The 129,294-nt window shown below is 41.0% G+C and overlaps 1 protein-coding gene across 2 annotated transcripts; it reads left to right on the top strand.

The window, feature by feature from the left end:
* The first annotated feature begins 53,911 nt into the window (after positions 1-53,911).
* POLD3 (DNA polymerase delta 3, accessory subunit) lies at positions 53,912-95,426 on the top strand. 2 transcript variants are annotated; one of them, XR_009520279.1, is made up of 13 exons: positions 53,912-54,139; positions 55,507-55,562; positions 64,017-64,119; positions 68,259-68,298; positions 69,830-69,962; positions 74,737-75,001; positions 76,092-76,164; positions 79,194-79,359; positions 81,683-81,789; positions 87,375-87,487; positions 88,609-88,687; positions 93,216-93,495; positions 94,586-95,426. XR_009520279.1 is itself a non-coding variant. In XM_060017263.1 (12 exons), exons 1-12 carry the CDS (start codon positions 54,080-54,082, stop codon positions 93,416-93,418), a joined length of 1,398 nt encoding a protein of 465 aa, XP_059873246.1. In that variant the 5' UTR covers positions 53,912-54,079; the 3' UTR covers positions 93,419-93,964. The 2 variants fall into 2 exon arrangements, 1 of the variants encoding a protein (XP_059873246.1); XM_060017263.1 differs by lacking the exon at positions 94,586-95,426 and having other exon boundaries at positions 93,216-93,964.
* Positions 95,427-129,294: the final 33,868 nt, after the last annotated feature.

The raw sequence follows: 129,294 nt of genomic DNA, 5'->3' as shown, positions 1-129,294 counted from the left end.
TCATCCTCTTAACAGGATCTTTTGCAGAGCAAAAGTTTATAGTTGTGATAAAGTCAAATTTATCCACTTTTCCTTTTATGGATCTTATTGGTCTAAGAAGTGTTTGCCTAGCCCTAAGTACTGAAGATTTTCTCCTCTTTTTCCCTAAGTTTTGAAACTTTGGAGTTTTTTGTTTTGTTTTGTTTTTTTGCAGGTTGTGTGTGTGTGTGTGTGTTGCCTATAGATGGATGTCCCATTGCTTCAGCACTGTTTGTTCAAAAGGCTATGTTTCCTGATTTAATTGCTTTTACAGCTTTGTCAGAAATCAGTTGGGCATACTTTTGTGGGCCAATTTCAAGGTTCTCTTCCATTGATTTGTGTGTCTTTCCCTCCACCAATACCGCATATTCTTGATTGCTGTAACTATATAATAAGGCTTAAAATCAATCTGATTCTTCCTACTTTATTCTTTCTCTTTCCAAAATTGTTTTAGTTATTGCAAAATGGTTTCATTATTTGCCTTTTCATATACATTTTAGAATAATCTGGTCTATATCTAAAAAAATCTTGATGAGATTTTTATAAAAATTGCATTAAACTTATATATCAATTTGGGGAAAATTGACATATTTGCTACATTGGGCCTTCCAGTCCATGAACATGGTACATCTCACCATTTATTTAGATCTTCTTTAAATTCCTTCATCAGCATTTTGTAGTTTTCAGCATACAAATCTATATGTGTTTTGTTAGATTTCTGCCTAAGTATTTCCCTTTTTTGAGTGATTCTAAATGGTATTGTACTTTTAATTTCTGTGTCCATATGTTCATTGCAAATATAAAGGAATGCAAGTGATTTTTTGTATGTTTATCTTGCATCCTGCAATCCTTGCTGAATTCACTTATTAGTCCTAAGAGTTTTTTGTAGATTCCTTAGACGATCTTGTCATCTGCAAATAGGGACAGTTCTATTTTCTTCCTTTTTGATGGGTATGCATTTAATTCCCTTGTTTTGCCTTTTTTGCACTGAATATAACTTCCAGTACTACGTTGAATAAGAGTAGTAAGAGCAGACATCCTTGCCTTTTTCTAATCTTAGGGGGAAAGCATTCAGTCTTTCACTGTTAAGTATACAGTTAATTGTAGGTTTTTTGTAGATGATCTTTATCAAGTTGAGGGAGTTTTCCTCTATTCCTGTTTTCCTGAGAGTTTTTTTATGAAGGATGTTGAATCTTGTCAAAAGCTTTTTTTGCAATGATTGCTATGATCTTGTTATTTTTCTTCTTTGGCCTGTTAATGTGGTAGATTGCATTGATTGATTTTTTGGACTGACTCTTGAATGATGACTAACCTTGCATAGCTGGAATAAATCCTATTTGGTTGTGCTGTAATTCTTTTTTTACATTGTTGTATTTGGTTTGCTAGTATTTTGTTGAGAATTTTTACAACTAAGTTTATGAGAGATATTGGTCTATAGTTTTTTTTTTTTTTTGTCCTTTTTTGGTTTTTAGGGTAATACTAGCTTCATAAAATAAATTGGGAAGTATCTGTCCTCTTTTATTTTCTGGAAGATGTTGTGTAGATTGTCTTCATTTCCTTTAAACATTTGGTACAATTCTCTGTGAAACCATCTGAGCCTGGAGATTTCTTTTGGGGAGTTTTAAAATTACAAATTCAAATCTCTTCATGATATAGAGATATTCAAATTATCTATTTCATATTGGGTGAGTTGTAGTAGTTTGTGTTTTTCAAGGAATTAGTCCATTTTATCTAAGTTGTCAAATTTATGTGTGTAGAGTTGTTTGTGGTATTCACTTATTTTCCTTTTTATGTTTACATGGTCTATAGTGAGGTCCTTTTTGTCATTCCTGATGTTGATAATTTGTATCTTCTCTCTCATTGGTCAGTCTTGCTAGAAGGTTGTTAATTTTATTACTTTTTCCAAAGAATCAGTCCTTTGTTTTATTGTTTCTATTATTTTTATGTTTTCAGTTTCATTTATTTCTGTTTTTATCTTTATTATTTACTTCCTTCTGCTTGCTTTGGATATATTTGGTTCTTTTTTTCCTGTGTTTTCTCAATGGGAGCTTAAATAATTGATTTGAGATTTTTCCTCTTTTCTAGTATATGGATTTAGTGCTAAATTTAGTGATAAATTTTTCCCTCTCAGTGTGACTTTAGCTGTATCCAACAAAGTTTGGTATGTTCTATGTTCACTTTCATTCAGTTCAATGTATTTTTTAAAATTTCCCTTGAGATTTCCTCTTTGACCCATGGATTACTTTGAAGTATGTTGTATTCCTGTTATCCTTCTGTTACTGATTTCTAGTTTTATTCCATTGTGCACAGCGAACACACTCTGTATGATTCCAATTCTTTTCTTTTTAATATTTTTTTATTTATTTGGTTGCAGCAGGTCTTAGTTGTGGCAGGCAGCCTCCTTAGTTGCAGCTCCAGGACTCCTTAGTTGTGGCTTGCCAGATCCTCAGTTGTGGCATGGAAACTTTTAGTTGTGGCATGCATGTGGGATCTGGTTCTCTGACCAGGGATTGAAGTGGGCCCCCTGCATTGGGAGCGTGGAGTCTTATCCACTGTGCCACTAGGGAAGTCCCTGTATGATTCCAATTCTTTAAAAAAAATTTTAATGGCCCAGCATGTGGTCTATCTTGGTATATATTCTGTGGGCACTTTAAAAGAATGTGTATTCAGTGGTTGGTGGATGCAGTGTTTTATAAATGTTAATTAGAATCTGTTGGTCAATGGTGCTGGTGAGTTCTATATCCTTGCTGATTTTCTCTCTAGTTGTTCTACCAATTGTTCAGAGATGAGTACTGAAGTCTCCCAACTATAATTGTGGACTTACCTATTTTGCCCTTAAGTTCTATCAGTTTTTGCTTCACATATTTTTCAGCTCTGTTGCTTGGTGCATATCCATTTATGTTTGCTATGTGTTCTTGGTGAATTGACCCTTTGTAATTTTATTGTCTCTGATAACTTTTTTTGCTCTGAAGTTTACTTTATCTGATATTATTTTAGCCACTCCTGCTTTCCTTTGATTAATTTTGCATGATTTATCTTTTTCCATCCTTTTACTTTCAGTCTGCCTTTATTGTTACATTTAAAGTGAGTTTATTATACACATCATATAGTTGAGTTATGTTTTTTTCCACTAAGCCAATCTCTGTCTTTTTTTTTTTTTTTTTTTTGCGGTATGCGGGCCTCTCACTGTTGTGGCCTCTCCCATTGCGGAGCACAGGCTCCGGACACGCAGGCTCAGCAGCCATGGCTCACGGGCCCAGCCGCTCCACGGCATGTGGGATCCTCCCGGACAGGGGCAAGAACCCATGTCCCCTGCATCGGCAGGCAGACTCCCAACCACTGCGCCACCAGGGAAGCCCCTCTGTCTTTTAATTAGTGTATTTAGACCATTTAGGTTAAGGTAATTATTGACATATTAAGGCTTAAGCCTGAACCTTTATTTGTTTTTGTTTGTTCTCTCTGTTTATTATTTCTGTTTTCTTTTTCCCGTCTTCCTGTGCTTAATATCATTAATCATATGGAAATGTAAATTAAAACCACAATGAAATGTCATTACACAATCACAAGAATGGCTAAAAATTAAGAAGACTGAATACATCAAGTGTCGTCAAGGTTGCAGAGCAACCAGAACTCTCACATAATGCTGGTTGTAGTGTAAAATGGCATAAACACTTTTGACAAAGGTCTGGCATTTTTCATGAAATTAAATATACACCTATCCTATGACCCAGTTTTAATCCAAAGAATTTGTCCATGATAAGTGGAAACATTTATACCACAAAAAGATTTGTACAACAAAGTCCACTGCAACTTTATTTACAATACTTCCAAATTGGAAACAGCCCAGGTGCCTATCAGTAAGAGAACTGATATACTGTGATATATTCATACAATGGAATACTGCTCAGCAATTAAAATGGACAAACTATCTTCCATGAGTAGCGTAGTGTGCGGCTCACAGGAGTCTCAAGTACTATGACTGTGCTAAGTGCTTCATGCAGTTTATCTTATTTAATCCTTCCAGCCATAAGGGGTAATCATCATTATTATTGCTAAGTGCCTTGCATATATTTTCTTATTTGATCCTGTACAACCCTATGAGGCAGTATTCTGACACTAGCAGCTGATATACTGAAATACAGTTTAATTCCAATGCTAACCACCCAGAGTTAGCAGCAGACTCCATAGGTTCAAGAGCATACTTCCCGGGACTTCTCTGATGGCGCAGTGGTTAAGAATCCACCTGCCAATACAGGGGACACAGGTTTGAGCCCTGGTCTGGGAAGATCCCACATACTGAGGAGCAACTAAGCCCATGCACCACAACTACTGAGCCTGTGCTCTAGAGCCTGCGTGCCGCAACTACTGAAGCCTGCTTGCGTAGAGCCTGTGCTCCACAGCAAGAGAAGCCACCGCAATGAGAAGCCCGTGCACTGCAACGAAGAGTAGCCTCTGCTCTCCGCAACTAGAGAAAGCCCACGCACAGCAACAAAGACCCAAAGCAGCCAAAAGTAACTAACTAAATAATTAATTAAAAAAAAAAAGGAGCATACTTCCCAACAAGACTGTCCTCACTTCAGATGCCAGTTGCACTTTCGAGGGTTCCCCAGCCACCAGCATTTCTGACCAAATGGCTACAAATTCTGGGGTTCCCGTGACCCCCTTGGGTTCAATGATTTGCTAGAACAACTCACAGAACTCAGAAAAGCATTATACTTATGATTACAGTTTTATTATAAAGGATACAAATCAGTTTCAGTTAAATGAAGAGACACACAGGGTGGGGTCTGTGAGAGTTCTGTATGTAGAGCTTTCATGACCTCTCCTCATGGAATCAGGATATGTCACCCTCCAGGAACACTGATGTGTTCATCATCTAGGAAGCTCTACTGGGCTATGGTGTCCAGAGTTTTTATTGGAATTTCATTACAAAGGCATGATTGATTGAAGCATTGGTCACATGCTTGAACTCAATCTCCAGTTCTTCCCCTTGTCCCTAGAAATCAGGTTGGCTCAGAGTCCCAACACTCTAACCACATGGTTGGTCTTTATGATGACCAGCCCCCATCCTGAGTCATCCCATCTCTTAGCAGAAACTCAGATTTATGATCCAAAGAGCTCATGATAACAAAGATACTCCTATTACTTTGGAAATTCCAAGGGTTGAAATTCACCTTCCCAGTAATCAGGGACAGAGGCCAGTCAAATTCTTTATTACATAAGAGATGGGCATTATTATTGCCCCCATTTTACAGATAAGTAGAGACCTACAGAGGTTGCTCAAAGTCACACACCTAGTAAGTAGCAAAACCAGGACTCAAACCTAGGTATGTCTGACCACAGTCTTGTTACTCCTCCACTATATATATTGTCTGAAAGTAAATGCTCACTATTTCCTGAATGAATGAATTACTAGGAAAATATCAAAAATGATTCTGAAATTTCTAGCTTGGGGGATTGAAAATGATCAAGGCCTTTCTAAGAACTTCATTGGTCTTCCATACGTATATTTTTTAGGTCCTATCCTATATTAAAATGTTTCTATATCCCATATAAAATATTGTTTCTTTGCTGAAAATATTTTAAAGGATTTGTTAAAATTTTACTTTGAAATCATTTGCTATGTCTACTTAAATTATGACAAGATTTGATTTCTTGTCAATTACAGCCCATACATGGAATGTTTGCAAAGTGAGAAAATCAAACTTAGAAATTTTGTTTTGTTTTGTTGTTTGTTTTTTATTTTTGGCCGTGCCACGCGGCTTGCAGGATCTTAGTTCCCTGACCAGGGATCCAACCCACGTCCTCAGGAGTGAAAGCGCAGAGTCCTAACCACTGAACCGCCAGGGAATTCCCTACAAATTATTTTTAAATGTAATCAAATGTTTATGAATACCAACTCCAGCTTTTGCCTGAAGGTCTGCATCTCAGCCAGGGGTAGGGCTGCTGCATTGCACAATGGCAGGGAGCACCATTCTCATAGACTGCAATGCAAATGTGCCCCCTGGAGTTGTCCAATGCAATAACTCTGGCCAGTGAGTCAGGGGAAAGATGAAGAGCCCCCATCCACTGCACAACCAGAAGTAGCAGGTATCAAGTGTACTCACTACTTCTCATGTCCAAAATTTAGTCACATGACCACATCTGGCTTCAAGAGGTGCTGGGAAGTATATCTTGCTGGGTGATCTTGTGCCTGGTTAAAATTCAGGTGATCTATTAATAAAGGAGGGAGGGCATATGTGGCAGTCACTATCACAATTAAATTGAACAGCCAATGAAGCTGATATAAATTTACATTGGTAGACGTTTGTCTAAATATTTATTGATTTTGATTTTATCGTTTTCTTTTGGTATTCTGGATTCTGTAAAAAAAAAAAAAAAAAGGGAGGAGGTAGTTTGAAACTTTTCTCCAGGCCCTTGAAAATCTTGTCAGTACCAGGTGCTGAGCCTGTGGGGCCCAGTGGCTACAAGGTCTCTGAGGATGATGAGTCCACCAACCAAAAGAGGGAACCCAGAGGGGGTGTGATCTCTCTCAGCTCCAGCCCCCCTCCTAGACAAGAAGGTAGCCCCTCAAAGGGTGTGTGCCCAGATTCCGTATGCAGTCTGTGGGGCTAACGGAATACAGACACTTAAACATTAAATATCAACTAATCCTTATGTAGTTGATTAGTCCACAACTAATCCTTATGTAGGGGAATAGTCCACAGAGGTGGGGAAGGAGGAAGTGAGAACTGGAGTGGGGACAGGGAATAACAACCAAAATGAGGCTCAGGGCCAAGAAATTAGGAAGGAGACAAAATAGCTGGACAGACTGGGTTTCAGAGCAGATTACAAAAGTCCCTATGAGTCATCAATGGCAGTGCTGTTGTTTAAAAATAAACATAACATTTAGATAGCTCCAGGCTCTGAGGGAAAAACAGAGGTTGGATTGCTTAAGGCCCTGTCCCAGGGTACCTACAGTCTATAAGTAAATATGTATGAGGTGGGATCCCTGGATCCCACCTAGCCTAGAGCCTGGCACAAAGTAAGTAAATATTTGTAGAATGAATGAATGATTTGTTAAATAAATAACTAGCTGTGTGTCCTTGAACTGGGACCTTTTACCAGGGGTCTCAACCATAAAAGGAAACACTGGGTCACCGTGGCCTTCAGGTGCCTAGTGACCCCAAATTTTCTGGACAGGAGGACTGGTATTTGGCTACCATCACCTTACAAAGTGTGCCTCCCATAGCATGCTGCATCAAATCTAAACTCAACCCACAAGGTTCAGCTCCAAGACTGCCTCCTCCACAATGCCTCCCTACCCCTTCCCTCAACAAATTATGCCTCTTCTAGTACATAGTCTACCCAGGTTACTGTGTGTTGGGTTCATCATCCCCCCCACTTGACCTGTGACCTGAGAATACAGAGTGAAGCTAATACTTATGTTGTACTTACCATGTGTCAGGCACTCTGAAAGCTTTAAAATCATCAATGCACTTAATATCTTAACAACCATGAAGTAGGTACTATTTTTCCCTCAGTTCACAGATGAAAACTAGAGGCACAGAGTGAGTAACTTGTTTACCATTAGGCTGCTAGTAAGTGGCAGAGACAGGATTCAAATCTGGGTAGTCAGGGTCCAGAATCCTTGTCCTTAACCAGCGCTCTGTCTCATTCCTCTTTAAACACCCCATAGCAAAAATCTCAGTTTGGCACATCGTAGGTACTCAGTAAAAATGTCTATTGAATAAATAAATAAAAGCAGTAAACTGAGAAGCTGGGTATTAGAAGGATATGCGGTTCCGCTGAGTATCCATCTGCTTACTGAGCCCCAGTCTTTCTCCAACATATGGGCTTAGTATGTGGTTCAGTCCATCCACCTATCCACTTATCATTCATCCATCCATCCATCCATCCACCCATTCACCCATCTCTCCATCCACCCAATGAATAGTTACTGTCCTACCCCACCCCACAATGGGGGCCAGTGATATGAAAATGAATTGGCACAGTAGTGACAAATATGTCCATAGACAATGGCAGTACAGCATGACAGGAGCTACACAAAAGAGGGCACCACTAACGCTGCCTGGATGGAGTCAGGGACTTACTGAAGGGCATTTAGGGAAAGAAACATGACTGGAACTCAGGGCTTCTGACTACCAGCCTGTGTGCCTTCCTTTTTACGCTAGGGGCTCTGAAATCCATTTTTAGTAATGGAAACTTTCCAAAAATCTTATACAGATCCCCATTACATAAAGCAGAAAGCCTCTGCTTCTTGGTTTCTCCCTCGCTGTCTCAGCCTTTAAGTCACTTTTTTTTTTTTTTTTAAATCACTAGCTCTCAACAGTGGAAGTTGGTCCAGTGAGATCTTAAGCCCATGCATAGATGGCAGCTGCTTCCCTCTAGCCTGTTTCCACCTATTTCACCTTCCATGCTGCAGCCAGAGACCTTTCAAAAACCCAGACCCATCTGTGCCACCCTTCAGTTTAAAAACATCCATTCATCTATTTGGCCAACGATACTTACTAAGTGCTTTCACTGTACAAGGTAAGAATGCCAAGAACAGAACAGATAGTCCCTGCCTGCTTTCGGGGGGTGGGGGTGGGTGAGGGAGACAAGAAACCTGTGGGCAATTACTCAAATCGCTAAATAGGATGTGCTGATCAAGAATAAATCCGGGGATTTCCCTGGTGGTGCAGCGGTTGAGAGTCCGCCTGCCGATGCCGAGGACACGGGTTCGTGCCCTGGTCCGGGAAGATCCCACATGCCGCTGAGCCTGCGCGTCTGGAGCCTGTGCTCCGCAACGGGAGAGGCCACAACAGTGAGAGGCCCACGTACCGCAAGAAAAAAAAAAAAAAGAATAAATCCGGAGAATGGCCTGAGGTCGAGATCTGCACAGGGGCCAGTGCTCCAAGAGCCTTAAAGGTCACTAAGGTTATTGATCTTAAGAGCAAAGAGAATGCAATTGAATGGTTTTTGTTTTGTTTTTTAAAGGTGATTTTTAAAAATAAACTTATTTATTGCTGCGTTGGGTCTTTGTTGCTGTGCGCAGGTTTTCTCTAGTTGCTGCAAGCGGGGGCTACTCTTCGTTGCAGTACGCGGGCTGCTCATTGCGGTGGCTTCTCTTGTTGCAGAGCAGGGGCTCTAGGCACGTGGGCTTCGGTAGCTGTGGCACGTGGGCTGAGTAGTTGTGGCTCAAGGGCTCTAGAGCGCAGGCTCAGTAGTTGTGGCGCAGGGGTGGGCTTAGTTGCTCCAGGGCATGTGGGATCTTCCCGGACCAGGGCTCGAATCCACATCCCCTGCATTGGCAGGCGGATTCTTAAGCACTGCGCCACCAGGGAAGTCCCCAGTTGAATAGTTTTAAGCAAGATAACAACGTGTTGTTATTTATGTTTTAAGATCATGCTGGTTGCTATGTGGAGAGCAGACAGGGGGAAGACAAGAGTGGCAGCAGAGAAGCCTGTTACGAAGAGATTGTCCAAGTGAGAAATGATGGCAACCTGGGCTGGACTGGGCAGTGGAGATGGAGAGGAGAGAGATTTAAGATACACTGGGACCAGCCGATGGATTGGAAGCGGTGGTGAGGGTGGGCGATGAGGAAAAAGGCGGGATCGAGGGCAGTTCCACCCATGGACCTGGGCCCTGTGCTTTAGAGGCCTTCTATACACCCCTCCCCCACCACACACAAGAGTGTAATAAATTAGAGTACATGGTTGCCTTGACGCTCAGGAACTGCACTGGCCCTGCGAGTCTTGTACATTAAACATTCCCTCTCCTGCCTAACCCCATTCAGGCCCCAGGGAAACACTTTTCCCACCAAGTGCATAGTTTAAGGAGACAAATGTATCCACCTATGTAACAACCATCCCACTCAGTCATGGATGCAAACCATTTCCATTCCATGTGTCTGAAGTTCTTTGTCTTGTGCTGCTGCTGCCCACATCAGAGCTGGACACTTTGCTCTGTAGTACAGGGGGCATGTGAGTGGCATAGCTCTTTGGTGAGAGAAGAGACAAACAAATGAACTGGTCCTGTGGAATCTTTTCTCTCAGATAGCATGAGTGCATCATGAGGCGTCATTTCCCAGAGGAGCAGGGTCCATTTTCTTGCTTCTCTTTGAGCTCCAATTCATGGTCTAGGAGGACCTGAAGATTCGCTTGGTATTTGCAACAGTTGCAGGTGGCAGCTAATAATATTAAACAATTCATAGCACTCTTACATTTGTTTTTAAGTAGGTCTGCTCATAGCATGATACTGATTCTTTGTAGACTTAGATATTGCTTTAAGGAGTGATGAAAATCACAATATAACTGGTAGTGATTTATATGATGAAATTAAAATGTTTTGGAAAATTCTCTCTTATAATTTATTATCTGTCTTAATGATTTTTATAAATTCATTTTAATATAAAAATATAATTATTTTGAAATATGTAATTTATTGTGTGTTCCCATAAAATTTGACCATAATTTATAAAATTCACAATATACATTTTTAATCTAAAATATTGCTTCAGGAATTTTGTTGATAATTCCAGTTGCTACTGAAAAGTTTTTCTAAATGGAAATTAATAAGTTAAAAAAATTAAAACATAGGATTCAATAAAGTTTATTTAATTTTGGACCTTACTGTCAATTAAACAAAATTATTTGAAAATATTGATGATAATGCATAACTAGTGATTGTGCTAAGTGAAAGCAAGAAAATTTTTATGAAATATATAATCATTTATGAGTCGTATTTCTTTTTACTCATATATTATTGTCCATCAATAGGACACCATTAAATTCAGTCATCTTCGATATTTTGCCAACTTTCTTTTATTTTTAAGTTAATTACTTTTTAAAATTAATTAATTTTTTGGCTGTGTTGGGTCTTCGTTGCTGCATGCGGGCTTTCTCTAGTTGCGGCAAGTAGGGGCTACTCTTCGTTGTGGTGCGCGAGCTTCTCATCGCGGTGGCTTCTCTTGTTGCGGAGCATGGGCTCTAGGCACGCAGGCTCGGTAGTTGTGGCTCACGGGCTCTAGAGCGCAGCCTCAGTAGTTTTGGCGCACGGGCTTAGTTGCTCCGTGGCATGTGGGCTTTTCCCGGACCAGGGCTCAAACCCGTGTCCCCTGCATTGGCAGGTGAATTCTTAACCACTGTGCTACCAGGGAAGTCTCTGCCAACTTTCAATCATAAAAATATCCATAGCTTTTGAGCAAGAGAGTCCTAAAACAGAACAGTATACTGATAATTCCATTTCTATGAAGTCCTGGAATAAGCTTATGATGATGATAGAAATTAGATGAGTGGTTGCCTGGAGCGGAGGGGAGGGGAAATTGACTGCAAATAGGCATAAGGCAACTTTCTAGGATAATGGATATATTCTATAACCATGAGTGATTGGGGTTGGGGTTACACAATATATTTGTCAAAGCTCCTCAAACCATGCCCTTAAAATGTGTGCATTTTATTATATGTAAAAAATACCTTGATAAAGTTAAGAAGACCTTATCTCTTAATAAGTAATTGATTTAATGTGATGTATAACTTTTAAATATTTAGACTTATAGTATATGAGCCCCATTGTATTTTTGGCCTGGGCCCCAAGGATAATGCCTTGGTTTCCAGCAAGAGTACCTGAGCAGGTGGTGGTACCATTACTGAGATGCGGAAAGCACAGGAGGGTTAGCTTTGTTGGGGGCAGGGCTGGTATGCAGCTGGTACTGGCCAGATCCATTGGGAAAACCGCTGCTGCTCTGAGCCCCTTCGCTATCCCAGCTGGCTGGACTTTCCCCTGGGACCCTCAGATCCTCCCACTCTGCAGCATCTAAAGAGTTAATACCTGGCACAGCTATGGGCCTTTAGGATGCTGACACCGAGCCCTGGGGACTGTGCCCTAAATATTTTTAATATCACCGCTGGTGGGATTGGGCAAGGAAGCATGTAAATCAGAGTTCATCTTGGGAAATGCAAAGTTAGAGATGACTATAAGATATCCACGTGGAAATGTCAACACGATATTATGTAAATGGACAAAGGATGAGAAGAGAGGTCTGGGCTGGAGATGGAAATTGTTGGCTCCCCACTGCCAACAGCATCGAGTCCAAACTCCCTTAGGGTTATAACCCATCTCTCACCTAGCTTTCCAGCTCCATCTCCTGCCGTCTCCCTGCCAGGACCCCTGCCATCTTGCTCCTTCCTGATCACTCTGTGATCTAGGACATGCTATTCCTGGACCCCTGCCTGGAATGCCCTACCTTGTCTTCTCTACTGGTCATTCTCCTCCTCATCCTTCAGGGCTTAGCTCACACGTCTCCTCCTCCCAAAGCCTCCTGCTTCCTTGTCTGCCCTCCATAGCCCTCCACGTAGAGGAGAGTACCCCGCCTTGTGCACTTCTGTTCAGATCCCTGCCTTCTGTCCTAGGATGTCAGCTCCTCCAGGTCAGGATGGGGTCTGGTGGCTCTCTGGGCCCAGCAGAGACCCTGATATGGAGCAATCTTCCAGTGAATACTGAAGGAGTGGATGGTAATACAGAGTCCCAACTGTGTTCACCACAGCACCACCTTCCCTGCACAACCTCTGTGCATGTTGCGCCACACATTTAGGCAAATTAACTTGCTCTCCTCGAAAGAATAGGCTCCTTAAAGGCAAAGACCACGCCTTCCACATCACTCCTCACTCTCTCTCAGCCCGAGAAAGAGCCCACAAATGAAAAGAATGGAAGAGCCTGGTCAGATGGAATTGACTCTCAGCTCTCAGCCTGGACTCTCACGCGCTGAGCGACCTTGGGGAAGTTACTTAATCTCGCTGAGCCTCAGGTTTCTCAGGTGTTAAGAATGGAGATAACAATACCTACCTCATAAGATGGATGTGAGGATTGAATGAAATAGCGTCTATAAAAGTGTTCTGCGGTTACCAGGGGCTGCGGGAAGGGGGAGTGGTAATTATTATTAATGGGTACAGAGGTTCAGTTTGGGATGATGACAGTGGCAATGGTTGTGCCATCAAAGTAAATGCAATAATGCCACTGAACTGGTTACTTTTAAAAATGGCTAAAATGATACATTTTATGTTATGTATACTTTACCACAGTAAAAATAAATAAAGAAATAATATCCCGAGTGAAAGAAGCCAGACACACACAAAAAGCATGGTCCCAGGTACCCAGTGGGTGAACTGTGTGTCTGAGCTTCTTTCTTCCTTCCTTCTGGATTTCTTTTCACCTGGGTTCCAGGGCCATGGCCAAGAGGCAGGATAAGGGAGTACATGACGGGAGGGAGGGAGGAAGTGATTAAACGTTGAACGAGGATCTGGTGGTTGTGAGGTCAAAGCCAGGACGGCCCACTGGGAAGGCCAGGCATGAGGAGGTGGGATGCCTCCCTGCCTGGAAGGAAGAGGGTATCCGGAGGTCAGGGATGACGCTAGTGTTTCTGGCCATGGGAGAAAAGTGAGATATCTAAATTAAGGAGGAAAGGTGGGCGGGAATTGCAGGATGTCCATATTGGCCTATGTGGCAAAAATAAATGCTTCTGGAAGTAAATACATACGTAAACAAAAGAGTACAGATTTTTTTTTAAGCCTCCAAATCCACCTTCTTGCTCCACTTTACCAAGGACAAGGGCCGCATAATAAGCTGAGAAGGGAAACAAAGATATTTCTAGATTCCAGCTGCTATGGGGAAATTACAAATGAGGTCTGACGCTATGTTTGTTTCTTTTTCATTATGAAAAAATACCTTGCCTGACATGGGCACCCTGCCACCATTGGGAGAAGCGTGAGAATCCAGTTTGTTCCCAAAACACTGCCACTGGGAGATGAGATCACAAGGTAACATGGTTTTCCCCCTTGGCAGCCCAAACCAAAAATAAATCAATGAATAAATGATAAATAAATAATGTCCTGGGAGAAACACTGAAATAGGAATCAGAGCACATGGCCTCTGGTCTGATGCTTTCATATCCTAGCTGGGTACCCTGGGGCAAATCATTTCCCCTCTCTGCACTTCAGTTGTAGGGCACATCTATTGCTAATATTCTATGGATCTAGGATATACTTTTTTCAAGCCCTTGAAGAGAACAATGATGGGAGTTGGAGAGAGGAAAAAGTGCTGAGCTGAATGGTGGAGCTGAATATCCCAGAGCTAGAAGAGAGTTCGCCTAGCTCATTCATTCATCCACTCATTCATTCATCCATTCATATTCCTACCTGAGCAAATACCTTGTTCCTGGCCCCTGGTAGGGAAGTAAAGACCAGAAATGGATCAGACCGAGCTTGCAGTCTAAGAGAAGAGATGATGTGGGACAAAGCAAAAGGGTAAATAAATGATTATACCACCAGGGGCTATGAGCCTGGGGACTGAGTGTGGAGGGTATGGTAGGAGTGCAGAGTGGGCCAGACTCGCTCAGCTTGCAGAAGCCAGGAAGGGCTTCCAGAGGAAGAATCTGCTCAAGGGAGAAGTAGAAGGTCACCAGGCAGATAAAGGGGGAAACAGCAGACTAGTATACGCACACGTGTGTGACCCAGTCATTCCAATCCCGGGAGACCAATGTTCTGCGTTATAGCTCTTCAGGAAAAGACATCCCAGAGTTTTGGAAATGATTAGACCATAGTTTCTCAGACCTGAGTCTGTAGACCCCTTGAAGCCAACAGATGTATTTTTAGGAGCCTGAGATGTGTCTCTGAGATCTTCTAAATGTTATATTTCATTTTGGTGATAATCCAAAGAAGTTAAAACAAACGTGTTCTGAACTGGTTGAAAGACCACCACCTGCCTTGCCACTTTGGCATTTACTTTGTGTTTATGATCGCTCTAGTGCCCAATAGTGCTATGTTAATTGTAGCCTGATCAGGAAAATAGGGAGGTGGTGTAAATGATGTTCCTGTGCATAGTGGAAGTCAAATGGGGTCTTGGTGCGCTGTGAAAATGAAGATTTTCCAGGAGTTTGACCAGGGAAGCATGATGGGAGCTGCTGTAGTACACAGTGCGATGGATGCCAGACTCAAAAGAACTGTGTGTGTCACGGTCAGGATTCAAATAGCAGTCTAATTTCATCAAAACAACGCCTTCTGTCACATTAAATTAAAGTGTTTATTTGAATTTTGTAGGTTTTATAGTTTTATTTTCCGTGTGTCTTGGTTTAGAGTTGTAGAAGAGCTGTAAGCATAAGGAATATATATACTGAGCACTACGTTTATAAATATGTAAGTGGTATTAAAATAATTTAAGTCAACTTTGGGATGAGTCTGTGAGAGTTTTAAACAGGGGCCCATCCATTACTTGAGTTTGAAAAACATTCTGTTAGCTGCTTAGTGAACATTCTCATCCTTAAGAATTTTATTTGAGTCTAATGGGAGTCTTTCCTGCTGCCACCTAAGGCCAAAATGACCTCCAAAAAGATGAACCACAACGTATTATCATGTAGTTCCAAGAAAAGGTGTACAGGGCCTCTTGGATGCAACTGCGTCTTCCAGGATTAGGCACATCTGACGTTTCCTTTACCATTTTCCGCTGCCCCCAACATGTACCTTCTGCTGCAGCCCTCCTGCAGAGGTTGATACCTTAGCAGTGTTTCCTGAGCAATTTGGGTGAAGTCCTTAACTTCTCCAAGCGTTAGGTCCCTAATCTGTAAAACAGTCAGCCTAATAAAACTTTACCTCTCAGGGCTATTGTGAGGATTAATTGGGCAGGTGCTTGGAACGCAGTAATAGCTGTTCTAATAGTCACCATTAATGCTAAACACGTTTCCTCCTTTATCTAATTCAATCTTCCCAAGAAGTCTGCATGGAGATGGCTTATCTCAGTCTTAGAGCTCAAGAAACAGGCTCACAGAGGTAAAGGGACTTTGCTCAAATGGCTGGACTGGAGTTCAAACCTAACTCTCAAACATGCAGAGAGCCTCTGCTTGTGACCATTGCCCAAATCACACCCTGCCAGGTTCAAATGGAAATCCTGCCTGCCTTTAAAAAATTCTTGCCAGAGTTAAGTTCTCTTCCTGTGTGCTCATACCTTTAGCTTGGTCTCATGGATTGCAGGAATTTAATCTAATTTTGTATTATACAGGGTCAGTTTACCCAGGACAACCCGCTGGGGTTGGGAGATGGGGACAGATTATTTGGGGTCTGGCAACAATCAAATGTTCTCTGGCTCTGAGCCCCGACCTAGTGAAGTCACCTACACACAGAGCCCCCCCTTCCCAGAAAACCCTCACCACTCCTTTCCCTTGGCTGGGCTCCCAGGGGCTCACTTGGTGTTTGTTATACTGAATGAAATTGACTTGAGCCAGGAGACTTGGGCTCCAGTCCCTGCCCTGTGACTACAGTGTTTAATTTGGACAAGTCATTTGAACTGTCTGGGCCTCACACTCTGTATAATGAGGGTAGGGGAATGTCTGTGGGAAATGACTGCTTGATGAAGTCCTACCTAGCTTCAACACTTGATGATTTCTAAAGTTGTAGCTGCAGAATCAATATGAGACCTGTGGCCAGGTTAAGTTTCTTGGAGCAGGGCATTTCCTGTGATAACATTTATCATAGTATATCTTCGTGAATTGTAGCAAGAAGGGGAAAAAATGGATATTGAAAACAAAACTTAGCATAGTCTTGTTTGCCTTCCAGGGAATGCCATATTCATCAGTAGAGAAAAGATTTTATTTGTTTAGAAAAATACCATGATCAGCCTTTTTGGATATGAAAAGTGGGTCTTTCTCCCACACCCCTTGGATAGGGTCTGATCTGGAAGGGGAGGGCAAAAAAAAGAAAGATATAAATTGCACTGTGTAAGAGAATAATGAGAGTTTAGGTATTGTTCATGGACAGCTTGAGAGACTAGAAAGTAAGACGTTTAAGAGTAGAAAGAGGAGGAGAGAGGGAGAAAGAGAATACAGAAAGATGCAGCCAGTGGGGGAAAAAAACCTGTGTTAGGGGATGGGTAATAAACCTTTAGGGAAGCAATATTTGACATTCGATTTCTTTCTTGCCTGTGATGTAATTACTCTCCATCACCTGTTAAGTCTTCAGTAATAGCCATGTGTTAGTGCCCCTTTGGGAAAAAAAAAGGACAGTGGGGCAGGGGGGTTGGTGGCCAGCAGAGGGCAAAGGGGATCAGCCACAGAGTACAGGAAGGACCAAGGGCAATGGTCAGAAGCAGGATACAGCAGAGCTGCTGAAACAATTCAGTGCAACCTGGACTGACTGAGAAGAAGGTAAGACACCTTTCCAAACCCTTGGAGATGTGGACGAGGGATCTGAATTTCTGCAGTATATGGCATGAAGAATTGGTACATTTCGCTTTTGATTCTTTAACACTTTATTGAGGTATAATTGACATATAATAAAATACACATACTTAAAGTTTGTAATTTGATAAGTTTTGACATATGACATATCTGTTTTGAGATCATCATCACAATAATGAACATTTCCATCACTTTCCAAAATTTCCTCATGCCCCTTGGCAATCTGATCCCTTCATCCATTCCCAGGCAACTACTAATCTGCTCTCTGAAACTATAGATAAGTTTGTATTTTCAGTGTCTATTTCTTCTTGAGTGAAGCTTGGCAGTTTGTGCCTTCAAGGAAATCATCCATTTCATCCAAGTTGTTGAATATGTTGACATAAAGTTGTTCATAATATTCTTTTATTGTCCTTTTAATATCTGTAGAATCTATAAGGATGTCACTGGTCTCATTCCTGATATTGGTGATTTTGTCATATTTCTTTTTCCCTCATCAGTGAGTCTAGAGGTTTATCAATTTTATTGATCTCAAAGAACTTTCTTTTGATTTCGTTGACCTCTATTTTTCTGGTTTTGACTTCATTGATTTCTGCTCTTAATTTTTTTCACTTTCTTTGGGTTTAATTTGCTCTTCTTTTTCTTGCTTTTAGGGGGAAACTGACATAATTTTTTGAGACCTGTTCTTTTTCATATATATATATAATACAGTTCTCCCTAAGTATTGCTTTAGTGATATCCCACAAATCTTGATATTTTGTGTTTTCCTTTTCATTCAGTTCAAAATAATTTCTAGGGCTTCCCTGGTAGCGCAGTGGTTGAGAATCCACCTGCCAATGCAGGGGACACGGGTTTGATCCCTGGTCCTGGAAGATCCCACATGCCATCGAGCAGCTAAGCCCGTGAGCCACAACTACTGAGCCCGCGTGCCTCAGCTACTGAAGCCTGCGTGCCTAGAGCCTGTGCTCCACAACGAGAGACGCCACCGCAATGGGAAGCCCGCACACTGCAACGAAGAGTAGCCCCCGCTCACCACAACTAGAGAAAGCCCGCGCACAGCAACGAAGACCCAACACAGCCAAAAATAAGTAAATTTATTAAAAAAAAATTCTCATTTCTCTTTTGACCCATGGATTATTTAGAAGTGTATTTGGTTTTCAAATACTTGGGAGATTTTCCAGAGATCTTTCTGTTATTTATTTATTTATTTATTTATTTTGCGGTACGCGGGCCTCTCACTGTTGAGACCTCTCCCGTTGCGGAGCACAGGCTCCGGACGCGCAGGCTTAGCGGCCACGGCTCATGGGCCCAGCCGCTCCGCGGCATGTGGGATTTTCCCGGACCGGGGCACGAACCCGTGTCCTCTGCATCAGCAGGCGGACTCTCAACCACTGCGCCACCAGGGAAGCCCTCTTTCTATTATTAATTTTCAATTTAATTGCACTGCATTCAAAGAACACTCTTTTTATGATCTCAATAGTTTAGTTTTAAATTTATTGAAACTTGTTTTATGGCCCCAAATGCAATCTATCTTGGCAAATATTCCGTGTGAACTTGAACTGAATGGATATTCTGCTGTTTGGGATGCAATGTACTACAAATATGTAGTACAAATGTACTACAATGTACTACAAATATCAGTTAGGTGTTTAACATTATTGTTTAAATCTATATCCTTAATGATCTTCTGTCTATTCTTTTTAAAATTATTTAGAGAGAGAGAGAGTGAAATCCAATTACAATTGTGGATTTGTTTATTTCTCTTTGTAGACATATCCGTTTTTGCTTCATATTTTAAAACTTTATTAGGTGTCGGTGTTTAGGATTGTTATGTCCTCTAGATGAACTAACTCCCTTATCATTATTAAGTGATCTTTTTTGTACTTATATTATTCTTTGCTCTAAGTATTCCACTTACCCATCTGTTCTTTGTTTCCTTTTGCTCTTCTGCCTTCTTTTTGTCTAATTAAATTATTTAAAATAATTCTGTTTTATCTCCTTTGTTAGCTAATAAGCTATAACTCTGTTTTGTATTTTAGTGATTGCTTTAGGGTTTAGACTATACATCTTTAGATTTTTCAGTCTACCTTTAAGTGATATTATGCCACTTCACATATTGTCTATGTGAGATAATAGAAACTATATGTTGTCTCTGCCCCCAGTTCCTGGCACAGAACTCCTAACACCCTTATAACTTCCTAAGTGATGAGAACACTAGGAGCATCTCTTGTTTTAATATTGGTCTTTGACCTCTGTTCCTGACCAGAGTTCCTGAAATCCCTGTAATTTCCTGGGGGATAGGAGTGTCTTTTGTTCTAATGATGTAACTCTGGGTAGACTCCTGGATGGCTCCTGGATGAGGGCTGGTCACCAGAAAGAACAAGCTGTGCTTAGAAGCTTGGAATTTTCAGTCCCATCCTCTATTCTCTTGATAAGGAGGAAGGGCTGAAAATGGAGTTAATGATCAATCATGCCTTTATGATGAAGCCTCCGTAAAATCCCAAAAGTATGGGGTTCGGAGAGCTTCCAGGTTTTTGGACACATGGAGGTTCTGGGAGAGTGGTGCACCCAGAGAGGGCATGGAAACTCCATGCCCCTTCCCACATACCTCATCCTACGCATCTCTTCCATCTGGGTGTTCACCTGTATCCTTTATCATATCCTTTAATAAAATGTTAAATGTAACTAAGTGTTTCCCTGAGTTCTGTGAGCTGCTCTAGCAAATTAATTGAACCTGAGGAGGGGGTCAAGGGAACCTCTGATATACAGCCAGCTGGTCAGAAGCCCGGGTGACAATCTGGGCTTCGGCCTGGCATCTGAAGTGTGTGTGGGGGGCAGGGGGCAGTATTGTGGGACCCTCCTGGTGTTCGAGAATTGCTTGCTGGTGTGGGGGAAAACCTCCACACATTTAGTGACCAGAAATGTCAGAAGTGAAGCGCTGTTCTGTGTGAATAGTAAAGAAAATACAAGAAGAGAAACACAGTAAGGAAGAACTAGGTTTTCTCCTACACAGAAGAAGAGAAACTGAGTTTTTTCTAGTGTAATATAAGAATTGTAAAATAGTATACTTTCATTTCCCTTCTCCTGCCCTTTGTGCTATTGCTGTCGTACATTTTATTTTTACATATGTTGTAAACTCTACCTTGTTCTTTTTGTTAAACAGTTAATTTTCTTTTAAAGAGATACAAATAATGAGAATTCTTATATATTTTCCTGTGCAGATACCCCTCCCTGTGCTCTTCATTCCTCTGTGTAGATTCATATTTTCATCTGGTATTTTCCTTCTTGATGAAAAAATTCCTTTAGCATTTCTTTCAGTGTTTGTCTCCTGGTGATGAATCCTTTCAGTTTTTCTGTCTGAAGACATCTTTATTTTGAGTTTTTAAAATGATGTTTTCACTGGGTATGGAATTCTAGGTTCACAATTTTTTTTCAGTACTTTAAAGATTTTGCTGCACTACATTCTCACTTGAATTGTTTCCAATAAGAAAACTGTTGTCGTCTTTATTCTTTTGTATATAACTTGGCATTTTCTCTGGCTGCTTTCAATATTTTCTCTTTATCACTGATTTTGAACAATTAAGGTATGATGAGCCTTGTAGTTTTCTCCATGTTTCTTGAGTTTTTTGGTCTTTTTTTTTTTTGGTAATGACAACTTTTTTGAGACATAATTCACGTGTAGTAAAAATTCACCTTTTTAAAATTGACATATAGTTGATTTACAATGTTGTGTTAGTTTCAGGTGTACAGCACAAGTGATTCATATATATGTGTGTATATATATATATATATATATGTATGTATGTATATACTTTTTCAGATTCTTTTTCCTTATAGGTTATTACAAAATATTGAGTAGAGTTCCCTGTGCTATACAGTAGGTTCTTGTTGGTTATCTGTTTTATATGTAATAGTGTGTATATGTTAATCCCAAACTCCAAATTTATCCCTCCATTGAACTTTGTGTTCTATGAGTTTACAGTTTCAATCAAATTTGAAAAAAATTCAGCTGTTGTTTTTTTCAAATAATTGTTTCTGTTCTCCTCTTTGTTCTGTTCTTTGGGAACTGCTATTACATGTATATTAGACTGATTGAGGTTGTCCCACAGCTCACTCATGTTCTTTTCATTATTCTTAACTCATTTTTATCTCTGTATTTCATTTGTATAGTTTATATTACTATGCCTTTAAATTCACTAATATTTTCTTCTGCTATGTCTAACCTACTGTTAATTCCATCCAGTGTATTTGTCATCACAGACATTTGAGGTTTTCATCTCTAAAGATTTTATTTGTGTCTTTTTATATCTTCCGTGGCTCTACTTTCTGAACATATGGAATACAGTCATAACCACTGTTTTAAAGTTCTGCTCTGCTAATTCAGACATCTTTGTCAGTTCTGGGTGTTTCAATGGGTTGATATTCTTCTCACCATAAGTCACATTTTCCTGCCTCTTTGCATGCCACTACTGAGCCAAGATCTTCCTGATTGCTTCATCCAATGCCCCATTAAATATGAGTTTTACTAGTCTGGCTGGTGGGAAGAGACACTCCGTGGACAGTACTGGCCACTGTCACCTCTAGTCTGTTCAGGTGGTTCTTTCCCTGGCCCTGGTAGTTTCCTCACATGCATGTGCTTATCATTACTCAGCTGAAAGACTCAAGTAAGATATCCTGGAGTTCTCTCTGTGTGAGGTTCTCACCTCTCTGTACAGTGCCTTTTGAACTCTAGCCATTCCTCCCTGTTGAAAATTTGAAAAATCACTGCATGTTATAACCAATGAATATATTAATAAGAATATTAATTAACACTTATTGAACAGTTACAATTTCTGAATGAGGAAACTGAGCTTAGGAAAGTTAAGTAATTTATCACAGGTCATTAAAACAGAGGTAATCTCCCTCTAGCACTCACAATTTAAACCATCAAACTGTACTGCCTTACCATATATTTTATGTTATTATTTCCTTATTTTTATGATGAGTTGCTATTAAATCTAAGGTGTGGTCTATAATCAGTGGCAGTTTAGAATAGAGGAAATTTAAGAATTAAAAAAACTGGGGCTTCCCTGGTGGCGCAGTGGTTGAGAATCTGCCTGCTAATGCAGGGGACACGGGTTTGAGCCCTGGTCTGGGAGGATCCCACATACCGCGGAGCAGCTAGGCCCATGGGCCACAACTACTGAGCCTGCGCGTCTGGAGCCTGTGCTTCGCAGCAAGAGAGGCCGCGATAGTGAGAGGCCCAGGCACCACGATGAAGAGGGGCCCCCGCTTGCCACAACTAGAGAAAGCCCTCGCACAGAAACGAAGACCCAACACAGCAAAAATAAATTAATTAATTAATAAACTCCTACCCCCAACATCTTCTTAAAAAAAAAAAGAATTAAAAAAACTGAAGGTAGAGACTAAGGAATGTGAGGTCATATGAATTGCCTGATAACCATAGCAGGGGCTAACATTTACCAAGCACTTTTTGCAGTCCAGACATTTGGCTGAATGCTCTGAATACATTACCTATTTTATTCTCACATTCTATTCAGCAAATATTATCTCTATTTTATAGATGAAGAAATTGAGGCTGAGAAAGATTTAAGTAGGTTGTTGCCTATAATCCTACAGTAAGATGGCAGACGTAGACTATACCTGGGTCTGTCTGACTGCTAAACCCATGCTATTTACCACTCCACTACATTGCCTGTTTTTGGAGAATATGGAATGACAAAAAAGATAACGCAGGATCTCTGCCCTCTCAGGGTTTATACTTTAACAGAGGAGATAGGTATTGGTTGCATTATACTGTTCTTTTCGTTAGGAGCTTCTTGAGTGCAAGTGACAGAATTCCAATTTGACCTAGCATAGTAAAAAGGGAAAAAATTTTCCTAGGTAGTCATGATGAGCAGGGCAAGAAATCAGCTGGGCCCTTAGGAGAACTGGACCCAGAGGCTGGACTCTCCCCAGAACTCTCTCACTCTTTGACCCTTGTTTACTTCTTACCCCCTCCTTCAATAATTTACTATAAAAAATTCCATATACAGAAAAGTTGAAAGATTTGTACATATATATACCACAACTTAAAATTTACAACTGTTACCATTTTGCTATATTTAATTTATCACATATCTGTCCATCCATTTCTGTTTTATTTTGCATTTATTTTCTCAGATTAACTTCCCCCCCGATGGCTTAAATCCCCATCTCATACCTTACAGTCTTAATTCTGCAGCTCCAGTTCAAAAACTCTTAGGATCAGACTCAAATTCATCTAACTTGTGTTGTGCATCTGCCCCCTGGACTAACTAAGGGGAAGGTATACTGTAATAGGCAGCTGCTGATAGGACTACATGGTGGGCATGGAGGGAGAGGCAGGAAATGGAGGCAAGCAAACAAAACAATATATATGTGATAAGTCCTGTGACCACTGGAACAGCAGGGGAGTGTGGGAATGCAAAGGGAGGTACCTAATCCAGTGAAGGTAGTCAAAACATGGCCTCTTTCAAAGGAGGTGATTCCTGAACTGAGGAAGTTAAAAGACATGGGAAGTTAAGCATTGGGAAAAGGTTAGATGCTAAAGAGATCATGGAACTCAAAGTGCAAAGTAGTGAGAGAGTCTGGGGAGGTATAAACTAAGAAAAGAAAAATAATGTGGCCACGCAGTTGTGCTCCAGTGTTGAAATACTTTATGGTGCAGGCAATAGTGAACTGGCTTTCAAAGCTGATTGTATGCACGTTAGTAGTTTGAAATTGGCCATTGTATGAGTACTTATACCAAGGAAATCAGCAAATCTGCAAATACGGGCTTTCTTTTTTTCTTAGGCTAAACATTTACCAGCACCACTGGTCCCAGGCTATAAAGACCTGAAGATGACTATTATACCTTCTCCTGATATTCTCTGGTGTAGCCTTAAATATTTCTATTATAAAAGTTTCTGCTGAAGATTCTGTTTCTGGCCTGTAATTCTTTTCCTTTGATGTTTCTTTCATTCATTCATTTCACAAGCCTGCCTACATGGTGCCATGCTTGTGCTGAGTGCTGCAGATAAGTGGGTAGGTGCTGACACCACCAAGCAGTCATGGCACCTGCTGTTAAATACTCCCAGGATCCTAGGGCCAGTGCCCTTATTCCTGTCTGGACTAGGAAGAGCATTTTATCAGGAACTAAAGTAGACAGATTGCTATCAAGAAAGAAAGATTTCTTAGCTTGTGGGATTTAAAAAAAATTATCCATTAACATTAATGGAGTCCTAGCTGGCTCCAGGGTACCTCCTCTCTGGATCCCACAGGAGATTACAGTAGGGGTTGGCCAACTTTCCCAAGTACTCTACCAAGTCCACATGTAACCATTCTCCTATTCAAAATTTTCTTTCTCTGCAGTGGTAAGTTTAGACTACCTTCACTATCAACAATTATTTATCAAAGTACTCACTGAACTGTGCTAAATGACTCTTCCTGCCCTTACAGAGAATCAGGACCCATTTAAAAATATATAAAGAAAAATAAAAACAAAAGTAAATAAAAATAGTACTTAGAGAATCATAAGAGTGAAAGGAACTATTGTGCCTCCATTCTGTGTGTTGTGTTTCCATTTTCTTAATGATGTACTTTGAAGCACAGAAGTTTTAAATTTTGACGCTGTCAAGTTTATTTTTCTTTGTTCTTTTAGTTTTTAATGTCATATTCAAAAAGTATATATATTGCTTTATACAATTGCTTTTATTTATTTTTTAATTTTTAAAATTTATTTATTTTTGGCTGTGTTTGGTCTTTGTTGCTGCACGTGGGCTTTCTCTAGTTGTGGCAAGCAGGGGCTACTCTTCACTGCAGTGTGAGGGCTTCTTATTGCGGTGGCTTCTCTTGTTGCGGAACATGGGCTCTAGGCATGTGGGCTTCAGTAGTTGCAGCATGTGGGCTCAGTAGTTGTGGCTCGCAGGCTCTAGAGCACAGGCTCAGTAGTTGTAGCACAAGGGCTTAGTTGCTCCACAGCATGTGGGGTATTCCTGGACCAGGGATTGAACCTTGCCCCCTGCATTGGCAGGCGGATTCTTAACCACTGCGACACCAGGCAAGTCCCTGCAATTGCTTTTAAAATAAGTTAATAGAATAAAGGAGAAAAAATATGTATCTATTTGTCTTTTATAATTATAAAGGTAACGTAATTACCTTTACTAGGCTCTTTGTTTTTCTGTGTGGATTTGAATTACCATGTGGGTTGAGTTGCTTTCAGGCTGAAGAATTCCTTTAGCATTTCCTGTAAGGTGGGTCTGCTAGCAAAAAAATTCTCCCAGCTTTTATTGGTCTTGGAATGTCTTTATTTCACCTTCATTTTTGAAAGATAGTTTCACCGCTGGATGTAATTTTTTTACTTTCAGCACTTTGAATATGTCATCCCACTGCCTTCTGGCTCCCACTATTTCATACAAGGAATCAACTGTTAATCTTACTGGGGTTCTTTTGTGTATGACAAGCCTCTTGCGCTTGCTGCTTTCAAAATTCTCTCTTTGTCTTTCAGCATTTTTTCTGTAATATATCTGAGTGTGGATCTCTTTGTGTTTATCCTACTTGAACTTCATTGAACTACTTGGATGTGTATATCAGTGGTTTTCATCAAATTGGAGATGTTTTCAGCCATTACATCTTCAAATATTTTTTCTGCTCCTTTCTTTCTCTCCTCTTCTCTGGTACATCCTTTACACAAATGTTGGTGTACTTAATGTTGTCCCACAAGCTCTGTTCATTTTTCCTTATTCTTTTTTTCTGTCTGTTCTTTAATTTGCATAATCCCTATCAATCTATCTTCAAGTTTACCAATTCTTCTGCCAGTTCAAATCTACTGTTGAGCCACTCTACTGAATTTTTAATTTTACTTATTGTACTTTTCAACTCCAGAATTTCCATTTGGTTATTTTTAATAATTTCTATCTCTTTGTTAACATTTTCAATTTGATGAGACATTGTCAGTGTATCTTCCTTTGCTTCTTTAAACATGTTTCTTTGAGTTCTTTGAACTTTGAATGCTGAACATTGAATGTATGAAACATAATGGCTGCTTTGAAGTCTGTTCAATCTGACATCTATGCCTCCTCATAGGCAGTTTCTGTTGCCTGCTTTAAGGAAAAAAAACCCAAAACCAGTGTATCTGTCACACTTTCCTGTTTCTTTGCATGTCTCATAATTTTTTGTTGAAAACTGGATACTTTAGGTAATATTTTGTAGCCACTTTGGATCCTAATTCCCTTCTCTCCTCTCTGAGGCTTGTTTTTGTTGATTTTTGCTTGTCCGTTTGTTTAAGAACTTGGCTGCACTATTTTAGTGAAGTCTATTTCCCCCACAGTGTGAAGCCTCTGATGTCACTCCTCAGATGACACAGCCTTAAGTGTGTGTGCAGTCACCCTGGGTTTACAGTGGTTTTATCCGGGCTCTTTTTGTCTTTCCCTGATTTCTCTGTTAAGCCGCCTACCTCACTGGTATCACACCAAGATGTTAGGCTCCAATAATTGCGGGCTGATTGCTCTATTGTTCTCATCAGTGCCCTGGGGCATAAACTGCCCTGCAGCCTAATTTAACATTAAAGATACCACTGCCTCAGATCTCACTTCAAGGAGAATTTGTTGCCCCCATTGCTAGGAGTGCTGCTCCAAGACAACCTCCAGCTGTCAGTTCATTCAGGATTTGCCTCAGCTATCTAGAGACCTACCTTACCTTACGCAAGGTCTTGTCCTTCCCGGGGCAGCCCATGCTAGGTGATGGAGTGAGGCAGGGGTATAAAGGCTTGGCCATTTTGGCCCACCATGGGACAACTCTGATGGGTTATAAATGTTTCGGAGATCTCATGGGTTGGCTGAAGCTTTGTCAGACCTGCATGGCATTTGGGCTTTTCCCTCTGCCCAGTTTTGTTTTGTTTTCCTTTCCCTCCTTTGCACAGACATGGATCCCTGATAAATATTCTGCAGGCCGAACTCCTACAGTTATCAGCATCTGCATCTGGAGAATGCAACCTGTGGAAATTTGTGCCAGGAGAGGTCCAAAAAAGCAGTTGGTAAGATGAGATTTTAAAGCTAGATCACTAACCACCTGGTTGGCAATGAGGAGCTCATCACTGGTAATAGGTAGAGCATAAAATGTTGTGGTCTAGTTCTCACTGGTGATGAATTAGGGTGGTATGTCCATGGAGAGGAATGCACTAGCTGGTGCGATGTACTAAGCATTTGAGAAATATAGGAGAAATGGTAACTATAAGGGTAATAGACTTGAGTGATTATTGCAAAGTCCATGGATATTCTAGAAAAAGATAATAACAAGCTGCAGGCCATTAACTGGCAATGAAAGCCAAGTGAGAAAGCTTACAAAGAGGTTCTCATCTCCTGCAGCAGGAGGGCAGAGAAAGCTAAAGACCTGGCCTGGGACTTAATAAAGTAGTCAAGTTCCAGAGATGGTAAGTGACGAACCAAGGCAGGTCTGATATACCAAGGTTAATCGGACTCTGACACTTAGGATGGGGATGTCTGTGTATATTTTGAACTCCCAGACTCCTCTAAATCCTCTGAGCATGCAGAAGTACCCCTCTTCTCCTTTTAAGAGTTAGCACACCCTGCTTGTTTGAAGGCAATGCAGAGAACTCAGACCCTTAAGACAAAGTGTGCCTCCCTCAGGAACTGCCCCCACCTATAGCCCTGGCCACTAGGCCTACACTTAGGGTTAAGACATAGCATAATCCAGCTGGGGAAGTGCTGGGCCTATTAAAGGAAGAAAAGGACTATTCACCAATGGAGCTGCAAAGGAACGACAAGGCCCAGCCATCATTTACTAGCGTGAGCCAGGGTGTACACATGAGACTGGACTCTGAGGAGGCTTGGTCAAGGGAACCAGAACATAAGACTGGATAGAGGAGAGTCTGATTTAGTAGACAGACAAACTTGCTATTAGGATGGCTCCTGGAAGCATGGGAAAAGTGATGGCTCACACTAAGTGAAGTTAGAATGTCACAAGGGCCAGTGCAGCTGGTGGAGGAAAGGATTAAAAAGTTCAGGGAAGTGGATACACTATGTAAGGCCGGAAGACTCACTAGATAACTATGCTCCAAAGGAACTTTACACCATTTACCAAAGCTACAAGCAATGTGCTGCTAAGAGGGGCACCAGCATTACTGAAAAATTCAGTGGTGGCTCTCCTGCATCCACCAGTGCTGGTGGTAGGAGAAACTGTCATAGAACTAGGCACACTAAACAGCAGTGAGGATAGTAGAACCCCAAAATGATAGAAGCCAGGTGGCAGTACTTAACCACTGGATTACAGAGGTAACTAGAAACCAGGTAGATACAATTATTCTAATGAGCCATTGAAAGTTATGGCCTCAATTAAAATTTGATGATCCTGAGCCACTTCTCAGACCAGAGCCCACTGAATGAAGAAGAGGCTAGGTCCCCAGAAGGAAAAGCCCTATGACATTCTGGCAAGTATACACGGTAATGATTTCCCTCTCAGTCCTCCCACTACTGTGGAAGTGAGAATACCAAAATATTTTGGGGAGTGTTGATTATGGGGTCCTGACTTCCAAAATACATTCCTAGCATGCAGCACATAGCACTACAAGTACAGAGTTGGAATGGGACGGTTAATCTACCCTTTCCGTCTGATCATCCATCTCCAAGCGCTATTTGTTACATTACATAAGTACCTAATAAAACTCCACCCAGAATTTCTATTTGGTAGGTCAGTGTTAATTTTCTTATTTTTCTTCACTGCCTCTACCACGTTTAATGTCTTTTTGAGCCAATTATCAAGTTTCCTTGCCCTATTAGTAGACAGCGGGTTTTCCCCCCTCTTTTTAAATAAATGAGGTATATATGGAATTCAAGAGAACTCAGCTCGTTTCCCTTGAGAAGCCTCCTTACCCTTGTACCACCAACCAACAAACCAGTACAATGCACCCAGTCAATTTCACTTCAGAACAAAAAGTTGGTACGTTACTCAGGTATTGAACCCTTGCTTTCTCATCTTATTAGTTAATTATTCTTACAGTTATGGCTTCCTCAGAATTGAAGTGGTATTTTATCTTTCTTCTGGATCTCCATTGTAGAACTTGGCCCATAATGGGCCCTTAATAAATCTTAATTGACGTTTGATAACTAGATTGATCCAAAGTATCAAACTCTTTAATGTCAAGGTGCAGTTTTAACCTAAATGTAATAGTAATAATAAACCCCAAACTTAGCCTCAGAGTCATCAAAAATCTAACATTTTTGAAAACCCATTCTTAGTTTATTAATCTTAAAAAAAAATTAAAAAGAGCCATGACTCATTTTGTTCATAGCTAGGCAAAATTATAGAATGCTGGAATTGTGAAGAATTTTAGGGATGATGTAGCCTAAAATTCTTGTTTTATACCAGAGGAAACTGAGGACCCAAAGACATAAAGTGACCTGCTGGTGATCTGACCTAGAGTAAGGGGTAGGCAACTGCTCCAGTTTATAAGAAGAGGTGCCCAAACATCTCTGGGTACCAAAACACTGCAGGAAATTTAACAAGGTAGGAAAATTTGTGTATGTATATGAGAGCCCTTCTGGGGCAGTGAACTCCAGTTGTTGTAAGAGAGACTTTGATTAGTGATTTAAGATGAGAATGAATAACAGTGAACTCTCACTCAACAGCTTCCTAAGGAGTCTGGAATGGACAAACAAAGGGCTTTTGTTTTGTGGAATGGAGTAAGCAAATTTGGCTCACAGCTGGATTGCCCTGGAAAATAAAGGTGAGGATTAGCCTACCACCTCCGGTCCTCCCTTCTACCCTTCCTCTATCTAATTGTAGAACAAAAGTTAAAAAACCCGGTTTGAAGAACGTGTGCTAGTAGCTCTTAGCCTCCAATCTACCCTTCCAAACCCTGAGCTGGGTGGGGCTCTGCAAACCACATTTCTCCTTTGCCCGCCTGATCCTCTGTTAAGCTCTCCCTGCAAGGGGCACTGGAGGAAGACTGGAACACTGCAGGAGGCAGATGGGACTTGTTCCTTTCAGTCTATTTCCTGTTCCTGTCAGTGTCACCCTAGCAAAGGCCATTGACCTTGACAGCAGCAGTTGGTGCCAGTTTCCAGATTTGGGGGTGGTGGGGAGGTGCACTCTCAGAACAAGCCTGAACTCCAAACTTCTAGATTTTGATAACCTCATCCTCTTCCCTCTCTATTCCCCCAGGCCTGGGGGAGGTCGCCACTAATGCAATTATTCTCTCTTCTCTGCTTTTTCTCTTCTTTCAGTCCTCTAACGCCCATTTAACTAAGTCTCTATATTAAAATTCTACTAACATGACTAGTGTGAATTTTGTTTTCCTGAAGGGATAAAACTGCTGAAAGCTGCCAAAGCATTAACCTGCTCAGAGTTCCTATAAGTCAATCCAATCTTGAGTGGGGCTAATTATAGCTGCCGTTTATTAAAATACCTGCTATGGGGACTTCCCTGGTGTTCCAGTGGGTAAGACTCCATGCTCCCAATGCAGGGGGCCCAGGTTTGATCCCTGGTCGGGGAACTAATGCCCACATGCATGCCACAACTAAGAGTTCGCATGCCACAACTAAGAAGCCCGCATGCCGCAGCTATGAGCCTGCATGCCACAACTAAAAGATCTCTCATGCCGCAACTAAGACCTGGCACAGCCTAAATAAATAAATAAATATTTAAAATGACTGCTATATACTCAGCACTTAAATACATGATCTCTTTTAATTCTCACAACTCTAGGGGCTGGGTATCATGCCCATCTTAACAGATGAGAAGACAGAGGCTCAGAGAGGTTTAAGAAAGTTGTTCATGGTTACCCAGCCAGTGAAAGATAGAATTTGGATTCAAACTTAGGTTTTTTGAACTGCCAAACCTATGCTTTTACTCTCTTTTCTTTTAATTTTTTTTTAAGATTTTTTTGATGTGGACCATTTTCAAAGCCTTTATTGAATTTGTTACAATATTGCTTCTGCTTCTTTTATGTTTTGATTTTTTTGGCCACGAGGCATGTGGGATCTTAGCTCCCCAACCAGGGATCAAACCCACACCTCCTGCACTGGAAGGAGAAGTTTCAACCACTGGACCTCCAGGGAAGCCCCTCTTTTCTTCTAATTTTTAAACATACTTTTTTTAAAAATTAGAGTAATGCATATACTTTATAGTAAGTCAAACAGTAGAAAAATTAACATATAAAAGCACATGTTAATAATTTCCTGTTTCTTCCCTCTAATGCCTTCACCACTCCCTTACCACCATCCTCCACCCCACCTCAATCAACCAACATTAACACTGTGTTGTGTAACTTCCCACGACTTTCTTTTTCCTGATACAAATATATAAACATAAAAAGTGGGCGCTTTTCTCCTTTTTTTTCCTTAACAAAAATAGGGACATGCAATACACATTACTGTGCAACTTGCTTTTTCACTTAACAATATTTCATACTCATTCCTCCTGGTTGGTACAGATAGATTTAATTCATGTTTTTAATAGCTAGATAATATTCCATAATATAATGTAAATGCATAAAAATGTATTCAGTTATTTCTCTCCTGTTGGACATTCAGGTTACTTCCAGTTTTCTTTTTTTTTTTTTCTTTTTTTGCCACTATAAGCAATGCACCCATAAATATTCTTGCACATATATTTTTAGATACTGATACTTTTACTCTAATAGCATAGAGTCTTACAAGAGATTTCTGGACCAAAGGGTATCTACATTTTAAATTTTAATAGATTCTTCCAGAATATTTTCCAAACAGATTATGGTACAATGTTATACCTCTACCAGCAATGTGAAATGTGTCCGTTTCCTTACTCTTTAACAAGGGCTGGATGTTCTCAATCTTTTATTTTTTTGTTAGACGTATTGTTGAAAAGCTATATTCTGTTTTTTTAAATGTGCACTTCCCTGACAAATAGTAGGTTTAAGTATCCTTTCATATGTTTATTGTCCATTTCATTTCCTCTTCTATGAATTGCCTGTTCATATTATTATCATTTTTCTGTTCTTCTCTGTGGGTTGTTTGTCTTGTATACATTCCCCACTGCAACTTAAGTGGTCAGTGAAAGAATCAGGACTACAGTCCAATCTCTCAACTTCCAGTCTGGGAATTTCTTCGCTTGGGCCACTTCCTGAAGCATTATATGTTTGTGCTGCTATGCTGTGTATTTGTTTTACTGTATTTATGCCTCTTCCTTTATAAGTGTAACTAGTTTGTTGAACAAACTGGACTCATACTGTTGCAGGTAGAATACCTTATTTTTTCCCACCAGTTTCCCTAAAATTCAGTTTACTAAATAGGTCTTTTCTTGCTGCTTGATGAAATCCAGAGGTAGTTTTTGGTCCTCGGGTAATGACATTTCTCCAATTCCTTTTAAGTATTGACATTAGAAAGAAGATGAAGTCAGAGAGATGTACTCTGTCTGGTCTGGAAAGCAAACATCTGTGTCATGATCTGCATTGTGTGGGGGTGGGAAGGCATGTATTAGTCAGCTCAGGCTGCCTTAACAAAATACCACAGAATGAGTGGTTTAAACAACAAATTTATTTTCTCATAGATCTGAAGGCTGGAAGTCTGAGATCAGGGTGTCAGCATGGCCAGTTTCTGGTGACAGCTTTCTTCATGGCTCGTAGATGGCCGCTTTCTCTGTAGGTGCTCACATGGCACACAGAGCCTGCTCTTATGTCTCTTCTTGAAAGGACACTAATCCTGTTGGACACCTCACTTAACCTTAATTTTAACTTCCAAAGGTCCCATTTCCAAATACCATTCACACTGGGGTTTAGGGCTTCAACATATGAATTTGGAGAAGAGGGAACACAAATTTTTCAGTTCATAACAAGGGGCCACATGGCAAAGTATTGGGAGTGGACTATAGGAGCTGACAGTGATCCCCAGCTGATAGCCAGCAGGGAAATAGGGAACTCAGTCCTACAACCATAAGGAACTGAATTCTGCCAATAACCAGTGAGCTTCAAAGAGGACCCTGAGCCCCAGACCTGACCAAAACCTTGTTCAGCCTGGTGAGACCCTGAGCAGAGAATTGATTCATGCATGCATGCTATGCCCAGACTTCCAGCATATAGAAGCGAGATAATAAATTTATGTTGCTTTAAGTTGCTAAGTTTGTGGTAATGTGTTACACATCAACAGAAAACTAATACACTCTTGAAGAGAAAGAATAAACATTATAAATATAAAGCTTATGGGACTAAGGGGGCCCATGTAAGTGAGAGGCCCTGAAATATAAGCTTTGTTAGTTTCAAAGAGCATCATCTCTGCCTCCAGGACACCAATTGCCATATGATGCTGCTGTCTGGAGAGGGTCAGATGTCCAAAACCAATTTTTTCTCTTTAGAAGGCTTTAGAAGGTCCTTTGGACATCCTACCCTGGAGCTCCACTTGCACTTCCCTTGATAAGGCAAGACCTCTCCTCCAGGATAGCTCCTGAGCTTCTAGCAGTCCATCCTCTTTGTTGGGGTCACAGTGCCCTCCATGCAATTCTTTTGAGGGCAAGTCATTTTTAAGAAGATCCAGGTAATCTCCATTCTTCTAGGTCCACATCAGTCCCCAGGATACACCTCTCTTTGCCCCATGGCCAGTGAGAGGACAGTCGCTGTCAGCATAACCACCTCTCTCCTTGTCCTACAAGTTCATCCGTCTCTCATCTTTAGGTTTTTCAAGCATGTGTCAAACTCTGTGGTTTATGATCACTGAACTTTAGGGTTACATCAAGCTCTCTGAGCAGTTTACTTGAAATCCTCTGTCTTCCTCAATGTAGAGAAGGAGGAGAAAACCTCTCCCCTCCTCTATGCACTAATCGTCACCCAGTAGAAAGAATGTTGGTCTGGGATTCAGGAATTCTGAGCTCTAGTCTGGGTTCTGATACTAACTCACTGTGTGTCCTTGGGAAACTTTCTTTTCCATTCTGGGCCTTGCTTCTCTGGCTCAATTAAAGAAAGATGTTGGACTAGATTCACTCATTTATGCAGGAAATGCCAACTGAACCCCTATTATGTGCCAGGAACTCTCTGGGTACTGGGAATCAGCAGAGAACAGACTAGATGAACTCTGGAGGCCCTTTCAGCCCTCACATTCTCTGATGCTCCCCCCAACCCAGTTTCCATACACCCCCACCCCGCACTGTAGGCAGTCAGCCCTGGCCTTTCCCATGACCACGTTTTCTACCCCAGCAGTGCGTAGCCCCCTCTTGCTGGGACCTTTGATGGAACTAGGAGTGAGCTTCCTCTGCAGGCAGCATTGCTGTCTCCCTCTGTTATTGCCCATCAACCTGATCTGTCTGGCCTGGAAGTACTGCCTGGCCAACCACAACGGAAAGGTTTATTTGTAGAGGTCAGGAAGTCCCCCACGACCCCTCTCCATCCACCTCTGGGACAGGAAGCCCCAGGAGGAAAAAACAAAAGATGAAACGCTGGCTGACTTCCCAGCTTCCAAGTGTTCAACAATACTTTGGTCTGGAGGATCCCTTCTGCCCAATGGACAGTGACCTCCCTGAGCTACTCCTTCCTTGCCATTGGGCCCCAGGACCTCAGTTCCTTTCCAGGGGGTCCAGAAGGACTTAGGTGACGTAAAAGAGGTAAAAGAAATGAAGATTGACTCCCTGGGAAAGGATGCATATTGTCTTATCCTAAGCTAAGCCTCCGTGTCTGGGAGGGAAGGAGGCCGAATTCACAGAGTGGGAAAAACATTCCCAGTGGTTAAGGAAGCAAGTGACTCACCTGCTCTGACCTTCATCTATGCCTTCCAATGGCCAGGGTGGCTTCAGGGAGGGGGTGGGGATGGAAGAGATCTCCTAGCCTCAATTTTTGCTTCCTGAGTTACTTGGGGACTCTTACTTATGACATCCCCTTCCATCCATCACTCTTCTCCCAACATCTTAGCTAACCTGCCTGGAAGAAAGTTAATATCAAGAGGATCTGACTGTGTAGATGCCCAGGGCCCTGTGCTTAGAAGGACCTTGTGCTTGGTTTAATGCTCTGTTCTTGCCATCTTGAAATTCTTGATAATTTCTGAATAAGAAGCCCACATTTTCTTTTTACCCTAGGACCTGCAAATTACACAGCTTGTCCTGATTTAGGTGTGCCATGTATTTCATTCTAAGCCAGGTACCTGACATACTCCTTCCATTCCAGTCTCTAACTATGCTGAGTTAGGGACTGTTAGCTCCTTGTCACCACTGATGAAATTCAGACTTAGGTAAATAGCTTGCTTAAGGTCACATAGCAAGTACAGGGTGGAGCCAGGATTCAAGCCCAAGTCTAACTCCAGCGTTAGTGCTCATTCCTGTCCACAATGCTGTCTCACGAAGAGAAATGCTTTTACTTCCCACTTTATGGGAGAGCTGAGTCTGGAAAAGCAATTCAGGAGAGTCAGGCAGGGGTGGGTGAAGGGCTTTCACCAGACCTGGAAGTTCATGCAAGCCCCGAGTATGTCTTTTTTGAGAATGATCTGCATGCACACTCACACACTCACACTCAAACATTCATGCACACACACACTTGCACATGTTCACATCCACCCACACACACCACCTAGCCCAGAACCTTCCTTCAGAAGCAGTTCACCTGGAGAGAAGCAAGATTCAAGTGTACATTCCCTAGCAGTGGTTCAATAACTAATTTTAAAACTGGATCCAGCCTAAAGTTTATCTTTTCTAAATTCTTTCCTTGATATCTATATTTTTTCATTTCTAGCATTTATAATTTTATTAGATTGAGCTGTTTTTTTCATATCTACCTATTTTTGTTCCATAATCCCCTTTTTTTGTAATTGAAATATTTTCTTCTTTTATCAGTTTGAAAATATTAAAATGCTTATTAAAAAAAAAAAGCAGTTCAATTATGTGTACCATTACAGTATCCTAAAGTGTCAACACCACAGGGACCCTATAGGGAAGCACCTAATCTGATCATCAGATTCCTTTGTTTGATGGATGAGAAAATTGAGTCTCTGAGAGGAAAGAGAGTCGTCTAGGGCACACACTTTATTAGTGGCAGAGCTAGGGGCCACACGCCAGCCTCCAGACTCTCAGTTCAACAGTGCAGAATGAGGATGAGTTGACAAGAGGTAAGATGGGGCCATTACAGGTGTATCTGAACAGAAAGGAAGCTTGATCTAGAGGTTAACCAGACTTTCTTTCTCTCCTGACCACCCTTCCTCTGCACCCTGAGCAAAATTTACCCATCAGCATCTGAGAAAAGCTTTGCTCTGACACTGTCTGGGCACAGAATCCCTTTACCTTTGTATACATATTTAGAGCTAATGCTGTAGCTCAAGACCCCAAACACCTGCTTTAAGGGGTTAAGCAGTTTGGATTAGGAAGGTTGAATTGTTCTTTCATTCATAAGCAAAACAAAAGACAAAGGCAAAATATAAACAGGATGAGGCATGAGGGTTTAATTACCCTATAGAAACAGGAGAGTTTCTATGAAGTAAAAAACAAAACAAAGTACCATGATCTGCCAGGAACTGCCCTGAGGGAGCGGATGACCTGGGGCTGGGCCCAGCTTATGACCTTCTCTAAACAGTTTCCCAGCACCAGCCCCTGAGGCCAAACTGGGCTAGAGTCATATGGTTAAAAATGCAGGGTTTTGATACCTTCCATCTTTCTTTCTAAAAAGACTTCTCCTTTTATATTTCCTCTTTGATAGCTCTGGGTTCAAGTTTTGACTCTGTCACTTAATAAATGTGATTTTAGGCATGTTGCATAATCTCACTAAGCCTCAGTTTTCTCATCTGTAAAACGGGCATGATCCTCAAACCTATATTCAGATCTCAGGGGATTCCCAGAATGTGTGACTTTCAGGGGAGTCCTGGCAAACTGGGAAGGTTGTTCACCTTAGGCTATTAGGAAGTTCATTTTAGTAAAGCACTCATCATGGTGACTGGCACACAGTACTAGCTCTAAAGATAATAATTATTTTTTCTTCTTACTTCAGATATTTAAAAAGCACCTCTGCCTGCCACACTGTGTGCTTGGCCCTGTTAGAGTAAATTACAAACATTTGTAGAGCTCACTTTATAGTTTACAAAGTATTTTTGTACCTATTATTTCATTTAATCTTTACAATAGCCCTATGAAGGAGGTAAAGTTCAACATCCCCATTTTACAGGTAAGATAGCTGGAGTTCAGAAAGATGAGTGATTTGTTCAAAGTCACTCAGTGAATAGGTTGCTAGGACTAAATGGCCACCTCCAGCCATTCATATGTTGAAGTCCTAATCCCAATTGTGATGATATTTGGAGGTGGGGCCTTTGGAAAGTAATTCAGTTTAGAGGAGAGCATAAGGGTGGAGCCCCTTATAAAGGACTGGTGCCCCTATAAGGAGAAGAGACCAGAGCAACTCTCTCTCTCTGCCGTGTGAGGATACGGCAAGAGGGTGACACTGCAAACCAGGAAGAGGGCTCTCACCAGGAACTGAATCAGCTGGCACCTTGATTTTGGACTTCTCAGCCTTTAGAACCATAAGGAGTAGATTTCTGCTGTTTAATCCACCTAGTCCATGGTATTTTGTTATAGTAGCCTGAGCCAACTAGATATAGGTGAAGGGCTAGGATATGAACGTGAGTCTCTTTGCTCCAGAGCTTGATAACTTTCACATCATACTGCGTTCTCTCTCTTGCTACCCTTCTCCCTTCTAGTCCACTGAGGCTGCTGGTAGCTCCTGTTCCATTTCCCCTTTATCAAGCAAGATTCCTTGCTGCGAGCAGGGAACATATTTGGCTTATATAAGCAGAAAAGGAATTATTGAAAGGATATTAGGCAGCTCACAGAATCTCCTGGAGGGCGGAGAACTGGGCTTGGACATTTCCCCCAGGACCAACTCCCAAATTCACCATGTAGAACTGGCCCAGTGAACACAATGACATTCGCTGTTCTGGGGATTGGGGCCACTCAAGTACGATCAACATGACCACTCCAAGATCCTGGAGTCTGCCATTACAGCTGCTGCCTCTGCTGCCAGCCATGGCTCACACTGATTCTGTACACCCCTGCTTCTTTGCTTCACTAGCTTCCAATTCAAAATCTGTCTAAGGCAGGTGTATCTGATTGGCAGGGTCTGGGTCATGTGCCTTGTCTTAGTTGCAGGGGATGCTGGGAAAGTGAGTTGGCATTCTCAGTTTCTGTAACGGGAAGCCAGCTCTGCCCGTCTCATAAGATGAGGAACTCTCCAAACACGAAAAGGTTCTAAAGCTTGGCAGCCCCAAATAATTACAGTTGACATAGGTTTGAACTTTGTGAGTTCACTTATATGCAGATGTTTTTCAATAGTAAATACTACAGGACAACACCATCCGTGGTTGGTTGAATCCGTGGATGTGAAACTGTGGATAGGAAAGAACCCTGGATAAGAAGGAATTGTGGGTATGGAAGGCCAACTGTAAAGTTATACTTGGATTTTTGACTGTGCAGTGTTGGCATCCCTAACTCTTACATTGTTCAAGGGTCAAATGTACAACTATTTGCTCTCTCCTACCTTCTCCATTCTCTCTACACCTCTAGGCCATCTACCTCCAAACTTCAAATTTTATTTTGTCTGATTATATTAGGTTGGCCAAAAAGTTTGTTTGGGTTTTTATAAGATCTTACAGAAAAACCCAAACGAACTTTTTGGCCAAGCCAATACTTTACTAAAAGTGTCTCAGGTCTTGTGAATTAGCCCAGAGTAAAGTCCGAAGTCCTTAAATAATATATGCTTTTACACAAGTATGTTACTCTGGGTCCTCCTAGAAGCAAAGTCAAGCAGGGTTTAAGCGTGCAAGATTTTACAAAAATGGGAAAGGAGAGTTTGGTTGAACGATAAATCCTCCATTCAAGTCTGACCCTGAGTAAGCAGAAGGGAAAGGAGAGTTTGGTGGAAGTGTCCAATTCTGCTGTATGGTCTAAGGAAGGTTGGGTTATCCTGAAGCCACAAAGTTGGCTGTCAGAGGTCAGAGGAATCCCTTGCCTCTCAGGAATACACCTGCCCTAGTCTTCCTGCTGTTCTCAGCTGACAGCAGCTCATGTGAGGTTATGTCTCAGCACAGACTGGATGCTGGACTCTAGAGAGCAGCGTCTGGGGCCTTTGGTCTATTACACTCCTATGGTTGGTGGACTGAAAGATACCTTTTCATGGCCACATAACATGCTCTTCTCTCTGACCCCAGTGCCTCCTTCCCAGCATTTTCTTTTTGACCAATTCCTCTTGATCTTTTAAAACAGGTCTCCAATCTTCTCTGTGAAGTCCTCCTTGAACTCCTCACCACAGTGGCATATATCGCCACAGTGGCATATATCGCCACAGTCTAGTTTAGAATATTTCTATCTTCTCAAAAAGAAACATTATACCAGGGACTTCCCTGGTGGCACAGTGGTTAAGAATCCACCTGCCACTGCAGGGGACATGGGTTCGATCCCTGGTCTGGGAAGATCCCAAGTGCCGTGGAGCAACTAAGCCCACGTGCCCGGAGCCTGTGCTCCACAACAAGAGAAGCCACCACAATGAGAAGCCCGCGCACCGCAACGAAGAGTAGCCCCTGCTCGCCGCAACTAGAGAAAGCCCGCGCACAGCAATGAAGACCAAACCCAGCCAAAAATAAATAAATAAATTTATATATAAAAAAAGAAAGAAACGCTATACCATGTAACTATCACTCCCCTACTCCTTGTCCGTCCACAGCAACCCCTAATCTACTTTCTGTCTCTAGATTTCCCTATTCTGGACGTTCATACTAGTCACATGGTATGTGGTCATTTGTGACTGGCTTACTTCATTTAGCGTAATGTTTTCGAGGTTCATCCATGCTGTAGCATGTATCAGTACTTCATTCCATTTTTGCAGCTGAATAATATTCTACTGTATACCAAATTTTGTTTATCCATTTGTCTGTGAATGGACGTTTGGGTCTGTTAAAAAGAAATAAGCCGGGCTTCCCTGGTGGCGCAGTGGTTGAGAGTCTGCCTGCTAATGCAGGGGACAGGGGTTCGGGCCCTGGTCTGGGAGGATCCCACATGCCGCAGAGCAAGTGAGCCCGTGCGCCACAACTACTGAGCCTGCGCGTCTGGAGCCTGTGCTCCGCAACAAGAGAGCCGCGATGAGGCCCGCGCACCGCGATGAAGTGTGGCCCCCGCTTGCCACAACTAGAGAAAGCCCTCGCACAGAAACGAAGACCCAACACTGCAAAAATAAATAAATTAATAAACTCCTACCCCCAACATCTAAAAAAAAAAATTAAAAAAAAAAAAAAGAAAGAAGCCCAAAATGGAGTCACTTCTCCTAAACCTCACCAAGACTTAATACCTAACCTAAATGCAGTTTCAGCCACTCCCAGGAGTGGAACTGTAAACCGATCAGTCTGGAATTTCCTGTCAGCACTAGTGAGGTAATAAGCGAGATAAGACCCCCCCCCCCCACCCCGTTCTTTGCTGCTCACTTAGGGAAGGTGACCTAGGCTGAAACAATTCTTTCTTTTCTTTTGAAAAGAACTTCCTTGTCCTGCCCCGTTTTCTGCCTATAAAAACCTTCCGTTTTGTACAACTCCTTGGACTGCATCCCATCTGTAAATACATTATTTACTAGACGGGATGCTGTCGGATTCATGAATCATTGAATAAAGCCAATTCGACCTTCAAATTTACTCTGTTGAATTTTGTTTCTTAAAGGTCTTTTCCATAGTTTGGCCATTATGAATAAAGCTGCTATAGACATTTGTATACAGGTGTCTGTGTGCACATATGCTTTCATTTTTCTGCCCATTTTTTGAGCCTAATTCTCCAGGCTTTCTGGTAACTCCACAAGCTATAGAAGATTATCTTAATAAATTTATTTCTTATTCTAATCAGTCAGAGTTGATTTCTTCTCTTTAAGCGAGGTTTTTACTCCTTTCCCTTGGGGCTAAATTCTTAGCCCCAGGACAAAAAGGCTATAATTGGCTACTATGACACACTTCCCAACTAACTTTCAAAGTCTTGAGTTTAGCTTTCTCTGTACTTTGATGTGGAGAATAAGGTCCAGGGAGGGAAAGTGACTTGCCCAAGGTCACACAGTCAGTCATTGGTATAGCTAGGACTAGAATCTAGGGCTCTCCATCCCGATTTAATGTTCTTTCCACTACACTATGCTGCCCTTCATCAACCCAACATATATTGTCAAGCTCTGTGGCCATAAAATATATGGAAGAAGCAAAGGGTATAGAGCCCAAAGATGTGATTTCTATCCCTGACTTTGCCACTTCCTAGCTTTGTGACCTTGGACAAATTACAGTTTCTCTGGACCTCAGCTATCTTGTCCATAAAAGCTGGGGACTGGGGGAAGGGGTTGGGTTAGAGGGTGCAATCTCAAATGCCTACAGCTTCCTGTGGGTGTTACTGTTTCACTTATTGAATTATATTTTATACACTTATAATTTATTCCCTTAATTCCATTTTATAGCAGAAACATTTCTTTGCATTCAAAAGAATAAAATCTGTTGAAATTTCAGTCCTTTCTTCCATGGTTGCTTTTTCATCTCACATCTTTGCTATATTCCTTTTGGTTCTTATTGTGCTTTATTTTTAAAATTTCTTTATTTTTTATAAATTTATTTATTTATTTTATTTTTGACTGCATTGGGTCTTCGTTGCTGCGTGTGGGCTTTCTCTTGTTGCGGTGAGCCGGGGCTACTCTTCGTTGCGGTGTGTGGGTTTCTCACTGCAGTGCTCTAGGCACCCGGGCTTCAGTAGTTGTGCATGTGGGCTCAGTAGTTGTGGCTTGCGGGCTCTCGAGTGCAGGCTCAGTAGTTGCGGCGCACGGGCTTAGTTGCTCCACGCGTGTGGGATCTTCCTGGACCAGGGCTCAAACCCGTGTCCCCTGCATCGGCAGGAGGATTCTTAACCACTGCACCACCAGGGAAGTCCCGTTATTGTGCTTTATTTTTGTAATGTCACCTTAAGTTGTATTATTTCAACACAGACACATTGCTTACTTCATTTTCACAAAGAAATGTGTTCTTCCCTTCCCCCATTTTTTGGAACTTGTTGTTCTCTTAATCTAGGTCTTATTTTCTTCCTTTTGTTGAAGACATGGTTAAGAAAGATTTCACTTATAAGTATGACAGTACAAGTACTTTGATCAATGGCAAAAGACATTTGGCCTAAATGTTGGGAAGACCATAGGGAGTGGCAAGGACCGAGGCCCACGGGAGAGCACAGCCTGGACAAAGGATGGCAGCCAGATGTTTGGATTAATAATTAAAGCCTGAAATCCTATTTTAATATAAAATCCCCTATTCTTTCAATTCAGGCAATTAATTCAATTAAAGTCTGGCCCACAGAGCATTTTCTAATTGGTTGTTGAGGTCTTGTCTTCATTGTTATTCTTCCTCTGTGAAGGAGCGTCCCCAGCTCCTGATGGGAGATGACAAAGGAGGAGCTGGTGCTGCCCTCTGCTGCTCAGTGACGGTAGTACCTGCCAGTCCTTTATTAGGGTTTGGGCACTGCCTGCAGAATTGATCAGATCCGGAAGGCCCTCTCATGGGCCCTTCATTCTCTGGATGGGATGTCTGAGGCACTTGGAGGTCTTTCATTTCAGTACCTGGAAGCCATCTAGCCAGCCCCTAGGTAAAACCCACGAGCAGAATCTGTCCTCTGCTGAGCATCAGGGATGTGCTGGCACAGAGCACAAAGTGTAGAAGATGCAGGGAGAGGAGAAAGGATTAGAACAGGAGACACCAAAGGAAGCTGGAAGCTCCAGAAAGGGGCACAGTTTAAGGAAAGAAAATGGAGAGGAAAGAGTGGATTTGAGAAACAGTACAAACAGAAAACCAGACCTGGGGAGACATGGGATCCCGAGAATGAAGGGGTAGGACTACCAATACCTCCCAATGACTTGTACTTTGTGCTACCAAATTAATCTTCATAAAAGTTCAATTTGATCGTTCATTAACGTTAGCCTATTTTGGCTTTCATACTGCAAGACGATCTGCAAAGTGGACAATGCATGCTCCTACTCACCCCCAGTCAGTCTCCCCCACTAGTCTGTCATGAGTCCTAAACTTGGTGGGTGAGCCCTAAACTTGGTCAAGCAGTCCCTGTGTGAGTGCCAAGTTCAGTCGCTTTCTGGCTGTGTGATCTTGGAGAAAGACACTAAACATCTGGGAGTTTAGTCTTCTCATCTTTAGTTTACTCATCTGAACAATGGCTCCCTCTATTAGGCAGTTATGTCGAGCCCAGTAGCACATGAGATAATGTCTGACATCTATCATCTTATTGAATCTTCACAACCCCAGGGAATGGGCGCTACCATTATCCCCTTTGTTCAGATGAGGACACTGAAGCTCAGAAAGGTGGAGTAGCTTGCCCACGGCTACAATGCTAGTAAGTGACAGAGCTAGAATTCAAACCCAGGCTGCTTAGCTCTAAAGCTTTATTGCGCTGAATCTCTGTATTGGTTAGCTTTTGCTATAAAATGACTCACCCTGAAACACAGTGGCTTAAAACAATGATCACTTTATTTAGCTCGTATTCTATAGGTCACCTGGTTTTGGTCAGCTCAGCAGATCTATGCTGGGCTCCCCCTCGGGTCTGTAGTCAACTGGCAAGTTGGGTGGTGGCCTCACTCACATATTGGGAGCAGCTTTTTTCTCCTCCAATGTGGCTTCTTGTCCTTCAGCAGCCTAGCCTAGGCTCATTCACATGGTGGTCTCTCGACTCCATGTGTGGCAAGAGAAGGGAAGCCCCTGTACTCAAGCACGTTTCTAGTCAAAGTGAACAACAAAGCCAAACCAGAGTCAGTGTAGAAGGACACTTTTAAAAGATGTAGATAGAGAGAAGTGAATAATTCCTGGCCATTTTTGCAATCTGCCGTAGCTGCTAAACTATAATCCCTATGTGACAGAGTTGATCAAAGGAGATAAAGGATATGAATAAACTTTGTAAATTTTTATAAAGCACTGTCTAGATGAGAGGTACTGTCTATTAGATTATATTCCACTAACATCTGAGACTCAATATGTCTGATTATTATCTCCATTTTACAGATGAGGAAACGAAAGTCCAGAGAGGACACAGCATACGTAAAGACTTGTAAGTGAGAAATAGCATAGTATATGCAATCTACTTATGAGCAATCTCTGGTGCTGAAGCAAAGGTAAGAAACGATAAAGGGTGAGAAGTGAGGTTGAAGAACTAAGAAACTTAAACTTGATTTTAAAAGCTCTGGGATCTACCCAAGAGAAACGAAAACATATGTTCACATGAAGACTTGTATGAAAATTTTTTAGCAGGAGTTTTAGCACCCAAACTGGAAACAATCCAAATGTCTATCAACTAGTGAATAAATAAACAAAATATGGTACATCCATGGAATACTACCAAGCAACAAAAAGTAAAGAACTACTAATATTTACAATATTATGAAAGAATCTCAAAAACATCATGCTACATGAAAGAAGCTATATTAGTTTGCTAGGGCTGCCATAAGAAAGTACCACAAACTGGGTGGCTTAAACAATAGAAATTTATTTTTTCATGATTCTGGAGGCTAGAAGTCTGAGATCAAGGTGTTATCAGGGTTGACTTCTTCTGAGGCCTCTCTCCTTGGCTTGTCGATGGCCCTCTTCTCCCTGTGCCTTCACATGGTCTTCCATCTGCAGTGTCTTAATTTCCTCTTCTTATATGGACACCAGTCATATTAGATTAAGGCCCACCCCAATAACCTCATTTTAACTTAATTATCTCTTTAAAGACCCTATCTCCCAATATAGTCACATTCTGAGCTACTGGGAGTTAGAATTTCAACATATGAATTTGGGGTGGGGACACAATTCAGCCCATAACAGAAGCCTAACCCAGAAAACTACATATTTTATAGTTCCATTTATATGAAGTTTCTAGAATAGACAAAATTATAGTGACAGAAAGGAGATCAGTTGTCGCCTGGTGTTGGGGGTGGGAATAGGGATTGATTGTGTAAGCAGGGAGTGAGGGCACAAGGGAATTTTGGGGGGCAATGGAAGTGTTCTAAAATAGGACTGTGGTTCTTAAGCAGGGAGTAATATCATCAGTTCTGTGTTTTAGAAATGTCATCGTGGAACTGGTGTTAAAGATGGACCGGAGTGGGGAGCGGGGGCAGATTGGAACAGAGATCAGGCTAGAGAAGATGTAGATGAGCATGATTTCCTTTATAAGCCAAAAAACAAGTTAAAAAAAAAAAAAAGACGGATGATAAGGCAGGTCTGAAATAGGGCAGGTCCAGGGAGATCAGAAGGGTGATGGAGGCATTTCCTCATCAGACAGAGAAAGGGGAAATGAGGAGAATTAGTTTTGGGGGAGTCTACCATCTGATTTTGTCTCTTACTCTATAGAGTCTTGGAAGAAAATATTGAAAGGTAAGATACTTCAAATTAGTCAACCCAAAATGTATGGAGTGTTTACTAGATAAAATCCTGTCTATAAAGATGGTACATATAGGAATGCATGGAGCCTCCCTTCGGGGTCTTCAGCAGCAGTGCTCTTTGCAGCTCTCAAGCTTGTTTAGGATCTGGACTTGGTCCTGACTTTTGTCCATAAAAGGTCACTCCTCTCCCCCTATTTCTGATCACTGGGCCTTTGAAGGCAACTGAATCTCCCCAGTTAACTTATCAGTAATGCTCCCCCTGATAACAAGGCTATGTAACAATTTCAGTGGTGGAGGGAAAGGAAAGACAACACCTTCCACAAACAATGTTCTGTAAATCAACAAAAGGGATTATAGAGCAGAACAATATTTAATTCAATTCCATTCATCCATCCATCTACTCATTCTGCCATTCAGTTATCAGTCAACAAATATTTGCTAAGGGCCTACGCCATGCCAGCTATGACCACGCTGGGTGCTGGGAATCCAGGGATGAAAAGACTTTTGAAAAATTCCCATTCCACGGGAACCGACGATCTACCACATGCTCTCCTCCTGCAGATTCAGGCCTGCAGTTTCTGAGGCACCCCTGACTGAGGACCTTCTACATAGAAAAGACCCCAGAATGCCTATCATACTTCCTTCTCAGACAAACACACACCACCACCTCCCACCCCTGTAGCTTAGGCAGACGTGTTGTGAAATTCATGACCACCCTCACCACCACCCACCTCTCTTTCACAGAGTTAGTTGGCCAACGTTGTCACCACCCTCTATCTTCAGTTCCTTTTTTCACTCTTCCTCACTCCTTAACTCACTGCAATCTAGCTTTTGTGCCGCTCACTCCTCTGGCCAATGTCACCAGAGGCCCCCTAATTGCCAAATCCAATGCATTCCTCTCAATCCCTACCCAGTGCTACTTTGGGGAAGTGTTTGACACTGTCAAAAATTCCTCCTTCAAACTCACTTCTCCTCTTGTTTCCACTTTGAACCCTCTACGTGCTCCTTCTCCCTCTCAGTCTCTTTTTAGGCCTTTTCTCCTTCGCGTGTCCCTTAACTGCTGAAATTCCCTGGGGTTCTGCCTTTGACTCTGTCCCTGGTTCATCTAATCCCCTCCAGTGGCTTCAGGTGTGGATCGCCACTCTAATTCTGCATCTGGGCACAGGCATACCCCACAGTCTAGTGGACATCTCCGATGGGTGCACACTGTTTGTTTCCTCTCATAACATGATCTCGTAACTTTTCGTTAACTTCTCCGTTTCCATCCAGGGCCACGTGTCTCTTGTATTCTGTCGTATCTCACAGACATAGTCAGCTCATAGAAGGAACTCAATCAACAATTGGAGAATGAATGAAGAAGCAATTATCCCAGAGGATAAACTTTCCACTGGCTGCTCAGTATCCTGAGAAAGATATTGCTCATCTGAGATTTAAAAGAAACAAAAACCTGAGATAAGCTGAGCATATCAGGTTCAACAATTTAGGAATTACAAAATGGGGAATCGTTGAGAAAATCTGTAGTGACGGACAAAAACTGGAGGCAGTGGGAGAGAGGAGCCATGGCAACCTATGGCTGTGTTTAAACGGAAATTCTGAGGAAGTAGAGACAGTGGTTAAGCCAAAGAAGAAACTGGAATAGTCATAGAGAGAGAAGCAGTGATGCCAGGAGACAGATTGAGCAAAGAGAGCAGCCCACTCCATCAGGACTGTGTCTAGAATGGCCTCTGCCCCTTCTTCACTGGAAACTAAAGCTGAAGCCACACAGCGTTTCCTCAGGAAGTATTCCCACCCAGCAGGGTTTGGGAGCCAGAGAGCAGTGGTCTGTAAGAGAAGGATCATATGCTTCTTTTCAGCCCTGAAAGCCAATGCCCCCTGCCCCCAATTTTAATAATTCAGAAATGATATGCTTGAGACAAAACTTCTCATAGCCAATTTCCAATTAACTTTCACCTTCAGCATCCCCTCCACCCCCAGCCCCCTTCCAGCCCCCAAGGGAATGGACAAAGGAAAACAATGTACAAAACAACTGCAAGATGGGGCGGGGGTGAGGTCCTCCTGATCTTCTTCTGAATGTCTGCGGCAACAAAGATGGCACCGTGAGCCTACCGTGGCTGAGCTGAGGGATTAATGGGCTGGGGTGTGAGTGGGGGCTGGGGGGAGGTGTGGTTCGGTGCCGTGGGTATGAAACAAGGGAACCGGTGTCCGAGTGTCCTCTTGCCTCATCCACCTTGTTTTGATAACTGAGGGGTTTTACATTGATTTTTACAGAACTGATAAAGTGTTTTAAAACAGCACCTGGAGCCTTACCTCACCATCCCCTGGGCTCCTGCCCCCCCAGCTGTCAGGAAGGTTGATGTGTCCTGGCCTTGGTGGCTGTACATTCCACAGGACAGTCTGCACAAGGTATATGTGTTCTCATAAAACAGCTTTTTTTTTTTTAAGAGGAAATACAGTTGTGTTTTGCGTTGTTAAAAACTATAAAAATGGCAGCACGCTGAGTTCATTTCTTTTATATTTTGCCTAAAGTAAGAGGAGGGATTACACATCTAATCCTGGAAACCCAAGTCCACTTTTCCCCGCGCATGTCTTCTGATCCTCAGTCTGGGTTGGTTGCCTCCTGTGGATTCACATGGCACCCTGTGCTTCCCTTGCACTGTATTGCTGTTTATTCCCCCCCAACGCTAAAATCCCCAGGGATGAAGACTATGCTGTGTTCCCATTGGTCACACAGGGTCTAGTAGGTAGGAGACCTTTAGTAACGTTTGATGAATGAATGTACGAATGATCTAATGCTAAATACCTTGGTGTTAATAAGTCCTGGGCATCTGGGGCTCTGGAATGGCCCTTGGACAGTTATGTGGCCTCCGAGTCATAATTCTTAATCTTATACTCCTTTGTTCTAACCCGTTACCCTGATTGGAATGCTATCCCCCAGAGACCTATGGCAGCCCTGAAGCCCAGCCAGCTGGTGGGGCTCCTGAGTTGCACTTACAGGCCCTCTTCCCCTGCTTGAGGTCTGGGGATCCTGCCCACATACAGGTTGACAGCTCCTCATTCCCTCTCAATACTGAGCCCCGTCTAGATTTCCCACCCCCTGCCCTGTCAGAATCATTAGACTCTCCGAAGCCAATCATTTCTGGGGTAAAGTGGGATGAAGAGGAGGAAAGAGGAGGGTCAGCCTTCTATTTCTAACATCAACCTTAGGTTCTGTTTGGAGACATGGAGCCTTGATGCTATGGCTCCCACTGCTGGTATCACCTGACACTGCCATCCCCAGAACTGCTCGTGTTCTTAAAACTAATCTTAAGACTCATCCTTAAGGAATAGGGAGTGAGTTGTCTTATTTAAAGAAGCAGTCTTTGAGGTGAAGGAAGGAATGGTGGTACTTTTCCGTTTTGGAGATTTGCCTTTTACATTTCAAATAGGGAAAACACCATGCCTGGAGTAGGAGGATGAGTTAATTTTACGTTGCTAAATGCACTTTTTCTTCAAAATGAAAATATGTTCATTTTTTTCTAACAATAAAATTGATACTTGTAAAAATGACTTGTAAAAATTCAAAGATGCATAAAAAACAATAAAATAAGGAAAAGAATAAAAATCAGTCCAATGCTCTCCTCCAAAGACAACCACAGTGTTTGAACATGGGCTCTGGGCACACCTGGGTGGAAACCTATCTCCACCACTTACTACCTGGATGGTTTGGGGCAAGTTACTTAACCTCTCTGAGCTCCAGTTTCTTCATCTGAAAAACAGGGATAATAGTAGGTAAGTAATAATATTTATTTACTTTATAGAATTATTTTGAAGATTAAATGAGAATATTAAAGTAAAAGGCCTAGCATGGTGCCTGTACACTTTCCACACTCCAAGAATGATAAGTAAGAGTGAACACTGTCTCAGATCACCTTGTTTCTTAATCCAGTGTTTTTCCCCCTCAAATCTCACTTCCTTCAGTGTAATTGAATTTAAGTCAATAAATGTCACTGAGAACCTATTAGATGCTGGTGAGGCTGTTGTTATTATATTAGAAGGAGGCCAGTCCTAAAATCCTACTTAGTTATTAGTTTAAGCAAAACTTGTCTTGGAACTTATATGAAATCATTTCCCATTCATTCTTCCTATCAACAACATAAAATTGATTTCAAATTTGAGTTCTTTTTTGGTGAAGGGATAATAGAATTTAACAGGGTTGTTTGAGGATTAAACCTCTGCAAGGTCCCCACAACATGGTAGGTGCTCAATAACTGACAGTTATTAACATTCCAGTGATGCACATGAGCTGAAGGAGTTTCATACCTATGATTTATGGGCATGAAAGTGCAGAGCACTCCTTTCTTTTCTGATTTAGTTTTGACCCTAGAGATAAGCTTTCAGGCATTATTTATAAAAACACTAATTTCCTGGCCACAGTCCTAGGCTTGTACACTGGCATTTGTTAGCTGTGGTTTCCTCCATAAACCTAATCAAAGATCCATTCCCCCCACCACCAACTTTCCTCCCTCCACCTTGTTCACGCCCTGCAACAATTGCCTTGAAAACTTCTAAGATAAACTCCTGTTTACCTGGACTCTATATTCCCACATCCTTTAGATACTCAACATATATCATTTGTTACTTGGCTTCCACTGAAAGCAATTCTCACTTGACTGATGTGCACACGGATTCCAAAATTCTGCGATAAAGTGTGTTCGACTTTCACAGTACTTATTATTTTCCTATATGCAGTTGTAAACTAATAATGAGGCAGCAAAATACAATGTTTAAGATCATGGATGTTGGAGCCAGACTGCCTGGGTTATAATTCTGGCTTTGCCACTTACTCTGTGATCTTGGGCAAGTTACTTAACCTCTCTGTGCCAATGTTTACTTATCTGGAAAAAGGGGCTAATAACACACCTTACTTTCTAGGACTTTTATGGAGGTTAGATGGGTTACTACTTGTGAAGCACTTGTAACAGAGTCTGGCATATAGTTAGTTATATGCAAGTGTTAGTTATATAATAATAGTTACCATTTTTAGAGCACTTAGCTATCTGCCAGGCACAGAACATGTTTCCTTCAATCCCCTCAATCATGCAAGTTAAATTATATTTATAGTCGTGTGCTGGAGCTGGCTCATGCTTGCTTATGAGAGCTGAATGTTAAAGTTTCAGAAAGTTTGCAAGTCACTTGTTAAACAGAGCTGTTACTAAAAATTAAATTACGTAACTTACTATTAAATAAATTATATTAAAAACAAAGATAATATTCAAATCTTATTTCTCAATTATATTACTACATTTTACTATCTTCTATGCTCTTGAGGTTATTTGCTTATTGTATCTGTACAGTGGAAATAATGGTGTGACAGTGTGCATCTCTTCCTGATTCTGCATTCTGTGACTTCACTATCTGTAGTTTGGAATCTGCTATGGTGGGAATATTTACACCACAGAAGCTGGCAACGACTACAAATCAGGGCTTATTTTATTTGGTAAATTGGTTCTTAATCATTTATCAGAACATCACTGCCTATCATTGTCCTTTCTTTAAAGATGATGAAAATGAGGACTAGAGAGGTTAAATGATTAGCCCAAGGCCACACAGCTAGGAAGTGGTGAAGCTGGGATTCAAGCCTAGGTTTTTGTTAGTTTGCTTTGCTTGCTTTTTAAAAGAAAAATGTATTTCCAAAGCCCACATGCTTTCCAGTCAGCTACCCTTCCCTGAGGTAGGAAAGTTCAAGGCTGGGTAGGCCTCAGACATAAGCAGAAGAGCTTTCCCTTCCCCCTCCAGCTCCCTGCCCTTAATGTACAAGCCCAACTCCCAACCTGCCCCCTCCCAGGCATAGCGGTGGTCATTCCTTTCTAGTCTTATTATTCCAACCCAGTCTTGGAGATGCCTTTGATCATTTATCTTAACTTGATAATTCCATTACTGTCTTGCCTGGGGTCCATTTGTCCATTATCCCTTCTTCCCAGAATCTCCTTTCTTTTTTCCAAGGTTAAGACTAAACCTATCCTTTCCAATACCCATCCTTACCTGTACCTATTTTCTGTTTTACTGATTTGAGAAGACCTGGCATAGTAGTTAAAGATTTCCTGAATAATCATGTAAACTTTTTATAGATGTAAACATACATATAGAAAACCATATATATCAAAAGTGTACAGTTCAAATTTTCACAGACTTGACACACCCATGGGATCCAGATCCACAGATCCAGAACCAGAACATTACCTCTTCCTCAGAAGCCTCCTCCTACTCCCTTTCATTTTCTATCTTCCCAAAGACAACCACGAATCTGGCTTCTAAAAGACATGCAACTCTTTTAATATCGGCAGATCTAGGACCATGTTGGGCCAGGTAGTCTCTAAGTATTATCATCTGCTCCCTTTAGGCGGGGAGGTAGTATCAAGACTCTTCTTTGGTCAATTTTGACATCTTTTCCAATCCTGTGGAGCAATGACTAGAAATGAGTTCCGGTTCCAGTACTACGACTTAACCCTGTGACCTGGAAAATCCGTGTCTCCTCTCTTGAGCCTCAGCAATCTAGTCTATAAAATATGGACAAACACAATCCATTTGCAGGGATCCTATGAGAATCAAATGAAATCTCTCTCTCAAAGCCTGGTACAGTGTGCCTGGTATATAATAATGTAATAACTGTTTTTGTTGTTGTTTTCTAACTTTAGTCATTTTATTATTTGCCAATTCCAAGTACAGATACTAATTGTTGATTTCATTGTGTGCAGGCATGGCATGAGGGGTATATATATATTATCCCGTTTATAACTCTGGCCAAATAAAATTTTTAAATTTTCTCATCTGCTCCTTCTCTCAGTCTTCATATCTCAGTAGTCAAAGGCATCACCATTAACCTAAAGATTTAGGTTCCAAATCTAGGCATTTTCCTTGATTACTGTCTTTCTCATACTCCACTCATCTAATTCATTAGCAGTTTTTGCTGACTCAAAGAAAACCCAAATTAGTTCTCAATTTCCAGTACGTACGATCCTATTTTAAGCTGCTACGGTCCCTCACTTAAAAATCTCCAAGAAAGGGCTTCCCTGGTGGCGCAGTGGTTGAGAGTCTGCCTGCCGATGCAGGGGACGCGGGTTCATGCCCCGGTCCGGGAGGATCCCACGTGCCGCGGAGCGGCTGGGCCCGTGAGCCGTGGCCGCTGAGCCTGCGCGTCCGGAGCCTGTGCTCCGCAACGGGAGAGACCACACAGTGAGAGACCCGCGTACCGCAAAAAAAAAAAAAAAAAAAAATCTCCAAGAAAGTGTAAGCTACATGTGAACAGGCTCTGTGTGTTATTGATCACAGCTGTATCCCCAGGGCCCCAGTACCCAGAACAGTGCCTGGCCCTTAGTAGGCTTTTGCTATGTCTTGAATGAATGCATGTTGCAACAAACATTTGAAATGGGTGCTATTGCTACTTCCATCTTTTTTTTTTTTTTTAATGTTTTGGCCGGGCCTTGTGGCATGTGGGATCTTAGTTCCCTGACCAGAGATCGAACCCGTGCCCCCTGCACTGGAAGGGCAGAGTCTTAACCATTGGATTGCCAGGGAAGTCCCACTATTTCCATTTTGTAGCTGGGGAAACAGGCTTGCAGTGGTTAAACAACTTACCTAAGTTCACACACGAATATCAAAACCAGGATTCAAATCCAGGGTCTAACTCTACAGCCTGCTCCATTGTCCACTTTGCTGCCCTACTGAAATACACTGGCTTCTGCTGAATGGTTTTTTAGCTGATGTTAGGAGAAATTTTAGTTGAAATTCCCCAATTCGAAAACTTTTCTTGAGAATAAAGTGCACGTGCCCCTTCACACAACCTTGTAGGCATAGCATGATTTGGCTTCTTCGGTCTCATCCCTCCTCATCGTCCTTTTCTCCCGGCATTCCAACCATAATGAAAACTATTCTCTTCCCAGCAAATACTCCCCCTCTCTCATCTTCTCTGGAAAACTTTCCCTGATTTCTCAATTCTGAGAGATTATAACAGGCAGTACTTTATCCCAGCTGGCAGGACTTTACTAAAATACTTGTTTATTTCTGTCTTTATTGTTCACTATGTCCCAGTGCCTAAGAAGTGCCTGGAATAGACTGGGTACTTAATAAATATTTGTTGAATAAATGTATGAAAAGGTAAGGATTATTTTATCAATTTAGAGTTGGAAAAACTGTGGTTCCTAGAGGTGAGGTATTTTGCCCTGCGTCAGTCACTAAGAGGCAGAGCTGGGATTTGAAACTAGGGCTCTACACTCAGCCCCTGCAGAGCACGCCTGCGCTGCTAGGACTTCACTTCCGTCCGGTCCTATTAGCTCCGCTTCGTTCAGCCTGCGCCGTCTCCGAGACTAGTTTGACCCTCGGGCGGCCGCCGTAGCGCGTCGCCTCCGTTGCTGTGAGAAACGACCCGGGACCTGCGAGGGAGGAAAGACGTTTCCCGCCGGCGGGAGCTGCAGTTGAAGTGGCCAGGGGAGCTCGGAGGCGGCGGGGCCCGGCGCAGCGGCACCATGGCGGACCAGTTTTATCTGGAAAATATAGACGAGTTCGTCACGGACCAGAACAAGATAGTGAGGAGCTAGGATCTGGGGAGTGCGGGCGTGCGACTGGGGTCCTGTGCCCAGCGAGGGCAGCGGGGGCCTTGATGCCTCTGCGTGTGCCGCGTGGGAACTGGCCCAGGGGAGACGGTCCCCACGCCTGGTGCCCCAGGGCGAGCGATAACTCGCCGGCGAGGACCTGTGGCCTGCGCGCAAATCCGCGTCCTTCGGGTGGGCGTGCTGGGTTCTGTGCACAGGCCCGGGGCCCCGGAGGTCTGGGGCGGGGCCGGGGGGGGGAGGAACATTGGTTGATAATGTTTCTAAGGCGTCTCTACACCTGTCTGACGACGTGGTTGGCGTTTGAAGTCTCAAGTTTACAGTTGAGGAAGCTGTGTTTTGACCGGGTTAAGTGACATGTTGTTTAACCTTCCGGCCGTCAGTTGGTTTCCTCCTCCTGGAAGTTTGGTATTGATACAGGCTTGGCCTGCCTCATAGGGTTGGAGTAAAGATCAAGTGAAACGATGGATATGAGAGTGCTTCGCAAATCGTGATGACTGAGTGCCTACTGTGAGCTTTGGATACACATTGCGTTTAGTCTCTACCGTGACCCACCTAGAGGTCGGTGGAAGTATCCCTAGAAAAGGCAGTTGAAGCAGAGGGACCAAATAATTTATTTGTGGTTAGTAAGGGATAATCAGTTTTCCAGCCTAGGTCTGTCTCTTTTGCTAGTGCTTTCCTCTACATCACACTGCCTTTGCCTAACCTATATAAGTCTTCTAATTATTGGAAACTCAGCGTTTAGAATTGGAAGACTTTGAGAGGTGGGTGACAGGTTATAAGGAAGTGGCAAATGACAGGAGAGTTCAACGAAGGATGGAAGGAAGATCAAAGCTTGATGCCAATAGTTTCCCGTCTAATCTCTTGATACAGTATTCAACAACTTCACTCATTCCCTGACCCCTTTACCACCTGTGCCCTTTAATGTTTGTATGGCTGCAACTTTCCTCAGAAGTTTCTGAGTTATACACTCCAAAGTAACCTAGCTTCTGGGTGAGTTTGAGGATAGTTTTTGGTGGTGGCCCCAAAAAAGGACAGAATGTGAAAAAAAGGGCCTTAGTAAAACAAGGAGTGTGAGAAAAATGAGATTTTTTTCTATGTATATTCAGCCTTTCTTTTTAGATTCTTGCATTAATCTGTGATACAAACTTCTTAGTATTTGTAAGATAAATATCTGAGTCCTACTTGCCTAGGTGGATGGTTCTTGGCAAAACTGGGGTGGCATCTAATGTAATTTATAAGGCTTAATCCTCTAAGAGTAAGAATCTTTAGGAGCCCTTGGGACTGACCTGCACTCTGGAGTCATCTAATAAAACATTAAAAAAAACTGCTTCTTCTTGCAGGTGACATACAAATGGCTGAGCTATACACTAGGAGTTCATGTTAATCAGGCCAAACAGTAAGTACAATTTATTACTAATTTTAATCTGATTGGAATTTTTGGTTTTATTTGTTTTCTTTTGCTCTGTTAGCTTTACAGATAGTCTCTAGGTTAGAACCCACACCCCACCCACCCTGAGGGGGAATGGGAATGAATACCTTTTTTTACTACCTTTAATGCTTTTGTCTATTATTTAGGAGATAGGTGGACTTGTATACAAATGTGTGGTGATATGTTTACTGGATTTATTTGTAGCCTTGCCCTCTGGTTAACATCACTTTGTTATTTCTGATATATTAAATGGGCTAGCCAATTCTGTTTACATCTCAGATTTATATGTCTGTTATCTTATCTTCATTACATTTTCACATGTGCTCCTTAGGCCCATCTCTGGGTGTCATTGAAATAACTTCCATAATGAGGTCAACAGGTGTTTGACACAGGCTGTGTAACAGTATAAGACAGGGTAGAACTATTTAAGTGAAACTAAAAAGGGAGTGTTCAGGATGACACAGAGCATTGCCCTTCTTGAATTTTGCCCTGTCACCTTTCCTTGCTGAAACTTGTAGTCCAACTTGGGGCCAAAATGGAAGGGGCAGGCTTTTTGAATTAACTTCTTCACCTGAAAATGTGCAGGTGTTGTCTATGTCCAATGGGTAGGAATTGGTGAACAGGCTGAGAGCACATATATTGAGTTAAATACTCATTTTGTTTGCTTTATTCCTAAAGGTGGTTTGGTTTTTCCCTATTCCTTGAGTCATAGGAACATTCTGTGAGTCTTAAAAAAAATCCCTGATCTCTAGAATGGGTTGATTTGGCTTGATTTGGGTTGCTGTTTGGCAGATCTAGGAGTTTAATTTTGACTGTGATGTTTATGCCTTCAAGACCTGAAACTCTTGGCCCAGGGATGGGTTCGGACTGATTTTGACTATATGAGATTGCCATTGCTGAGACCAGTCCTGGCCCAAACCTAACAGGTTTAGGTAACTTTAGGATTAGACACCCATAAGAGTAATTATTTGTTATGGTTATAGATGTTTAAATATGAAATGAGGTAACTGTTACTATATAAGCCTATTGAGATTAAAGGTGCATATTGAGGACTGGAGATGAAATAAACTTGCCTGCAATTTTACTGTAGCTATAATTTTTATGGAATTATTTCCTATAATTTTTATGGAATTAATATGCTGTCTAGCCCCTGCCTGTCTACCAGTTTCATCCCATACCACTCTCTACGTCACTTATACTCTAGCCATATTTGCCTTTCTGTTCCTCAGATGTCTCAAGCCCATTCTCACTCAAGGAAATTTGTACCATTCCCTCTGCCTGGAATGCTCTTCTCACAGCTGTCCTCATTGTTCAGGTTTCAGCTCAAATTTCACACATTACTTATATAGCAACTCTTCCCTAATGCTCTATTTCAGGTGTCCCTACTCCTGTCTCTCTGTCATGCACCCTGTTACTTTCTTTCATAATTATTTTTTTTAAAAACAGCTTTATTTACATATGTTTCATATACCATACAATTCACCCATTTAAAATGTACAATTCAGTGATTTTTAATATATTTACAGAGTTGTTCAGTTAGCACTATAATTAATTTCAGAACATTTTAATCACCCCCCAAAAGAAACCCTGTATCTGTTAGTAGTCCCTCATCATTCTTCTCCCCCCACCCCCCAAGCACTAGGCAACCACTAATACACTCTCCATCTATAGATTTGCCTATCCTGAACATTTCATATAAATGGAATCATAAGTAATTATTAATACTTATTAATACTTAAGATTACTTATTAATAATAAGTAATCTTGTGTGTCTGGTTTCCTGCACTTAGCATAATATTTTCAAGGTTCGTCCATGTTGTAGCATGTATCAGTACTTCATTCCTTTTTATGGTTGAATAATATTCCATTATATAGTATATTAGTTCTCTAGGGCTGCCATAACAGAATACTACAAACTGCATGGCTTAAAACAACAGAAATTTATTGTCTCAGTTCTGGAGGCTAGAAGTCCAAAATTAAGATGTTGGCAGGGCCATGCTCCTTCTCAAACCTGTAGAGAAAAATTCTTCTTTGATTCTTCCTAGCTTCTGGTGGTTTGCTAGCAATGTTTGGCATTCTTTGGCTTGTAGCTGCATAACCCCAGTATCTGCCTTCATAGCACATGGCATTCTCCTTGTGTGTCTGTATCTTCACATAGCCATCTTATAAGGATACCAGTTAGGCTAAACTGGGAGACAGATGAGACACCAGGCTTGGTGGCTCCTGTTTGGAAGGCCTAACCCTTAGAGGCTCATCCTGGCTCCCTCCAGCCAATGCCAGCAGAGCAGAGTTCGAGGTACAGGAGCCTTAGGGTTACAAACACTGGCTTTGGAGGCCATGCATCCAGAATCAGAATCCACTCATTTAGCTGAGTTACCCACTTGAGTCACCACTCTTAGGTTCTGAGCTTCTGTCTCTGTTTGAAAAATGGGAATAATAAAAACATGTAGCTTCTAAGGTCAGGGTGCAGAATGAATTTTATGGAAAGTACTTAATATGTGCTCAATAAAAAGCAGTTGATACCATTAAAAAAAAAAAAAAAGAATACCAGTCATAGTAGATGAGGAGCCCACCCTACTCCAGTATGACTTCATGTTAACTTATTACATCTGCAAAGACCCTATTTCCAAATAAGGTCATACTCTGAGGTACTGGTGGTTAGGACTTCAACATATCTTTTTTGGGGGGACACAATTCAACCTATAACATATGGATATATAGCATGTCGTTTATCCATTCATCAGTTGATGGACATTTAGGTTTTTTCCACATTTGGCGTGTTATGAATAATGCTACTATGAACATTTGTGTACAAGTTTTTGTGTGGACATGTATTTTCAGTTCTCTTAGTATACACCTACGATTGGAATTTCTGGGTCATATGTAGCATTTCGAGGAGCTGAGGAACTATTTTTCAAAGTGGCTATGCTATTTTACAATCCCACCACCAAGGTATGAGGGTTTTGATTTCTCAGCATTCTTGTCAACCCTTTCTGTTATCTGTCTTTTTAAATTTTAGCCATCCTGGTGGGTGTGAAGCAGTATCATTATGGTTTTGATTTGCATTTTTGTAATGGCTAATGACATTGATCATCTTTTCATGTGCTTATTAGTCATTTGTGTATCTTCTTTGGAGAAATAGCTATTCAGATCCTTTGCCCATTTTTTCCATTGTGTTTGTCTTTTTATTATTGAGTTGTAAGAGTTCTTTATATATTCTAGAGACAAGTCCCTGATCAGATAATGATTTCTTTGCACTTCCTTGATGGTGCCCTTTGAAGCGTAAGAGTTCTTATTATTGATGATGGAGTTCAGTTTTTTTTTTTCTTTTGTTGCCTGTGCTTTTTATATAGTATCTAAGAAGGCTTTGCCTAACCCAAGTAAACCATGAAGATGTACTTCTGTGTTTTCTTCTGAGAGTTCTGTAGTTTTAGCTCTTAAATCAATAATTATCACTTTATTTAACATTTTTATGTATCTTGTGCTAATTATACTAAAAATGCTTCAGTCCTCACAATAAGAATACACTGTGTTGGTCCAAGCTTATTTATAAGTGAAGCCCTAAAATGTGTATAGGCTTACCTCATTTTGCTGTGCTTCACTTTACTGCACTTCGCAGATACCGCGTTTTTTTGTTTGTTTTTGTTTTTGTTTTTACAAATTGAAGGTTTGTGGCAACCCTGTGTTGACAAAGTCTGTGGGTGCCAATTTTTCAATAGCATTTGCTTATTTGTTGTCTCTGTGTCACATATTGGTAATGCTCATCATGTTTCAAACCCTCCACCAACAAAAGGATTATGACTTGCTGAAGGCTCAGATGATAGTTAAAACTTTTTTTTTTTTTTTTACGGTACGCAGACCTCTCACTGTCGTGGCCTCTCCAGTCGCGGCGCACAGGCTCCGGACGCGCAGGCTCAGCGGCCATGGCTCACGGGCCCAGCCGCTCCGCAGCATGTGGGATCCTCCCGGACCCGGGGCACGAACGTGTGTCCTCTGCATCGGCAGGTGGACTCTCAACCACTGCGCCACCAGGGAAACCCGATAGTTAGCATTTTTTAGCAATAAATTATTTTTCTATTTTTAAATTTATTTATTTTATTTATTTATTTTTGGCTGCATTGGGTCTTCATTGCTGCACGCGGGCTTTCTCTAGCTGTTGCGAGTGGGGGCTGCTCTTCGTTGCAGTGCACGGGGTTCTCATTGTGGTGGCTTCTCTTGTTGCTGAGCATGGGCTCTAGGCGTGTAGGCTTCAGTAGTTGTGGCTTGCTGGCTTTAGATCGCAGCCTCAGTAGTTGTGGCGCATGAGCTTAGTTGCTCCATGGCATGTGCGATCTTCCTGGACCAGGCTTGAACCCATGTCCCCTGCATTGGCAGGCGGATTCTTAACCACTGCACCACCAGGGAAGTCCCTATCAACCTTTTTTAACAGATGAGAAAACTGAGACTTAGAGTGTCCTGTCACCCTTTTTTTTTTTTTAATTGATCTTTGCTATCGTTTCCTTCATTTCTTTTTCATTTATTTCTGATCTGATTTTTATGATTTCTTTCCTTGCTAACTTTGGGGTTTTTTGTTCTTCTTTCTCTAATTGCTTTAGGTGCAAGGTTAGGTCACCCTTTTTTCTTTTAACTATAGTGAGAGCATTTAAAGTTTCACTGTTGGCACTGAGGGCAGTGACTGGGCATGGTTGTTACTATTTGCTTGGATGCAATAAAGAAATATTTTTTCAGTTTTTAGCATTATTTTAGGCTCTGTCATAAAACAGCAAACTTGACAGACAAGACCCTTCCCATCATTGACTTAAACAAGATAATTTCAGGTTATAAAAATGCTGTGAAGGAATTAGATTAGGGAAGACAATATAGGTATACACTGTATTCATCCTATGGGAAAATTATGGGTGGAACTGATCAGGAAGGATGAGAAGATGCGAAGGTATAGTTAATCATGTGTGTAGGAAGTGCATCTTGTAAGAAGTGATATGCATTGTTAGTCATATTTAAGAATACTTTGCGTGTTTTGTTGGTAAGGTGTTTGGCATAATCAAATTAGATGAACATGTCTTAGAGATTCAAAAGGTATGCAGAAATTTTTCTAAGAGTTTGTGCAGTTCTGACCATCTCGTTAATATAAAAGAGAACTGGGCCTGATTTGGGGAGATAAGTGCACAGAGGACAGTGACTATGATGATACAAGCAAGACTGAATTGTTGATAAATGACAGCGTGTTTCGCCAGCAAGCTCAAAACATCTTGGGCATGGTCCCTTCCTACCATTTCTTCTGCTAGCATGGTCCTAACTAGCATAAATAAACCAAAACGTTCATGACTCTGTGTTCCTCATCTTTCCTAACATAATTGCTGCATGGAAGGACACACTAAAGAGAACAAGATAGAGGAATCAACAAAAATGTTGGGTTTTTTCCCTCAAGATGTGTATAGTCTAGTGGGGATGTCAGATACATAAACTAAGTAATTGGAATACGGTGTGGTAACTATAATAACAGATATGGGCTAGGTCCTGTTAGAACTTAGACGGCAAGGGTGCCCTGCTGGCCTAGTGGTGTTAGGGAAGGCTTCACATAGGAGGTGATAACTGAGCTGCTATCTTGATAAGGAATTAGGTGGATGAAGTCTGAGAAGAACATTCTAGGCAGAAGGAGGGGCATACAGAAGAGCCAGGGGAACTGCAGAATATTTCATAAGGCTGAAAATTGTGTGAGTGTGGGAGAATGGTGAGAGATTCAGAACAAGAAATGTCTTACATGTCACTGATAGACCTGTGGAGTTGCTCCTTAGGGGATGGGGTGCTACTGAAAACTTTTGAACAAGGAATAATACTTCAGCTAAGAATAATCAGCTACTTCTTAACAGCACTTAATGACTAATAGGTATCTCAGATTTAACATGCCCCAAAACTTAACTCCTAATTTCTCCCGCATCGCCTCCTTCTCCTGCTTTTCTCTATCTCAGTGAATGACAGCTTTATTCTTTGAGTTGCTTAATCCAGTCATCTTTGATTTCTTTTTCTCTCATACCCCACAGTCAGTCCATCAGCAAATCCTGTTGTTTCTCCCTTTAAGATGTCCCCAGAATTCATCCACTGATTACTGTCTCCATTGCTACCACTGTAGTCTGAGCCACCATCATCTCTAGCCTAGATGATTGCAGTAGCCTTGTAAGTGGTCTCCCTGCTTCCTTCCTTGCCCCTTAACAGTATATTCGCCACACAGCAGTCAGGAATCCTCCTAAAAGATGAGATCATGTTGTTTCTGCTCTAAACCTTCTGAGGACTTCCTTCCTACATAGAGCCACAAAGCCCTACATGTCTGGTGCTTGGCTCTCTTCTTCCCTTCTTCCTTATTCAGCACACTCACCTCTTTTCCGTTCCTTGCACCTTGCTTACATTCTTGCCTCAGAACCTTTGGATTTGCTGTACTTTCTGCCTGGAACATTCTTCCCTGAGATATTCACATTGGCGGCTCTGTAACTTCCTGCAGGGAAGGAGTCTTCCCTAATCATATAAAATAGCAAAACTTCTCAGGCACTCTCTATTCTCCTAATCTTTTTTTCCCCCCATAGATTTACTACCATCTGACATATATTTACTTGTTTGTTTATTGTATCTCCCTTTTCTGCAGTGCAAACTCTGAATGGGTAGAAACTTTGATTGCTTTGTTCTCTGCTCTATCCCCAAGGCATAGAGCATGAAGTAGCCACTCATTAAGGTTTTGCTGACCGAATGACTTGATTTGCATTTTTAAAACTTCACCTTGGCAGCCTTGTGGATAATGAATGGGAAGGTGGTGTGAGGAAGGCATTGACACTTGGAATTGAAATAGTCCAGTCAAGATATTTGGAGGGCATGGAGTCAAGAATTACTTGGGATGGAAAACGGACAAGATTTGGCAACTCACCGGACTGGGAAAAGTGAGGGATAACGACTCCCAGATTTCTGGCTTGGGTGGTTTGAGCAGATGATATTGTTGTTGGGAGTAATTGAAGCCATGGGGATGAATGAAATGGATCAAGGAGAAGATTTAGTAAGGTGACCAATCATCCTGGTGTGCCCTGGACTGTTGGTTTTAGAACTAAAAGTCCATGTCAGGAAACCCCTCAGATCCAGGCAAACCCAGATCATTGGTCACTCTAATATATATAGAGAAAAGATAGCTGAAGACAGCCCCAGCAGTACAGAAAAGGAGTATGTAGTCAAGTCTGTGCAGGAAATGGATCAGAGGCAGTTAGAGAGGTGGCAGGAGACTCAGTGAGGCATTGGATCAAGGAAGCTAAGAGAGTAGTCAACAGTGTAGGTTGAGTTTCCCTTATTCTTGCCAGAAGTATGACATGTCATAGAGGCTCGGGACATGTCATAGAGGCTCGGTAAATGTTTCTTGAAATAAACGACACAAATGATGTCTCTTGGTTGATGTTTTTGTTAAACTGTAAGTTATTGAGGGGAATCAGCTTCTGATATTAAGTGGATCATAAGGATAAAAGTGAATTTAGGAAATGTTATAAAAGCAACGTTATTTCTATATTGAGTGTTTGGCAGTCTCAGGTTAATGAATACTGGACAGTGTGAGTAAGCTGTTACATTTGCAGTTTTGAAACAGCATCGATTCTGAATGATCATAAAATTGGAACTTCAGAGCTGTACACTTACAATCATCTACATAGTGGTTCTTAACGTTCTGGAGTAATCCTTTTGCAAATCTGTTGAAAACCTTGAACCATCTCCACCCTCTCCCCTCTTTCCCTGCCAAAAAACACCTACATTTTGCTTACAGTTTTGAGGGATGGAGGCTTACGTTCTTTCTTTTCTTTCTTTCTTTTTTTTTTTTTTTCTTTTTGGCCGTGCCGCGAGGCATGTAGGATCTTAGTTCCCCGACCAGGGATCGAACCTGCACCCCCTGCATTGGAAGCACAAAGTCTTAACCACTGGACCACCATGGAAGTCCAGGATGGAGGGTTATGGATGGCCACAGGAATCCCAGATTAACAGAGGATTGCCAATCTTGTACAGCCCTCCCAAATTATACCTCAGGATAGAAAGAGGCCTAGAAAAACTAATTAATTTATCCAGGATCAAATGGCTAGATAGTGACTGAACTTATCCTTGATTGATTATTCTGTCCATTATATGTCATTGCCTCTTTTAGTGCAGGCTCAGTCCCACTTGACCAATTATTAGATTTCTTTTATTTCAGTTGCCTAGTCACTGTGCCAGCTCAATACAAGTTGACCCCAACCCCTATGTTCCATTCATCTTATTTTAACTCTCTGTCCAGGGACAGAGCAAAAATATTCTGTAGAATATTTGATGGACTGTCAGATTTAATATATCTAACTTTTAAGTCATGAATTAAGAGTTGATGAGGTAAACTTTTACTAATGACTTACTTGTGCCTTTTGTTTGTAACAGGATGCTGTATGATTATGTTGAAAGGAAGCGAAAGGAAAATTCAGGAGCCCAACTGCATGTCACTTATTTAGTGTCTGGCAGTCTCATTCAGAATGGACATTCCGTAAGTTCTCAGAATCTTATTATGAGTTTAAATGTGTTTGAGCTATAAATAGTGTTATATAACACAACACAGGGCAAAAACAAGATTCAGTATTATGGAAATTTTAAAAAGCTGCTTGAAGATGGTGATTATTTTGGGTTTTTAGACTAAACCTAAAACTCTTGAGAAGTTTGGCTACTATCTCGGCTGTGATACAGAGACTATCATTATTGTGCAATTTTCCTAGGCAACAAGACATTCGGAACTGCTTCTCTTATTCCTCTTTCTTCCATTTGAAGGTGTATTGGAGACAATGGTGGTTAATTTTCAGCCCGTTCAAATGTCAAGCCACAAACTCAGGTGTTCAGCAAGTACAATTTTTTTTTTTTAAGTGAACTTGATTTTAATCTGAGCTTTCGTCCCAGAAACTCTGCTGAGATAACTCCATTCCTTCTCCCGTACTAGACTGATCCTTGGAACTTTGATAATTCCTCCTCTTTTGCTTCCTTCCCCAAACTGAGGCACACCTCCTCTGTTCTTACTTCCCAAACCTCTTACCTGAAGGTTCTTTTGCTCCCATAGAGAATTTAGCCCAAGGATCAAGACTCCTTCTCAGGGATCCACTGATAATGTTTTCCTCTTCCCTTTTGACTTTCCCTAAGGTTCATAAATTCAGAAGCCAGATTTATCAAAATACTGACTGGATTTGTCTTGTATCAATAGAGTCCCAAGCATGTGAGATTCAAAACTGGAATGGCGATTTAGTAATTTACAAGGAGAAGCAAAACTGCTAGGGGTATCAGATCCTTATATTCTCTGACTAGCATATTCTGTTCTTGTTGGTAAGCTGTTTGGCCAGCCAGATGTTAATTAAGATATTTGCAAGTGTAGATGGAATCAGATGTCATTATGTATCTGAAACCAGATTAAGCACACCTGATTCATTTGCTCTCAGAAATAAACCTGACCAGAATCCTCTCCCTGTATGGCCCTTGAATGGATTCTGCCAAAGTTTGCATCTGGATGCCTTCTTTTGTTTCCAGGGTTAATCAGCTCCCTCTGTCTCTTTCTTGAGTTTAGTCAAAGCCTTCCATTTAGTCATAGTCAATTCTTGACCTGGGAATCACTGTGTACCTTGAAAGCAGTGGTTTCTATTCTTTTTTTGGTCACTGATTCCTTGAGAATCTGAAAGAAAAATGCATATGTTGACATATTCATGAAATTTTCAGTGTTCACAGATCTTTTGAACAAGGGTCCAAGGTTAAGAATTTATGTTTTAAGATAAAGTTGTAGATTTTTATTCTAACCCATATGATAGAGGTTCTTAATTTCAGATTCTTGCATGGTCTTTAGGGTTCAAGGGATTCTTGGGTGAACCCTTGAAAGTACATTCAAATTGTGTTCCTCAGTGCATTTTTTTGAGACCATTTTTCAAAAAGATGTGTAACCCATGATCAATTAAAAACTTCTGTGCTGTGGTTTGCTTGTACAAAGCCTTCTGTTTCTAAGTTTAAGAGGGCATTTAAATTCTGCCCAGCTTTTTTTTTTTTTTTTGCCCACCTTTTTTTAAAGCAGCAGAACGCTTTATCAAATGAAATCTTGGAATCCTAAAATATAAAATATATTAAGAGTAGGGTTCCTGTGGTTGAAGTGGTTGTGAGAATTTTAGAGCCCTGCCCTGTGGAACCCTGTAGAATTAATTACTGACCAAGTGTGGATGCTTATCCATGGTTTTTTCTTTTAAGAGAGCCAGGCTAAGAAAAGGCAGATTGTTAAGCATAATGTCAGGTTTTGTTCTTATTCTTTCTCATTTCTTTTTTAAGTTTTTTTTTTTTTTTTTTTTTGCGGTACACGGGCCTCTCACTGTTGTGGCCTCTCCCGTTGCGGGGCACAGGCTCCAGACGCGCAGGCTCAGCGGCCATGGCTCATGGGCCCAGCCGCTCCGCGGCATGTGGGATCTTCCCGGACCGGGGCATGAACCCGTGTCCCCTGCATCGGCAGGCGGGCTCTCAACCACTGTGCCACCAGGGAAGCCCAATTTAAGTGTTTCTAGAAAGAAAAAAAGATACATAGGCTTTGTATGGGTTTTTAAGCATACGAATAATTTCTATTTTTCCAACGATCATTATTGTAAAAAATGCTTGATAATACATAGAAAGTAAAAGCCTCCTTCTAATCTCATCCTGGAGAGTCTTCCAGAGAATTTTTGAAAATTTCAACGAAATGTTTGGTTGATTCTTTTAGAGGTTATTACTTGATCCATTCTTTATTAGGTCCCCCATTAGCTTTTCATCTAATGATTTTAGCTGAGATTGATTTTTATCATTGCCTAGATCATTAATTCACTAGGAGTTACAAAATAGTGATGTTCTAATTCTGTCATTCCTTCTGGATTTATTGGCTGGAATGTTTCTATAAAGAAGAACTTTCTCTCATCAACTAGCTATGTTTTCCCTTTTTCTTTAACTGATAAAAAGCTCTAGAGGCTTGCCCCCAGCCAGGCTCTGGGATTATGGATGCTGAACTCAACTCCTGTGTCCCCTTTAATAGGATCCCCCTGAACCATAGCTGTACTCTGGTTTACGTTGTTTTAGCACTGGCATTTCCACTGCGTTGTTTTAATGCATTTCTAATATCCCCTAAGGCAGCGTTTAGTCACAGTGAACTGTCTGGGCTGCGATATTTTCTCCTGAGGGTACCAATTATTGTTTTTAGGGCTCCTATTACATAGGTTTGAGTGATTAGTTTCTAATGCTCTTTTTCTCATAAGCTCTGTAATTTTTATTGTACAATTTTGCAGAACATGACATTTTTAAGAATGCTTTTTTTAAGAGAAAATGCATTATGAAGACACGTCAAATTCCCAGTTCAAATTTATAATTATATTTTTTAAAAACTTACTTGATTTTATATTGTTCTTTTTTCTTATGTTGTGAATTTTGGTTGTTCCTAACATTAAAATAAATATTTATTTGCTTTAGCCAAATATATGAGATTTAGAAAAGCAAACCCAACAATTTTACTAACCATATGATGACTGAAAACAGTTTAAGGTTTCTAGGTTATCCCGAGCATCACTCTGTTGCAGTTATAGAAATGTTTCTCTTTCCCTATTACAGCCACATGCTCCTACATTGATAGAGATACCTTAGTTTATTCAGCAGTCCCTTATTGATAGTTATTTGAGTTATTTACAGTCTTTGGCTATTACATATAGTGCTGCAGTGAATAGCTCAGTGTATATGTGTTTTGTATGTTTTTGCCAGTGTGTTTTAAGATTACGTTCCTAGAAGTAGGATATATATAAACTTTGTTGGGTATTGCCAAATACCTCTCCATTTTTCATTGCTACCAGCAATGTAGGAGAGCATCTGTTTCTACACAGCACATGTGGTCCTGTTTCAAGGGTCATCTGCATTTCTCCTCTGTGAACTGTTTCTTCATACCTCTTGCCGATTTTCAAAAGGATAGTTAGTCTTTATTTTCTCTATTTTAGAAACTATATATTAACCCTTTGTGATGTAAGTTGCAGATATTTTTCCCACTTTACCATTTGTCTTTTTATGTTGCTTAAAGTTTTTTTTTCATCATCCAAAAATGATTTTTTAGTTTTTATGGATTATTTCAGTTACTTCTGGATTTTGAATTATAGTCAAGAAACTTCCTCATTCTCAGGTTATATTAGATTATAGAAGAATTCACCCATATTTTCTTCCTGTGTGTACTATATATATATATGTTTCATTCTTTACATTTAGATCTCTGATCCATTTAGAATTTATTTTTTTTGTATGGTGTGAGAGATCCAATTTTTATCTGGTTCCATATGATTATACAGTAATTCTCATTACATTACTTAGTAAAAAGTCCTCTTTTCCTCTTTTTCCTCTTTTCCTAGTTTGAGCTGCTGTGTTTTTTTGAGTTTTGGGGGGGTTTTTGGTACTGATATCTACACTCTCTCACTTTCCTTAACCTGATTGAGAAGTTTCAAAGTAAGCAAGTTAAAAATGAGTCTGACTTTATTAAACTGTAACATACATTTTCAGGGGTACCTAATGTTGCTGATTTCATATCCAAGTGCAAATGAATTTTTGGCAAGGAAACGTTAAAATCGCAAGTTGTACTACTTTAAATACCAATGAAGTGTTATTTTGTTACAGTGCCACAAGGTTGCAGTAGTGAGAGAAGATAAATTGGAAGGTAAGTATTATAGCGATCTAGCAAATTTTTCCTTTTTTTAAAAAAATAAATTTATTTATTTATTTTTGGCTGTGTTAGGTCTAAGTTTCTGTGTGTGGGCTTTCTCTAGTTGCGGCGAGCGGGGGCCACTCTTCATCGCGGTGTGCGGGCCTCTCACTGTCGCAGCCTCTCTTGTTGTGGAGCACAAGCTCCAGACGCGCAGGCTCAGTAGTTGTGGCTCACGGGCCTAGTTGCTCTGGGGCATGTGGGATCTTCCCAGACCAGGGCTCGAACCTGTGTCCCCTGCATTGGCAGGCAGATTCTCAACCACTGCGCCACCAGGGAAGCCCAAGTTTTTTCTCTTATGGCATCAGTGTCATTAACATCTCATATACATTTAGCTGTTTTACTGGAGAGCCATGTATTCTTTTTATTAGTAATTTCTGAAACATGTTAAAATATGATACTACACTAATTTCCCATTTTTAAGGCCAATGGCTGCTGACATTAATAAAGCACTTTTATCATGGGATTTCAAAACTATGACAGACATGTAAAAAACTATTATGAATACCATATGGAACACCTCATCAACTGTCAAAAGACAATGGTCTCTAAATATTGTGTTGTATTCCATAACAGTTTTTTTAGGAAGAAAATTAAAGAATGCTTTTCTGAAGTCAGAAGAACTTAGTATAACTTCTAAATTAAATTCGTCTACCCATTTCAAGACTATTAATGCTACTGTTCTATTTTTTAATACCCAATTCAAAGGAATTTTGTAATAGTCAGCCACATGATCTTGGATTATGTCTCAAGACAAAACCTGCAGTGTTGTACTTCGTATATAAAGATGCCTACCAGTGGAGTTGTTTTCTTATAAATTAACTTTGAGGTATTTAAAATGGTGGAAATGTCCAATATTTTCTTTCTGAATTCCCACAGTGGTAGATTTATTCATTCAGTAGATACATAGTGAGTATCTACTCTGTGTCAAGCTCTGTGCTAGGCACTAGAGACTTGGAACAAGTTAGGCATGGTCCCTTCCTTCATGGAACCTAAAATTTGTTCTTGTGATGTTCTTTTCTGTATTTCCTCTGCAGACTCATCTGGTTAGTAGTATTTTTGTTATATAGAGTTTCTTTTTGTAAACTAAAATTGAATTATATAAGCGAGACTTCTCAGAAATTACTTATTCCTCAGTTGCTATGTTTATATGCTAGAGTATAAGATTCTTCCCTGACTGGGGGGAAAAAAAACCCACATCATAGTATCATCAATTATTCATTAATATTTACTGAGTGTCCACTGGATGAGTGATGCCTTCACAGTACTGTACTTAGAACTGACTCACCACCACCTACCTTTCATAATGTCCTTGTCACAGACAGAAGAGTTGATATCATACTGTATATAATACTGTTTGGCCTTTTAGAGCTTTTTGGACCACCACAGATTACAAATGGTTTTAATGCAGAAGGGTTTCTTGTTAAACTCCCCACATGCTATGAAGTTTGTGTATTAACAGACTGCTTTTCCTGTTGACTTGTAGCAGTGAAGTCCAAGCTAGCTGTGACTGCCAGTGTACATGTGTACAGCATCCAGAAAGCCATGCTAAAGGACAGTGGGCCTCTGTTCAATACCGACTATGACATCCTTAAAAGCAACTTGCAGAACTGCAGCAAGTGAGCTCCTTAATGTTTCTTGTGGGCTTCTTTACGAATTGATTTTGTAAGATGTTTACACAGTGGCTGCCTCTTAAGAGTGAACGCCAAGTCTAGTAAAACCCCATTTATCTTGCAGTAAGACACATGCCTGGTTTTATTAGTGCATCATAAGGTGAAAAATAGCAGCTACAACCCATACTGAAAACCTCAGTAGACTCCCCATAAATCTATTTCTCATGTATTTATCCTGTCACTACTACCAGAAATGTTGTTTGTTGGGCCCCCTCATTACTCCTTTACCCCAGTCTCTGCTTGTCTAAATCCTACCCATCTGTCAAGAGCCAGTTCAAATGTTATCCTTCAAAAAACTGTTCCTAATTTAATATTCCTCTACCTTCCATCCAAAATCAGTTGATCTTCCACAGCCAGGATCAGATCTTGTTCATCTTTTGTATCTTTCACAGCACAGGGAGGAGGTGGACTATAATGCACATGGGTTTTGGAAATTGATGATCATGGGCTTGATTTTTGGCTTTGTTGCTCATGGCCCAGGAGCTTTGGACAAGTTACTTAAACTCTTTTGAGCTTTGGTCAAACGCCTACTTTGTATGGAAGGTTCAGGCCAGATCCCCAGACATATAGTGAACACCTACTACTTTGATAGGTACTAAGCAGAATAATTTGAATTAATTCAACAAAGATCTGATGAGTATGTGTGACATGCCACATACTATAGAGTGAATATGGTCCATTACCTGCTTGATGATCCTATGGGAGGCAATTACAGTATAGTGTGACAGTGCTACAATATGAATAAGAGTGTGGGAGGATATTGGGGGACACTCATCCCCCCTTTTTGGTTGGGGTGGAGTGAGGAGTCAAGACAGAGGTGGCTTCTTGAAGGGTACGGCATTGAAGTTGAGGCCTGAAGGCCTAGTAGAAGTAGCCAGTCAGAGGGAAATGGGAGAGTAAGGACAAGGCTGAGAGAACACGTGGTGCTTGTGCAGAACCACAGTAGTTTTCTACGGCTGGAAATTAGAGTGAGAGGCAGAAAATAATGATGCAAGGAATCAGACTCTATGCTTGACTACTAGGATAAAGAGTTGAGGCTTTATTCCAAGGGCACAGGGGAGCCACTGAAGATTTTGAAGCAGATGATTGAAATGATGAGAATTGCATCATAAAAATATCACTCTATGATGGTGAAAATGGATCTGAAGGGAATAATCTGAAGGCAAGGCCATCAGGAAGGAGAACTGTTGCAGTGATTCAAGGTGGAGATGATAGTTACCTGAAGCATAGTAGTGGTGTTGGAAATGGAGAGGTACAGAGGTTAAAGGGCCATACCATCAAAACCTGGATGGTGTAGTAGTGGTTAGGGACCAGGAGAGTGTGTATGGTGGGGATGGGGGCGGGGTTCATGGTGTTAAGGATGATGGCCGTGTTTCTGGCTTGAATTGCTGGATGGATAATGGTACCATCACTAAGAAGAGGAACATATGAGGAGGAGCAGGCTTTGGGAGAAGGGAAAAATGATGAATTGGCTTTGGACATGTTGAGTTTTAGTACCCTGTGGGGAGTCCAAGTGGAGGTGTCCTTTGCAATAGATAGGGGAGTCTAGAGCTAAGGAGAGAAATCTGAGGGTAAAGAGAGAGATTTTGGAATCAGAGAAAATAGATAATTAATTGGGCTACAGCAGTAGATACAGTCATGCAGAGAGAATGCATAGACTGAAAGAAGGGCAGAAAGTTATTAAACTCTAGGCACAGTTACTAGCAGTGTAACCTCTTGGGCAAATTATTTAACCTCTCTGCTTGAGTTTCCTCATCAGTGAAATGAAACTAATAAAATTAGTATCAGCCTCAGGGTTGTAGAGGTTTAAATGAATTAATATATGTAAAGCACTTAGAACAGTGCTTGGCACACAGTAAGCACTATTTAAGTGACAGCTGTTTTTTAAGGGGTGGGCAGAAAAGAGGGACCTAAGAGGGAGCAGCCAGAAATAAGAGGAAAATCATGAGAGTGTCTGGAGTTCTAAAAACTAAGAAGAGAGTTTCAAGAAGGAGGGACTGGTTGACAATATCAAACCTTGCTGAGAAGCTGAGTAAAACAGGAACTGCAAAGTGATGGCCTTGGTAACAGCAGTTTCAGTGGAGCAACCAGCTTCTGGTCAACTGGGTAGATCGGGATATAAGGAAGATAGCAGATAGGGACAACTTTCCAGGAAATTTGACGGGAAGATGGAGGAAAAAGAGAGGTAACCTGCTACAGAGGAATTGAGGCTCAGGGAGGATATATATACATTTTTATTTATTTATTTATTTTTTGCGGTACGCGGGCCTCTAACTGTTGTGGCCTCTCCCGTTGTGGAGCACAGTCTCCGGACGCACAGGCTCAGCGGCCATGGCTCACGGACCCAGCCGCTCCGTGGCGTGTGGGATCCTCCCGGACCAGGGCACGAACCCGTGTCCCCTGCATCGGCAGGCGGACTCCCAACCACTGCGCCACCAGGGAAGCCCTATACATTTTTAAAGTTGAGAATACCTTGAACTTATATTATTAGGAAAGAGCTATAAAAAGAAGAAATGGTTGAAGATACTCGGGGGGGGATGGGATAACTGATAAAGTTGGGTCCTTGAGGAGAAATAGGTATAGGATTGCCAAAAATAATTTCTGTAAGTTCCATGAGCATAGGGATCATGTCTATTTTGTTAACCACTGTATACCCAAAATGGTGCCTGGCAAATGGTAAGCATAAAGTAAATAATTGTTGAGTGAATTAATGGTAGACATTGGTTCTTTTTTTTCCTTCAGCTCAAAACCTTGAGTATGATAGACACACAAATATTTATTAGATAAATAATGAATATACAGCTAAAGAGTAATTTATGTCTGGTGTCTTTTAGGGAAGGATTATAAGAAAACATTAACACCCAGATATGTTTATGTAAGTTGTATTATTAGATTTCAAAAATAATCTGTATTAAAATCTAGTGGTATGTCAAACTCTAAAAATCAATTCTGTTGTATCTAGTAAGTAAGCAAACAAGAATAAAAGTGACTCAAAAGTCCACAATGAAATTTGCCTAGGGACCGCTAAAATAAACATGACAAGTACAAATGTGATAGTAGGAAGCACTTTAATGAAACTTTACTTAAATATTTAAAGTATCCTCAGTAGAAATGTGAGGAATTTATCTCCAGTAAAGAAGTTTGTATTTGGTCCTGAGAATCATGGGCCAACTGAGATCTGACACATTGTTTCATATGTTTTAAGAAGTGTTGTGACAGGAAGAAAGTTGAAATTTTAGATTGAGCAGATTCTTCTCTCTTCGGACATGTTCCCAGCCTAACCTGGTCTCTTCCTCATTGCCAATTCCTGGTCCTGACCCTAAGGTGTGGAATGTAGACCAAATGGAGAAAGAGTTGTCTCGGGGCCAACTTTAGATGTTGACAATGAAATAAAACATTGCTCTGTTTCCCTGTACATGGAAGCACTGCAGGGCCAGAGAGGAAGAGTGGTGAGTGAAAGGAAATGATTTCCGTCTGTTCTTAACTCTGATGCACAAAATATTTGTGTTAATGTGGAGTTTTCTATGTGGACTGTAATAAATCAGTGGAAGGTTTTTGGAGCTGTGGACTCTAGCTCAGGGCTGTTCAGCCTAAAGTTACTTCAGAAATTAAGTGATATTATCAGGGATTTTTTATCTTAGGCCAGTTAATCTCAGAGTTGTGCCTGGTTGATCTGTAAGATAATTGCTATCACCACATAGTTTCTTAACCTCCATCTTCTCCCACCCCAAGTTGAGATGATACACTAAAGAAAGGAGAGAAGCCAGAAGCCTCACTTTCAGTGACTTAAATAATCTTTCTTTCAACCTGTATTTCCCTGTGCCAGGTCTTGTACTGGGTGCCTGAAATACAAAAGGTGAATAATATACTTACCTTCAAGGAGCTCTTACCTACCCTCAATAAGCAAAAGACTGAGGGAAATAAAATATTCTTCTTTGTTAGGAAACGTTGGAAAACTTTGCTTTAAGTACAACTGTTTGACAAGGCTGGATCAGTTACCCATTCACAATGTAGGACATTACATCATGGATTTTTGTGAAACAGGCGCATCTACAATCATTAGAGAAGAAGAGATGAATGTTCCCTTTAATACGTCATGCAAATTGTTCCAAATTTCTTCACTTAGCTATGGGCATACTTGTCTGGTGCTATTAGTTGGGATTATTATAAATTATTAAATAAGTGACTTTAAAGGACCACAGGTTATAGAAGCCAGTGGCTCTGTTCCCAGCTTATTCCATGTTTTAAAGCATGATCCATTCTGGCCAGGAGAGTTGCCAGGAAATTTGTTAATATTTAAAGCTCTTAATTTTGATTCAGTCAGTATTTATGGTATTGCTAGCCCTATATGTTGAAGGTCTTTAAAAACAAGAGATAACCATTTGGTTTACCAAAGATGGTGAAATTACTAATGTTTTATTATTGTTTGGTGTATTCTTACTATTTTGAATTAGGATGCTTTTATCAAAAAAGCAAGAATACCCATATGGCTTGGTAGAAGACACCTTCCAATCTTAGTTTTATTACTAACGAGATGTATAATTCACTCACTCCTCTCCAGTACTTGTTGCACAAACTAATTTCTAAAATGCATTCTAGTTCTAAAATTTTCTAATTTTATAGTATTAGGGTTAGAAAGTATTGTGGGGAAGAAACAAGAGTTTAAAAATAAGGTTTGATGTTGACATCAATTAATTTAATGTAACATTTCTGTCCTCAGGTTTAGTGCCATCCAGTGTGCAGCTGCCGTCCCTAGAGCTCCTGCTGAATCCTCATCTTTTGAAAAGTTTGAGCAGTCAGATCTTCCGGTATCACCTGAGCCACAAGCTAGTAATGAGTTGACCACCAATGGTCATGGCCCACCTATCCCCAAACAGAGTTCCCAGCAGCCCAAAGGCATCATGGGCATGTTTGCTTCTAAAGCTGCTTCTAAAACCCAAGATGCCAACAAGGAAACCAAAACAGAGGCTAAAGAAGTAACGAATGTAAGTCTTCTTTAAAAATATGCTTTTACAGCTCAGAATGGGTAACTAGAAAAGCATTTAATAATTCCAGTGGTAGTAGTTTAATTATTTAAGGTTCTGATATTTAGTTCTGTTTTTTCTGCTTTATTGTAAATCCTTTAGTTCTTGATACTCTCACCTGAAGTAGTCCTTTTTCTTTTGATAATGCTTCTCACCAAGCCTCAGATTCTCCTGTAAAATGTAATGCCTGCCCTGTACACATCATAAGCTTATTGTGAGACCCAGTTGAAATAATGCAAAGAATTGTATATTAGCAGTATGTTATTTGGGAACATCTATATTTTGGGCTTTGCCAGTGTATTTAACATTCTCATTCTATTTAATGAATTTTTCTTGTTTTTTTCTTTCATCCCTTTCCTTAGTTTTTTATTGTTCAGTCATCTCAACTAACTTAAGTGCGTTGACTTAAGAAAAGTCTCATACTATTAAAAATAATCTAGAAAAGCATAATTATTGCCATTATTATTATTACCATTATTGTCATTTTAAAGCTTCCACTTTGGGAAAGGAGAGGAGAGGGAGAGGGAAAGCACTGACAATTATAGGACTCCTACTGAGTGCCAATAGTTTGGTCTTTGCTTAAATCCTCTTATCGCTTCTGTGAGGGAGACATTATCATTATCTTGTTAAGTAATTTGGATGTCATATTGCTATTACGTGGTGGAATCAGCATTTAGCATTCCACTTAGGATGATTACAAATGTAACGTTTTGGAGGTTTTTCCCCATTTTGTACCATGTTGCCTCTGATGTGTTTTAATTCTGTCAAACTAAGTAGTTTTTAAATGTACTCTAAATAAGTTTAGCCATATTCATGAATAATAATTTTATAAAAACCAGGGAAAACTAAGCTTTGGCGATTAACACCAAATACTATCTGGTCTGGATTTGTTCTTATATCTAGTGCCTACACGTTTTGGCATAATAATATAGAGACTGTATGATCATGAGAGTGTGCTCTTCTATTGAAGAGATTTTTTGACTGCTACTTGAAGAGCAGCCTAAACATTAGAAAAAAAAATCATGTGTGTTTTGTTTTTCTATGCTTTTAGGCATCTTCGGTAGGCAACAAGCCACCAGGGAAAGGGAATGCGATAAGCAATTTTTTTGGAAAAGCTGCTATGAGTAAGCATGTTCTTACCTTCCTTTGACTAATATATGAATGTTAATATAATAACATTATATCTGAGGTGAAAGCCACCTTGTCCAGTTTTTAACCTATCTAACACACTCCCATGTGGCATTCCCGCATCCTAACATAAACTTGTAGTATACAGATCTATATGTTGATGAATATAACCAACTGGAACAATAGATTTTATGGGTGAGCTGGGTTCAGTCGAGATATCCTGGAGGGTAGTTTACTTATTTCTGTTTTTACTTCCTGCCTTGAAAAGAGAATTAAATATTTGTTTTATAGTGTTCTTGAAAATGGGTGTTTAAAATAAAAGAGAAGTTTATTTATAATGGCCATTTATAAATATTTACTTTTTGAGAAAGCAAATCTCCTTTATTTAAAAAAATATATTTAACCATTGTAAAGTAATTATACTCCAATAAAGATGTAAAATATATATATATAGAGAGAGAGAGAGAGAGGATTTTTTCATATAGAAAGAACCAATAACTACATATTTTTGTACTTCTCATATCAAGTACACATCCCCTGGGGGTATGTGGCCAGAATACCAGGAACAATGCAGGAGTTGCAGGATAATTATGGCACACTTCTTGGAGCATAGCACTCTACAAAGATTTTGTGGGAAGCAGTTTTGTTACATGCTTATGCAAGTAAAATTAGTCAGAAATCTGCTTTTCTGTGATGGTCAAAATGGTAGTTAGGGGACAGATTGGGGTAATAGTTTTTTTTATTTGCCATAAAAGCTATCAGAGGGCTTCCCTGGTGGCGCAGTGGTTGAGAATCTGCCTGCCAATGCAGGGGACACGGGTTCGAGCCCTGGTCTGGGAAGATCGCACATGCCACGGAGCAACTGGGCCCGTGAGCCACAACTACTGAGCCTGCGCGTCTGGAGCCTGTGCTCCGCAACAAGACAGGCCGTGATAGTGAGAGGCCTGTGCGCTGCGATGAAGAGTGGCCCCCACTTGCCACAACTAGAGAAAGCCCTCGCACAGAAACGAAGACCCACACAGCCATAAATAAATAAATAAATAAATTTAAAAAAAAATTGGCTTGCACAAAAAAAAAAAAAATGCTATCAGAGAACATCTTTATGTTCTGAAAAAATATTGAAAATTTGCTACTTTCAGGTTATTGGGAGGCATGATTGTATTACTGCAGGCACAGTGCATAAGGAGGGCTCCCTACTTCTGTGAAAATATGTCATGCTAATGTCACTGGCCTGCACGCCTGGTGCTAGTCCACTATACCCAATCAGATTGTGTGGTTTCTTGGCAACTTTGATGGGGCCCACATGTTTATTTGTTGTTGTTGTTTTTAATATGTTTGTAACCTTAAAAGCCAGTGAATTTAAAAATTACTATTATTTCTAAAATACATAAAACATGACTGCAAATTGTAAAAGTCAAACAGAAGTATACATTTATTTATTCATGTGTTTATTTAGCAGATATTTATTGAGCACCTACTACATGCTTGGCACTATTATGCACTAGTGATACAATGCAGAAAATGTCCTCATGGCCCTTATATTCTACTGGAATAGAAAGACAAATAAATACAGAAAAAATAAAATACTTAATGATTGTAATAGCTAGGCAGAGAGTAACAGGATATTATGATAGAATGTAATAGAGGGAGGGGGGAAACGTGGATAAAATAAAGGAATGAAATATTCACTTAATTAAAAGAATGGCTTACAAAGCTGATTTATTTAACAGATGTTTTTTTCAAGGCTTAATGTTTAGAGTAAAATTATGAATGTTTTTATTGTATTTGACACATGACAAGATCACTGCAATGAAAATGAAGCTTTAGAGCTGGATGAAGAGTTGATTGTTGGTATTTGAACCATTTAAAACTAGATGCCAGACAATAACAAGTGTTAGCAAGAATGTGGAGAAATTGAACCCTCATACATTGCTGTAGGGAATGTAAAATGATGTGCTCACTTTGAAAACAGTGTGGCAGTGCTTCAAAAAATTAAACATATTTACCCAGCACTTCCACTCCTAGGTATCTACTCAAGTGAATTAAAACTGTGTGTTCACACAAAAACTTGTACAAATGTTCATAGCAGCATTATTCATAATAACCAAGAAGGTCTATCATGTGATGAATGGTTAAATGATATGTAATATATCCATATGATGGAATATTTTTCAGCCATGAAAAGGAATGAAATACTGATACATGCTACAACATGGATGAACCTTGAAATGTTATGCAAAATAAATGAAGCCAAACACAGAAGGCCACATGTTATATGATTTCATTTACACAAAATGTTCAGAATAGGCAAATCTATAGAGACAGAAAGTATATTAGTGGTTGTTAAGGGATGGGTTGGAGAGTGATGGCTAATGGGTACAGGGTTTCTTTTAGGGGTGATGAAATGTTCTAAAATTGGGTGGTGGTGTTGTTGCAATTAAAAACCACTGAATTGTATACTTGAAAAGGGTAAATTTTATGATATGAATTCTGTTTCAGTAACAAAAACCTTAATGCTTTATATATTTCAAAAAATTATTGGTGACAAAATTAAAAAGTCATCATCTGTTATCATTCTTTGCTTAAAAAGGTGTTTCATATTTTTTTGCATATACAAAGGAGATGCTTTTCTGTTTTCAGAATTCATAAGCTGCACACTCTTGGGAAACATCTTTTAATCGCTCTGACTCTTAATTTCCTCATCTAACAAATGAGAATGTTGGTACTTCATAAAGTTGTATTCATTTTTTTCTAAGTGCTACGTTTACTATCATTTGGCTTGGGGGCTGTGATATAATGAGGGATTAGCAGGAGGCAGAAATGAAAACAGTTATAGCTAGAGTGGTAGTTGGAAAGGAGAAATGTTCTCTGAGTAGACCATGAGCTCTGTTAGGACAGGGACTGTTTTTTATCCCTTTAGCCCCTGTGCCTAATATATTACCTGGCACCTAGTAAACTGTCAAAGGAATGATAGATTAATATTGCACGATGGGGTTATATGTCGTCTGCTATACTTTATTTACAGATAAAATTAAAGTCAATTTGGATTCAGAACAAGCAGCGAAAGAAGAAAAAAAAGTGGAGCAACCTCCACTGTCTGTCACTGAACCAAAGCTGGCAGCCCCTGTGGGCCTGAAGAAATCTAGCAAAAAAACAGAGCCTGTTAAGATGCAGCAGAAGGAAAAAAAAAGGTAGGAAAATTTTGTTACTTGTGGGGGAAGAGTGTCTTTGCTGGGGGTGAGAAGGTCTTTTTGGGCTTATTGACAAGCAGGGAGTTTTCAGCTGAGCACTAAATCCTACTAGGGATAGCCTTAGGGATACAGCTGCATAACCAAAATGAAGAGAGAAGCTCCATAGCTTGTCTAGTGAAGCAGAACTTGAATCAGCCAGTTCAGATGATTTAGGGCCCAAAGCCAGTTTTTTGGGCCCCATTGCGTTTAAATTGATTGTCTTCTCCTTTACTTCATTTTATATTTGTGGACATGGCATAAGTGTGCCTGATTGTATGTCTCTGTGTCTGTTTTTCACCTCAGATTGCCAAATGAGGGGTTACTGTTTCCAGTGAAATTTAAGAGAAAAAGTTCTTTGTTTTCTTTTTATATCAATGAGTTTATTTTTCAAGTGGTAAAATGTAATTAGAAAAGAAAATAAAAAGCACGCAAGCTGTTAAAAATGAATCCAGGAATTTGAGACACTACCTCATAGTTGGTAGGAGCTAGTCTGTTGAAAGAAATTCTAAAGGACACTGTCAGCACTGATAGGCCTAGACATACTTGACTTTTGTGGCAAGATTGGGGCTACGCTATTAGAAAACATCAACAAAATGCTGACGTTTCAGAGAGTCAGAGCTCTCTGTCCAGTGGGCCTCACCTCCTAGGAACATGTGATAGGGATGGATTAAAATGTTTCTAACGATGGGTACGACACTCGCTGTTGATGGTTATTGCCAGGAATGCATTCAGGATTTCACCACCAAGTAGGACATTAACTGTATGTTTTTCGTAGATGCCCTTTACCAGATTCAGGAAGTCTTTTCTATTCCTAGTTTGCTGAAATGTTTTATGAATGGGTGTTGAATTTTGACAGATACTTTTTCTGCATTTATTGAGGCGATCGTATGGTGTTTCTGTTCATGTGGTGGATTACACTGACTGGTTTTCAAATGTTAAACCAGCCTTGCATTCTTGAGATAAACCCCACTTGGTCATGATGTATTATCCTTTTTATATATTGCTAGATTCGATTTGTTAATGTTATGTTAAGAATTCTTTGCATCTATATTTATGGGGGCTATAATCAGTTAATTTCTTGGCTGGTAATGTCTTTGTCAGATTTCAGTATCAAAGTTATGCCCATTTCATACAATCAGTTGAGAGGAGTTTCCTCCTCCTCTGTTTTCCAAAAGAGTTTGTGTAAGGTATGTATTGTTTCTTTCATAAAAGTTTGATAAAATTCACCAGTGGACCCAGGCTTGGAGTTTACTTTGTGGGAAAATTTTTATTATGAATTTGATTTCTTTAAATAGAGCTATTCAAATATTCTTATTCTTTTGGGGTCAATTTTGAATGTGTTTTTAAAGGAATTTCATCTGAGTTGTTGAGTTTATTGGCATAAAAATGTTTATAATATATATAGCCTTATTCTTTGAGTATCTATGGAATCTGTAGGTATCACTATAGATTTCTTCATTCATTCCTAACATTGGTAATGTATACTTTTCTCATTATCAGTCTTGTAAAAGTCTTACTATTTTTATTAATCTTTTCTTGAAAAATAACTTTTATCTTTTAACATTTTCTATTTCATTGATTTCTGCTCTTTATTATTTCCTTCTACTTATTTTGGGTTTAATTTGTTATTTTTCTAGCTTAAGGTAGAAAAATAAGTTGATATTTAGTTACATAAGAAATAAGATTGAAGGTAAAAACTATGTCTTGTACTTATTTGTATCTATAACACACACTAGGCCCTTGATAAATTATTGTTGATTGAATGAATAGTGTGGTGGAGTATCCAGACAGAGGAGCTAAATAATGTCAAGATGGATCTAGGTTATTTGTCCAGTAAAATTTATCACATTGTATTTTATAGTTAGTGGTATTTATGCCCATTTTTCCTGCCAGAGCTTCTTTAGAACAACGGTATTTTCTTGATCTTTGCATCTGAGCATTTAGCAAAAAGTCTTTATGTAGGTACTAGCTGCTTATTTAATGCTTGTTGAATGATTGAAAGGCCAGTAGGGGAAGTAAGAAGGAATTTGGAAAATTTTTCAATAACTTGGTAAGTAGCTTACAGTGGTCTTTAGAGAGCTAGAGAAAGTTTTTATTCTGGTTACCCCATGAAGTGACCTAGCTGTGGTCAGTTAGCAGAGTATCCTTATGGGTCTATAACGACTCTTACTTTCTACCCTCTGGAATTAAGATCATGAGTTATGAAGCAAGGCTGACAGTAACACATGAATACTTATATTTTTATTTTGTGTAACATGCTTAAATTATTCCCGAATGGCAACAGGAGGAAGCAAGTGGAGGTATCTGACGATGAGACAAAAGAAACTGAAAACATGAAGAAAAAGAGGAGAAGAATCAAACTTCCTGAGTCTGATAGCAGTGAAGATGAAGGTGGGCATTGCTAATTTTTAAAATTTTAATTTTTGGCTAGTGGGATTGTCTCAGTCAGTTTGGGATGCTATAACAAAAAATACCATGGACTGAGAGGCTTAAACAACAGGAATTTATTCCTCTCAGTTCTGAAGGCTAAGAAGACCAAAATCAAGGTGTCTGCTGATTCAGTTCCTGGTGAGAGCTCTCTTCCTCATTTGTAGACAGACACCTTCTTGCTGTATCCTCCGTGGCAAAGAGAGAAATCATCTTTCTTGTGTCTCTAATCTCATTCATGAGGGCCCTATCCTCGAGACTTAATTATCTCCCAAAGGTCCGCCTCCTACTTCTATCATATTGGGGATTAGGGCTTCAATATATAAATTTTGAGGGAACACAAACATTTGGTCCACAGAAGGGTCAGTTCTTATTATGATGATTTTAGGCTCAAGGAGCTAAAAATTTACTTATTATGGGTCACAGTGACAATAGTAATCCTAGCACTGAGAGACACAGTGTACCTATTTCTGTTTAAAAGCTACTTTAACCTTTTGACAAGAACCATAATCTTATGGTAATTTGTCAAAGTAGCAAACACAAAGGGAAAGAGAATAAGGATTATTATTTATTAACAAGGACGTTTTCTTTTTTAAAAAATAAAATGGAGCTCTTCCTTTGGGTACCTTCATGTGAATCTTATAAAATGGGTGATATTGTAGGCATCGGGGTATTGGTGGTGTTTTGTACCACATAAGTAAAACCATGCTAAGATGAAGAATCTGTATGGTCATTGTGGAGAGGGAATGACACTGTGAACCCTTCCAGTTTTAAGTTGTAGACACTGTTGTACAATAAGCGAACAGAATAAGGGCAAGAGTCTTGCCTGAAAAATTAAGTGCCTTTTAAAAGAATATCAATTATTCTAAGAGCCAGTTCAATTATCCTTCCCAAAATGTGTAAATGAAAGTGTACAGAAAAAGGAGGAGACCAAAGAGAACAATACCTGGGTTTGACTGATATGCCAGATTACTTTGATCCTGAAAAGCCTGGCTTGAGAACCAGTGGTGAAAAGCTTGAGCTGCTGTGATTGATTCTCCATGAATTCATGGCCTAATGAGTATAAAACATTTTTGGTAATGGCCAGGGGAACTATCGTCCAAAGGGATTCAGCATCATATAAAGGTAGACAAGAGCAAACAAACTGACACTAAAAAGAGATTAAAGAAAAATGAATGCAAAAAAAGGAACCTGCTATGCTGTTGAAGGACAAAGCTAAACTTGTTAGATTCTACTTTTACCAGAAACTAAGAAGCACTAAAAATGGTAACAGAGGCTCCCCAAAAGTGGGGGGATATTAGCTCAAGTGAATGAAAAAACAAATTATATATACAGGTGACAGTAATGCAAAAGAAATGAATATACATAAGAAATTGTACAAGAAAGTTGAATATGTCTATGGCAGAGGTACATCTTTGACTCTTCCATGGATTTAGGGTTTCCATTGACTGTGGAATGGATAGGGATAGGGTATTGTGACCATCCCAGTGGAGCAGTTGCTATATACTCATTCCATGTCATTTATCAAAATGCTTTAACCAAGACTACAGAAAGGAAGATTCCCAAGTGTGTGATGAAACAACCATCAAGGAACATTCTGACTGGTTAAGAGTTGAAGGAAATAGAGGCAAATCTATGCAGACACACAGGAGAATAACTTAGCAAGTAACTTAGGAATGTGTGCTAATTGGAACAGTTTTCCCTAAATTCCAACCAGGAAAAGAACTTGAAGAAGATTCTAAAAAAGTCTTTGAAGCCATCATCCTAATGTACATTAAAAAAGTAAACTAGATACTCTAGTATTAGTGAAGGAGTCAGCTCTAAGTCAAGGAATTACTGTGGTTGATTGAACACTCTTTACATACTTCTGAAATATTCTCTGTAGTTCTGATCCTTAGCTCACAAAAATAATACCCTTAAGTGATTAGAAATATGAGTGGGGTTATTTAGTTTGGAAGGGAGAAGAAATGTGAAAGAGGTGGACAACCTATAATAGCAGATGATATAAAGCAGAGGCTCTCAGATTTTTTTTTCTGGCAAAGATAATTTTTGGCATCTGACTAAATTTATAAACCTTTGCCATTTTATTCCTAAATTTCTTCTTTGTCTCAAAGCCAGTGGGATTTCATTTTAAACATTCATACAGTCTCTAACCTATTATTGTTTTATTTCTGTTACACTATTAGTTCAATATGCTGTCTTCAGCTGGAAGTTAGTACATGAGCAGCGGGAGTGGAGGAAATGGCAGAGACTTTGCAGTTAGACAGACCTGGGTTTAAATCTTAACCTTTACCACTGACCATGTGACTTTAGGCAGATTACTTAACTTAATCAATTCCTGTTTTCTCGTCTCTCATATAGGGATGTTATCACAAACTGTGCCGGCCTTTTATGAACATTAAATAAGATGCTGCGTCAAAAGTGCCGGGAGAGTGCTTAACATAGAGTCAGTTTTCTTATTATTCACCCCACTTTTCCTATTGAAATTCAGTAAGCGTTTAAGTGTGGTAATAAACACACTTGAAAGTACCTTCTCTCAGAAAATTCCCGTCAACTTCATATCCTTAACTCTCTACCCAAGGGACTGTTCCTTTATCTTTCTCCCTGGCAGAGTCATAAGCACCTTTAGCAGTTCTATTGTACATACTCCCTTTGTAAAGCAAGAAAAGGCCAGACCCAGAGAGAAACAACATTAAGAGTACTATCTATATTGCTAGGAAAAAGTTTTAAATGGTATGTTTCAGTCCTTGCTACCATTTTCAGTCCTTGCAAATTGCTTATAGAGAATGTTAAGCAAATGACCCACCGCCCCTTTTTTAAAGGTTAAAGGAAGCTATGAATGATTTTCAGGAATCCTAGTTACCCATCTCTTCCAGAAAACTCTCTGATAAACAGTGGTTACATTACTGGATCCCTGCAATTAGTTTTACCACAGCTCTTATGCTGCCCCAACAAAGGTTGCTTTCCTGGGGTGAGTGAGGTTTCTCATTCCTTATGCTTATGTCACTAAAAATATATTGAGGGAGAATGCTTGGCTTGGTAATAAAGACTAAGGTAGACAGACATGGATTCTAGCATATGAATGTGGGCAAGTTTTAAAAAAGTCTCTTTGAACCTCAGTTGTATCAATATAAAACAGAAATAGTAATAGTGATTTTGTAGGGTTATTATGAAAATGAATGATTAATGTTTGTAAAGTCCAGAAAATTCTAGTTGTTTTCCCTGTCCTTCCTTTCTTAAAATATTTTGTTTAAAAAAATTTTTTTAAACAAAGTAATACATGTACACAATTTCAAAAATCAGATAAAATACAAGTTTTATAATATGTAGTAACCTCTCCTATCAGACTCACCTAATTGACTGATGCTTCCCTTGTCAACTTTTTCCCATCTGCCTTCCATCTTCCAGGGATTTGTTGAAATTTCTTATTCATTAAGAGCTCTTGGCTCCTCTGGTGTTCTCTTCCCCATTATGAGAGGGTTACAACATTTCTTTCCTTTATTATCGTTATAATGTTTCTCTTTGGGGGTGTGTGGAAGGGAGAAGGAGGTATATGCTGAATCTTCCTTGACCTAGAAGCCCATCATCCCAAATTTAGTTCAGAAAATGATTCTTTTCCTTTATTTAAAAGAAATTGTTACTGTATATTCAGTGCTAGGGAAATCATGGTGCCTCTGCCTGTGTGGACCTTAGAGTCTGAAGGTGAAGTGTAGATAAACAGTCCATACAGTGCAGTGAGAGGGGTCTTAGAGGGTGCCACTGGGATTGTGTTTTCCTTGGTTAAGTCAAGTTGTTACAGAACTGGAAATTGAGTAAGAACTCTTAAACTTATTACTGAGAGTACTCAAAATTCCTTTTTTTTGGCATCCTCACCACATAAACTTCACTCCCACCACTGTAACACATTGTGACACAGCTTTCTTAATAGCTATACCTTCAGAAAAACGTGTGCTTGGTTCTGTGGTTTGACTGGACTTTTGCTTCCTTGAGCTCCCATCATGTTCCAGCCTCCCAGAGCTGGTTAATAGCTGGACCACTTTCCTTTTATGTTTTTATTTCCTAGAGCTTATAAAGTTTTGGGGCCCATTTCATACTTGAAGTGTATAATTGTTTCTTTCTGGCTATTGTTCTGCTTCACCTCTTTAGGTCATTTGGCCTTGAACCCTCCACTGTCATAATTTTTAACACTGACCTAATCGGTTGGGAGAATTTCAGATCCAAGACTTGTGCTAAGAATTTGAATACAGCCAGGAGATTCAGGGAGCAGGTGAGGCTAAGCAGCTTACCCAGTTCCTTGACCAGCAATTTCTTTGTGGTAATTAAGCAATAGGTCAGCTGAGGATTTTCACTTCCTCTCTTATGGACCTTATACTATTTCTGGAACTATTCAGAAATGATGGGATCCCTGTGGTGGTACTGTCGTTTCAGGTGGTACCACTTCCATAGGAATATTTCTCTCCTTAAAATATTCTTTCCTGCTAATCTCAGTGTAGCAAAATAAGCCTCATCAGTGAGGCAAGTGAGAAGTAGTTCCCAAACACATATTAACAAGCAAGTCCTAGTTGTTAGAGCTGCAATTGTGATCATTGTGTCAGAGATGATTTCCCCACTCCCCAGTTTATGCTCTTAATATCAGCTGGAAAATTTCAGTCTAACATACATCTCAAGTGATGGCAAATAATCCTCAGACCACAGTCACAAAATCACTGTTAACTATTATTTCTGTTTTATACAACTGAAGTTCAAAGAGATTTTTTTACAACTTGCCCACATTCATATGCTAGAATCTATGTCTGTCTGCCTTAGTCAAGCATTCTCCCTCAATATAATTTTAGTGACATAAGCATAAGGAATGTGGATGCGTCAGTGTATTTTAAATATATTTGTAATGGATTTGTAGCTCTTCAGATGAAAGGTACTCACATTTGATATAATCTGAGGATTATCTCCACTTACTTGATCTTAAGAGAAAATGTCTGGCCCTGAGTGGTAAGGTAGCGTGGGATAGTTGGAATAGTAAGGCTATGGAATCAGACTGACTGGGGTCTAAAACTTCCTGCCTCAGCTGCAAGCTCTGTGCCCCTGACAAGTTAACTAACCTCTCTGAACCTCTGTTTACTCAACTCTAATGTATGAATAATAGTATTAGTCTCTTAGGTTTGTTGTGAGGATAAAGTAAAATAATGTAAGTGAAATACATGACACATGGTAGATGATCAGTGGATATATTTTTTTTTTGATCAGTGGATATTTATAAAACAACTTCATACTTTGACTTATCTATAAAAGTAGAAGCTTAGCTAAGATGATCTCTAAGGTATATTCCAGCTCTAATAATTCTTGATTCTTTGATTCTCTTTGTATGAAAATTAATAAAATATGTATTTTAAAGATATTTATAGTTATATAATTGCAGAGTCCTTGGTTGTCTTGAATTACTGCTTGCAAAATACCCTTTGTTGGACATGGAAGTTTAGAGAGCCAGTGGAGAAGGCATTGTACCAGACACTGCTGTAGTTCTCTTATCTAAGCTTGTTTCCTTATTTCAGTCATACTAGACTCTCCTGGGGCTCATGAAGCTGAGTCACCATCCCCACCTCCTCCTGCTTCTCCATCTCCTGAACCAGTGCCGAAGACTGAGCCAGAGCCTCCTTCTGTCAAGGTACAACTTTACTGGGATGTGTCCTTTATCGCCCAAGGATAAAACTACTCTGCTACGTTAGTTCGCTGCTGTACACTTCACAGATGTCAGTAGCCGGCTCCTGTCTCGTCCTGCTCTCCTCTAGGTAGTGCAGAATGGGCATTCCCTCTCTTCTCACCTGAAGAGGGAGTTCAGCCATAAGGTGTCATCTCAGGAATGTGGCCAAAGTCAATCCTGGGAGCTCTTTTGTTTTTCATTCCCTCCAGCTTTAGGGCAGCTGTGCCACCCAACTCCTGTTGGCATTGTGCAAAGTGAAGTCTTGCAGCAGAGTGTGTGAAAGACAGAGTAGAACAAACAACTTATGCAGATTTGTTGCTCTTCAAGAAAAGGGCTGCAAATGGGGAAATACAATTTTCAATGATCTTCATCTGGCTCTTGTCTGATTCTGTTAGTGTAGATAATGAAGGACTGAGAAGATGGGTGGTTTTTTTCCTTTATGAATATTAGTTTTCCTTAATTCATTGTGTTAAGACTCATTTAAATTTTGCACTGATTTCCTCATTAGCTGAAGAGAAAATGGGGTGGAAGACCAGTGGAGAGAAAAGGAAGTTGGTATAAGTAATACCTTTTGATACTAAATTAGACAGTTGTAATGTTGCAGTGCCAAGATTGAACTAGCAGGTATCCACGGCAAGGGTGGATGCCATGGAGACCTCTGGTCTGGTTTAGAGGCCTTCCCTGAGTGCTTCCATAGTATCTGCTGTGGCCTTCCATTAAAGCCCTTACCACAATGGATTGCAATGGTCTGTTTTCTTTGTCTCTCTCCTCCACTAAGGCCCTTGTGCTATTGGTCTTTTTAACCTTGACGCCTGCACTACCCAACAAAAGTTTGTTGACTGAATGAACACAGTTCTTTGCTCAACATGCTACTTTTCTTCTCACAATGAAGTATCAATGAGTGTAACTTGTCTGTGGTTGGGCTGATCCCCTAAAGGGAAATTTGTAGATAACTTGTTTAACTTTTTATCATCATAGAATATTGGAGGGTGATTGTTATAGAGTAAAAAACTTTTGTTATTTTTCTCTGTAGCTTGATTGGTCAATTTAATGTTGTATCCTCTGATCTTCCTATGATCTTTTAGGGCTCAAGTGGAGAAAACAAAAGAAAACGAAAACGTGTGCTAAAATCTAAAGCCTTTGTGGACGAGGAGGGCTGCATAGGTAAGAAAATTTTTTGACTCCAAATCCAGAGATAGAGTTATTACCATGGAGAGCACCGTAATCCCTTACAGAGCAGGGTGCCTCAGACTTTAATATGCACATGATTCATCCCCAGGTGGTGCTGGGCTGCTTTCCTGTGGCCCACACTTTGAGTAGTGGAATATAGGGAACACTACAACTAAAGTCAGAATACCTGGGTTTCTGTTTGGGTAATATGCTTGAGATCTTGCATAAAAGTCACATCATCTCTGGTGGGGAGTTTCTTGATCTGTGGAGTGGAGGGGAAATACCATTTTGCCTACATGTGGGATTCTTGTGAAGATTCATGTGAAGTAATATATTTAAAAAACACTTTCAAGATGGAAACCACAATACCAATTTTAAATCATAGACACTGAGAAACATTTGGGTTTTTTTTGAATGTTTGTTTTATACATTTGAACAGTGGAAAAGAAGCTCCTATAGAAGACTAGACTCTGAAGAGAGTGTCAAGAGTCTTCTTTGTGTTTTGTCCCATTTGTTCTATAGAGGGGTCTGACTCTTCCAAATCACTTCCTTTATGTTTCCTGCTTGTAAGCCATGTTAGGTAACAGCATGTGCTTTTTATGGAGGCCTAGAGGGAAATTAGAATTCAGGCCTCAAGTCATTGCTTGATTCTTCAGCCATGTTTTAGCTTGTTCTACCACGATTGACCGACTTCTGTGGGGCTTTTAAGATTTAGCACTTGAGGCCCGATGAGATGTTCAGATCCTGGTACTGTCTTTTGTGTTTGTAAAAAGTTGTGGGTTTAGGCTCTTCAACCGCTTGTTAGTGAGATAGCCGAGAATTGTCATTTCTCCTTTCCTGTGGCACCTGCCACACACTGGCTCTCCTAGAGAAGTATTTTTTCCCTTTCTTGATTTTCCTTTTCTGGTTCAAATTTTTGTCTTAAAAAGATTGATAGACTCTGAAGAATCAACTTTCCCTAGGCAATGTGGTTGTTAAAACTAGTGAAGGGGGCTTCCCTGGTGGCGCAGTGGTTGAGAGTCCACCTGCCGATGCAGGGGACACGGGTTCGTGCCCCGGTCGGGGAAGATCCCACATGCCGCGGAGTGGCTGGGCCTGTGAGCCATGACTGCTGAGCCTGCGCTTCCGGAGCCTGTGCTCCGCAGCGAGAGAGTCCACAACAGTGAGAGGCCTGCGTACCGCAAAAAAAAAAAAACAACAAAAAAAAACTAGTGAAGACCTTTCATCAGTCTCGAGCCCTCTGCCATTCCCCACCTCCCACTCATCTGAAAAGGCCTCTGCCATTTTAATTGTAGCATGTGATTGGGAATAAAATTCCTTACACAGGAAATTTCTGTCTTTTCAGTGATAACTTTCTTGTGCCTATGAATTCTGGATTTTGGTCTTTTTTTGTTTTGTTTGTTTTTTGCTGTTAGTCTTCTAGTAATGAATTTCAAGCCTCTTGGTTTGACTGTTAATGGTAATTTACATATTTACTGTTGAATTTTTAATTCTTTTTTCTTTTAAACTTAAGAGGACAAAAGCATCAGTGCCAGTTTTTCCCTCCTGCTACCCCAAAAGAAAAGTGTCAAAAATATCTTTATGGGAGTTCATTGGGAATTTGGGGCTAATTACCTATTGCTTTGTTCAAAACATAGTACTCAAGTTTTGGCCAGATATGGGATGTGAACTTTTTTGTACTCCTGTCTCCAGACAGGACTATTAAGAGCCTTGGATGCAACAATGAAAACTGTGCTCACATAGCACATTTTTTTTTAAGGTTTTTAGTCCAAGGTCAACCTAATGAATCTTGGCTCCTGTAACCAATAAAGGAGTTCTGCTTTCCTCTCTCTGCTCAGACTGTTCCAAATGTACCAGCACAGGGGGCTTCTCCTGTCCTGTGCTGGATGGGGGTTGGTCTGTGGGCTTAAAAAGCTGATCTTTCCCTTTCTGTGAGTTTACTACAGGGACTGGGGAGTTGGGCCCCTGAGATAAATTTGGGGTGGACTTCTGGACAGGGTGGATTTCTAAGAGCAAAACAGTTGAGTGGAAAAGAATTCTTCTACCCATGCAAACTGCGCCTGTTTTTATGGCAGCCCAGAAAAGTGGCGTGTTGTTCAGCTAAAATAAAGGTCCTGTATTTTTAAGTTGAAACCTCCTTTGTTCTGTAGTTTGAAGTAGCCACAGCTTTGAATATAGAAATGCTCCTTTTAGCTCTTAAGGTATATACAAAGTGTTCTGCTTAAGAAATTCTGTTGGTGCTGCCCTGACTGGTTTTTAACTCCCTCAAGCAGTGCATTGCACAGAATCGGCAATGAGACAACCAGTGGTTAGTCATGAAATAATGAGCTAATTGATGCTGAAGTTTAATATTACAGACATGCCACCATTTGAATACATAATATAACTTATGGAGGAGCAAGTCTTGTCTTTTCTATATCTGTAGGTGGCTCTTTAGAATTCCCTAATTTGAGATATTGAGTAAATAACAGCTCATAATTTTGTTCTAAAATCCAGTTATGTAATGCTTTGGAAGTTGCATCAGGATGGGGATGATGTTCTGGGATCATAATTGTTGAACTAACAAGTATACCATGGAAATTCCTGAAGTATCTTAGAGCAGCATTTCTTAAACTTTGTTGAGTAGATGCATTACTTGAAGATCTTGACAAAATTCAATTTCTGATTCAGTAGGCCTGGGTTAGGACTTGAGATTCTGTGTTTCTAATAAGCTCATGGGAGATTCTAATGCCTCTGGTCTGTGGAGCCTTAAGATCTTCAAGAACGCTTAGTATATATTTAAAGCTTACTAATGTTTTTTTAGCCTCTTAGTTGACAGGGGTCAGCCAAAGTGACTTCTAGGCTGTTGAAAGTAATGACAAATCCTAGGAACTCTTAGGGAGGGGACTGTTGATTATGCAACCTTAACAAGAATAGATGAATAAGGTGAAGGAGTACTCCACTGGTTATAGCCAGTTGACCTCCAGCGTGGCCCATTGCAAGAGGAAAATATAGCACTGAAGAGTGCTTGCCAAAGACTACTGGGTGTATTTGTACATTTTGTAGGGCAGTATATCACCTTTTACAGGGGAGCAAAGAATGGTGATTCTCACGGTGTGGTCCCCAGACCAGCAGCATATCAGCATCACCTGGGAACATGTTAGAAAAGCAAGTTCTTGGGTCCACCCCAGACCTATTGAATCTAAAACTCTGGAAATAAAGCCCAGCCATACATGTTTAAATGAGCCTTCAAGTAATTCTGATACACATTAAAATTTGAGACTATGTAAGTGACAGACTAGGTATTAGAACACAGGTGTATTTGATTCCAAAGCCTATGCCTCTAGAACAGTTCGGCGGATATATTTTATTAGAAAAAAATGATCAATAATCGAGAGCTTAAAACTATCACTGTATGTTAGTGGGAAAAAATACCTTTCACTTTACTCATTTGAATATTATGCATATTAGGTTTCTCTATTCAGCTAAGAAAAGGTGTTTTCCTTTTTCCATCATTTGCTGAGAAAGGATTTAGATGACGTTGACTGTACAGCTGCTGCATCTCTCTAAAGTCACAGGAGGGTGGCATTGTACTGTTTCTTGCGGTTGGTGTGTGCACTGCAGTAGTATTGAAGAGACCCTCATCAGTTCTGGGACATCATTGTTGGAAGCGATTGTCTACCTGTGCCCTTTGGGGCTTCCTTATAGTGACTCCTCACTGGTATAATTTTTTTTTAAAGTTTCCAGTGGGGAGGGATCAGTGAATTTTATTGGTAGGAGAAAAGGCGCAATACACCCTTGGCTGACAGGGAGTAAAAACACTGGGAACTTTTTCTCATTTTATCGTTGTCCTTCCTTAAAACTATCAAGTTTGTCATCTGACCAAGTTTGCTTGAGATAGTCATTCTTCATGATGTAGACCATTACTAAATCCTGGGTCACTGAGAACCAAGGACTGAATAGTTGAGTAGCTAACCTCCAGTTCACAGTGGGTGACATCAGGATAGGACTAGCCAGGAGGGTCCATGGCAGTGAGTCTGGCTAGGTAGGATGGGGACTGGCTGGTAGAGCAGAGCTTAAGACCAGGAAAACCAGTGATGGAAATGGCAGGCACTGTGGGTCAGGGAGGTGAGACTGAAGAAGTCAGTCAAAGCATGGAGGTAGAAGTAGGTGTTTGAGATGCAGACAGTTCTTATGTAGAGCTCAGCAAGTTAGCTAAGCATAGACCAAGGCCCAAATGCAGGATTTGGGCAACCACATGATAAAGGCCCACTTAAAGGCATGGGGCATAGCAGTGACAGAGTAAGGGTGAATGTTGATTTTGAGCCCCAGCTAGAGGCTGTGTGAGCTCAAAATACTGCTTCCTCCCTGAGGCGGGATCTGATCTCCCAGCGGGATTGAGCTGCGATGGTCAGTGAGCACACCTCCCTTGGTCAGTGGGTCTGAGGGGATTGGAGTGAACCAGACATCTCATTCTCTCTCGAGAGCTGTGTTCTAAATGACTCAACCCACTCATATCCCATTTTTTTCTTTATTCTTCCAGTAACTGAAAAGGTCTACGAGAGTGAATCCTGCACAGATAGTGAAGAAGAGCTTAAGATGAAGACTTCCTCTGTACATAGGCCTCCCACCATGACTCTGAAAAAGGAACCCAAAGAGGAACGAAAGGGCCCAAAGAAAGGAACTGCTGCTCTGGGCAAAGCCAATAGACAAGTGTCCATTACTGGCTTCTTCCAGAGGAAGTGAACTGCCATCTCTGTTAGGTCCAGAGATGTGGAGTGGTCAAGGGACAAGACCAAGACATACAGACTCTCACTTACTGTGTAAGTTCATCCAGTACCTCACCTCATCTTTATCAAAAGACTGTTTTTCCATCCTGTGAGGTTTATACAGCTTCTGGTTTTCAACAAAAAGGAAATCACCTGGAAGCAAGAGGCAAAAGAATATTTCAAAAGCTGTTATCTTCCAACATTTTTTAAGCACAATTTTGACCTGTCCAGGAGAAGAATTCATTCCAAAAATAAATTGGAACAGGTTTCAGAATTATCACTGAAGCCGTTAGTGGCTAATCCACTGTGCCCTACCCACCCTGTGCCCTTATCCATCCATTTATGGCTCAGGAAGTGATCCTCCGTGTTCTTTTGTATTTTGTGGACTTGTGTGGGTATTCTTTTATGCCTGAATTTTACTGGATGTGTTTACCACTTCCCCATCCTCCCTTCCCCACTACCAAACTTTTGTGTGAAGCATTTTCTGTAAGTCTTTTAAATCTTGGTTGGACTAAAGGCTGAAACAAAAATCTCCCGGTAATCCTCTTTTCCTCCATTATGAAGTACACTGACACCTGGCCACAGACCAGCACATTACTTGTGTTCTAGCCCTTTCACAAAAGCTCTTACTCTTGAGCCCTTTATTCGCAATTAGTGGTTAGGGAAAAGCCTCAGGCAGAGCACAAATAGAAATGTAATGATGTATTCAACACCACCAGAAATTACTTAGAGTCAACATTGATGACATTAGAAGACTTGTCATGGTGCTGACACAGGCTGTGCTTTATACTACACTTTGTGATTTTTGTCTCCTCCTCTCTCTCCCTTTCCCACTCTCAGTACCTAGAGAGGGAAACCCATACAGTGAAATGAAGGCTAAAAAGAGAAGTCCCTTCTTACATGCAACGTACAACAGTTAAGTAAAATTTCTCCTTTTCAAGGAAACTGAATGTTAGAAACAACAATTTTCCAGGAAGGTAATGAGGAAGAGGTAAAGCACATTGTCTATTGATGCTGCTCCTCTGTATTTTTAACTTCCTCACATGATTAGAAGTACAGGCTCCCCAAGAAGAGATGGAGAGACTGAGTCATTGGTAGATCTAAACATTTTCATTTGTTACTTATGGAAAATCATTTATTCCAGTGATAACTTGGAAGCACCTCCCTTTATGGCTGGACAGTGAGCTCAGGGGATGGAGGTGGTGTGGCGGTGACCTTGCACAGTGAGCTCTGGGGAAAGGAACACAGGCTCAGCTGCTGGAGTGACTCATGACTTAACAGACGAGGGACGTCTGACTTGCTTCTTGCTCCTTCTGCCTTCGCCTGGTGTATGTCGTAAGTGATGCAGTCAGCCGTCTACTGTTTAAGGTTAGGATTGTGACTGACCTTAGATTAATAGGAGCTTCTTTAGCAACTGTCACCCAGGGCCCTCCAGCCAGGCACCCCATGGACTTGATTAAAACCAGAGGTTTGGGAGATTAGTCCCAGCATTGCATTACGTCTACAACTTGAGAAGGCTGAGGCTTTGTGCAGCAAGCTGAGTAAAGGTTGACACATTCCAAACTCCTTTCTTTTTTAAATGTAAAAGGATGGAGAGAAGGATGGAAAGGCTGGATTTAACTTTACAAAAAACTTCTGGAGAGGAATCCCTTTTAAATGGTTATTTTCGCCATTGCCTCTAGTCATTTTTCTAAATAGAAATGGAAAATTAAAGGAAAAAAAAGCAACAATCCAGCCTTTTAAAAAAAAATTATCATGCTGGGATCTCTAATTAAATCACATTTTGAATTGGAAAACTCTGGTGCTGGTGGAGTTCTGTCTTTGCAAGCATAATGCAAATGCTGTGGTCACTGTGCCCAGTATGCTGCCTACACTCTGAGCCGTCTGCAAGGCTTATTGAGTAGTAAGTGCTGGCTGTTTCCTTTTTGTAAAAAAAAAAAAAAAAAAAACTCTACCATGTTATCCACATGAGTTAAATAAATTTGAGAAGTTGTTTTAAAACAGTGCTTCAAACTGATTGTCTGATGAATCTGTTACTTGACAGGATGGCAACAGTGTATGCAGTTATTTAAACTCTGAACAGGAACAAGGCTGGTTTTCAGTTTATATTGTTAAAACTGCATACCCATAGTCTGAGATGGACAAGTTATTTGCTGTCTTCATCATTTTTTCAGTCCTGTGGGAAATCTTAGATTCAGCCAACCTCATTTTTTAGTTCCTTTAGAAGAAAATCTAGTCCTGATCTTGCACATTGTGTTAATCTGGCTTCACCACTTGCTGGCTCTGTGACCTTGGGCAGATTTCTAAACCTCAGATTCTTTATCAAAATAAAGCTCAAACAAGTTACCATGGGCCACCAAGAGTGAAGTAATGTGTATACAGAATAAATTCGGCACACGTAGGTGCTCTGCAAATGATGGCTTTCTTCTTGATGTCATAAATGATGCAGTCAGCCACCAACTTCCTGAAATGTTATCAAGGATATGACCCAGATGTTACACTCTTTCAAAATATTCATTCTGGCTGTCAGTGTGGTCAAAGAGGGAAGATAGTTACCTTATTTTATGAAAGGTTTTGGAGAGTATATTTTCTTACTGAGAGAAAGTGAGATTCGTAGATGGCTATATTTACTATTCATTAAAACATTTATTGCGTATCTCCTATATGTCACGCTTCTGTCCTGAGCACTAGAAGGTAGAATCCTAGAATTTGGCACTTGTCCTCAGGAACTAGTGGAAGGGACAAGAAAGTAAAGTGAAATCATAGCATCACATGGTGAGTGCAATGATAAATAAGCGCAGGGTCCTCAGAGAGCTCATAGGAGGGGGGGTGTTGAGGACATCTTCCTGAAGGAGAGAAAGCCAAGCAGTTTTTCTGAAGGATGAGTAGGATTTTACCAAGCAAAGAGGAATGGAAAGGATTTTCCAGGTAGAGGAATGTGACTTTTGGGGAGCAATGGACTATTAGAATTTGGGAATAGGGAGGGAAATATATTGGGAAGTGAAGTTGGGGTCCTGCTAAGGAGTTTGGATTTTATTTGAAGACTACGAGGGCCAATCAAAGAATTTTAAGAAGAGGAGTAACATTAGAAGTTGATTTTTATTTCAGCGTGACAGCTGGCATTTTCTTTGATTTTGTGTGCCATATAGGGAGTGTTTCTACCCATGCTTGCCCATCGTATCTTAGTTCTAGTAGTATTCAAATTAAAGTTCTAATGGAATTAAGGAAAAATGTTCTGGCTGAAGTAAGACTGCTTAATTCTGGCAGTCAGGGTAGGCAGTTGCAGTATTTTCCCTTGCCTCCCCCCATCAAAGCAGCTTTCTCTAGCAGAAATGATTTCAGTTTTTTAAAAGTGATATCAAAAACTGGTAGTTCTTCTCTGACACTCTCAATGATATGAGCCTCTACTCATTTCCCTGAAAAAAACGGAGGAGGACGAGTGGAACAGTTCTATTCCTTTTCTTTGTTTCTCTAAGAAGACATTAGTTATTATACAGGAGAGAGCTGAAGAGAAGGGCCATATAAGGAAACGAAATAGTTGCTCCAGGACCTGAGTAGAGTGAGTGCATAATAATGTATTTGCCAGAAACGTACTGTGTCAAGACTCGTTTTGGTAAACTTGTCTCCTTTCATTGGTTCCGGGATCTCAGTATGCTGTAATGCAGCTTTTTACCACCACAAAACATTCTGGGGCTGCCTCGTTTTGTTGTGAGAAGGCAGTATTGCTTTTTGAGTTATTACCCTGGCGGCTCTGTAAATTAGCCCATGCTGTCACTATGCCCTCTCTGAAGGGCACGTTGTACCCAAATGACTGCATTTAGGATGGACTCTTGCCACTCCCTGCTGCGTGATACTTCTCACCATTTGTATCTGTGTCCAGTTTTTTTGTGTTCTTAAGTGTGGGCCACCCACAGATTGCCACCCAGGCTCTTTAGCCTGAGAAACTTGGGAAGGCTTCTGATCCAAACCCACCTTAACTCTAGAATTCCCCCTCATTTCAAACCCTAAATATCATGTGGCTCCTCTGCCACCTCTCCCCGTTTTTCTCATTTGCTTTTGCCAGACTCCTTGTTTCTTGAGGCTTCACTTTGGCTTCTCCCCCTCTTTTTTTTTTTTAATATTCAAAGTTCTTCACAGCTAGTCCTTCTATAACTTCTTTTTTTTTCAGTCTTTTAAGGCTTTCTTTCTCAAGGTTCTTATGTCGTTTATTGAACTGCTCTTGAAGAATGGAAAAACCACGTTGTTTAGCATCTACTTTGGGTCATTCAAATCCAGAGGGTCAAACAGTTGTTGAATACTAGTTATGTTTAGTCCTGGATAAGATACTTGAGGGATTGCAAGAGCTCAGAGGCTATCATTATGGAGTGGAGGACAGGCACACTAAATAGCATTAGATAGCAACTGAGATGATGCTTAGATGAGTGGTAAGAGGGACTTAATTCAGAAGAGAACCTGGATAATCATAATGGGTGAAAATTTATAGTCCTGTGTAAAGAATAACAAAGAATTTAAGACAAGAAACAGGCTAAGGAAGGTTCACCATTTTAGTGGATTTTTAAAAAAATGTTTATTTGGCTGCACTGAGTCTTAGTTGCGGCACGTGGGATCTTTTGTTGCAGCATGCGGGCTCTTTTAGTTGTGGCATGTGGGGTCTTTAGTTGTGGAATGCGGGCTCCTTTAGTTGCGGGACGTGGGATCTAGTTCCCTGACCAAGGATCGAACCCAGGCCCCCTGCATTGGAGTGCAGAGTTTTCACCACTGGACCACCAGGGAAGTCCCTTTAGTGGATATTTATCTCGCTGTTTGAACATCACCATTTACACAATCATTGTATAAGTAAACCATGATAAAGTGAATCCTTAATGGGGTTATTTCTGCCCTACCTTAAAAATGAGAGTATTGACAAGATAGCAAGCAGGTACCCAGTGTTATTCCAAAAGGCAGTTTACAGGATCTACATACATTGGATCAGCATGAATTCAACTCAGTTTTGCACACACTCAACAATTTTGACATACTGGGGAAGCAGGGTGCTGTGATGGAAATAACACAAGTTGGGAGGCAGAGGGCTCTGGATTCAAACCCTGTTTAAGGCACTGAGCTTAGGTAAGACACTTATCCTCCGAGAACTTGTTTCCTCATCTTTAGAATGAGCTACACCATCTACCTTAAAGTGTTGTTTTCAGGCTTTAATGAAATGTTGCATGGGCAGTCAGTCTCTAGTATTCTGACATATATTAAGCTAACGCAAAGCAGGAAAACTCATATTTTTTTGCGCACCTACTATGTACCAGACACTGTTCCAAGAATGTTAAAGGTATTAGCTTCTTTTTTTTTTTTAATAGATTTATTTATTTATTTATTTATTGGCTGCGTTGCGTCTTCCGTGGCTGTGCGCGGACTTTCTCTAGTTGCCGAGGGCTTCCCATTGCAGTGGCTTCTCGTTGCAGAGCACAGGCTTCAGTAGTTGTGACACACAGGCTCAGTAGTTGTGGCACACGGGCTTAGTTGCTCCGCAACATGTGGGATCTTCCTGGACCAGGGCTGGAACCCGTGTTCCCTGCATTGGCAGGCGGATGCTTAACCACTGCACCACCAGGGAAGCCCCTAGCTTCTTTTTTTAATTGAGGTATAGTTGATGTACAATACTAGGTGGACAACATACTAATTCACAATTTTTAAAGGTTATATTCCACTTATAGTTATAAAATATTGGTTATATTCCCTGTGTTGTACAATATATCTTGTAGCTTATTTGTTTTATATTAGTAGTCTGTACGTCTTAATCCCCATCCCTATTTTGCCCCTCCCCCCAGATATATTAACTCTTAATCCTTACAGCAACCCTAAGAGACTGGTACTTTTATTTCCATTTTACACATGAGGAAACTGAAGCAGAGAAATAGCGAAACTTGTTCAAGGTCACAGAGTTAGCAAGTGACAGAGCCAGGATATCAATCTTGACAATTTGGCTTTAGTGCCTGCAGTCTTAACCACTGTGCTATACTGTTCTTGGCTATATATTAGTTCACATTGCCACACCGCCCAATGATGATTCATGTTCGTTTTTACAAGTGAAAGTACAACTAAGTTGTTCAGATCCCAGATTGTCAGATTTGAAGGTGATCTTAATGTTTATCTAACTCAACCACCCATCTGCTGCATGAGTCCTCTCTACAGCATCCCTGCCACATGGTCTTGAATCTGTAAACAAAGATTCAGTTATGTCCAGTATACCATACTTACTAAATTACAAAGTTAGATAAGTAGACTAATAAACGTTAAGAAGAAGGTAAAGAGAGGCTAGAATAAAGTTTTATAATTAATTTTAGATCATCAGGAAACTCTTCTGAACAGAGCATAGTTCCCTAAGTAATCCATTTGGTTGCTTTTAGTTTAAATCAAGAACACTTTTTCCTTGGAAAAGATTGTCCAACTCTTGGCCTTGCTTTTGACTTAACCTTTGTAAGAAAATCAAAAAGAAATTTGGCATTTTTTGCCCTATTTAAGCCATGCAGGTAGTAAAGCGGCCTCAGGACACTTGTTAGCCACTGATTGCTCTGAATTAGGCCAAGGGAGTCTTCTCAAAACCAGGTTTTCCTAAAAGATATGTGAAAATTACATAAATATAGCATAATCATGGTATTGTGCTTTTTTATTCTCTCCTGGAATGGGATGTACAGGAAGCAGAACCATTTTCCTGAAAACCATAAAGCCTGATGGGAGTGTTTCCCTTGTCCCTCTTAGTTATATTCCAACTTTACATGGTGCTTTACTTCATCCTATTTCATCCTTGTGATAGCCCTCAAGGTTTTTCTCTCCCCTGTTTTGCAGAAAACAAGCGTAGGTCATTTAACGAGTATGCCTAACACCTCACATTAAGGGAGTGGACCAGGGCTAGAACTAAGGTCTTCAGACTTCACAACGTGTAACTTTTCCACTGTAGAGCAACTGCTAAGAAGAAGAATGTGTTGGTCTACTCATGAGTTTGCCTTGAATGACTGCTTACTGATTTGCTGCACAACCATGGTGGCTGCTGTGAAAGATAAAAGAAAAGCACACGACAAGTTCTCTGCCTTCCTGGAACTGACAGTCATTGGAAAGGCAAAATGTGTGCGTGTTATGCATCTCACAGACTTTTGCCAAAAGTTTCTATGTGCCCAGCACTGTTGTGCTAGATGCTGGGAGATATAAAGATGAATTTCTTGCCCTTGAGGGGTTTACTATCTAGTGGAGGGAGAGACATAGATAAATAATTTAAATGTGCTATAATGATACTGTAATATTAGTGCTTACCATGGGCCAAAATTTGTGCTCAATCCATTTTCTCTAATCCTCACACTTTTCATCTACAAATGAAGATAAAAGAGGTTCAGAGTTTACATGATTTGGCCAGTAAGTGGCAAAGGTGAGATGCATTTATTTTTAATAATAAATTTGTAACAAAAAATTGGAGGCACTGGAATACTCAAGTGGTTGTGATTAGCAAACCTGTATAGGAAGCTGACTTCCTGTCACATGGTGTGTGAGCAAACATGGAGGTTGGAACAAAAGGAGTTAAATGAATTACACCTTTAGAATTGTCAATCCCAGATAGGGATGATCTCACCAGTGGTTCAGGTCACTGAATCTTTTGGTTACAAGCCCCCGCATCTGTCTTTACATAAGGAAAACCACACCAGTGGACTGTACATTAGGCTAGGAGACTATGTCTTTCCCTCTGGTTGGTGTTCCAGCTGGCCGGGGAGGAGGGCCAGAGTTTAAACTCCAGGCTTTCTGACTTGAAACCTATATTCTTTCCACTATACCATGTCCTTCCCTGCCTAAGGGTGAGCCCAGGGAAGGGTTGTCTGTGACTACCTCAGGGATTAAGGATTCACAGAGGATGAAGTGCTTAAACTGAGAATAGATGTTTGCCAAATGGGAAAGTGAAGGGCACCCCAGGCAAAAGGAACAGGACATACTACATAAAAGACATAGACACATGAGAAAGCACAGAGTGTTTAGGGAGCTATAAGTGGTTTAGTGATAGACGGAATAGTGGGTTATGAGACAAATAAGTAGGTAGGGGCCAGATCACAGAAGTCTTTGCTAAGTAGTTTGGACTTCACTCTACAGGCAATAGGAAGCCATTGAAGAAGTTTAACATCTCAGATTCGTACATTAGAAAAATCACCATTTGTAGCCTGAAGAGAGAATCACCAGTATGAAATAGGTCATAAAGGCCAAATTGCACCTGCATCTTGAGACAGAACAAGCTGAGGAAAAGCTTGTTCTATCTCAAGATGAACAAGTTTGAGGTTGGATTTAGTTCAGTTTTAGGCAAATGATTCTTTTGATCCCCTTGGAAACTCAGGACAGGAGAGAATTGGGAGTGACTTCAAATGTGGAATGATTAGCCTTTTGCTGGTTCATCTCATGCTTGGAAATCCTCTGGCTCTTGCCTGAGCCATGGTCCTCGTTAAACCATGGAGATGGGATTGGTTCCACGGTTCCACTAAGGATCCATGTAGGCTGTTCTCTGACGCACGAACACACACTCTGATTTAGACCTGGAACTGACTGCATCTCCCTGGAATTCTTTGGGCCAAAATGACCCATAGTCCCAGACTGGTCAACCAAACTCATCCTATGAATAATGAATAAATATGACTAAAGTCATATTTATTGTACACCTGTTCCATGCCAGGTGTTTCTGTATACTTTATCATTTATTCCTCACAATTTTGTGAAGTGTAGATATCAGCCCAATTTTGTGAATTAGGAAATGAAGAGAGGCTACCACCAGGCTAGCATACAGTAGAGCTGGGAGACTTGAGGGGCAGACTGAGTGTCCCGTTGTCATCCACTCCTGACATGAGTTCTTTTCCAGTGGGGTGGAGCGCAGTAAGCAGTCTTGCTTATCGTAACTAGGGTTCACGTCAGGCACTCACTGAACAGCCATTATACTTGGGATTGTACAATGATATGATTCTACTCTAGCAGTGAGTTCTTGCTGCAAACTCCTGAACTCACCCCTAAAATAAGGGACCAGCTATCCTGAAGCCTCTGCATGAAGTCCCCCACCCTTACTTAGAGTCGTACATAGCTCACAACATGAATTACGTGGCTTCCCAACCAGTAACACGTTAGTAGCAGCAGAGCGGCTAGAGAGGGTCGCTTTTTGCTCTCAGCAAGTAGTTGTCACTTCTTGGTTTTGTAGAAAGTACTTGGATTTTAGAGACAGATTGGAGCTCAGTGCCCATTCACCACCAGTGTGACTTCTTGAAAGTCACTGAACTGCCCTGAGCCTCAGTTTGCTCATCTCTAAGATGAAGATAATATCTATGTCAAGATTAGTGTGAGGATGAGAGATCATGAAATGTCTGGTTCATTCATAGTGCTTGGTCAGGAAATGATTACTATCATTATTTTCAAAGCAGTGCTTTGGGCTTTAATCTTCCCTATGTGAGAAAAATGAGTTGTCATCCTTCATTTGTTTGTTTTTCAACTAATCTTTATTAGGGTACCTACTTTATGTTATAAACAACACTTTGGACTATCAAAACTGATGTTCTGCCAAAGTGAGGAGGGAGTGTTTCAATGGGCAGCCTTGTGATCTGCTCACCTGTCCAATCCATGACCCCCTTGATCCACCAGCACCCCTCCCTCTCAGCGGGCTGCTGTGTCATTCTGCATATGTTCTGAACTCTTGTTTCAACCACGTTTCTACTTGAAACAGTTTAGAGGAAAGTCAGTGGTCTGAGTGCACATTCGATTTCTCCAAGTACAGGCATCAGAGGGCGCCTTTATAAATGAAAAAATAAACAGATCTTCGGCAGTGAAGAGGCCTCCCTCTGCTTCGCCCAGGGATGGGGGTGGGGTGCTCAGGCAATAGTCACGCCTGCAGTTTGAGCCCATCTGTGTTTTCTGTCTGCCTCCTGAGTACTGTCCCCTTGTGGCTTGCATCATTCCCAGACACAAGCCAACTCCAACCCTCCTCAATCCACTTGGTCAATAGCTGTCTTATTTAAACACGCCCCCTCTCTCTTTGGGCGCCAGATGTGAAGTTTCAAGGCAGTAGAGGCCAGGCTGGCTAATGCTGGGACACCTGCTTTAGCAGGCAAGCCAGTCAGCTGCTGCTTCTGATGATGTTGGCCCTTTTTCACGGACTTCATGAGGGTTTCACCCCACCAAGCACACACACAGGCAGCTGAAGGAGCCTCATAAATTATGGTTTTGTTTGTTTACTTAGGGCAGGCAGCGTGGTGTAGTGCAAAGAGCCTGCACTTGGAAGCAGAAAACATGGGTTTGAGTCCTCACCGGTTTTGTCTTTAGAGCATCTCTTTCTTCATAGATATCACTACCTCATATGTTATATAAGTGTTGTTTGTTTATCTGCTTATCTCCTCCACTACAGGTAGTTAAGTGCTAGGAGGTCAGGGCCTGCTTTGGCCATCGTTCTATCTCCAGCACCTAGGACAGTGCCTGGAACATAGTAGGCTCAAGATTTTTTGAATGAATGAATGAATTCTAAAACTGCCTCTTCCACTCATTGGCCATGTGATCTGGGAAAAGTCATTTATCTTCTCTGGGCCTTCATTTTGTCAGCTGTAAAATGAAGCCATTAGATCTCTATCCCTGATGCTCTAAGATGATAATAATTCATTCATTTAAAAAATTACCTTGGGACTTCCCTGGTGGCGCAGTGGTTAAGAATCTGCCTGCCTGGGCTTCCCTGGTGGCGCAGTGGTTGAGAGTCTGCCTGCTGATGCAGGGGACAAAGGTTCGTGCCCCGGTCTGGGAGGATCCCACATGCTGCGGAGTGGCTGGGCCCGTGAGCCATGGCCGCTGAGCCTGCGCGTCCGGAGCCTGTGCTCCGCAACGGGAGAGGCCACAACAGTGAGAGGCCCGCGTACCGCAAAAAAAAAAAAAAAAAAAGAATCCACCTGCCAATGCAGGGGACATGGGTTCAAGCCCTGGTCCGGGAAGATCCCACATGCTGCAGAGCAGCTAAGCCCGTGTGCCACAACTACTGAGCCTGCGCTCTAGAGCCCGCGAGCCACAACTACTGAGCCCGCGAGCCACAACTACGGAAGCCCACGTGCCTAGAGCCCGTGCTCCACAACAAGAGAAGCCACCGCAATGAGAAGCCCGCGCACAGCAAAGAAGAGTAGCCCCCGCTCGCCGCAACTAGAGAAAGCCTGCACACACAGCAACGAAGAGTAGCCCCCACTCGCTGCAACTAAAGAAAAGCCCACGCGCAGCGACGAAGACCCAACGCAGCCAAAAATATATAAATTTATTTAAAAAAAAATTACGTTGTGTCTCTGGGCTGGGCACTCTGCCAAGCCCTGACACTACACAGTCATGAGCAAGTCAGAAATAGAACCTGCCCTCATGAAGTTTTTTTTTTGTGTTTTTTTTTTTTTTTTTTTTTTTTTTGCGCTGTACGCGGGCCTCTCACTGTTGTGGCCTCTCCTGTTGCGGAGCACAGGCTCCGGACGCGCAGGTTCAGCGGGCATGGCTCACGGGCCCAGCCGCTCCACAGCATGTGGGATCTTCCCAGACCGGGGCACGAACCCGCATCCCCTGCATCGGCAGGCGGACTCTCAACCACTGCGCCACCAGGGAAGCCCCCCTCATGAAGTTTTGAAAGGGAGAGGAAACCAAATAAATTATGGCGTAAACAGGTATTGAAGGACCATTGTGATAAGCCTTATGAAGGATCTGTAGCAGGCACTATGACAGGATGTAATGGGGGGACCTAACCATGTTGGGGATCGTCCAGGAAGATAACCTGGTAAGAGTGACATTTAAGCTTAGACTTTACGGATAAGTAGGAGTTGGCCAGGCAAAGGGGGTACAGGATTTCAGGCAGAGGGAAGAGCACACGTGAAAACCCTGGAGGAGGAATGTCTATCTCCAGCACCTAGTGACTGCACAGTGACTGACAGGGAGGTTGTACCCATGATGAGGCCAGAGAAGTAGGCTGAGCCAGACTGTTGGGAAGCTTGAGGCTGTGGGAAGGATTGTGTCATTCTAAAGGCAGAGAGAAGCCATGGAAGACAATCCGTGTCATTACAGAGAGAGCCCTAGTACAGACAAAAGGGAAAGCTGGACGCCCTCCTTACACGCCTGTCTAAGATAATGGGCAGATTTTACCCCATTTTATAGGTGAGAAAATAGGTCCAGAGAGGGCAGGTGACCACTGGGCAAGTCAGTGGCAGAGCCTCATCTTAGACATTTCAGTCCACTCCTCTCAATACCCTATTGCTTTACAGAGCTGAGAGCTTTTTCTCCCTCTAAAATCCTCCAGATGGCTAGGATTTGGACCTAAATACCTTGTAATAGTAACTCTTACTGAAAATTGAATGTCTCATAAGCCACTTTTAAGCAAGTCTGATAAGAGACAAACTTCTCCTGAGCATTATGCTTGCATTTGGGGTAACTGCAACCAAATCTTTGATGTATTTTAAGTTATCCTTAGGATCGATTCCTAGGAAAAGAATTACTGTGTCAAAGGATATGCATTTTTTATTTTATTTTATTTTTTGCGGTACGCAGGCCTCTCACTGTTGTGGCCTCTCCCGTTGCGGAGCACAGGCTCCGGACGCGCAGGCTCAGCAGCCATGGCTCACGGGCCCAGCCGCTCTGCGGCATGTGGGATCTTCCCGGACCGGGGCACGAACCCCTGTCCCCTGCATTGGCAGGCGGACTCTCAACCACTGCACCACCAGGGAAGCCCAAGGATATGCATTTTTAAGACACATTGCAGACTGCCCCCTCAAAGCTTGTACCGATTTGATGTTCATTGTCAGTACATGAGAATGACCTTCTCACTGCTTCAAGTAACATAAAACTGAGTTGCCATGTGTATGGCTGATTTATTTTGTTGTGCAGTGGAGGCTAACAACATTGTAAAGCAACCATACTCCAATAAAAATTAAAAAAAAAAAATGAGTTGCCAGCCATACTTAATTTTCTCGCTTAGAGACAGGAAATACAACAAGACTTTGACAATTTTAATTGAGGAAAGAAGATGAAGCTTTAGAGATGGTGTCCAGTGGAGGCAGGAAACTCCCCAAGGCCTAGGAGGAAGCCGAAAGGTACCTCAGATGGGGTCGGGTCATTTGCTGACAGCAGGGCACTCCTGTGCGGCTGCTGCTGCTCAGAACTTGGTGTGGTTCCTGGAGACGTAAGCAGAGGGTCTATGAAGCCGATAGAACCCTGTGGACTGGGGACATTAAAAGTCCTGAGAAGGAAGAAAAAACTCCAGCAGAAGCTAAGTCGGTAGGGAGAGCAGCATGAGTTATCACTGCCAGCAGACTCGAGAGAGTATCATAATGGGCTTGTTAGTTCACCGAGTGGGGTCACTAACAAGAGTGACCCCAAGAGTCAGAGATCTTGCCGGTCATTTCCCTCACTTGGCTGGTGTGATAGACCTGTATCTTTATCTCCTACAGGGCCTTGCACAGAGTCCTTGCTCTGGGTATGTTTCAGGGCCAAGGGGACTTTTCAGTAATTTGCTGTTAATTCAACAAATATTTAATGTGTTAGGAAGTGGAAATAAAGTGAAGATTAGGATGACCATGGTTTGTGATCGTGCAGAGTTTACAATCTAGTGAGGGTTAACTATAGGTAAGAACTAATTACAATATTTAAGAGAAGGGCTATGAGAGAGAAGTACAGGACATCATAAAAATATATCAGAAGGGGCCCCAAGTCCAGACCTGGTGGATATGGTAAGGGTGCAGGGTGAATTCCAATGAGGACAGGGACTGTGTATACCTTGTTCACTGCTCTATAACAGTACCTGCTACATGATGGGTCCTCCATAAATGTTTGATGAATGAATGAACAAAAGAATGAGTGAATAAAGTTATGCCGATATCTAAATTGGTAAGACAAAAAGGATAGAAGTCCAAGTCAAGGATAGAAATAATGTTCCATACAGAGATAAAGGCAGTGTAAAGGCCTGGATAGATTAAGAAAACAGTTCAGTGTGGCTGAAGAAAGTCAAAGAAGCTCAGAGTGGCAGGATTCAAGGCTGAAGAGGTAAAAGGAGGTCTTACACTAAGGAGTTTGGATTTTTTTCTTAAAGGAAATAAGAAATCAAGGAAAGTTATTAAGCAAGGAAGTGATATAATCAGATGATAGTTATTATGTGTCAGCTGTATATCAGAGACTTTACATATAGCATCTCTTATTTTCAGAACAACGTTACAAAATATATATTATCCCCTATTTTATAGATGAGATTATGTGGTTTACCTAAAGTCAAATAACACATGTGGGATTGAAATCCATGCCTGTCTGAATCCAAAGCCTGTGTATTCTTCCCATATATCCCACTGCCTCCGTTGTGTCTGATGTTCTCACTTTCATTTCCTGTTATGGACAGTGCCCTTCACCTGGTCCTTGGCTCCAAGAACACCATCCTTTAGCCAAGCATGTCACTAGCTGGTTAGGACAACCCCAAGCCTACAGGCTGGGCCATTACTGTGTGGGATGGTGAGAGCTTGTGGCTTCAGATATGATTCTTCACCTGTCGATCTGTTTGCCTTTTCCATCACATCTGTCCAACAGAGATTTTAACACGCTGTAACATAACTGCAGTGATAAGAATCATTTGTGACCCTTCTGCAAATGCTCTACGCACTAAGATCAGGAATTGATATGTATTACTTCTTTTCATCTTAACAACAACATTTTGATTTAATTATTATAAGCCTCAATTTTCTCATGTCAAAATCAGGCTAAGAGAGTTTGACTTGCCCAAGATCACACAGAGTAACTGGTACTGAATTAGCTTGCCATTAGAAAATGGCAGATTTCTGCTTCTGGTCACACAGAGTAACTGGTACTGAATTAGCCGTCCCATCACGAACAACTACAAAACTGGATACAACATATGAAAAAATTGTTTTCAGACACTGGACAACAGGCAAAGTAGGAATATTATCCCTAATAGAAAGAAAACAAATATGATGTGCCTCATTATCACCCAATTTGGAGACATTTTCTAGACGCTGATGCAGGGAAGGGGTTGCTAAACAGAACATTTGTTAAGAAGAAGAAACAGAAAGTGAAGTTCAGGGTTACTGTGGCAGCTGAAATTTGCAGGGCAGGGTTTCAGAGAGACTGGAGCTGCATAGCAAAGGAGCTCCAGAAGTATGCATAGGTGTCCCCGACACATGCAGAGGAAGATGCGCCATAAGGCCAGGCAGGGAACAACTACTGGAGAACTGTGAGCTGAACAACTACGATTGCATGCAGAGAGCTAAGGTATGGCTGAGTTGTAACTACTCAGAATATAGAGGTCTCACTGGGTACTCTGCACATTCAATAGAACCCTCAGAAAGACCAAGCCTTAAGGTCAGGGCTAATCTAGCCCTAGAGTAAAGGCTACTCTGGACGCACCCTCACAAACACCAGCCTCAAAAGGATCAAGCTCATGCACAAGTAAATTATCTGCCCGCCAGAGCAAAACTCAACACCCCATTAAAGAAGACAACAAAATCCAGACACCCAACAATGTAGCATCCATGATGTCCAGCATAAAAATAAAATATTAGTAGACATGCAAAGAAGCAGAAAAATATGACTCATAACCAAAAGAAAATAATGTGATAGAAACAGATCTGTGAATTATATTAATGTTGGAATTAGCAGACAAGGAGCTTAAAATAGTTATAAACGTGTTCAAGGCATTAGAGAAAAGTATAAACATAATGAGGGAAAGTAAGGAACCTCAACAGAGAACTGAAAGGTTATAAAAAAGACAAATAGAAACGATAGACTGGAAAATATAATAATTTTTAAAAATGTCACTGCTTGATCTATGGATTCAATGCAATCCTAATCAAAATCCCAGCAAGTTATCTTGTGGACATAGACAAAGAGATTTTAAAGTTTATTTGGAGGCTTCAAAGATCCAGAACAGCCACCAATATTGAAAGAGAAGAACAAAGTTCAAAGTCACTATCTGACTTCAAGACTTACTATAAAGCTATAGTAATCAAGACAATGTGATGTTGATAAAAGAATAGACAAAAAAAAAATCAATGGAACAGAATAGAGAGCCCAGAAGTAGATCCATGTAAATATAGTTAACTGATATTTGACAGAGGAGCAAAGACAATACGATGAAGCAAAAACAGCCTTTTAAACAAATGGTGCTGGAACAGCTGGACCTCCACACACACAAAAATGAATCCAGACACAGACTTTACACCCTTCACAAAAACTAACTCAAAATGGATCATAGACCTAAATATGAAACGCAAAACTGTAAAACTCCTAGAAGATAACATAGGAGAAAACCTAGATGATTGTGGGTATGGGGATGACTTTGTAGATACAACATCAAAAACACAATCCATGAAAGAAAGAATTGATAAGCTAGACTTAATTTAAATGAAAATTTTCTGCTCTGTGAAACACACTGTTAAGAGAATGAGAAAACAAGTCACAAACTGGGAGAAAACATTTGCACTAGATATATCTGATATAAGACTGTTATCCAAAATATACAAAAAAACTCTTAAACTCAACAGTAAGAAAAAAAAAATCTCAACAGTAAGAAACTGAACAACCCAATTTTTTGAAAAAGTGGACAAAAGATTTAAACAGACACCTCACCAAAGAAGAAATACGCATTGAAATAAACATATGAAAAGATGCTCTATATCATATGTCATTGGGGATTTACAAATTAAACAATGAGATACGACTACAGACCTATTAGAAAGGCCAAAATCCAAAACACTGACAATACCACATTCTGGCAATGATGTGGAACAATAGGAATTCTCATTCATTGCTGGTGGGAATGCAAAATGGTAAAGCCACTTTGGACAGAGTCTGGCAGTTTCTTACAAAACTAAACAGTCTTACCATAACAAGCCAACAATGGTGCTCTTTGATATTTACCCAAATCAGTTGAAAACTTATGCCCACACGTGAAAATCTTATGTCCACACAAAAACCTGTACATGGAGGTTTAGGGCAGCTTTACTCACACATGAAGTAAAAACTAACAGAACTGGAACTTCCCTGGTGGTGCGGTGGTTAAGAATCCGCCTGCCAATGCAGGAGACATGGGTTCAAGCCCTGGTCTGGGAAGATCCCATATGCTGCGGAGCAACTAAGCCTGTGAGCCACAACTATTGAGCCCGCACTCCACAACTACTGAAGCCCGCATGCCTAGAGCCCGTGCTCTGCAACAAGAGAAGCCACCACAATGAGAAGCCCACGCACCACAACAAAGAGTAGCCCCCGCTCGCTGCAGCTAGAGAAAACCCACCCGCAGCAACAAAGACCCAACACAGTTAAAAATAAATAAAATAAATTTATATTAAAAAACCCCTAAGAACTGAAAAAAGAGATAAATCCACAATTTAGAAGGATATACAATGATGAGGGCAGGCCTTCTGGAATGGCAAAGTAAGAAGCTCAGAAAATGCTCTTAAAAAAACCAAAACTCAAAAAAACAAAACATCAAAACTGGACAAAATTGTCAAAAACAAAAATGATCAAAGGCTTACAACAAACCGAGAAGTATTGATTCATGAAATATTACTGAACCTTTGGTAAGAAACGTAAGCAGTCTGTGACATCTTAGCCTGTGGCTGCTTCTAACCCTTTCCCCTCACACCACCACCCCAGCTCAGTCATTGTGGTAATTGTTCTACAGGGAGAGGCAAGCCATGAAAAACTGCAGCTTTGTTTCAGGAAGGGTCTCACTTGATTTGGAGCAGAGCTTGAAAAACCCCATGCCTGGGGCATTGAGAGAAACGGTAGCAATCTTGGTGACAAACAAACAAACAGGGAAGGCCAACAACTCAGGTAGCCCGATTTTGAGGTGTTGGTTGGGGCAAGCAAAGAAATTTAACAGGGATATACCAGGAATGAGCCAGCTATTGTGGGCCTTGATAAGCTCCCAAACAGTTCCAGCAAAGCACATGTGCAGGAGAGACCAAACAGTGCTCTGGCTATCTACATATTCCTGGTAGAACTTGAGGCCATATATGCAGGTACAGGGGACATGAGAGTGCCCAACAGACTTGTAAACTGCCAGGATTTTGAATGTGCTGTCTAACCCATACATTAGATTCATCACAGCCATTGAAGAAAACAAAAATCTTATGGGCTTAAGGTGTTTGAGTGCAAACTGTAACCAGTCACTGATTGACTACTTAGCAATGCTGACACAGAGGCAATCCCTAGGAAGCAAGGCTTAAAAATAAAGACAAGAATTCAAGAAACAAAACAAAAAATAAGAAAATCACCAGTCGTGGGACTTCCTTGGTGGCGCAGTGGTTAAGAATCTACCTGCCAGTGCAGGGGACATGGGGTTCGATCCCTGGTCCGGGAAGATCCCACATGCCACAGAACAAATGAGCCCATGTGCCACAACTACTGAGCCTGCGGTCTAAGAGCCTTTGAGCCACAAGTACTGAGCCCGTGCACCACAACTACTGAGGCCTGCGCGAGCCCTAGAGCCCACAAGCCACAACTACTGAGCCCATGTGCCACAATTACTGAAGCCCGCGTGCACTACGGCCAGTGTGCCGCAACTACTGAGCCCACGTGCCACAACTACTGAAGCCCATGTGACTAGTGCCTGTATTCCTCAACAAGAGAAGCCACTGCAATGAGAAGCCTGTGCACCGCAATGAAGAGTAGCCCCTGCTCACCACAACTAGAGAAAGCCGGCACACAGCAACAAAGACCCAGTGCAGCCAAAAATAATAATAATAAATTTTAAAAAAATAATAAGAAAGACACTAGTGGCTGCACACTACAGGCTCCACAGATTTATTCCAGGCAAGTTACTAAACAACCAAATGCAACAACAACCCCTAAAAGAAGAAAGAACAGATTTCCGAATTTCTAGAATAGATTATTTAACAAATACAAGAAATGAGATATGCGAAGAAATGGGAAAGTGTGACCCATATTCAAGGGGCAAAAGCAGTCAATATAATAATATACAAGATTTGAAAAATCTTATCAACCAATTTTACCTGATTGACATTTACAGAACACTGCACTCAGTAACTGCAGAATACCTGTTCTTTTCAAGTGCATGTGGAAAATAAACCACGCATATTTTTACACAGTTCAACACATATTCTTGATAAAAAGGAAAAAACACAATTTTCCGAAAACTAGAAATAGAACTAAATATTCTAAATCTGTAAAGCAGAATCTATGAAAAACCTATGGCTAATTATATACTTAATGGTGAAATACTGAACACGTTCCCATTAAGTTTAGGAACAAGGCAGTGATATCTGCCATTATCAATTTGTTCAATATTATATTACTGGAGGTTCTGGCAAATGCAATAAGACAAGAAAAGTAAATAAGCGACATACAAAAGGGAAGTATGCCTTCAAAAAGGAAGAAGTAAAATTGTCTTTATTCTCTAAAAAACATGATCACAAAAAAAAAAAAAAATAAAAAAAAAAAATAAAAAATAAAAAAATAAAAAACATGATCACGAACATAGAAAAACTTAAGAAATCTAAACAAACAAACAAGAAAAACAAAAAACTATTGGAGCTAATAAGTGAATTTAGTAAAGTGACAAGATACCATGTTAACATACAAGAATCAATTGTATTTATATACACTAACAATAAGAAACTGAAAAAAAAATTAATTTAAATACTATTCATAATAGTTTTGAAAACAAAATATTTGAGAATAAATATAACAAAACATGTGCAAGACCTCTACATCAAAAACCATAAACACTGAAGAGAGAAATTTAAAAAATTCAAAATTAATGGAGAGATATCATGTTCCTGGATTGGAAGAACCTGGTATTGTTAACTTGCCAATTCTCCCCAGATTGATCAATAGGTTCAAAGCAATACCAATCAAATTTCTAGTAGTCCTCTTTTAAGAAATTGACAAGTTGGTTCTAAAATTTATATGGAAATATAATAGACCTAGAATAAATCCATCTTGAAATAGAACAGAGGTAAAGAATTTACATTACCATTACAAATGAGAATACGTGAAACTAAAAAGCTTTTGCACAACAAAGGAAACTATCAACAAAATGAAAAGGCAGCCTACTGAATGGGAGAAGATATTTGCAAATGATATATCTGACAAGAGGTTAATATCCAAAATATACAAAGAACTCATACAACTCAACATCAAAAAAACCAAACCACCCAATTAAAAAATGGGAAGAGAATCTGAATAGACATTTTTCCAAAGACATACAGATGGCCAACAGACACATGAAAAGATGCTCAACATCACCAATCATCAGGGAAATGAGATACCAACGAGATATCACCTCACACTTGTCAGAATAGCTATCATCAGAAAGACAACGAATAATAAGTGATGGCAAGGATGTGGAGAAACAGGAACCCTTGTGCACTGTTGATGGTATTATGAATTGGTGCAGCCACTATGGTAAACGGTATGGTGGTTCCTCAAAAAATTAGAAATAGAACTACCATACAGTCCAGTAATTCCACTTCTGGATGTTTTCCAAAGAAAATAAAAACACTAATTAAAAAAGATACATGCACACCAATGTTCATTGCAGCATTGTTTATAACAGCCAGGATTTGGAAGCAATCTAAGTGTCCACTGAAAGATATATGGATAAAGATGTGGTGTGTGTGTGTGTGTGTATGTGTATATGTATATACACACACACATACATATACACACACACAACAGAATACTACTCAGCCATGAAAAAGAATGAAATCTTGCCATTTGTGACAACATGGATGGATCTGGAGGGTATTATACTAAGTGAAATAAGTCAGACAGAGAGAGACAAATACTGTATGATTTCACTTATATGTAGAATCTAAAAAACAGAAACAGACTCATAGATACAGAGAACAAAAAGGTGGTTGCCAGAGGGGAGGCAGTAGGGGAATGAATGAAATAGGCAAGAGAGGTTAAGAGGTACAAACTTCAGTTACAAAATAAAGGAGTCACAGAGATTCAATGTACAGCATGGGGAAATATAGTCAATAATATTGTGATAACTTTGTATGGTGACAGATGGTAACTAGACTTATCATGATCATTTTGTAATGTATGATTTGATAGTCATATCAAATCATATGGCGTATACCTGGAATTCACATGGTGTTGTAGGCCAAGTACACTTCAATTAACAAGAACAATAAAAAAAGATGTGTAATCACAGTTTTCTAATATGTTCTGCAGTGAACAATAACATTGTTATAATGATGCAAAAGCTAATTATCAATATAATTAAAAATATGTTAAAATTTGGGGAAGAGGATGAGGAAGGAGAGGTGGAGGTATAAAGTCTTCATCTCTTATAACATTTATGAGTTTAAAAGTTACTTTTTTGAGTAGTTCCAATAGAGACCCCCAAAGTCTAAGATATTTACTACCTGACGCATTATAGGAAAAGTGTGCTGATCCAAGTTGTTTATCTTACGGCCACAGTGATGTTCACAGTACAGGCATACCTTGGAAATATTGTGTGTTTTGTTCCAGACCACCACAATAAAGTGAATATTGCAGTAAAGTAAGTCACAAAGTTGTTGGTTTCCCAGTGCATGTAAAAATTATGTTTATACTATATTGTAGTTTATTACATATGTAATAGCATTATGTCTAAAAAAATGTACACACTTTAATTAAAAAATACTTTATTGCTAAAAAACGCTAGCCATCATTTGAGCCTTTAGCAAGTCATGGTAGTAACACCAAAGATCACTGATCACATACCACCATAACAAATATAACAATAATGAAAAAGTTTGAAATATTGTGATAATTACTAAAATGTGACAGAGACATGAAGTGAGCAAATGCTGTTGGAAAAATAGTCTCAATAGACTTGCTTGATTCAGGGTTGCCATAAAACTTCAACGTGTAAAAAATGCATCATCTGAGAAGTACAATAAAATGAAGAGCAAAATTTAATGTCAAAAAATATATATACTTACCTATCTATCTCTATATCTACATATTGACAAAGGACTTTTATTCAGAATATATAAACAACTCCTACAGTGCAACAGTAAGAAGACCCACCTAAAATCCAATTTTTTAAAAGTGGGCAAAAGATACAAACAGACTCTGAACAAAGGAAGATAAACAAATGGCCAATAAACATATGTTCATGTGTTTAATATCATTATTTATCAATAAAATATAAGTGAAAACATTGAGATATCACAACATGCCCACTAGAATGGCTAAAATTTAAAAGACTGGCAACACCTAACATGGTGAGGATGTGGAATAAGCAAAATACATTGCTGGTGGGAGTGTAAAGTGTAGTGATGCAATCACTTTGAAAATTAGTCTGGAACTTTCTCATAAAGTTAACATGTTCCTACCAAATGACTCAGCAATTCCACTTGTAAATATTTACCCAAGAAAACGAAAACATATGTCTATATAAAGATTTGTACACTACTAATGTTCATAGCAGCTTTATTCCAAAACTGGAAACAACCCAAATATCTATCAACGGGTGAATGGATAAACAAATTATGCTATATTCACATAATGGAATACAACTCAGAAATAGAAAGGAATGAACTCTACCAAACATTTAAAGAAGACTTCACACCAATTTTTCCAAACTCTTCCAAAATTTAGAAGAGAAGACACTTCCAACTCATTCTATGAGATCATTGTTACCCTGCTACCAGAAACCAAAGACATCATAAGAAAACTACAGACTAATACCTCTTATGAGTATAGATGCAAAAACCCTCAACAAAGTACTACCAAACTGAATCCAGCAACATATAAAAAGGTTTATGCACCATGAACAAGTGATATTTATCGTAGGAATGTAAGATTGGTTAAACATCTGAAAATCAGTTAATATTCAATATAACATCAACAGAACAAAGGATAAAAACTACATGATCATGTCAATAGAGTCAGATAAAGTATTTGATAAAATCCAACCCTTTCTCGTGATAAAAAAAAAAACAAAAACACTAAAACATTAAGAATAGAAGGGAACTTTCTCAACCTGATAAAGGGCATCGATGAAAACCTACGGCGAACAGCGTATTTAATGGTGAAAATCTGAAAGCTTTCCCCATATGATCAAGAACAAGGATGTCTCTTACCACTTCTATGTAACATTGTACTGAAGTTCTAGCAAGAGCAATTAGGCAAGAAAAAGCAATAAAAGGGACCCATATTGGAAAGGAAGATGTAAAACTATCTCTACATTCAGATGATATAATCTTCTATGTAGAAAATCCTAAGGAATTCACTAAAAAACTATTAGAGCTAATAAACTAGTTCAGCAAGATTTCAGATACAAGATTAATATACAAAAGTCAATTATATTTCTACAAACTAGCGATGAACAGTCTGAAAATGAAATTAGAAAATAGTTCCATTTAGAATAGTATCAAAAAGAACAGAAATACTCAGAAATAAACTTAACAAAAGAAGTGCAACACTTGTATTCTGAAAACCACAGCACATTTAAAGACCTAAATAAGTGGAAAGACATCTCATGTTCATAAATCACAAAACTTAATATTGTTAAGATGGGAATGCTCTCTACATTGATCTACACATTCAAAGCAATCTCTATCAAAATCGCAGATGGCTTTTTTTTTTGGCAAAAATTGACAAGCTAATCCTGAAATTTATATGGATATGTAAGGTACCATAAATTGTCAAAACAGTCTCAAAAAGAAGAAAGTTGGATTTGTCATATTTCTTGATTTCAAAACTTACAACAAAGATACAGTAATCAAGACAGGCTGATACTGGCATAAGTATAGACATATAGATCAATGGAACAGAATTGATAGTCCAGAATTAAACCCTTATATTTATGGTCAACTGATGTTTGACAAGGGTGCCAAGACGCTTCATGGGAAAAGAATAGTCTTTTCAACAAATGGTGCTGGAACAGCTGGATATCCACACACAAAGAAATAAAGTTGGGCCCCTTTCTTACACTATACATAAAAGCAAACTGAATAGGGGTTGGAGGTAGGAGGGAACGGGGAGTTCTTTAGTAAGAGTTTCAATTTCACAAGACGAAAACTTCTGAAGATTGGTTGCACAACAATATGAATGTACTTAACACTACTGAACTGCGTAGTTAAAAGAGTTAGGATAGTAAATTTCATGTTATGGATATTTTACCACAATTTAAAAGTTTTTAATAAAAATATTTAACTCAACATGGATCATAGAGCTAAACATGAGAGCTAAAACTATAAAACTCTTAGAAGAAAACAGGGGTAAAGCTTTGTGATCTTGGGTTAGACAAAGCCTGCTTAAAACACCGAAAGCATAAGTGACAAAAGAAAAGATAGTTAAATAGGACTTCAAAGGATGCTTTCAAAAATAAAGACCACCCACAGAATAGGAGAAAATATTTGCAAATTATTTATCTAATAAGGGAATTGCATCCAGAATATATAAAGAACTATTACAACTCAACAGTAAAAAGACAAATAACCTAGCTGAAAAATGGGCAAAGAATCAGAATAGAATTTTTCCAAAGAATATACACAAATGGCCAATAAACACACGAAAAAATGCTAAGTGTCATTAGTCGTTAGAGAAATGCAAATCAGAATTACAGCGAGAAGCCACTTTACACACACTGGAACAGCTATAATAAAAAAGACAATAACAAGTGTGCTGAGGATGTGGATAAATTGGAACCCTCATGCCTTGCCGGTGGGAATGTAAAATGGTGCAGCCCTTTTGGAAAACTGTTTGGCCGTTCCTCAAGAAGTTAAACATATAGTACCACGTGACCCAGAAATTCTACTCCTAGGTATATACCCAAAAGACATAAAGCATATGCCCACACAAAAACGTGTACACAAATGTTCACAGCAGTTATTCGTAATAGCCAAAAAGTAGAAACAACCCAGATGCCCATCAACTGATGACAGATAAATAGAATGTGGTATATCCATACAAAATATTATTTAGCCATAAAAGGGGATGAAGTATTGACACATGCTACAACATGGATGAACCTTAAAAAAATTATACTAAGCCAAAGAAGCCAGGCACACAAGACTGCATATTATGTAAAAATGGGATGCAGAGTAGACTGGAAAGGTGTAGCATACAATCAGTATTTGTTGGATGAATAAATGAATTCAGTTAAATGGCCAGGACCTGGCCAACTGGATTTAGAAGGTGAAAGACAAACTAAAGTAATACTGAGTTTTCTAAACTGGGCGAGCGAGGGGCAGGTGGGAACATTAAAGACACCTGGAGAGGCCAGGTAGGCTCTGAAGATCTCAGGTCTCAGAGGGAAGCACAGATTTGAGTCATCGGCTTAGAGGTGATAGTTAAGGTGAGGCGATGGTTAAGTTTACCAAGGGAAGAAGTTGAGAAATAAAAAGAGCCAGGGGCAGGGGTGCACCTGAGCCTTCTGCCCTTTCTGGTTTTTGGAATAGGTTGTCTGAGACCCTGAGTATTCAAGTGACAAGAGGGGTGTGTGGTGCAAGGGAAAGAACCGAGGACTTGGGTCTGAGGACCCAGGTTCTTTGCTTTAGTTTCATCTTGCTTATGACCTTGGGCAGCTGATCTTCCTGTCTGAGGTTCAGCTTCCTCACCTGTAATCAGGGACAATAATGCCAGCTCTCTCTCCCTGCCCAAACTGTTGCCTGGACTAAAAAAGGAGAAAGCATAAGAAAGTGCTTTGTAAACTGTAAAAGACTCGCCAGATGTAAGGGATTGTTATTATTGCAGTGGTATATGCAGAAGACCAGTAAAATGGATTTGGTTGCAGCAAGCACAGGGGTTACTTTCTGTTTCTTAAAAAAAAGGAAGAAAGAAAAACCAGCAGCAGCAAGTACTGCCAGGTGCACAGTGTAGTTTTTCCAACTTTGAGAAGCAAATAACAGGGAGGGGCCAACTGGCTCATCCCAGGAGGCCTGTCTTCACCAGTTGAATCTGAAATCAGGGCCCAGGGAATGGCTGCAGGCACGGGCCCAGGACAGCAGGCCCTGTCCTGGCCAGGCGGGACCCAGGGAATGCGGGGCCGACAGAGGTTGTCCACATGGTCAGAGACCTGGTCCCTGGGCCCCTGTGGCTTGGAGCTTCCTTCAGGCCCTGAGCAGCCAGATGTACTCCTTGGAGTTCCAGGTGGCCCGTGAAGGGTGCTGCCCAGCCCCCAGGCCACGTTTGGGAGGATCACCTCAGGGTTAGGCAGAGAAGTGACCATGGTTTCACCACAAAATAGGCCAAGCCGGGCTTCTATGGCTCTCCAGGTGGCGGGCCTCAGTAGAGCTGAGGGCCGCACTGGGCCTGCCAGCATTGCGGGACAAGGTCCAGCACAGGAGGCTTGGGGAAGCTCCTTCCAGTTCTTTCCATGCCCAGAGACACGTCTCCCCAGTGCCTGGCTAGATGTGAGCCCCAGCAATTTGCGTGCCAGCCTGGAGACAGTCCCCTCATACAGCACCTCTGAGGCAGCCACAGTCTTCTCAAAGCTTCTTGGCCAGGGCGAGGGAGAACCTCAGCCACTACCTCGTCCAGCCTGTTTGCCCATTTTTAGTCGAAGAACCTGAGGCCCAGAGAGACAAGAACCTACTGAAAGGTCAGATCAGGGGAGCTTCTCTGAGGCCTAGCGATGGGGCAGAGAGCAGAAATCAGGACTCCAAGGCTCCCAGCCATCCACCTCTCCCCATTACTGTTATTCTCCAGTCTCTTCCCCTCAAGGCCACTGCTTTCTCACCTCCCTGAGCTGCCTGGCCAGCCCTACCGGCCCGAGGCTTCCACCTGAGGCTAAGCCTCTGCTTCCCGCCAGCCTGCTTCCTGCTCTGTGCCAGCCTCCCTGGGCTGGGGGCAGGGACACAGGGGAGGGAAGGGGGTCAGCAGCTGCAACGCCAGGTCCACTTCTGCCACTAATGGGTAGCAGCGGGCACAGAAAGAATGTACCTTTTGCAAAACGACTCTTCCATTGAGGCCCTGTGTTGGAGTTCCTCCTGCCCCTCCTGACGCAACCTTCTGGAGCATTTGTTCTTCCCTTCAACATTCATCCTCATTCCCTGAACCTGGCTAAGGACTTAGACCCGGCACCATGTCCTATGCACATGCCAGAGCACAGACACGACTTACCAGCTCCGCCTAGCCCTCGGGTGCTCCCAGTCCAGTTGAGGAGACACCAGAATGGGCACCTGCCACCAGAGTGACCAGCATAGGAAGGAGGGAAACGAGGAGAGGGGACTCCTGAGGCCCAGGAGGTGCCCCCTCCACCCCAAGCCTGGGCCAGTCAGGGAAGGCCTGGAGCTCAAAGGAAACTTGAGGAGACATTTCCTGGGCAGACAAGGTGGGGAGAGGCATACCCGGAAGCCCACTCTGTGGTGAGGAGGGAGACAGGCTCAGGGGACGGTGCCGGCGTTCCGTGCCTTAACCCACAGGCTGAGCAGGGGTAAGGCTCAGGGGTTGGCAGAGGCCACAGGTGAAGGTGGCTGAAGGCAGGTCAGAAGTGTGTTTTCCAACATCATCAAGCAATTAACACAATTCTGATGTCCTCTACCTGGACACAAGACCACCCCCACCTGTGCTGCTGGCTGATTAGCTGCCAATTGGTGATTCCCACAACCTCCTCCTCAGGTTTGGTTAATTTGCTAGAGGGGCTTACACAACTCAGAGAAACAGTTACTTAGATTTACCAGTTTATTATAAAGGATAAAAATGAACAGCCAGATAAAGAGGTACAAAGAGCAGGGTCTTGAAGGGTCCCAGGTGCAGGAGCTCCTGAACCCATGGAACTGGGGTATCCCATCCCCATCTCCCAGCATGTGGATGTGTCCACTAACCCAGGAGCTCCCTAAACCCTGTAGTTTAGGGCTTTTTATACAGGCTTTATTATGTAGGCACAATTGATTGAATCATTGGTCAGTGGTGATTGAATCAAACTCCAGCCCCTCGCCCCTCCCCAGAGGTCAGAAGTCAGCTGGCAGGGGGGTTGGGACGGAAAGTTCCAACCCTCTAATCCAGTGTGGGGTCCCCTGGCAACAATTCAGGTGTGGTTGAAAGGGGTTGTTATAAATAACAAAAGACATAATTTTGGCTCTCATCACTTAGAAAATTCCATGGATTTTAGGAGCTCTGTACAAGAAACAGGGAGGAAGACCAAATAATATTTCTCAGGATAAATCACAACATCACAGCAGGTTAATGTTTGTCCTTATAAGAGGAGGAGAATAGAACACAGACAGACACAGCAAAAAGACTCTGTGTGGACACAGGGAGAAGATGGCCATCTACAAGCCAAGGAGAGATGCCTAAGAAGAAACCAACCCTGTTAGCACCTTGGTCTTGGACTTCTAGCCTCCAGAAGTTAACTTCTGTTGTTTGAGCCACCCAATCTGTGGTACTTAGTAATGGAGCCCTAGAAAACTAACACACACAGCCTCGCCAAGGAACTAGCGCTTAAAAGAACTGACCAAAGGCTTCCCTGGTGGCGCAGTGGTTAAGAATCCGCCTGCCAATGCAGGGGACATGGGTTCGAGCCATAGTCCAGGAAGATCCCACATGCCGTGGAGCAACTAAGCTCGTGTGCCACAACTCCTGAGCCCACTTGCTGCAACTACTAAAGCCCACATGCCTAGAGCCCATGCTCTGCAACAAGAGAAGCCACTGCAATGAGAAGCCTGTGCACCGCAATGAAGAGTAGCCCCCACTCAACTAGATAAGCCCGCATGCAGCAACAAAGACCCAATGCAGCCAAAAATAAATTAATTAATTAATCAATTAGAGCAGAAATAAATGCAATAGAACAAAGAAAACAGTAGCAAAGATCAATAAAAATAAAAGCTGGTTGTTTGAGAAGATAAACAAAATTGATAAACCATTAGCCAGACTCATCAGGAAAAAGAGGGAGAGGACTCAAATCAATAAAATTAGAAATGAAAAAGAAGTTACCACAGACACTGCAGAAATACAAAGCATCCTAAGAGACTACTACAAGCAACTCTATGCCAATAAAATGGAGAACCTGGAAGAAATGAACAAATTCTTAGAAAGGTATAACCTTTCAAGACCGAACCAGGAAGAGATAGAAAATATGAACAGACCAATCACAAGTAATGAAATTGAAACTGTGATTAAAAATCTTCTAACAAGGGCTTCCCTGGTGGCGCAGTGGTTGAGAATCTGCCTGCCAATGCAGGGGACACAGGTTCGAGCCCTGGTCTGGGAAGATCCCACATGCCGTGGAGCAACTGGGCCCGCGAGCCACAATTACTGAGCCTGTGCGTCTGGAGCCTGTGCTCCGTAACAAGAGAGGCCGCGATAGTGAGAGGCCCATGCACTGCAATGAAGAGTGGCCCCCACTTGCCACAACTAGAGAAAGCCCTCACACAGAAACGAAGACCCAGCACAGCCATAAATTAAAAAAAAAAAAAAATCTTCCAACAAACAAAACTCCAGGGCCAGATGGCTTCACAGGTGAATTCTATCAAACATTTAGAGAAAAGCTAACACCCATCCTTCTTAAACTCTTCCAAAAAGTTGCAGAGGAAGGAACACTCCCAAACTCATTCCATGAGGCCACCATCACCCTGATACCAAAACCAGACAAAGATACTAGAAAAAAAGAAAATTACAGACCAATATCACTGATAAATATAAATGCAAAAATCCTCAACAAAATACGAGCAAACAGAATCCAACAACACATTAAAAGGATCATACACTATGATCAAGTGGGATTTATCCCAGGGATGCCAGGATTCTTCAGTATATGCAAATCAATAAACGTGATACACCATATTAACAAATTGAAGAAGAAAAACCACATGATCATCTCAATAGATGCAGAAAAACCTTTTGACAAAATTCAACACCCATTTATGATAAAAAAAACTCTCCAGAAAGTGGGCATAGAGGGAACCTACCTCAACATAATAAAGGCCATATACGGCAAACCCACAGCAAACATCATTCTCAATGGTGAAAAACTGAAAGCATTTCCTCTAAGATCAGGAACAAGACAAGGATGTCCACTCTCATCACTATTATTCAACATAGTTTTGGAAGTCCTAGCCATGGCAATCAGAGAAGAAAAAGAAATAAAAAGAATAGAAATTGGAAAGGAAGAAGTAAAACTGTCACTATTTGCAGATGACATGATACTATACATAGAGAATCCTAAAGATGCCAGCAGAAAACTACTAGAGCTAATCAATGAATTTGGTGAAGTTGCAGGATACAAAATTAATGCACAGAAATCTCTTGCATCACTATACACTAAGGATGAAAAATCTGACAGAGATATTAAGGAAATACTCCCATTTACCACTGCAACAAAAAGAATAAAATACCTAGGAATAAACCTACCTAGGGAGACAAAAGACCTGTATGCAGAAAAGTATAAGACACTGATGAAAGAAATTAAAGATGATACCAACAGATGGAGAGATATACCAAGTTCTTGGATTGGAAGAATCAATATTGTGAAAATGACTATACTACCCAAAGCATTCTACAGATTCAATGCAATCCCTATCAAATTACCAATGGCATTTTTTACAGAACTAGAACAAAAAATCTTAAGATTTGTATGGAGACACAAAAGACCCCAAATAGCCAAAGCAGTCTTGAGGAAAAACAACAGAGCTGGAGGAATCAGACTCACTGACTTCGGACTATACTACAAAGCTACAGTCATCAAGACAATATGGTACTGGCACAAAAACAGAAATGTAGATCAATGGAACAGGATAGAAAGCCCAGAGATAAACCCATGCACCTATGGTCAACTAATCTATGACAAAGGAGGCAAGGATATACAATAGAGAAAGGACAGTCTCTTCAATAAGTGGTGCTGGGAAAACTGGACAGCTACATGTAAAAGAATGAAATTAGAGCACTCCCTAACACCATACACAAAAATAAACTCAAAATGGATTAGAGACTTAAATGTAAGACCGGACACTATAAAACTCTTAGAGGAAAACATAGGCAGAACACTCCTTGACATAAATCACAGCAAGATCTTTTCTGATCCACCTCCTAGAGTAATGGAAATAAAATCAAAAATAAACAAATGGGACCTAATGAAACTTCAAAGCTTTTGCAAAGCAAAGGAAACTACAAACAAGATGAAAAGACAACCCTCAGAATGGGAGAAAATATTTGCAAACGAATCAATGGACAAAGGATTAATCTCCAAAATATATAAACAGCTCATGCAGCTCAATATTAAAAAAATAAACAACCCAATCCAAAAATGGGCAGAAGACTTAAATAGACATTTCTCCAAAAAAGGCATACAGATGACCAAGAAGCACATGAAAAGCTGCTCAACATCACTAGTTATTAGAGAAATGCAAATCAAAACTACAATGAGGTATCACCTCACACCAGTTAGAATGGGCATCATCAGAAAATCTACAAACAACAAATGCTGGAGAGGGTGTGGAGAAAAGGGAACCCTCTTGCAATGTTGGTGGGAATGTAAATTGATACAGCCACTATGGAGAACAGTATGGAGTTTCCTTAAAAAACTGAAAATAGAATTACCATATGACCCAGCAATCCCACTACTGGGCATATACCCAGAGAAAACTATAATTCAAAAAGACACATGCACCCCAATGTTCATTGCAGCACTATTTACAATAGCCAGGTCATGGAAGCAACCTAAATGCCCATCTACAGACGAACAGATAAAGAAGATGTGTACATATATACAATGGAATATTACTCAGCCATAAAAAGGAACGAAATTGGGTCATTTGTAGAGACCTGGATGAATCATGAGACTGTCATACAGAGTGAAGTAAGTCAGAAAGAGCAAAACAGATATCATATATTAACGCATATATGTGGAACCTAGAAAAATGGTACAGATGAACCGGTGTGCTGGGCAGAAATTGAGACACAGATGTAGAGAACAAACGTATGGACACCAAGGGGGGAAGCGGCAGGGGGTGGTGGTGGTGGTGGTGGTGATGTGATGAATTGGGAGATTGGGATTGACACATATACACTAATATGTATAAAATGGATAACTAATAAGAACCTGCTGTATAAAAAAATAAAATAAAATTCAAAAAAAAAAAAAAGAACTGACCAAATATGTAGAATGCAAGCAGGAAGGACATCTGGGCAGTGTGTGCTAGGTAACGCAAAGCTTAGAGATATCACCACAGGTCTGATCCTGACAGGAGCCAATTCGCTTCACCTGGGTTCACAGAGGCATGCCTCTCCTGCAAATGTGGATGCTTCAGAACAGCCCTGCCCTACAGCCTAATGGGCCTGGCTTGGGCTCCTGCTCACCCACAAAGAGCCACATCTACAGGAATGACCAGAAAACCTGAAGGCTCTTGCCCTCTGCAAGGAGGCTCCAGTGGGAACCGGCCTTGGGAACTACGCCAAGGACTCGTGCTGCCCAGAGAGACCCAGAATGGGCAAGGACCTGGCCTGAGGTCACACAGCATGACAGATGGCACCCAAGCTGGAATCTCATCCCCTGCTGGTCCCAGCTGCTTTCTCCTCCAGCCCCGGCACCTTGCCCAAACCTGCTGCCACCCACTCTGCTTTCCCACCCTCTCCTCCCCTCCTCTCTGGCTCTAGTTAAGGCCAGAAGCATGATTTCAGAATGATGAAACCCAGCTCCTAAGGTCACACCGGCTTCTTTGCAGTGGCTATAATTTTGCATGGCCCCATCCCCCGGGGAAGCTGCCAGGCCTTTGGCACACGTCTGGGGGAAAGGCGAGGATGAGACAACCAGAAGGGATCACTTCAAGCCAGGTCAAGAGGAATTGTACATTACAGACCATCTCCTGACCCAGCACTGGTATGGGGGACGCACAGACCCATAATGCAACCTTATGCTCATGTCACGCCTTCGCCCATCATCCCACTTAATCCTTGTGGCATCCCGTTTACACTCAAGCTTTCCACGTCAACACCACCAGGCTGTTTGTACCTCTGTCCCCCACGCCGTGCTGATTCACATCGCTGGGGTCTTGCTTCTGCCGTTTCCTCTGTCTGGATTGTTCTTTTCCCCTTCTTCCCAATCTTCCTTGTCTCCTTTACTTGGCTAATTCCTACTCATCCTTTAAGGCCCAGTTCTGGTGTCACCTTTTCCAGGAAGCCTTCCCTGACCATCCTCCCAGCAGGTGGGTCTATATATGTCCTCTCTGCGTGCTCATAATAATCTATCTTTATGTTCATCGCATTGTATTTTAATTATCTGCTTACATGTCTGTCTGTTCCTCCATCCAGAATGGGAGCTTCTCAAGAGCAGGGATGGGGTTGGGATTAGTCTGGTTCACCTAGGTGCCCTCCTCCCCAGCACAGAGCTGAGCCCCTGGCACAGAACTGAGCATAGCATGGATCACTGAATGTTCGACAACCCCACCTCCCCACCCCCCCACAGAGAGAGATGAGGCGAGAGTGTTAACCCCCATTTTACAGAGAGAAAACAGAGGCCCAAGAGGAATCACCTGAGCTGTTCAAGGTCCCAGGGTGAGTTAGTATCAGAGCAGGGACTAGAATCCAGCTCTCCTGGAGCTTAGACTAGTTCTCTTACGGTCCAAGGACAGCACTGTTGGAACAGCCAGCCAAATGGACCCACCGAGCCCTACTAGGCATATTAGTTTCCTATTGCTTCTGTAACAAATCACCACAAACTCAGTGGCTTAAAACAGTACATGTATTTTATCTTATAGTCCTGGAGGTCAGAAGTTCAAAATGGGTCTCACTGGGCTAAAACCAAGACATTGGCAGCTCTGAATTCCTTTCTAAAAGCTCTAGGGAAAATCCATGTTCTTACCTTTTCCAGCTTCTAGGCTTCCCCTATTCCTTAGGTCATGGCCCTCTTCCTTCCTCAAGGCCAGCAATGGCTGGTCAAGTCTTTCTTGCACTGCATCACTCTGTCACTCCCTCTTCTGCTTCCCTCTTCGATGTGTTAGAATCTCATGATTACACTGGGCTCACCCAGATAATTCAGGATAATCTCCCATCTCAGGCAGCTCATCTGCCACCTTAATTCTCTTTGCCATGGGATCTAACAAGTCCTCAGGTTCCAGGGATTAGGAAGTGGCTGTTTGTGTATGGGTGGGGGCATTATTCTGCCTACCACACTGGTGGGCAAGGGGGTAATGGATCTGTCGAGGGTGGAGTGACTGGACTTGCCAACGTTCCCCGAACTGTCCTGGCTTCAACCTGTCATCCCAGGGTAATTACTGATAGCACCCCCTTTCACTCTCAGAAGTATCCTGGTTTGAAGGATAAACTGTATGGTTACCTCAGTCACAGACTATTAGAGCAGGAAGTCCAGTCCTACCATTTTGTAGATGAGGAAACTAAGACACAGGGAAGAGAAGGAACTTGCCCTCCCTGTCACACAGTTAGTGACAGAGTTGAGACTAGAATCCAGATGTCTTGCCAGGAGGAGGAGGCCAGCTTGATGCCCAATTCAGACTGAAATCTTTCATCAAGTTAAGGTTTCCTAGAGGAAGTGGAAAACAGCCATCAATGATGATGGTAATGAAGATGATGTTGATGATGACAATTTATTAAATACTTTCTATATTCCAGGCACTGCTAATCAGTGCTGAATATTTTATACGTATCATCTCCTTTTTTTTGCCACTCCGGCGGCTTGTGGGATCTTAGTTCCCCAACCAGGGATTGAACCTGGGCCTTCGGCAGTGAAAGCGTGGAGTCCCAACAACTGGACCACCCAGGAAGTCCCTATATCATCTCCTTTGATCCTCATGGAAATCTTCCATCATTTTACAAATAGGGAACTGAGATTTAGTTAAGTGACCAACCAGAAGCTACTGAAGCTAAGTTTCAAATGCATATCTTTCTTATTATAAACCTAGTGTCTTCCCTCTCAACTTAGAGGGTTACTGGGCTTGGGGAACTAAGAGGACTGGAAGCTTTACTTTGGAGAACCATCAGCTTTAGGGCAGAGATGGAGAGTGAAAGAGGATGCTTGTGATTTGCTGAGTCTGGGAATCTGCGAGGGAAAGAACATGAGGATGAAGTGGCTGAAATAGTTGTGTTCAGTTTCCACTGAACATTAAAATTATGGTCATGGAAGGGGGAGTGTATCTATTTATTTTAAAAGGTTTAGCTATTTTTTCCATATCTGCTCAATGTAGAACATTTGGAAAATACTAAAAGCAAAAAGAAGATAATAACAATCATGATAATTCCATACTCCCAAAGAGCCACTGTTAAGATTTTGGCAAATTTCCTTACAGGGAGTTTTTAAAAGTGAAATACTTTACATATGAAAAAGCATAAAAGTAATATTATTGACACCCATGTACCCACCCTCCAGCCTGAGAAATAAGCTGTCGTGTATATAATCGAAGTCTGGTGCACCTGTTTCCCATTGTATTCCCTCCTCCCCGACAAGAGGTCCTTCCAGGCTTTTCTCTGCATATGCATATTGCTTTTACTTAGTTGATGTCACTGTGACTTTACAGTTCAGTTCCAGAAGAGTTCAGAGTAAACATCAGGGGGTCCCCAACCCTCCCTCGGTCAGCGGTTCTAATTTTTTTTTTCTTATGGAAAATGGAAAGTGGCTTTGGACTGGCTCCACCTCCACACGTCTGGCTCTTGGTGACCTAGCGATGTCACGCCACCCTTGGTGGTTTCTGCCCCAGAGGTGCAGTTGAGGACCTGGCTCAGTGCGACCCCTTCCCCACCCTCTCCCCACCTGTCTGACCTCTGTGCTCTCCATCCTCCTTCTCGGGCTCGACCTCTGTTTTCTCCCCTCAGCCTCACTGCCTTCTCCTGTCAGTCCCTTCCTCTGTCTTCCCACCTCCTGTCTCTGGCACTGCTCCTTATCTAGGCCGCTCCCCCTCCTCTACTGTGATGCACGACCAGACTATGCAGCTGCCCAGGTGC

The sequence above is a fragment of the Delphinus delphis genome, chromosome 8 (assembly GCF_949987515.2).
Source record: "Delphinus delphis chromosome 8, mDelDel1.2, whole genome shotgun sequence".
In the NCBI taxonomy this organism is placed as follows: Eukaryota; Metazoa; Chordata; class Mammalia; order Artiodactyla; family Delphinidae; genus Delphinus; species Delphinus delphis.
This window is presented reverse-complemented; position numbering and strand designations above follow the sequence as displayed.

What these genes read in the sequence shown, in the direction of transcription:
- POLD3 (XM_060017263.1), top strand. Translation starts at nt 54,080, where the DNA reads ATGGCGGACCAGTTTTATCTGGAAAATATAGACGAGTTCGTCACGGAC. An exon ending in AACTTGCAGAACTGCAGCAA is followed by an intron (nt 69,963 to 74,736) that starts GTGAGCTCCTTA and finishes TTCTGTCCTCAG; the next exon opens with GTTTAGTGCCATCCAGTGTG. An exon ending in GGACGAGGAGGGCTGCATAG is followed by an intron (nt 88,688 to 93,215) that starts GTAAGAAAATTT and finishes TTATTCTTCCAG; the next exon opens with TAACTGAAAAGGTCTACGAG.